This window comes from Artemia franciscana, chromosome 16, assembly GCF_032884065.1.
Source record: "Artemia franciscana chromosome 16, ASM3288406v1, whole genome shotgun sequence".
Lineage (NCBI taxonomy): Eukaryota > Metazoa > Arthropoda > Branchiopoda > Anostraca > Artemiidae > Artemia > Artemia franciscana.
In genome coordinates, this window is record NC_088878.1 from 6,114,531 (window position 1) to 6,237,232 (window position 122,702).

Here is a 122,702-nt window from a genome sequence, read left to right on the forward strand (position 1 = left end):
AAAAATCCCCTGAAAACGTTTGTACACTTCCCAATAACGATTACTGTATGTAAACACTGGTCAAAGTTTGTAACTTGCAGCCCCTCCCCCAGGGATTGTGGGGGAGTAAGACAAAGTTATTATGGTTTTCCACTATGCGGAACAAAATGGCTATCTCAAAATTTTGATCCGTTGACTTTGGGAAAAAATGAGCGTGGGAGGGGGCCTAGATGGCCTCCAATTTTTTGGTCACTTAAAAAGGGCACTAGAACTTTTCAACTCCGTTAGAATGAGCCCTCTTACGACATTCTAGGACCACTTGTTCGATACGATGACCTCTGGGGAAAAGAAAAAAAAAACACGCACCCGTGATTTGTCTTTTGGCAAAAATTACGAAATTCCACATTTTTATAGATAGGAGCTTGAAAATTTTGTTATAAGGCTCTCTGATACGACAAATGCGATAGTGTGATTTTCGTTAAGATTCTATGACTTTTAGGGGGTGTTTCCCCCTATTTTCCAAAATAAGGCAAATTTTTCTCAGGCTCGTAACTTTTGATAACGAAGACTAAACTTGATGAAACTTGTATATTTAAAATCAGCATGAAAATTTGATTCTTTTGATGTATCTTTTAGCATCAAAATTCCGTTTTTTTAGAGTTTCGTTTACTATTGAGCCGGGTCGCTCTTTCCGGAACTGTTTACCGGAAACCACGAACTGTTTGAAAACTTCAATTTACTTACAGTTACAGCCTTTTTTGCTGGATTGCCAACAAATCTTTGTGAAATGAAATCACCTGTGCCAGTTTCCAGCAAGCCAATCGGGTTATGTCAAAGCTGCATTGAATTTGAACGTATTACCCTTGTATCATTAGGAAAAATTATCATTTGCGTATTAAAAGCCGAAAATAATGTTCTTCGACAAAAATCTAATCTGCAGATTCTGATTCATTTTCTTCAAACATTTAAAGCGACGTACGAACAAGTTTCAAAACTTTAATTAGAAAACATACTAAAAAAAATACTACACGTGGAGTGTATAATTCAATAATATAATACACTTAATTTAAAAGACATATAGCTAAAATGATTAATGATAATTTAAAAGTTCGAATAATAAATTAAACAATAAAGTATGATTTAATTGATAAATTGAAAATAATTACAAGATATAGAAATCAATACTATAATACTGCTGTAATTTATTAATTGGACATTTCATAGAAGGGAGCTTTGTCTTTCCAAACTCTAGAACTGTCATATCTGAAAATAGTATATTTATTTTCGTAATACGGGAGGAAATACTCATTTATTTACAAAACGATTGTATTTATCATTACGTAATTCATGTTCTAAAAATGTTTAAAACTACGTCTCAACAACATTTCTAATTATGTGGAATTGTAAAAAAAAAAAAAAAAAAAAAAAAAAAAAAAAAAAAAAAAGCCTGGAGATAAAGCTACAAAAGATGCCTTTAAAATTTGCATTAGCCAAGGGAATTATGTATAAAACCCTGCTTATTTTATGAAGGGCTGGGCACATGGGCGTAATTCCAGCATTTTTATTGGAGGAAGTAAGGAGGGTTCAAACCAGGATAGTCAAAGGGCATGGGCTATATAATATATTTTCTCTAAATTATTGGGGGGAGGTGACTGCTCCCCTTGTCTCCCCCCCAAAAAAATGATAATAGGTTAATAATAACCTATTAGTTTATAGCTTAATGTTAATAATAACAGTAAGATTAGGTGAATCCCATAAATACTCCGGGTTGATTGGACAGCTAATAAGATTTTAAAGTGGCTGAGGTCAGAAGGCCGTCAGTGGCGTAATTTCATCAAAGTCCGGGGGTGGGGAGGTCAAGGACGGAACATTTTTCCCAATTAAGTAAATATACAGTGAAAACTAAAAATATCCATATAGTACCGCAAAGGTAAAGATAAACTAAAGAAAACTGACCTGTTTCTGTGGATGCTTGAATACTGCAGGCTTATCTTAGTTTTTAAAAGATTTATGAAGAAACTAAATTTCAGGTGGGGGGGCTGGTTCCTGAGAAGGGAGGGGATCTGAGGATTGGAAGGATATTTGTCCCTGCCCAATCCCCATAACAAATTGTGCCCCTGAAGGCCGTACGGTTACTATGTCATATGATCTGATTTGCTTTTCTATTTCCTTTATTTTGAATTTCATAAGCAAATAATTGTCCTGTCGACAGTGGAAAACACGGATATACTTTTTTTGGATTTTATGCATTTAACTTCTAAGTTTACGAAGTTGATCTACTTCCGTACTAGCAATTGGCTTTGGAACGCCCCCTGCAGAGTTAGAAAGGGGATGAAATTAAAGTAATTAATATAAGCTATCATATTGAGAAAATTACTTATTTTCTCACTATGATATCCTGACTGCAATTTGATATTTTTTATTACCAAATAATGTTTCAGGCGTGACGCATTAGGGTAGTTCATTTTTTTACCGACACGATTTCACAACGGGTTACCTAGATGGGAAAAGCCTTTTTTTAAGTTGTAAACGTTCGGTTTTAACGCCTGGAATCCAACTACCCGTTTTTAGGTGTTTATATACACTTTAATGGAAATTATGCCAAATTTGACGTTTTTTTTTTAATTTAAAGAAAGTGAATTTGTTACCTTATTGGTTGTACGGGAGAAGTAAATTTTACGCGTAAACAGTTGGTCTTCTGGCGGCACAAAAGAAACTCATAAAACGTAAAAAAAAATGTTTCAAATTTAAGTTATTATGGCTGTAGTGTTGGATGCAACCTTGTAAAGAATGACCTTTAGCCCATAGTAACCGAAAATTTAAAAACACGTTTAAAAAAAACCCATCAAAGTGAAGAAGAATTATCATTTCAAGCTGATTCAGGAATCATTACTGTTATTTTCGTTGTTCTCAATAGTGGAAGTTTTTTTGAAAATACATTTGGGGGAATCTCCAAGAGTAGCATGAAATCCCACAGAAATTGTGTCAGACTAAATTGAAAACCGAATGATTGGAATGATCATAGCCTAAAATCTTACAAAGGAGATTTACAGACCTCCTTCTTGAGGGACAAGTAAAATCTTTTTCGCATCGCAACGCTTGGGAAGCAAGGATATGTCTCTTTTCATTTTTTTTTTGCCACCAGTGAAGCACTTTAAAATCATCCTAACCAAGTGGATGGCACGCTGGATTTGGATTCCTTTGTCCGAAAGACAAGGGTTCGATTCCTGGTGCGGCAGGTTATTTGGTTTGGGACGGAGGCTAGTGGCGTGACTCTGTAAGCTCAGCCAGAGTCGACCCAACTCTAAATAGTTGCCTAGAGAAATCTCGGTAAGGTAAGTAGGAAGAGTGTGCGAAAGCACAGGATGGCTCGCCCCTATCCCCCCATTGCATGTCCTAACTGATGGGCCATGGGACAGAGATCAGAACCGTTAGACTTAAAAAGTCTTTTTTACTTTCATTATACATCCAAAACCTTTTTACTTTTACTTAAAATCACAGAGAGATGTTTAAGGGTCCTTTTGAAGCAAACTTACTGCATCTTGTGCCTTTTTGTAATTAACAAAATATAAGATTAATACGAAATAAAATTTTTGACAAAACCGAATCTTCATTTACAAGAGGAAATAGCACACATATATTTTGAAAATACTATGCAACACACGTATCTTCCAATTTCAACAAAGATGGCAGAAGCATGGTGCTTTGAGGTACCATTTAGAGTATGAATAGTATGGTGCTGTTTCTTGTTACTTTTGAAAGATTATGCCAGAATGACCAGACGTACTCTATGGTCTAGCAAAAGTCTGCGTTGGTGAGGCTAAAGCTTTTGCACCACCAAATAATTTACTCAATTAAGAGTGGTTATAAAAATTGATAATTAACTGAATTTTAATCTACTGAGCTGTCTACAAGGACGTATCCAGGAGGAAACGAAGGGTTAAGGGGTCTAACTCCCCCCCCCCAATGTTTTCTGACTCGTAAAAACGTAACAAAAATGAATAGAAATAAAATTTTATGTATTTTTGTTGTTGTTTTTTTTTGTGCAAACCTTCCCCCTCCCCTGGAAGAAGTTCTTGTATAAAAAAAAACTGAAAAAAATCCTGGATATGGCCCAGCTGTCTATATTGGTTCTCCGATATCTGTGTCAAGTAATGTGTGTAAGGTTGACTTAGTTGGGATTGTAGATGTTCCCGGATTCCCATTCACTCTATTTCCTATAATGTATTGTTACGTTTCAAACTCCAGCGTTGATTTGACTGAGTAGAGGTATTTATAGTGGGGAAGCTCACCGTAATTAAAAAAGAGATATGCAATACGCCTATATATTTTTCAGGGGAAAGGGAGCTCTGGGCTTTATCTGGAACCTTCAAAATACACAGGCTACTATTTTGACGCTAGTCTGATTTCAACATGGTGTAACATATCAACCCTCAACTTAATGTACCTATAAAGTGTGAGTAAGTCTTATGAGATGTATTTGGAGCTGAATAACAAGGAGATGATATACGAAGCTCAGGAAGGAGGGGTGAACAATCTGAGGCCCTCGAACTTTGCAGTCTGTCATTCCAGACTATTCTGATTTTAATGGGGTGTAGTTTATTTTGATTCCGCTAAATGTACCTACAAAGCGTACTTGTGATTACCAGGGACCATTCATTGAAAAATGCTAAAATGATCTTGGTCCAAAAGGGGTGTAGCATGTCTCTACACAAGGCTGGGCGCAGAGAGGTGGGGGTGCTTAGATTCTGAACCTGATATTTCAAAAATAGTCCGAATTGCTGGTTCTGATATGATTCTGATTTCATCAAGCCGTTACTTGTCCACCCATCTTAAACCGAGCATTATTAAACTGTTTAAAGAGTAAGGAAGGTAATATAAAAGATAGCTGGGGAATTGTCCGTGAAGTGAATGGATGTGAAAAAATAAGGTACAAGTATAACCGAATTAAAAAATAATAATAGAATTATTGACGATAATTTGGAATAGCAAATTACATTGGTGATTCTTTTTCGAAGATTGGTATTAATATACAGAATGAAGTGTCTAGAGGTGGAGGTGCCGACAATCTAACACACATCCCTTAAGCATGCAGGATGGGTTTGAATATGTACCATGGACTGTTGAAGAAGTTGACTGTTGAAGAAGTTGATTGTTGAACTTTTTATGGTCTTAAATCAAATTCTTCTGCTGTAGATGGACTAACATAAAGGCTTTTAAATTTGTGTTGGTGCATCTTTTGCCGGTACCAGTTTATTTAATTAATCTGCCAATTGTTAAAGGCCATTTACCGTCGGAGCTGAAAGGGTAAAAAATCATACCTTTACAGAAAGGTGGGGAGGACTTCTCGGACCCCATAACTGGTGACCGATTTCGATTTTACCATTATTTAGTAAAATTTATGAAAAAGTTATTTATTAGCGAACGTATGATTTTTTGGATTCGAAGAAAGTATTGTGTGATGGCCGGTTCGGTTTCAAAAGAAAACATTCTACTAGTTATGCAGTAAACCATCTTTTATGTTTTGTTGATAAAGCTCTTGAAAATGATCTGGTTCCTTTTACTGTTTTTGCAGATTTTAAGAAGGCTTTTGACACTGTTGAATTTAATGCTCTTCTATGTAGAATAAGCTGACTTGGGGGAGGTAGTACTAGTGTGAAGTGGTTTTCATCGTACTTGCATTACCGTACTATCAAAATTGCTCTATCAGTTATATTAAGCAGAGAGTTCGGTGTTAAGTGTGGAGTGCCTCAAGGTTCCGTGCCAGGACCCCTACTTTATCTTATTTACGTTAATCCGCTGGCTTCACATGTTGGAGAGAAGGCACTGACCTCTTTCGTGACTGATACTGCGATAACAGCAATTGGTAGTTGTTTAGCGGAAGTGGTACATAAGGCCAACTTAGCACTTGAACGTTCACGCACTTTTACAGTTGGCAGTTCCTTCGCTGTTAACGCTTCTTAAAACAAATTGAATTATTTTTAGAAGAACAGGTAGTTTACTTAATAATAATAATAACATTTCTTGGACATTTACCCATTAAACAAGTTTTTGAAATCATGTATTTGAGGTTTTATTTAGATAATAATATTAGTTCGAAAAAGCATTGTGGAGTTATTGGTGCGAAAATGGCTAGGGGTCTAGGAATTCTGAGACGAGTAAAAAAAAAAACTTTTCCATTCAAGATTTTTAAAATCATTTATTTTTCCCTTGTTCATCCTTATATAGATTACGGTTGCGTTCATTGGTCCAGCAATTTTTTTCTATTTATAAAAAGATCCAGATTTTGCAAATAAAAGCATCCGATTGATTGCGGACATAGAAGAGCAGGTTGAATCCAAAACTATTGCTAGCTTTTCCTGGAGTAATGTCTTAAATGTTGGTCAAATTCGTGACTACTAAGCATCATTTTTTTTGTTCCAAAGCATGAAACATATATACCCTGAGTATTTTCATGATTATGTTTCCATAAATCCGGAGCATCATAATTATGATACAAAAAATTCACAACTTTTAGGCCATGAAAAAAGAAAAACAGTCAGATCATCATATATGGTTCATAATCTGGGGCCTTCTGTTTGGAATAATCTGCCGGTTAGCATCAGGGAGTCTGTCACTTTATACGGGTTTTAAAATAAATTGAAATTTTTCTATTTAACTAATAGATTTTGAAGGGCGGGGGGCTTTTGATGTTTTCTTCTCAGTTTTTGGGGTGGGGTAGGGGCTGACACAGGTAAAACATAATTAATAGAACTATTTTTTTGCATAGTGTGCATGTGTTTGTGTTTTATATATATATATGTATATATATATATATATATATATATATATATATATATATATATATATATATATATATATATAGATAGGCTAGGTGGATAATCTTGAGTTTTTATATTTACATATATATTTGTAAGATATAAATCATAACAGAAATTTCCAGCACAAGTCCTTAGGACTTTCTTTTCGCTGCAATACTTTATTGCTAGTGTCATTTTTATTTATGTTTATATTGTGGAAAAAAAACCTACCTACCTACCATCTAAATGATCCCTGGATGGTTAAAATTAGAATAACATTTCTGCATTAACGGTACTATGGAGGGTAGTATCCTAAGACCTTAACTGGAGCCCTTTAGATATACAGATGATCATTCTAGACATGATTCTGATTTAACGAAGACGAAAATAGCTACATCCTTTTCATATTGCGTTGATTTGTGGGGAAGGGGACAACTTTAAAAAAAACTTCAAAATTATGCATATCATATGAGGAACACAAGGCCATATCCAGGGGGAAGGGTGTAAAAACGTTTTTTCAACTTGCCTCTCCCCACATAAAATACCGTTCTTCATAAGTGCCTCAATCCAGCACTTTCTATATACGCATTCCAGCGCCATTCTTCAATAATGTTTTACATCCATCCTAAAGGTCTTGAGTTACAAATTTAGAATTTCACAGCAGCTCAATACTATACTTTCAACGGATTAGCACGTTTAATTGCACTCCTATTTCAAAAATGGTCTTGAAAGTGCCTTATGAACTCTTCAATTGCTAGTGTATTCTGTTGAAATAAACCGGTTAAAATCCACAAAATAATTAAAAATAGTTGAAAATAATCGATCATTTGCTGCCAACTCACTTCAAGTATTTATTTAGCCCAGAGACGTTCCTAGGGGGAGGGGCTGTACAGCCCGTCCTCCCACGAAATTCTATATTTTTCCAAATTTCTACCCACTTCTTATTCAAGTTATCAAGCACAATTTATTTTTCTCCCCCTCCTACAAATATAAATTCTTTTGTCCATGCCTGGTGTGGTATTCACTAGTAGTGCTCACTTTTTGCTTTTGGATAATTAGGGGTGAGCGAGCTGTATGCGACGAATATGATAGAATATAGCAGGAAATTTAATAGATGGAAAAGTGTTGACACTCTCATCGTTAGGTTACATCCCTGTATACATCCCTGTTAAGTTAATAAACTTAGGAAGCAGAACTAACCGTCTACTTTTTTATAACTGCAGTCAGGCACCTGAGAAGGGAAATTAATCCACCTCCTGAAATGTCCAAATTATTTTCAAAGCTTCCTTTAAAATATATTTTGTTTAACATACAGTGGTGTTTCTGGCCTCTCTTGTGCTTGGGGCAAAATCTTGATTAGATCCCGCCTCCCTCCATTTCCCCATAAATTCTTAGGCCAAATTTTAACAGAATTTCCATTTGCTAATGAAATTATTTCAATTTATTAATCAGTCGATAATTTCTTTTAATTTGTCATTTAAACTATCTAATTATTATTAATCATTTTAATTCAACTAATAATTAATAAATTGTTTCAATCATTTTATTTCATTAATTTTTAATTTACTTTATTAACAAATTAATGATTTATTAATTGTTTTCTTTATTAACTGCATCTTCTATTTTATTTTCATGAAAATAAAATTAGAAACTACAAAATGATTATAATCGTAAGATCATTTATTTGAAATTTTGCACCCCTAAAATTTCTGCACCCGAGGAAAGTGCCACATCTGTGCCCGTAAAACCTAATCTGGTAACATAGCACCTTTTGAGTTACATCAGCTGAATTTGTGCGGCAGTTTGTGAGCTTCATTAGTTTTGTTAACGGTCTTGATAGTTTAAGCAAAATCTAACTAGTTTGGCAACTGCTAACAACATATAAATCTTATGGTGCGCAAATGCGCTAATTCGTTTCTATTGTTATTTCCAGCGAACTCAACGAACTGTGTCAGGGCTCATTGCTTTCCAAATGGTGTCTTAAACTTAATTTCTATACTCTGAAATGCTCTGCATAGTCATTTGCTATTTTCGTCCGAATAACCGGGCTGCTGTTCAGAATAATTAGGTTTAATTGGGTGTCAGTCAGTAAAAAAAAAAAATCCAGACTTAAAGGTGAAATGTTTCTTTTCAGGACTTAGCCACTTTAGAACCGTAATGTAACAGTGTAAAATTCTTTGCTTCATCAGAGAGTTAGGATGTTCAAGCCTCATCTTGGAATGACTGTATCCCATGCGCTGCATCTCAAAAGCTCTAGGGCTTTCTAATAATGATTATTAATTTTTTCCAAAATGGTAAGGTTCTACCGTACGATAAGTGCAAAAATTAAGGCTTAGTCCCTTTGGATGTAGCATCGCAAAATATTTTGTTTCATCATCCGTTTCAGGGATTTTAGCTATTTCAAGAAATAATCAGTCTATATCAAAGGGTAATTATCTTAATAGTCCACAAAATATTTTCGAAATAATCACTTTTAACTGGGTGTTAATCAGTGACAAAAATGAAAGCTTGGAGATGAAACACTTACTTTCTGGACTTTGCCTTTATTGCGGTGCCATAAAATATTTTGCTTCATCGAAGAGTTCAGGCATTCGAGCTATATCTCAAAATTTTGAAGTTACAACCGCTATTGTTTTAATGGAAGCAGGTGTTCATAATAACCAAGTCCCTATAGTTTATTACTACTAATAGTTTGGTATATAGCGTTATACCACCGACTGAGCGGGTTGGCTACCTCAACCCCCCTGCGTGTCCAAGGTGTTAGCCATCAGCTTAAAATGTTGTTTGAGTGACATTCAGGTATCTAGGTATAAAATATTTTTGTCGCCTGGACATACTTCAATGTCAAGATTCGAGAGACTAGACAGTTTCGTGACACTTTCGTTCTCGCTTCAAACGGTAGTAAAGTCGTTAAGATATTTTGATTCTTGATAAGGTCTGTAGTGACGATATAATTTGGAGTTTCAAAAATTCCACGACCACTAATTACTTCCTATGATTTAATAGAGTTTGTCATGTGTTTTTTTCTTTTTTTGTGTGTTTATAAAATACACCCCCATAACTTCACTAGTACCCGTCGCCGCTGGTGAGGTGCATGTTTCATCGTCAAACAGGTTTTTTTTTTAATACTTAACTCTGCACATACGGTGGGATTAATTCACAAATATATATATATACCTTTTTTTAGGAGGGGAGAACATATTTTCAAAATGTAGACAGGAAGGGGTATGTGTAAAAATACCTAGGGGAAAAAGGGTACCTCTCTTTAATTGACACCCTCTACATATATATATATATATATATATATATATATATATATATATATATATATATATATATATATATATATATATATATATATATATATATATATATATATATATATACATTTATACATATTTATCTTTATGCGGGTATGTGAATGTGTGCGCATGTATGTGTGTCTGTATAAATGTGTGTGTGCGTTCCTGCGTGTGCGCATTTGTGTGTATAATGTGTTTGTGTATCTGTGCGTGTGTGTGTGTGTTGATGGGTGTTTGCTCGCATATTTGTGTGTGTGTGTGTGTGTCTGTTTGTGTTTGTTTATGTGTTTGTGTGTAGCCTGCACTAGGAAAGGAGACAGCTGCATGGACCCTGCATAAAAGCTGCACAAAAAATAGCGGGGAGGGTGGGTCGAGACCCAGGTTCTCTGTCAAGTACCATTCCTAAATTTCTAGGCACTACTTACTCAAATTATTCTCCAAAACTTGTCATTACCCCCCACCCCAGAAAAAATGCCGAGTGTGTGGCTGATAGTTTCCGCGTTAGTTGATATTTCAAACCATTGATATACAACAGTCCCAAAAATGAGCCCATTGGAAGCGGACTCGGCCTTGGGGTCACACGCAGAACAGCCTTAAAAGTGCAGAGAGATGTATCCACTTTAACTTAGTTTATTAATAAAAAGATTTAACTCAAGAAGCGGCCTAGTGCACCCGTTTGTTTGATGGACTATCGCTGTATATACGGCCCATGTCCTCAGCCTTTGAATCTAATAAAGGGCATATTTGAAGCAAACTTTTTTTTAAGCTAAAAGGAAGCAATAACTGATTTTTGAACAAACAGTATTTGCGGTTTCTTTGTTTATCGGAATTTTTGCTTCGATTTCTTTTTTGCTAATCGGTGTTTTTGCTTATCGGCCCGAGAAACTCATTTTCTGTAACAAATCAATATGAACAAAACGAGTTTATCTTTTAAGATGAATTTTGTTTATCGGAAAATAATAAAATAATTTTAAGATAAATAAATCTTGTTTATCGGAATTTTTGCTTGGATTTCTTTTTTGCTAGTCGGTGTTTTTGCTTATCGGCCCAAGAAACTCATTTTCTATAACAAATCAATATGAACATAACGAATTTATCTTTTAAGTTGATTCCGAATACATAGCATCTATTCTGTAAAGACCTATCTATCAAAAGCTATAAACATATTATAGGGTGCATCGTCATAGGGGGTGGGGTGTATTGTAAGAAAGTCACCATGATATTTGGGAAGAACATAAAATAAGGAATCCAATGGCATTATTTTGATTTATATAGCTATATTTTTTATAGTTAACCGTAGAAAATTTATCAACCATTCAACTTGACTTCACCTAACCTTACCAGTTGCAAGGGTTGAATTGAATTTGGGTTAAGTTGAACGGGGGTTAAATTACGTAAAGGGTAAGTTGAATCAGGGTTGAGCTGCACGTGGAATGAGTCAAGTGGGGTTAAGGTAAGTGAGGTTTGAATTGCAAGGGGGTTAAGTTGAATAAGTGTCGAGTTGTCTGTGGTTTGAGTTGAACAAGAGATAAGTTAAATGGCTTGAGTTGAACGTAGTTGAGTTAAAAAGTGGCTTGGATCTCATGCTGGAGAGTGTAGGTTCGGAGTAGCATGTGGGAATCTACGAATATTGAAAAAAAAAAACAAGACATTAAAGCCTAAACAATCACTATGCACATATTATATTGAAAATTAAAGAAGATCGATAAAAGATCTTGCCGAAAAAAAAAAAATAAAAAGTAGACAATAAATACACGGCACTGATTCATTAAAGGGGTCCGTGGCCTGTAAAAGAGGGAGAGGATGAGCACACTATTGACAATAAAAAAGGAGAGAGAGAGATAGAGAGAAAGAGAGAGAGAGAGGGAGAGAGAGAGAGAAGAGAGAGAGAGAGAAGAGAGAGAGAAGAGAGAGAGAGAGAGAGAGAGAGAGAGAGAGAGGGGAGAGAGAGAGAAGAAAGAGAGAGAGAAGAGAGAGAGAGAGAGAGGAGAGAGAGAGAAAGAGTGGGGAAGATATCAGGCATTTATAAGAATTTATTCTCATTAGTCAACAAAACCTAAGCCGGTTCCTTCGGAAGCCAGATAATATTTGACAACTACACTTTTAAAGTAAAATTAAATAAAAAAAACTTGTTTTTTTAACTGAAAGTAAGGAGCGACATTAAAACTTAAAACGAACAGAAATTACTCCGTATATGAAATGGGTTGTCCCCTCCGCAATCTCTCGCTCTTTACGCTAAAGTTTTTAATTGTTTTAAAAAGTAGAATTGTGGCAAAGAGTCAAACTTTAGCGTAAAGAGCGAGGGACTGCGGAGGGGACAACCCATTTCATATACGGAGTAATTTCTGCTCGTTTTAAGTTTTAATGTCGCTCCTTACTTTCAGTTAAAAAAACTAGTTTTTTTTTATTTAATTTCTGAACTTTTTTGAATTAATGCATGTTTGATTTTGGCTCTCCGCACATAAATTATTGAAATGAAATAAGTATATTAATTTTTTTTTGGCTAAATGGCTTTCTCTTAGTTTTGATCAGACGATTTTGAGAAATAAGGGGTGGGGAAGGAGGCCTAGCTGCCCTCCAATTTTTCGGTTACTTAAAAAGGCTACTAGAACTCTTAATTTTCAACGAACGTTTTTAATAGTAAAAAATATACGTAACTTAAGAATTAACTTACGTAACAAACTTTTATATTCTTATATTTTTATTATGTGTACGAGGGGGTTTGTACCCTCGTTAATACCTCGCTCTTGACACTAAATCGTAAGTTTTGTCCCAATTCCTTAAGTATGACCCCTGAATCAAAAAGGCCGTAGAATAAATAGTTGAAATTACTAAAAATATTTTAGCATAAAGAGCGAGGAATTTATCTCCTCCTAAATACCTCGCTCTTTATGCTAAAGTATTTTTAGAACCCCTCATATGCGTAATAATCTCTGTTCGTTTTAAATTTCAATGCTATTCCTTACTTTCATTTGAAAAAACGTTTTCATGTTTATTTTTTCATTGTTTTTTTTATAGTAATGCTAGAAAATCCTGCGCCCTTTTCATTGAATTTTTCTTCCCCCATGACATATTCCTCAAAGGAAAGTTCCTCCCAAAAAGCCCTCTCCCATCAACCCCACCCCCAAACCAAAAAATCCCCATGAAAACGTCTGTACATTTCCCAATAACCATTACTATATGTAAACTGGTCAAAGTTTGTAACTTGCAGCCCCTCCCCCAGGAATTGTGGGGGAGTAAGTCATTCCCAAAGACATAGTTCTTATGGTTTTCGACTATGCGGAACAAAATGGCTATCTTAAAATTTTAATCTGTTGACTTTTGGAAAAAAATTAGCGTGGGAGGGGGCCTATTTGCCCTCCAATTTTTTTATCACTTAAAAAGGGCACTAGAACTTTTCATTTCCGTAAGAATGAGCCCTCTTGTGACACTCTAAGACCACCTGGTCGATACGATGACCCCTGGGGAAAAGAAAAAAAAAACAACAAAAAAACAAATAAACACGCACCCGTGATTTGTCTTCTGGCAAAAAATATGAAATTCCACATTTTTTTAGATAGGAGCTTGAAATTTTTGCTATAGAGTTCTCTAATATGCCAAATGCGATAGTGTGATTTTCGTTGAGATTCTATGACTTTTAGGGATGTTTCCCCCTTTTTTCCAAAATAGGGCAAATTTTCTCAGGCTCGTAACTTTTGATGACAAAGACTAAATTAATTGAAACTTATATATTTAGAATCAGCGTGAAAATTCAATTCTTTTGATGTATCTTTTAGCATCAAAATTCCGTTTTTTAGAGTTCCGTTTACTATTGAGCCGGGTCGCCCCTTACTACGGTTCTTTACCACGAACTGTTTGAAAAGAAAATAATTCGGTATTTCGGGGCTTCTGACATTATTACTCCTTTGCGGGAGTTTGGCTCAAAATTGAAAAAGGATTATATTTTTTCTCTGGGCCCCTTCCACCTCTTAGTTCGTTTATTTTCCCGTTAGTTTTCACCTGTTTTCGCTTTATAGTTGTGTTATCTCTTAGCAGTTCTTTCGTTAGTTGAGTTATGGTTGTGGTATATATGTTTTATCGCTCGTATAGTTGTGTTATTTTCAAATTATACTCCATAATAGAGAGGCTCCGAACACCCAGCATTGTATATTAAGCTCTGAATTTGACGTTTTTTTCTAACGTGACCAGATTCGTCCTGCGCCCTTTTCATTGAATTTTTTCCCCCATGGCATATTTCTTCAAGGAAAGATCCTCCCACATAGCCCCCTCCCTCAACCCTACCCCAAAACCAAAAAAATCCCCCTGAAAACGTCTGTCCACTTCCCAATAACCATTATTATATGTAAACACTGGTTGAAGTTTGTAACTTGCAGCCCCTCCCCCAGGAACTGTGGGGGAGTAAGTCATCCCCAAATACATAGTTATTATGATTTTCGACTATGCTGAACAAAATGACTATCTCAAAATTTTGATCCGTTGACTTTGGGAAAAAATGAGCGTGGGAGGGGGCCTAGATGCCCTCCAATTTTTTTGGTCACTTAAAAAGGGCACTAGAACTTATCATTTCCGTTAGAATGAGCCCTCTTGCGACATTCTAGGACCACTTGGTCGATACGATGATCCCTGGGAAAAAAAAAAAAAAAAACAAACAAATAAACACGCACCCGTGATTTGTCTTCTGGCAAAAAATGAAAAATTCCACATTTTTGTAGATAGGAGCTTGAAACTTCTACAGGAGTGTTCTCTGATACGCTGAATCTGATGGTGTCATTTTCGTTGAGATCCTACGACTTTTAAGGGGTGTTTCCCCCTATTTTCCTAAATAAGGCAAATTTTCTCAGGCTCGGAACTTTTGATGGGTAGGCTAAACTTGATGAAAATTATATATTTAAAATCAGCATTAAAATGCGATTCTTTTGATGTAGCTATTGATATCAAAATCTAATTTTTTAAAGTTTTGGTTACTATTGAGCCGGATCGCTCCTTACTACAGTGCGTTACCACGAACTGTTTGACAATGGAGAACAAATTATAGTGATAGCCTAGAATCATAAAGAAACAAAATATTTTTTAAGCCGCTAGAAAGTGCCATACGAGTAGCGTGCTCGGGCCAGTCCAGGAAGAGTATTCGATGTAATAAAAACGCAAGACGCAACTAAGGGATTTAAATCATATATTACTGTTGTAAAAGGAATTAGAATATTCTACGGGCTGTGGATTGGTGATTCGACAGATCCTAAACAAAATGTGAAGTAAATGTAAAGAACCAGTGAAGAGCACCGCTCCAGCCCGTGGTGTCAATTGAAGGTTTGCACGTCCCCTAGATTCCCCTAGATTAAAGCAAAAGCTTTTTCGTAGTCTCATTGAAAATTTGAAAATCACAACGAAATGGGGCAATTTTTTTTTCGATTCACTGATCTTTAAGATAGCTATGAGCGGGAAAAGTAAAAAATGCAAGTAAACACTCTGTTGATATTTTTGTAGTCTTTTTGTCCCCCTAAGAAATATCCCCCTCCTCCTTCGAACTAAAATCCCGGATACCCTAGATACGCCTTGTATATGTGTGACAATTTTTAGCAAGTAGCAACGTGTTTTAAGTCAAATTGAAATAATGTGACAATTTTTAGGTTTTTGCGCGATGGATATAGGGTTTTGATTTTGGCAAAGGAAATCTTTGTGGGAGTTAATGTCTTTTGGCCTTGATTAACGTGAAAACACTGATTTTTATAAAGACTATAACCTTAAAAGAAAGAGATCGGTAAAACCTTATCGGTCTCTCACTAAACTTTTACCGGTTTAGTCCATATCGAACTAATTTTCAACCAAATTTTGACAGGATTAGATTTCTGTAAAGTTTATTTGAAACTTCAACCCCCCTTCCATCTCAGATAAAAGATTTCCCAAAGAGTTATCTATATTATATTTTGCATAATCGTAGAAATATATATTACAAGTGAATTCCTTTCATATACCCGAAAAACTACCTCATTGCTATATGCTCGGGTTGAAGCGGAAAGTAAAAACAAAAGCTTAAAAAATAATAATTTTGACTGACACATTTTTGGCATGTTTAGTTAATGACACAACAAATATTTGCTAGCTAAAATTCTTAGTAAGAAAAAAAGGAACAAATTTATTGAAGAGATTTTGATTTGATTCAAATTGGGGCGTTGATGTAGATCTTACATTCTCACCGAAGGAAACCTGTCTTTATTGTTTATTTATTCTTATTTTTGGGTCTGTGATGTCAATATATTTGGCATTTTCCTCACATTCCTTTTGCCACATAAAAAATCTCACCTGGGACCTGTATGACCAATAGTCGATCCAGGAAGTGTGGGAAGTACCTCTGTTGTTGGGATACAGTTCTAATTTCGTGTACTTTTTAACGGTATTTATGCTGATTGGTTGACCACGAAGAAGGTGATCATTCCCTTGGATTGGGTTTAGTTTTTAGTTAAATTAAACTTACTTGAATAAACACAAATTCTCACTAGGCAAATGCTCTGGCAAGAATAGGCTGGTCACCAGAGCTATTCCAGTGTTATTACGGTTTTAGGCGTTTAGCCCTCCCTCCTCCCTCTTCACCACTCCCTTGAAAATACCCCCTCCCAGAAAATAGTGTATTCCAAGTTGTGAAAATTTTATTCGAGTTGTGTGTTTTTTTTTATATTTTAGTTGAAAAGTGCTAAGGAAAGTGAAAAAAAGGAATTTACACACCTTAAAAATTTCGAAAAAACTTACAATTCGACTTTTCTTGGAAAAGTTTCCATATGATGTTCTGTGATTTTTGACAGTAATAGGTGCCAAACTAAAAAATGATACGAAAAGTGCAACATAGAATGCTATAATCTTGAATGCAAGAAAACTGTGCCACACCTATAGTTTAGTCCCTTGTTTTGCACCAGGATTTTATTTTTAGATTAAAATAGTTCTGAACTTGAATTAAATGGACAACTCAATACTATATATAATTCTACATAGAAGTTAAAACAATATATATGAATACTATATTTTAGTTGAAACTACTTTCTATTTAAAGATACACATAATGTCTTAATTCACACATTTTAGTACCTCCAAATTCCAGATTAGAATACCAAAATATGATCCGTATTCAAGCATTGATTTTGAACAACATTAAATAAAAAAAACAAGTTTTTTTAAATGAAAGTAAGGAGCGACATTAAAACTTAAAACGAACAGAAATTACTCCGTATATGAAAGGGGCTTTTCCTCCTCGACACCCCGCTCCTTACGCTAAAGTTTTTTATTGTTTTAAAAAGTAGAGTTGCGAGAAAGAATCAAACTTTAGCACAAGGAGAGGACATTATGTGTATCTTTAAATAGAAAGTAGTTTCAACTAAAATATAGTATTCATATATATTGTTTTAACTTCTATGTAGAATTATATATAGTATTGAGTTGTCCATTTAATTCAAGTTCAGAACTATTTTAATCTAAAAATAAAATCCTGGTGCAAAACAAGGGACTAAACTATAGGTGTGGCACAGTTTTCTTGCATTCAAAAACTTTCAGAAATTAAATAAAAAAAACAAGTTTTTTTAAATGAAAGTAAGGAGCGACATCAAAACTTAAAACGAACAGAAATTACTCCGTATATGAAAGGGGCTTTTCCTCCTCGACACTCCGCTCCTTGTGCTAAAGTTTGATTCTTTCTCGCAACTCTACTTTTTAAAACAATAAAAAACTTTAGCGTAAGGAGCGGGGTGTCGAGGAGGAAAAGCCCCTTTCATATACGGAGTAATTTCTGTTCGTTTTAAGTTTTAATGTCGCTCCTTACTTTCATTTAAAAAAACTTGTTTTTTTTATTTAATTTCTGAAAGTTTTTGAATTAATGTATGTCTGATTTTGGCTCTCCGTACATAAATTACTAAAATGAAATTTGCATATTAATTCTTTTTTTGGCTAAATGGCTTTCTCTTAGTTTTGATCAGACGATTTTGAGAAATAAGGGGTGGGGAAGGAGGTCTAGTTGCCTTCCAATTTTTCGGTTACTCAAAAAGGCAGCTAGATCTTTTAATTTTTAACGAACGTTTTTATTAGTAAAAAAAAACGTAACTTAAGAATTAACTTGCGTAACAAACGTACATAACTTACGTAACTTACGTTACGTTTTATCCCAATTCTTTGAGAATGACCCCTGAATCAGAAAGGCCGTAGAATAAATAGTTGAAATTATTTAAAAATTTTTTAGCATAAAGAGCGAAGTATTTATCTCCTCCTAAATACCTCGCTCTTTATGCTAAAGTATTTTTAGAACCCTTCATATGCGTAATAATCTCTGTTCGTTTTAAGTTTTAATACTTCTCCTTACTTTCAATTGAAAAAAACTTTTTCATGTTTATATTTTCATTGTTTTTTTTATAGTAATGCTAGAAAGTCCTGCGCCCTTTTCATTGAATTTCTCTTCCCCCATGAAATACTCCTCCAAGGAAAGATCCTCCCACATAGCCCCCTCCCCTGAACCCCACACCCAAACCAAAAAAATCCCCCTGATAACATCGGTACACTTCCCAGTAACCATTACTGTATGTAAACATTGGTCAAAGTTTGTAACTTGCAGCCCCTCCCCCAGGGACTGTGGGGGGTAAGTCATCCCCAAAGACATAGTTATTACGGTTTTCGACTATGCGGAACAAAATGGCTATCTCAAAATTTTGTTCCGTTGACTTTGGAAAAAAAATGAGCGTGGGAGGGAGCCTAGGTGCCCACCAATTTTTTTGGTCACTTAAAAGGGCACTAGAACTTTTCATTTCCGTTAAAATGAGCCCTCTTGCAACACTATAGGACCACTTGGTCGATACGATGACCCCTGGGAAAAAAAAAAAAAAAAAAAAACAAATAAACACGCACCCGTGATTTGTCTTCTGGCAAAAAATACGAAATTCCACATTTTCGTAGATTGGACCTTGGAATTTTGTTTATAGGGTTCTCTGATACGCTGAATGCGATAGTGTAATTTTCGTTAAGATCCTATGACTTTTAGGGGGTGTTACCCCCTATTTTCCAAAATAAGGCAAATTTTCTCAGGCTCGTAACTTTTGATTACAAAGACTAAATTTGATGAAACTTATATATTTAAAATCAGCATAAAAATCCGATTCTTTTGATATATCTTTTAGTATCGAAATTCCGTTTTTTAGAGTTTCGTTTACTATTGAGCCGGGTCGCTCCTTACTACAGTTCGTTACCACGAACTGTTTGATTAGAGATTCGAATCTTTCAAGTCTTCTTTTTAAACATCTACATGAAACCGGGTAAGAAAGTACAATACTGCAAAAAAAGGTTGAGGGAAGCAACCCTGGTTGTCAGTTAAGATATTATTTAAATGTCAGGTACTGTGGAACTTGTATTAAAATTGGACCCCAGTTTCATAAACTTTGTTTTCCATTTTGCTAATGGCAGTATAAAAGATTTTACTATGGGAAAAAATGTTCAGCTGAGAATTTATTGTTTCTTCTGGCGTAAAAACGAGTGGTAAGGCATAATTCCATTTGATACCACCCGACCGATATTATCTCCATATGGGGTATAACTAGATGCAAAGATTAGAAGCATCAATCATCATTTGTTGTGCCATGCTGAGTCTAATCAACCTCACGGAGTAGTGTGACTGAAAATTTTCTGTGGTCATTTCAGCTAACACCTATAGTCTGCCTTTTTATCTTGTTTGATGTGATTTTGACTCAATTTAATAGAAGCAATAAAAATCAAATTAAAATACTCTATGACTTATGAATGATGTCTGAACTAATCTTCAAGGTAAGCATTGTGGTTTTAACATGATTGAAGATAAAAGTATATTCAAAGTAACCTGCTATATCATCATGCCTGGCCAGTTCAAAAGCGCAATTTCTCGAATGCATGAGAAATCCTGAATCCTTGACTGATTAAAAAAGTGTTTTTACTGAAATTAAAATAGCAGCATTGAAACAGAAATTACTCAGTATATTGGAGGGACTAACCCTTCATCACCGCCGCTCTTTGTGCTAAAGTCTCAAACTCATTGGAACTCAATGACCCTTGTGTTTCAGCAATTTTTCTTAAAAATTGTGAAAAAAGTCAAGCTTTAGCGTAATGAGAGAGGTTGAAGAAGGGATATTCCCCCTTTTATGTAAGAAAATTCTGTTCGTCTTAATTTTTTATGTTGCTCCTTACTTGAAGTCGGAAAAACTAATTTAATTTCTGACCGTTTTTCAGATCATGCAAGGAGAAATCCCCTTACCTCCCCCTTGCAAACTTTTACCTGGAAAATTTGCTCCAAAAGTTTCTTCCCCATGAATGGTCCTCTCTAGCCCACGCAGAAACTTCCCCTCGAATTTTTTTCAAATATGGTCATTTGAGAAAAGGCCCTATAATTTCTTATTTCCATTCGAATAAGCTCTCTTCCGATTTCCTTGGTACATTGCTTCTATACAATCACCCCGAGAAAGAATTAAGCCGTATCCTTGATCTTTCTTCTGGTAAAAAAAAAAAAAAAAAAAAAAAAAAAAAAAAAAAAAAAAAAAATGCAAAACACCACCTTTTGTAGATAGCTGCTTGAAAACCCTAAGATAGTGTTCTCTGATATGCCGAGTCTGCTGGGGGGGATTTTCGTTAAGCTCACTTTACTTTTTGGAGGTTTTTACCCCTTTTTTAAAAGTCAGTCAAATTTTCTGAGGATCGTAACTTTTGATGGGTAGCATTAAATTTAATTGATTTTATATATTCGGAATCAGCATACAAAACTAATTCTTTTGATATATCCATTGTTCTCATTTTCCATTTTTTTTGAACTGTTTGTTAAAGACATTTTTCACAAACCCTAGAATTTTTGTTTCTAAGACATGCAAGAGCAAAAAACCAGCAATATTGATTAATATATACATCCTTCAATAGTTTCTAATAATGCAAATACAAATATTGACCATTTTGTTATAATAAACAGAAGTCAGCGGTATTAGGAAAAAAGGATGAATCCAAGCTGGTATCCTCACAATAAAATAAAAGGGGTTGGCAAATGGAGGATGTGAGAAACTTTTACCGTAATCAATTGAACAGCTTCAACAGCTACATCACTAGTCTCCCTTTGGAAAGCGCGCACGATAGGGAAAATATCGCACCGAAGCACCTCCCCCTGACAGTGGTGTCAGTTCACGAAAATTTTGGGGGAGTTTTAAAATTAATTTTTCAGTTTCTACAGGAGGGACGGGCAAACTTGTTGTTTTTCCATTTTTAATGAATAAACTCAAAAAGAATTTCAATAAAAATATACCCAAATAAGTATTTTTTTTTAATCTAGGGGGAGAATAAAAAGCAAAAGGGTAAAAAGTTACCCCACCCCGTTCCTATTGACGTCTCTGTTCCAAAGGATGTATATGGATGGGGGTCTCCCCAAATCCTATTTTTAATTCTGGGCACTTCTTACTTCTTATTTCCTATATCAAACAAATTGTTTTTTATTTGTTTTTTGGCTCCCTCGGAAGTTTTTTTTATTATTGCTCCCCTCCTCCCCTAAAAATTTCTTGGTGCCTCCATACTCCCTCGGTAGTTAGTATTTGTGATTTTTCCAATATTTTTTTTTTATTTCACGTAATTTACCAGCGTTAACATTTTGCCAATAAAAAAAAAAAAAAAAAAAAAAAAAAAAAAAAAAAAAAAAAAAAAAAAAAAAAAAAAAAAAAAAAAAACTTGCCTAATTGGGAAGCCCTTTAATCGGGAGTAAGGATGATTTCTGGAGGACGCTAAATAATTTTTAGTTCAAAGAACTAGATCATCCATTATAGTTGAAAATTTTACCCTAGGGTACATGAGCCGAATTTGTGTTACCGGTTTGAAAGCTCTTTCTGGCTGGGCGTTATTTTTGATAAATATACTTTTTTATTTTTCTTAAAAAATTATTTTTGGTGCGATATTTTTGATGAATTCGTCAGATTCTGCGCTTTACCAGCTGATGAAACTGAGAGTAAAAGTATTCACTGGCTACTAAGTGTTCAAGCGCTTAAACACCAACAAGCAGTCAGTTCTAATTTTTATTAACGCGAATTTTGAATAATTATACAAACAAAACATAAAATCAATTCATAATAGAAGCACCAAGCATGTAAAATTTGAGGGGACAGAGTTCAGAAAGTGCAAGAGAGAGAAAGAAAGAGAGAGAGAGAGAGAGAGAGAGACAGAGAGAGAGAGAGAGAGAGAGAGAGAGAGAGAGAGAGAGAGAGAGAGGGTGCGAATTCGTGGGCAAAATATATTTTCCAAAATCTAGGGAGGGGGAAATTTTCGACGAAAGCACCAAAAAATGGAGATTTTTCAGTGAAATGCCAAATCCCAATTTAGGGAAGGGACTGTCCCCGAGTAGCACCACCAGGAAATATAAGAGGGGCTGAAGTATAAGACAGATAAAGACAAAGACAAAGAGGGAGAGAGAGAGAGTGATAGAAAAATATAGTTAATTAAAACCAAATGATTTAGAACGGAAATCCTCCCATGTCTCCTGAATATATCGTGAAAGTGGTATCGCCGTGTATCCAGTTAGAGTTTACTGAAACTTTAGTTCAAGGAATTGTTTAACTTATTCGAATTTAACCAAACCTTTGATTTATCGAATTAAACACATGAATTTTACTTTTCAGCTACGCAAGACAGTAATGTATATCCAAGTCTACAGCTTAGGATAGTAATTTATATAACAGATGTTGCCATATAGTATTTGCCCTGTAGGTGTGTGCTTATCTGATTTTTTTATTGCATGAAATATTCATCAAAACTATTTGTGATTTATATTCGTTGAAAATAGAAGTGTACCATTAAATACATATCATCATATTATAAATGTGACAGAAGTATTTGACGTAAATCTTTGAAATTAACAGTAATACCTTTATTAATTATTTTTAAATGCTATTAGACTTAATTTTTTAGAATCAAAACGAAAATACATCATTCATTAAAGTATATTAGCTCCTCTTGGTATAGTTGCCAGTTGTATAAGAAGGTAGCTCACCCGCACTAAAAAAAATTGTTTGGACAGTGGAGAAGTTTAGATGAAAATAATTTAAATCAACGTCAATAAAAACAAAGTTTTTATAAGCTGAAGAAGAAAGTAGCCTAAATATTAAAAAAAAACTGTTAGAACAACAAGCAGAACCAATACCAAATACACGGCTTTTTCCCGAATTTATGTTCATGGAAGGAGTACCTAAATGTAAGAACAGTTTATTATCTAGAGAAAAGTTTCAGGAGGGGGCTTGAAACTTTGTACCCCCTGGATACTACCCTGGCCCAATAAACCCCAAAAATTGCTAAGTTATCAAAAAAGTCACATTAGAATGCAAACAAACAATTAGAGCTCGAACATCTAACATTAGTAGCAAGAAATAAATTACAAGAAATTGACATGTGATTATAAAATGTATCGTTAAAATTGCCAAGTTATAAAAAGTCACACAAGGTTGAATCCAAAGAAACACGGTTGGAGCAATTAACAGGTTGAATAAACAGAAGTAAAAAAATATCACTAGTTAATATCCTTCATGGTATTTTACCACTCAGTACCATTTTTAGTATTATTACTTACAATCATATCCTCATATCCTCACTCTGGATATGATACTCATCATATCCTCACTCTGGGTCCACAAAACTTTTCGTCCTCATACTCTCTTGGTTCCACTGCACTCACTCTTAGTAAAGAAGAAAGAGACCTAGGCATCTTAGTGGATTCTGAGCTGAACTTCAGTAGCCACTATGAAGCTGTCGTCAAGAAGGCTTCCAAAGTTGCTGGTATGATCAGAAGAAACTTCTCGTGCGAGGACGACAAAATGCTTGCTACGCTCTATAAGTCCCTTGTTCGCCCGATTCTTGAGTATGGACATTGTTCTACAAGACCATATTACAACAAGGACATAAATGCTCTCGAAAATGTTCAGAGGAGGATAACTAAATTCTCTCCCAGCTTACGCTTCCTTCCCTAAGAAGAGCGGCTTAGAAAGCTTGAAATCCCAATCCTCGCCTATAGATTACATCGTGGTGATCTTATTGAAATGTACAAGCTCTGCAATGGAGCCTATGATAACGTACTAGTCCAGAGAATCTTGCAGTTCAATAAAAATCATCTCCAGGACATCATTACAAAGTGAGTACGGAACGTTTTTACAAGGACATGGGCCGATGGACTTTCGGCAACCGAGTGGTTCAGCATTGGAACAACTTACCAGAAAGAGTAATCTGCTCCACAAACCTACTGACATTCAAGAAGGAAGTTGATGAATATTATTCAAGTGACATTTTCTCCTTGTGCAAATTTAGAAGAAATGCAAATTAAGATTTTTGTTTTGTAGAGGCTTAACGGCCTGCCATCAAATTTGCGGATATATTTATTTAATACTATAAAAATTTCCAAAATTAGCACAAATTGAGCAAGAAGGTAGAAGAAAGGAAAAATCTGAAGAACAAACAGGAGCAATAAACAAAAGAAAACATTGTCGTAAGCTATACTTTCCAATTTAGCCAACGGGTTTGCCCCAGAACGCCATGTACGCATTCAACTGAATGAAGTAGGACCAGGGTTAGCACCCCTAGCGATTTATCACTATTTCTAGTGATCTTTTCCTTACCTGGTGATTTTATTTTGGCTAATGATTTTTGGGGATCTTTTTGAAAGCACACTAGATGATGCGTAAATAAAAAATGGCTACATATTTTTTACTGATTTTACGACGAGATATTACAATCCTATTTGAGTCAATTTTTCCGCGTCTTTTTGGTTGCGAAGACAGTGAGTTTTGAAGACAATTTAATTTTTCCAATATAATTTATTTCTTTTTTTCGTTTGGAGTAACAATGAAATTCAGAGGTTTTGTTATAAAAACTGATTTTGCTGTAAATTAGATGCCTTAAATCTCTTCATTGTAAAAAACAATTAATTATTAATAAAAGTTTAATAATAATAAACTTTATCTTATTGCTTAACAATAAGATTTGAGTTCGTAAAATAATACATATTGAGATGACGGCAGAAGAGGTTTAAAGGCAAGTCCCCTAGCTTGGAGGTAGGATTGGAGGCACTCGAGGTAGTGGTGCCAGCTCTTGGGCTCCAGCAACAGCTCAAATAGTTTGGAATACTTATAAGGAGAGGTAGCTTTGACGCGGCGTAAAATAAAAGTGGTTAGTTTCGATGACAATACAGCGTTACCAAGCAAAACTTGATAAATAAAAGCAAGCTCATTTCAAAATTCGTTGAATTTGGATTTTAACTAAACATCAAAGTACTTATTTTATTCCAGTCTGGAATTTACTATAAATAGGTCGATGTTCAGTTTTTTTATACATATCATTCAAGCCAATTATGTCGAGCTAAAACTCAAATAATGTACTAACCAAAAATACAATGTATAACAACAGTAAAACCAACTATAATGTATAATCTAATAATGCACTAACTTAGAGTAACTAAAAATAATGCACCATACCTATTACGCAATTTTGGTAAAAGTTGTTCCTTTATTTCTGGCCCAATGTGAAACAAATTCAAAGGAGAAGACATTACATACAACCATCATCTTGTTTTTTATAACTACTTTTATGATTTTCCTGGGTAAGACTAGATGACTTGGTTGTTTTTTCTGTTTCTTTTTTTTTTCCAGACATATTTGAGTTCTCTATTTATCAGTTTGTATTTCTGTTTTCCACAGAAAGTGTTAATCAGCTTTAATTAGGCTTGCTAAATATAAGCTTTATAATAAGTTATCAAACAGTTCGTGGTACCAATAGTTACCAATAGTTAAATCAAAAGAATCACATTTAAATGCTGATTTTAAATATACGAGTTTCATCAAGATTAGTCTACCCATCAAAAGTTACGAGAAAATTTGCCTCATTTTAGGAAATAGGGGAAACACCCCCTAAAAGTCATACAATCTTAACGAAAATCACACCATCAGATTCAGGGTATCAGAAAACCTTGCTGTAGAAGTTTCAAGCTCCTATCTACAAAAATGTGGAATTTCACATTTTTTGCCAGAAGCAGATCACGGATGAGTATTTATTTGTTTTTTTGCTTGTTTGTTTTTTTCCCAGGGGTGATCATATTGACTGAGTGGTCCTAGAATGTCGCGAGAGGACTCATTCTAACGGAAATTAAAAGTTCTAGTGCCCTTTTAAAGTGACCAAAAAAATTTGAGGACACCTAGGCACCCTCTCACGCTCATTTTTCTCCAAAAGTCACTGGATCAACTATGTCTTTGGGGACGACTTACTCCCCGTAGTCCCCGTGGGAGAGGCTGCAAGTTACAAACTTTGACCTGTGTTTATGGTTACTGGGAAGTGTACAGATGTTTTCAGGGTTTTTTTTTTGGGGGGGGGGGTTGGGGAGATTACGTGGGAGGATATTTCCATGGAGGAAACTTCACATGGGGGAAGAGAATTTCAATGAAGGGGGTGCAGGATTTTCTAGCATTATTTGAAAAAACAATGAAAAAATAAATATGAAAAGTTTTTTCTACTGAAAGTAAGGAGCAGCATTAAAACTTAGAACAAACAAAAATTATTACGCATATGAGGGGTTTATCTCCTCGTAATACCTGACTTTTTACGCTAAAGTATTTTTAGTAATTTCAACTATTTATTCTATGGCCTTTGAGATTCAGAGGTAGGAATTGGGACAAAATTTAAGTTTTAGTGTAAAGAGTGAGGTATCGACGAGAGATGAACCCCCTCATATAAGCAATAAAAATATATGAATATAGAAGTTCGTTGCGTAAGTTAATTCGTAAGTTACAATTCCTGAGCCTAGTCATGGCGCTGGTCGTGAAGATCATTTCTTAGATTTAAATATTAATATTTGTGATAATAATAAATTAAGTTTTAAATTGTATAATATAACGGATGATTTTGATTTTGAAGTGATTAGTTTCCCATTCCCTGAAAGTAATATACACTCAAATATCACATGTTCAGCGTTTTTCTCACAGTTACTTCGTTATGCAAGGATTTGTAGTAATTATATTGATTTTTAAAAATAGATGTAAAATCTTAAGCCAAAAATTGATATCAAGAGGTTTTTCTGCAAATAAATTAACTTGGCATTTTAAAAAATTTAGTTTTCATTATAACGAACTTTTAAATAAATATCAAAAGAATTATCTAGAAATACTTAAAGAAATTTTCAACTAATTTCGGAGGTTCGAGAAATGTTGTCACAGCGCCATTTATTTTGAATTGTGTTTCTAATTGAGCGGAATTTTTAAAAAATTAGCCACATGGTAAAGATGAATTCTATAATTGTTTAGTTCATTCAGGTTTTTTGCAATGTGTTAATATTTGTGATTTGGTATAATTTATAATATTTAGTTTACCTATTGTTGCTAAAGGGAGGGATATATTAACAGGATAAGCTTGTTTTGGTTTTACTTGGTTGTTTTACATTTGCTGTTTTTCTTTTCATAGGCATGTATTTTGGGGGTGATACCTGACGCGGGCATGCCATGGATATTCTGTGGTAGCCACAACACTGTGCTGGGTAGAGAATTTAGAGTGGCGAAACCCTATATACTACTACTACTACTACTAATAACTCACTGCAGCACCAAGCCGCCTGAGGCCAACACAGCTACGCACGCTCCTCCTCCAACCTAATCTATTTAAAGCCTCCCTCTTTACACCCTCCCAGGAAGTTCCCATTTCCTTTAAATCCTTATTTATGACATCCTCCCAACCCAGACAAGGACGACCTGCTTTCCGTGTAGCCCCAGACGGTTGGCCAAAAAGGACAATCTTCGGTAATCTGTCATCCTTCATCCGTAGAACGTGGCCTAGCCATCTCAACCTTTCTTTCATTATAGCCCCAGAAAGCGGGATTGAACCACACTTTTCGTACAACCTACTGTTTGGAATACGGTCAGTCAGCCGGGTACCCAGAACAATCCGTAGGCAATTTCTCTGGAAAACATCTAGTAAATTTTCATCTGCTTTTCGGAGTGTCCATGCTTCAGAGCCATATTTGACCACTGTCATCACTGTAGCTTCCAATATTCTAATCTTGGTTTGTAGGCTTATCTTTCTATTCTTCCAAACTTTTTTTAACTGTGAAAAAAAACCCTGAGCTTTAGCTATTCTACTTTTAACATCTTCACTGCTCCCACCATCTTTACTAATAATACTACCAAGGTAACTGAAGCTCCCAACCTGATCAATCTTTTCGTTACCTAAGGTCACCTGTTCATCTTCACTTATTCCTAACCTTAGTGACTTAGTCTTCTTAACATTAATTTTCAAGCCTATTTTAGCACCCTGAACTCGTAAAACCTCTAAAAATTCATTCATTTTGCTCACACTTTCATCTAATATGCTTAAATCATCAGCATAATCTAACTCCAGGAGCGTTCTTCCTCCCCATTTGATTCCATGGTCTCCAATTGCCTTTCCTGTGCTCCTTAAGACGAAGTCCATCAAAATGATCCATATAAAGGGGGATAGAACACAACCCTGCTTAACTCCTGATTTAATACAAAACCAGTTGCTAACCTCATTTCCTACCTTAACCGCAGCAGTATTATTCTCGTACATAGCGCAAATCACTTTAATGCATTTTTCTGGTATACCATATAACGATAAGACCTTTGTTAACGCTGTTCTATCAACAGAATCGAAAGCTTGCTCATAATCGATAAAACTAAGGACCAAAGGTGTTTGACAACGAAGGGACTTCTCAATTATTAACCTAAGAGTGAAAACATGGTCGACACATCCTCTACCTTTTCTAAAACCGCATTGTTCTTCCCTTAAAACTTTGTCTACAGCATGTCTCAGTCTAAAAAGTATCATATTACTCAGTAATTTGCTACCTACAGAGACCAGACTAATGCCTCGATAATTCCGACATTCACTCTTGTCACCTTTCTTATACAGTGGTTTAATTAAGGTTTTCCTAAAATCATTGGGTACTTCCCCTTTTTCAAAAATCATGTTCATAATCTTCAGTAGCTTATTCCTAACCTCAGAGCCACCATATTTAAGGAACTCATTAATCATACTATCAGCACCTGGGGCCTTATTATTTTTTAATCCTTCTAGTACTGTCGCTAATTCTTCCTCACTAAACAAATCTTCCTTCACATCCAAGGTATCACAAACTTTTTCATTTTCATCTATATCTTTTCCTGCAACTGTATCTCGGTTTAGCACATTCTCAAAATGTTCCACCCATCTTTCTTTAACTTTTTCCTTATCACTAATTGTGACCCCATTTCTATCTTTAACTGGGACTAGTCCGGATCGGCTACTCCCTTTCAATTTATTAACATGCCAGTATAATATTTTACTATTATGCCGTCTAGCCGCATCTTCCAGATCCTCAGCAATTTTATCCATCGCCTCCATTTCACATCTCCTTAGTTCATATTTTAATGCTTTCTCCACTTTCTTTACATTCCTTTTGTTTTCATACGACCTATCGCTCAGATAATTCTTATACAAACCCCTTCTACTCTCTATTAAACCTAAAGCTTTTTCACTAATATTCCTAGTTGCTGTCTTAGCACTCTTCCCTAGGACACCATCAGCAACTTCACAAATTGTTTTTCTGAAATTATTCCATCCATCTTCCACATTGTCAAATTTTAAACCCTCAAGTTTAGTACTCAACTGTTCCTGGAATTTTTTTCTCAAATTTTCATCCTGAAGTCTACCAACATCATAACTTTCCGGGAGGGAGTTACTCTTCCGAAATTTCAGCTTTAAATTAACCTTAGACACTACTAGATGGTGATCTTTACTTTTAACATCAATAACGGCACTCCTATACACCCTAGTATCTTGTATTGATCCTGCTAGTCTTCTGTTTACAATAACATAATCAATAAGGTTTGCTGTCTTACCATCACGTGAATACCATGTCAACTTATGGGCCATTTTGTGACCAAACACCGTATTGGTTATAACTAGGTTGTTATACCTACAAAATTGCAAAAGCCTATAGCCATTACTGTTTTCTTTTCCTACACCAAAATTACCTAGGCTAGGATACCATCTATCCCTATTTCTACCAACCTGGGCATTAAAATCTCCTAGCAAAAACACCATATTTCTACCTGGTACCCTGTCTATTTGCTCCTGTAACTGTAAGTAAAATTCATCTGAGTCACTAGTATCTCCATCAGTTGGTTCAATGGGGGCATATACTACTATAACTGATACCCTAAACTTTTTAGTCATAAAATGAGCAATTAGTATTCTATTATTAATACCTTCCCAGCCTAAACAAGACTTAGCAGCTTCCTTATTCATCATGAGCCCTACTCCCTGTCTATGTACCCCATCCTTCCTTCCTGAGTAAACAAATTCTATGTCACCTAATTTCATGCTTCCTACCCCTGGGATATGAGTTTCTGAAACTCCTAATAAATCCAGTTCAAACCGTCTGAATTCGTCAGTCAAAATGTCGATGCGATAGTCATTTTTTAACGTCGTAACATTCCAAGTTCCAATTTTCATGTTCTTTAAATCTTTGAAATTATTTTGGCCTCAAGAAAAGCAGTGATCCCGGATACCAGTGCAGGATGGGGACCAACATATCTTCTCAAGTCTACACCGAAGCGCTTAAGCCGGCTTAGAACCGGACAGCAAGAAGTCCCTGGGACCTCCAGTAAGTTGGAGGCTTTGTGCAATCCTGGGCCCATCTTGGTCACAACATGGTTTTCAGCACTTGGCGATGCTCTTCTATCAACAAGAGTCGAAATCCTGCACAGACAGTCCCAAGCCTATTACCTCCGACTCATTATATATTCATGCCTACAAATATTATGCTACTACGGGGAGGCAGCCCATAGTAGATAAATCAGCTAGGAAGAGGTTTTTCAGCCCGAAAACGCCCATCAAAACAAACCAAGCCCAGAAAATTATCCAATAATCAGAATCCCGTACGAGTGCTGTGTTGTTTACTAGGCTATAATTTCCTCGAGGGGCGCCACTCCTCAAGTGGGAAAAATTGACCGCAAGTTTCCCAGTCTTGCAGGTACCCCGAAAGGGTCGAGGCAGCCCTTTACAGAGGCCGTTGTCCATAAATCTGGATCTTACGCCCTGCCGCAGTTGTCCTCCTATAGAGGATCCTCCCACGATGGTGTTCTGCTTCACCATGCAATTTAACCCATTACTGGGAGAAGGTTTGTAACTCATCTGACGCGTGAACACGGCAGTTGGCCCTGCTGAGTGTACATTTGAGGGGCCTTCTTCCTCCTCCACCTGAAATTATGACCCCCAGGGGAGGGTTTCCCAGTTTCTATTATGGGCCCCACTGGGACAAGGTCCTACTTGGCCTAAGCCTCCTATGGAGCTACTCTACCTATCTATAGGGCTTACATATATACATATATATATATATATACATATATATATATACATATATATACATACACACATACACATACATATACATACATATACACACACATACACATAAACTCACTAACGTGCAAATATATACCCTGAATTGGTATAGGCTAGGTCTGTATATGGTGAATATTAATTTCCTTTCTGATGCAAATGCACAATAACTTTGGATTCAGGATGCAATTCTGACTATAGAGATAAGTATTTTTCTTACTTGAAGTGTATGTGCAGAATTAGAAATATATATATATATATATATATATATATATATATATATATATATATATATATATATATATATATATATATATATATATATATATATATATATATATATAATCTTATATATATATATAAATGATTTTTGAATTTAAAAAAAGGGAATAGTTGTGGGAAAAGTCAAAGTCATGGCCAATTGTAGAAAAAAACCATGACAGATTATATAACCAAGACAGATTAATTATATATATATATATATATATATATATATATATATATTATTTAGAAGATTAAAAGAGCTAGAATATTTAGACAGTAAGACTTGGGGTAGCGGCCGAGCTTACTACCCAATTCAAATTAGCCACCCCATAGAGCAGCAAGATTAGTCTTTTCTTCAAACGTGACGAAACTTTGACTACTAATAATGTGCAAACATGTAAGAATCACATTTTATCACTATTAATTGATAGATTTATGAAAAATTAACAAAAACGATTATTTTGGTGGAGTCCAAGACTCATTGTCATGTCTGATTTGATTTAAACATGTTTAAACAAATGCCAAAATTTGATCTAAATCTTTCGTTACAGTATATTCTCATCACCAGAAGTTTAAATCATAATAAATGCACCATATTAACAGACGAATTCAAATCAAATGATTAACAATTATATCAAAAACAACAAAACTTTCTTATACTAGATTACGTATTGTAATGGCATCAGAATCTGGTTCGCACCCATTTAGCACCACCACTGACAAACACCAAAACTGCATATAGGTTATTTGGTGACAAAACCCCAAAACTGCAAAACACCTATATAGGCCAGTGTATTCTCCTGATGAGCCCTTATGTTGGGTGTTGCCTCTGAATTATTTGTCTATATTATTTTTTCTATTGTTTGGTAAATGACGACTTATACTTATTGACGACATGACTGCCTGTCCATGGATTATTCTTTATGGTTGATTGTGTGTGGCTATGCTGTTTGACCTATGTGATTGTATGGATGAGTAGGGTTAAGGCCTCATTCAAGTGCTGGTCTATATTAATCACTAATTTAGGAAAACAGTCTTCCTTTTCTCCTTCTGTCTCTTTTTTTTTTTTTTTTTTTTTTTTTTTTTTTTTTTTTTTTTTTTTTTTTTTTGTGTTTGTGCTGTAGCATTGGTGATTTCTCTTTTCATGATATATTTTTACCAATGAGAACGGTCGTAAAAAATTAAGTTTTAGCTGGCTTTTTAAGTAATCAAAACATAGGTGGGCAACTAGGCCTCCTCCCTCGCTCCTTTTTTTCAAAATCTTCCGATTAATTGCAATTAATTAATATAAAAATTTCGTTTTAATTATTTATGGGCCGAGAGCCAAGATCAAAACATGGATTAATTCAAAAACGTCCAGAAATTAAATATAAAAAAAAACAAGTTTTTTAAATGAAAGTAAGGAGCAACATCAAAACTTGAAACGAACAGAAATTACTCCGTATAACAAAGAGGACTTTCCTCCTCAACGCCCCGCTCTTTACGCTAAAGTTTCTTACTGTTTTAAAAAGTAGAGTTAAGAGAAAGAGTCAAACTTTAGCGTAAAGATCCAGGCGTTGAGGAGGAAAAGCCCCTTTCATGTACGGAGTAATTTCTGCTCGTTTTAAGTTTTAATGTTGCTTCTTACTTTCATTTATAAAACTTGTTTTTTTTTATTTAATCATTGTAAGATGATAAAAAAGGAGGGCTAAATAAACCACCGAAAACAGAAAAATACAAAACTATTCTCAACACATTACATTGAAATATATATCCATGATGACTTCATTTACCTAGGTAATATTATTAGTAAAAATGGCGAGTGTCGCGAAGATATGAAAAGTAGAAAAAGCCAAGGCCCGGGGTGTGTTTTTAATTTTTCACAGATACAAAATTTGGAAGAATGGGGAAATAAGTCTATCAACCAGCATTACAATATTGGAAGGTACAGTGATGACAGTGATCAAGTACAGTTCTGAAACTTGCAAACTTTCCTCCCAAGGAGGATTTGCACAGGTATCGTTTTTTTTTTTTTTTTTTTTTTTTTTTGGGGGGGGGGGGGGTTGGGTCAGTTGCCCCACAATTGTGTGGAGTATTCCCATGCCCGTTGACTATCCAGATATGGACCCTTCTTGCCCCCCCCCCACCAATAAAAATGCTGGAAAATCACCCCAGAGGATTTGTTAGATGTTTTCTAGAAGACTTGTCTGTGGGTTCTTTTTGGATACCTGTGTGATTGACCATATTTCCAATAGTAAGCTGTGGGGAAATGTGGTTCTCTCATCCTACTTTCTGGGATCATAATGAGAGAAAGGATGAGATGTCTAGAACACGGTCTGCGGGACATCAGATAAAGGATGATATATTGCTAACAATTGCTCTTGTCAGCCAACAATCAATGGCAAAAAAAAAGATGCCCGAAAGGAATGGGAAGAGGTTGTTAGAGGTTGTAATTTAAACTAAATTGGAAGTTCTTCGAAAGGTGTAAATAGGGAATAGGAAATTTTTGAACAGACCGTGATGGAAAAGGTATGTGCGCACCTGTGCTGGTTTCAGTTGGTTCGGCTTTTTTTTTCGACAGATACTAAAAATCTTTTGCATTTATGTTGATTAAGAAAATTTTTACTGATATATTTTCTGAACTTGTTTAACATCATTGACCTTGACCTTGGCGCGTCACAGGGGGACAATCGCCCAAATAGTGTAAATATAGTTTGCCTTAAATCCTTACATTTACATAAAGTAACCATTTACTAAGGTTTCGGAGACTTATTAAAAACCAATCAAGAAGCACAAGTACCAGAATGGTCGACGAATCCGGGTCCCCCAAGATGCCAGATCGCCATAGTTGAAGGCTGCTGATTGACTATAACTGACTAGATGGATTCTAACTGAAAAGATTTGGAAACAGGTATGCCTGTTTTCTAAAAAGATAAAATTGTAAGTTAGACTCTGTCATCAGCTTTTGAGGGCTCTTCAAGCCTTGTTATTATTATTTTTTATTCTTCACTTTTTGCTCTTCTGTATTGCTTGCTAAAAGTTATTTATTTTGATTATGCTGTACTGTTAAATATGTATCTTTTAAGAGGAAGGTTTGGAAATCAGACTGGATGGACAATTATGACATTAAATTTTAGAAAACCATGTATGATTCTTACCAAGAGCCAAAAAAGGATGGTCTTCGCTTGTCCTTGAGCAAAATTAACCCTTTAGGGTTGAAGCTGAGTATGTAGCTTACGTCGGAAAGGACTAAATGAAGCTATTCTGCCAAGCTTTCGTTTTTTTTTTACCATCTTTCTGCTTTCAGATGAAAAGCCCCGTTCAAACAGGCACGCATCGGTTCGACACTAAATTAAGGCAAAGCAAGAAGCTCGCACCACATAGGCTACGACATTTCCCTTGCCCAGTCCCTTAGATCTTCTCTTAGAATAATAAATAGAATAGCCAAGTCAATAATAGAATAATAATAATAATAGAATAAGAATAATAATAGAATAAGTCAATAATAATAGAATAGCCAAGATTTTAAAAAAGGAACATTCAAATGACTTATTCCTTGTCAGAAAGTGCTGGTATTTTTTTTTCTGTTTTAACCTCAGTTGAGTTTGCCATTTCATTATTTTATGTTTGGGAGTGAGGTAGAGGGATGGTAAAACTGTATGTGCATACTCTCAAGGGGTCTTGGAAAAGTGACTTCTAACCCCAAGGACTACTATAAACTGTGATTTAAAAAAAAAAACATTTGACTTACTGTGATTTAATAATTACACCTTGGAATCTCTACTGAAACATTGAATTTTTATCATGAATTAAATTAATTAAATTGAATTAAATTAATTAAATTAATTTAAATTAATTTAAATTAATTAATTTAAATTATTAAATTAATTACATTGAATTAAACATTGATATTTATCATGTTATCACACTGTAAGAAAAGTAAAACTTACATTTTTAATTTACCTAAATGAAAAATTTGTTTTTCCGTTGTTTTTCCGTTGGAAAGGACTAGATGAAGCTACTCTGCCGAGCTTCCAGATGAAAAGCTTCGTTTAAACAGGGACGCACATTGCTTCCCTACTTCAATAATTCTCTTGTTGATAAGTAAATTGGGGATTAAACTTTGCTCCTTTACTAGTACCTAAACTAGAAAGATTGCCTTCTGCAATATAATAAACTCTCGACCCAAGACATATTCGTACATTTTTTTTTCAATTCCGTGCAAAAAAATTCGTTTATAGATAATACGATTTTGAAAATTTTGAGTTGTTTATATTTTTTTGCTGCAGTATATTTTGAAATTAAATTGGGTAATGATTTTGTGCAAAAACAAGCGATTCTGTACATTAGACCTTAGTTCTTCCAGTGTCGCTAAAAGTAACACGCCAATAAAAAAAGAGCCACCATTCACCTCTCATATGTGATGCTAGACACCTTTGTCTGGTACCCTGACTCCAATTGACAGTAATTAAATTGAAGTTGAATTATTGTGTGGATTTGGTTTACAGCAAGTCCCGCTGGTAGTTGTAACAAAGCGTATTTTCTGTCTCCCTTTTCTTCGGGATTCCACTCGAGCACTGTCATGAGGAACATACCATCTAAAACACAGACGACCTGCCCGAGGTAGGTGAAAAGAAATAATTTACTGTACATTTTCCTTGGTTCCCTTGGGCTGGGGAAGTCCTAGTGAATTTTCTAGTTTTTTTTTTCTTTTTTTAATGTTGTGGCACTCCTTTTACTTTTCACTTTGTAAAGAAGGTTGAAACAAATAAATATCCTTACTATTATTATTAATACCCACAAGACAGACATTACGTCGCCTGACAAGCGAATTTCTGCAAGGACCCAAAAACCAAAATCAAGAAGGGTGACTAACGAAAAAATTCATTTGATCCAACAGTATATTAAAAGTTTTTCTGCTGACTCCAAATGTTTTAGAACATGTTTGACAAGAAAGTTTTTGGATGCACAGGTTAACTTCTACAAAGTAATACTAGTCGTATGCGTAGTTGCCAGATTTTCAGCAGAACGTATAACCAAAACCAGCACAATCACTAGGCCAAAAAGTAGCCAAACTAGCAAACGCTATTTTATCCTTATTATGCCCTATTATTGCGCTGTTATGGATAAAACAAGGGGGGAAAATAATACAAGCAGCATATCAGATGACGTACACAAAAATGTAGATCAAAAGCAAACTAAGAGCCCTGTGAACAAAAAAAAATTCCACCCGTCCACGTATTTTGTCCTAAAATTGACTACTGCTTTACTGCAAGCAAAAAAGTAAATTGTAATTTACACACTTGGTTTATTGCATATTTGCCATAATCTTATTGAAAAACAGTGTTATGTAAACTTAAAGGAATATCTAGTAACAAACACCTCTACACTATATTGTTCTACGCTTTGAGCACACCACCGATGAATTTACCAAATAAATATGCTCCACAGGCTCAGGGGCAATAATTAATAATAGATACTGTCCACTAAGTGGCTGTTTTTTTTCTAGCAGTGAGAGATTAACCTTTATTCCTTTTTGTGCTTTCGGTAAAGTACTAGTCAGTTTACAACGGCACAAGTGGGTGATAATACTCTTCGCTCTAAGTTTCAACTTCGTTCCGTCATCCCGTTTATTCCATGAGGCGTATATACTTAAGTATTATATATCTAAGTATTATATACCTAAGTATTAGACATTGTTAGGTATTCAGTCTTTATCCATTATGTTCAAAACATAGAGTAATAGAAAATCAGACTGAAACCAAGTTAACAAAAAGGTTTATCTTTATTCAGGGTTAAAATGGGCATAAAATTAGGAAATGTCAAATGGGCTTAGGATATGGGAAAGATTTCATCCAAGACCTCAAAAACTCCCACTTCTTTGGTGTCACTTTATTCATTGCTATCTCAAACTTGAACATCGAATTATTTAAGCTCTGAAACATGAATTTTGATGGAACAAAGTTTTGACAACATATTCCGTCCCCAGAAAACATCCTCTAATAAATAAAATGGACGAAAGCCCATTCGGTTTCTAGATTTTGTTTCGATACAATTCAGTACACTGAATATCCTTTCCACAAAAGCTATATATGCTAGCTTTATATATTTTTCAACTAACGCTGGTTCGAATTTAGCTCAAAGTGCATGAAAAATTAAAACTAAATTTGTTCATTAATTTTGGCAAAGTATCCCCTCGCGTAAAGTTTTATTTGGAAAGTTCACCTCAAGAAACTCCCAGTGTGAAAATCTCCTCGCATAAAATAACCGCTCCCCCACCGAAAATAATTTTCTCGAAAAAATATCTGTAGACTTCCCAATAACCAATAAAATGTGTAAACAATAGCCAAAGTTCAAAGCTTTTATCCATTGCCCCGTTGGCGTGGAGGGGTCAAGCTATCCTCAAAAAAGTAGTTATCAAATCTTTCGACTATTTTGAACTAAAATTGGCTAAAAATGACCTTTCCCCAGGGGCTGTTGAGGATCGTGGTATCTCCAAAGGTATAGTTATTCGGCCTTTTAACTATGCTCAACGAAATGGCTATCTCAAAATCTTCATCGGATGATTTTGAGAAAAAAAGGCTGAGAAAATAACTCTAGATATTTTAGGACTACTTGGTCGATATGATTACCATTGAGAAAAAACAAAATAAACAGGCATCTGTGATCATTCTTTGGCAAAAAAAATACAAAATTCCTTATTTTTGATCAATTCTCTTGATAAATCCATTGGTGTTAAAATGCCGTTTTTCAGTGTTTCGGTTACTATTGAGCCGGGTCGCTCTTTACTTACAGTCCATTACCACGAACTGTTTGATTGAATTATTTAAACTAACAAAATACACTCTATCTACTTTGCTACTTTGACTGTAATCCGAAAATATTCAGAATGCGAAGTTTCATTATATTTTTGGCTAACTTTTTTAATGTGAGCTGATAATGAGGATGCATGCCTGGTCTTTAGAAGCTGGATGACAAATAAGAAGGGGTAACCACAGCCCAAGACCCACTATAATTGTGTTGTGGCCCAAGACTCGTAAAAGGGTAAATGAATCAATACATATAATAAAAAGGATTTTCTTTTCAAGCGAATTCGATTTCTAGCCTAAAAGATTAGAAACATTATAGCCCAAAAACCCACCTCGTGGGTTTTTAGTGACTTGTCCCGCGAAGTTGAAAATTTAATAGCCCAATTGGCGGGAAACAGCCCAATCTGGCAACACAGGTCATATGTAGGATAGAGTTTAGAAGAGAGAAGTAAACCAATGACAGGAAAAGTTCATGTGAAAGTATTCACAACCATGAACAGATCTTTTCCTGTTCCCAAGAAAGTTTAGTCCCCAGTCTGTATCAGGCTTTTATTGCTTTCAGAAAGAGAAGGTGCAAAGGAAAATTACTTTCCACATTTTTTTTTTTATTATTTTCCACGAGCTGAAAATGAAACCGAAGAGAAAATTAATTCCGTGTGAAGAAAGCTTCGAGTCTGTATAGCTTCTCAATGCTGACTTACAGAAAGTGATTGACACACAGAAATCAGAGACTGGGCCAATTTTCTGCAAGTGGAAACTGACATCCTGAAACCAAACTGTGTACAACTTGAATTTAAGGGAAGGTACATGCAAACTGTGAGACCAAATCTGTGGCAAAGGGGTTCCAAAGAAGCTTTTACAGTTCCATTCAACTTAATGAAGAAAGCTGGGTATATGAAGATGCTCTACTTCGTGGTCATCTGTTGTGGTGGTCAGTTTAGAAATTAGTTCATAGTAACTATGTATTGCTATTCAGCAATAATTCTGCCGAATAAACAGAGAGTAAACAGTAATTTCCAGGAACAAGGGCACACACAGCAACAGGAGAATGTACTGCGAGCTTGTATTGAAAGAGCTGAAAAGAACATGCCAGTTTTCGCAATTGAAGGTCGGCAATTCATCTGCATTTTAGAAAGATAAACCCATTTCCATGTATTATAAATGTTACTGATGATCAGTAGGATGTCAGTACAATCCAGTGTCTGCTTTCCAACCCTGGAGTGACCAATGAGAATCTAGACCAGGAGGCAGAAAGAATCTCTGAAAATTTGAACAGTGCGTTTAAACAGGCAACCCTCAAACACTTGTCAAGGAGGGACACCTTGCTAATAACTGGTGGAATTTGGAATCAACTCAAAGAAGAAAACTGAAAGTAAGGCTGCTAAGAATAGTTATACGAACGAATAATCCTGAAGACTGAGTTGTTTACTCGGAAGGTTTAAAACTCTTGAAAAACTACTGTTGCTCTTTGAAACAAGATAAAAATCATTCCTGTTGGAAAGGAAAATCTGAATATATTGTACTTCCACTACAACTTGGATTCCAATTCAAATTGATTTTTATCACTGTTGGAAGTAGAAGTAGCTTAGCATTTTGCATCTAAAACATGGTCGAAGAAAGCTTATGTGGAGATTCTTCCTTTTGTTGCAGACAGGTACAAAAACTTGGAAGTCCTTTCCCTGTCGATGGTCACTCCCTTTGCTCATCAAAAACATCAAATAAGTACCATTTTTTCTTTGTTTCAGACACCAAAACCAGAGACTGGGTAAATTTCTCTAAGCAGAAACTGGCAGTCTAAAACGCAACTATGAAACGACTTGAACCCAAGGAAAGATACTTGGAATATGTGGGATCAAACCTATAGCAAATGGGGTTCCAATGAAGCTTGAACAGTTTTGTTCAACCCAATGAAAAAAAACAGGGATATTTTCGATTTTCTATTATCTGAAAGACTGTTGTGATAGTCAGCTTAGGAACCACTTTATGGCAGTCATACATGTGTAATCAGTAATGATTCTTCCATGTATAGATGAAGTAAGTTATGTTTTTCTGGAGTCAGGTCATACGTAACAACAGGGTGATAAAATGCGTGCTTTTATTGAAAGAGATGCAAAGAGCAAGCAAATGTTTACAATTGAGGGCCATCGAGAAAGAATAAATCTGTTTTCAAACACGGTAAATTTTAGTGGAAGCAAGTGGCAACAGGACTGTTCTTTGAAGTAAAATTGAGATGATTCGTTTTCAAACCGACCGACGATCTAAATGTAGGCTACTTAAAGCACACTTTGGAATCCTACTTCACATCGTTTTACATCATTATGGGAAGTAGAAATGTTTGACACATAAAATGAAGGTGAAGGAAGCTTTTCTAAAGTTTCTTCCTCTGATTGCAGCCAAGTGCAAGGACTTCGAAGGCCATTACAAGTCGACTGTTATTCCGTACATTCATCGCCAACTTTTCAAATACACACCATTTGCCAAAACATAAGATGTTTTTGAAACATTAGATGTCAAAGTAGCTGATTCGGAGGTTCTTGGGGCAGCAAAGGACTGGACTTCATTAGAAGTCTAACTTCTTGGACCAGATCTTCTTTTCAATGATTTTGATTAACTGAAATTTAACTTTTTAAACTCTGTCTTTTAAAAACTTTTCACTTGTTGTAGGCCTTTTTTTCTTTTTCACTGTAGCCTCAGTTGCGTACGGAGAAATTACTTGTTTTTAGGGGGGGGGGTTAAAAAGTTCAAAGGATCAGCGATTTAACAGAAAAGTAAAAGAAGAATGGGGAAAATCATAAACTGTGGTTTCACAGTCTTATGATTTAAATGGATGGTTTTGGAAACATATAATAGTCTTCAATTGATCATAATCTCCGGGGTCAACTCTGCAGTTATTGAGTCAATTAATTTCAAGGAAGACGGAGGTTGATAAACAACCTCTCATAATATTCGTTAAAACTGTGAAAAGCGTCTTCTGTTTATAGTGTAGTTAAAGCCCTCCTCCTCCTTGAAAGAAAGTAAAATCGGTCAATCCCTGGGATAGACTTAGTTACACCTTGAAGGCATCAAAGTTTCAATAATAGACTGTAACTTGTTTTAACAAGCACGAAGATTAATGGCAAATGATAACATTTTTTCAGTGCAAGAACCAAAAACACGCCACCCCCAGGAGATAGGTCTTCGATCACACCCATTAAAAAAAAAAAGAACAAAAAACATAAGAAGTTTGGCATAATTGTCTTTAACTCTTAATATTATTTTCTCGCTGTGTAGTGTTTGTCAAACTCTTCAAAAGGCCCTTCAAACCTTCAAACCCTTTAACTACACTATAAACAGAAGACACTTTTCACAGTTTGAACGAATATTATAAGAGGTTGTTTATCAACCTCCGTCTTCCTTGAAATTAATTGACTCAATAACTGCAGAGTTGACACCGGAGATTATGATCAATTGAACACTATTATATGTTTCCAAAACCATCCATTTAAATCATTTGACTGTGAAACCACAGTTTACGATTTTCTCCATTCTTTTTTTACTTTTCTGTTAAATCGCTGATCCTTTGAACTTTTTAACACCCGCTCCCCCCCCCCAATAAAAAGTAATTTCTCCGTACGCAACTGAGGCTACAGTGAAAAAGAAAAAAAGGCCTACAACAAGTGAAAAGTTTTTAAAAGACAGAGTTTAAAAAGATAAATTTTATTTAATTAAAATCATTGAAAAGAAGATCTGGTCCAAGACATTAGACTTCTAATGAAGTCCAGTCCTTTGGTGCTCCAAGAACCTCCAAATCAGTGGCTTCGACATCTAATGTTTCAAAAACATCTTACGTTTTGGCAAATGGTGTGTATTTGAAAATTAGGCGATGAATGTACGGAATAACAATCGACTTGTAATGGCCTTCCAAGTCCTTGCACTTGGCTGCAACCAGAAGAAGAAACTTTAGAAAAGCTTGCTTCACCTTCATTTTAGATGTCAAAACATTTCTACTTCCCATAATGATGTAAAACAATGTGAAGTAGGATTCCAAAGTGTGCTTTAAGTAGCCTACATTTAGATCGTCGGTCGGTTTGAAAACGAATCATCTCAATTTTACTTCAAAGAACAGTCCTGTTGCCACTTGCTTCCACTAAAATTTATCGTGTTTGAAAACAGATTTATTCTTTCTCGATGGCCCTCAATTGTAAACATTTGCTTGCTCTTGTGTCTTGTCAAAGTATTGCCGTGTAGCAATATGAAAATAAACAAAAGAAACTAATGATTTAAATTTCGCTATTGCATTTTTTTTTGTTCATAAGAATCAAATATTGACAGCGTGTTTATTCCCAAAAACACTGTACTTTCACAAGAGAGCAATACCTCCTTAATCTGTTGGTTGATAAATGTTTTTACATATCGTTTTCTGATATTTTGATCATGTTTCCTTTTTTATTTTACACCCAGTGCTGTCAAAATCTAAGTAACTGCAAATAGAAGTCATTTTCATTAAAAACTGAGTTCTTTCTTTTAAGACATACAAGTTTTCGCTTAATCTATGCAAACTGTTGGATCTCACTTTTAACGTCCTTGGTAACTTTGGATATTAATAGAACAAGAGTCTAACCACCAAGACCAAAAATGCTTATTAAATCCCCAAAACGGCCTTTTTATACAAAAATGATCACAGTAGCCAAATCTCCCTATAGCTGACTTATCAGATAATCATTTAAGCAGGGCTCAACACGTTGTCAATAATATTGCACGTATCAGCAATAAGCTTTTGGAAGAAAATCCCCTAATCTGATGTATGCCACGTATGTAGGCATCTATGCTGATTAGTTTGGCTTAGGTGTCAACAAAATTGACAAGGGTGGGGACAACGGACAAGAAAATTGATAGAAAGCTTTTATATATGATATATAGAATTTATGATTGGTGAGATATGGAATTCCAATATTTTGGCATACAAAAAGAGAAAAACAAGTTTCGGAAGATTTGAATTCGTAGTCAAAGCAATATAAATTTTCAGATTGGATAAGGCATTATTTACAGTCCTGAAGAGCAGGGTCATATCCAAGATTTTATTTTTGGGGGGGAACAAGAAAACTTAAAAAAAAACCATCAAAAATTTGTTTATATTCATTTTTGTTATGTTTTTATGACTCGGAAAAACGTTTCAGGGGGAGGGATTCAATACCCCTACCCCTCCCTGGATACGCCCTTGCTGGCGACAGAACTGCCAGAATTGTGTTTCACGTAAGAATAAAACAAAATAAGCGTAAAATAAATCTCAAGTAGTAGCAAATCAGTTTGTCAGTGTATTTTAAAATCAATGATAATTAACACTTAAGATCTATCAATGAAGCTTGTTAGAAAGCTTAGAAGAAATTGATAAAATATAATAACTAAACAAAAAATGAACGAACAAACAAAATCTAATCGTGTGGTATGGTGCGATGCATAAAATGCAGTAAAAGAAACAATATTATGAGAGAGGATGTGCGAAATCAATTCAGGATAACAGCATGTTTTCTCGTCATCTCTTCCTTGGTTTGCCAGGGCGGCGACTGCCGTGTATTCTACCTTCAAAAATAACTTTTTGGAGTCGCGACTTCTCCATCTGGCGAACATGGGCCCAGATTATAGTTTAAGTTGTTGTGGGCGTATTCTCTGGAGTATTGTTGTTTTCCGCTTAAAGTGACAAAATCGGTAAAATGCAGAAACGATACAACAATAGTGGAAAGAAGGTGCAAAATCAATTCAGACTAGAAAAAATAAATAAAAATAGGATAAAAAACAATAACGAGGATAATAGAAGAAAAAAGGAGAGAGATCAGTGCATAAGAAAAAATGGAAAAGGATAGGTAACAAATCCACAAACTACTTTCTTTTATTATCGTAATTACTTTAGAACACTTTTATTGGTGATTTTAAGATGCGTGGATCAGTCCAAGAACTAATTTGATAAGTATGATAGGTGTTAGAGTATTTGCTACGAGAATATATCATGTCTTGAATTTGGCCGGTGCGTAGGAATTTATCTTGGTGATCTTGATTTGTCCCAATACACAAACAACGTTGAGAAAATCGTCATGATTTTGACGTTATGGCATTATGACGTTATGACGTTATGGTACCTTGAGAGGAGAGAGTATCTGGAAATTTGGAGCGTACTTTTCTTTCACAGTTGGAAAAAGTTTGGAAGAATACGAAGAAGAGTCTTAGAACTATGATTACTACTAGTATTACTATACTATGATTATTACTATAATTACTATACATAGTATATATAATATACTATGATTAGAACTATTATTACTACTGCTACTACTACTAACAACTCATCGCAGCACCAAGCCGCCTGAGGCCAACACAGCTACGCAAGCTCCTCCTCCATTCCAATCTATTCATAGCCTCCCTTTTTACAATCTCCCAGAAAGTTTCCATTTCCTTTAAATATTTCTGTATGACGTCCTCCCACCCCACATGAGGACAACCTGCTTTCCGTTTAGCCCTGGAAGGTTGGCCGAAAAGGACAATCTTCGGCAATCTGTCATCCTTCATCCACAATACGTGCCCTAGCTTTCTCAGTCTTTCTTTCATTATAGCCTTAGAAAGCAGGAATGAACTCCATTTTGCGCACAGCCTACTGTTTGGAATACGGTCAGTCAGCCAGGTACCCAGAACAATCCGTAGGCAATTTCTCTGGAAAACATCGAGCAAATCTACATCCGCTTTTTGTAGCACCCATGCTTCAGAGCCATGTTTGACCACTATTATCACCGTAGCTTCTAATCTTCTAATCTTGGTTTCCAGACTTGTCTTCCTATTCTTCAAAACTTTTTTAAATAGGGGAAAAACACCCTAAGTCTTGGCTAATCTACTTTTAATATCTTCACTGCTCCCCAAGTCTTTACTAATGATACTACCAAGGTAAGTGAAGCTGCCCACCTGATGAATATTTTCGAAACCAAACGTCACCTTTTCATCTTCACTTATTCCTAGCCTTAGCGACTTAGTCTTCTTAGCATTAATTTTCAAACCTATTCTAGCACCCTGAACTCGCAAAACCTCTAAGAGTTAATTCATTTTGCTTACACTTTCATCTAGGATGCTTAAATCATCAGCATAATCCGAGTCCAGGAGAGTTTTTCCTCCCTACTTGATTCCGTGGTCTCCCATTGCCTTTCCTATCCATCAAAATGATCCATATTAAGGGAGATAGAACACAACCCTGCTTAACTCCTGACTTAATACAAAACCAGCTGCTAACCTAATTTCCTATCTTAACCGCAGCAATGTTATTCTTGAACATATCACTAATCGCTTTAATGTATTTGTCTGATATACCATACAAAGATAAGACCTATGCTTAAGTTCTTCTATCAACAGTTCTTAGAAGTTCTTAACTTCTATCTACCCTTTTTTTTTCTTGTTTTTATGATGAGAGATGGCTGTTTAGAGATTGTATAGTGTTTCGTCTGTTGTTTTTTCTTTTTTTTGCGTATTTCTTTGATTTTGAATGAATAGTTATCATTTATTTGTTGTAGTTTTGCTGCTGAACAGGGACATTTTATGTCCCTAAATTGAGCAGCATATTATTGATTGTAAGTGCAATTTTAGTAATTTTATTTGATGAAATATACGCATACCTACCTAAAAAAAAAAAGAATCGAAAGCTTGCTCATAATCTATAAAACTGACGACCAAAGATGTTTGACAACGAGGGCACTTCTCAATTATTAACCCAAGAGTACAAACTTGACAACATATCCTCTACCTTTTCTAAAACCGCACTGTTCTTCTCTTAAAACTTTATATACAACATGTCTCAGTCTAAAAAAGTGTCATATTACTAAGTAATTTGCTACCTACAGAACCCAGACTAATGCTTCGATAATTACCACACTTACTCTTATCACTTTTCTTATACAATGGTTTGAAAAAGGGTTTTTTTTTTCTAAAAATCATTAGGTACTTCCCCTTTTTCAAAAAATCATCTTTAAAATCTTCAGTAACTTATTTCTAACCTCAGAGCCACCATATTTAAAAACACATTTACCCCACTATCAGCACCTGGATTTCTATTATTTTTAATCCTTTTAGTACTGTCGCTAATTGTTCCTCATAAAACAAATCTTTCTTCACATGCAAGGTATCACAAACTTGTTTATTTTCCTCTGTATCTTTTCCTGCAACTCAATCTTGGTCTCGCATATTCTCAAAATGTTTTGCCTGTCTCTCTTTAACTCTTTCCTTATCACTATCCGTTTCTATCTTCAACTGGGAAAAGTCTGGATTGATTACTCCCTCTTAGAAACTGAGATACTGACGACTGTCAAGCATTACTGAATATGGGTGCTGCAAAATGTTTGAATTGATCTGTCAGAGGCCATCAGAGGAATTTTTTAAGGAAAATTATAGACATACCCGTCTGAATGACCTCATTTCAGAAAAAAAGATTTTTGATCCCACTTTCTTGGCTATAATAGGAGTGAGGAGAGAACCCCCGGACCAGGAAGGATGCGAAAAGAGTGTATGCTACTGTGCTGGCATCAGGAGGGCTAGGTGCTGTGGCTCTTACGTTTCAGCGAATCCAACTGTCACCAAGCAAAAGGCAGGACGTCCTGGAATAATAGGGGAGGTCAAAAGAAGAGATTTAGAGTATGTAGAACTGTATGAGAGAAAGTGAAGGTAGAGCAGAGTAGGATGCGAGAAGAGTGTATGCTGCGGTACTGGCATCAGGAGGGCTCGGTTCTACGGTAAGTAGTGATATTACTTAATGGTCTAAAACAACCTCTGTGTATGCGCCTTTCTTGAACGTGTATATTTAATACTCCTATGTATTTCCGGTTTCCTGAACAATTTAAAAAGAAATTATTTCACTGCTCGCCCAACTCAAAACCGTAAAAAAAAAGTATAATGTGTCGTGTAGCAGGATCAGAGTTTCTGCCACAGATAATTCATCAGACGTCGGTTTAATTTTTCATGCTACAGTGATTCTATTAGGATACTTGATAATAAAAAAAGGTTTTTTGACTGAAAGTAAGGAGCAAGACTAAAAAAACAGAAATTATTTCGTATATAAGGTGGATTACTCTTTCCCCAATCCTCGCTATAGCCTTAAAGTTCTTTAAAAATACTTTTCATTCGTAGTCAATGGCCCATATTGTGTTTGAGCAGTCTTTTTTAAAGAATTGTGACACAAAGTCAAACTTTGCACAAAGTGCTATGGCTATGGAATGGGTAGTCCCTCTCATATACGGAATAATTTCTGGTCACTTTAAGTTTTTTTTTTAGTTTTAAAGCCAATTTTTAGTTTTCAAGTTTTATTTAAGTTTTCAAGCCATTTCTTTTGGTACATCAATTGTGATAAAATAATTTATCTTTTAGTGTTTCGGTTACTTTTAGTCCGAGTCGCTCTTTACTTAAATTTCGTTACGACGCACATTTTGATCTGTAAAACCTGATGATTTTTTTGTTATTTTCTTCTAGTTCTGGGTGGCCTATGGCAAAGAAATAGCCTATAATAGAGCTTAATGGTTAAAGTTTTTTCTTAATACAATGTTTAGCTTAATATTGTAAAAATTGTATTTCGATACCAAATAGTTATATTTTTTCAAGGATGCTTATGGGGAAGGCCAGGATTTGGTTTCCCTCCTCTTTGAAGACCAAAAATCTGCATAATTACAACCAGGATTGACCTTCTTTCAACGCTTAGTTATTTTTCTACTATGAAAAGTTTTCGCCTTAGAAAAATTCCTGTGGGTGAACAAATCCGTCTTGTTCTTCTGCACCTTCTAGGTATTGTTCTCATCTGTGGACATTCAGGTACCTATGATAGATTATCTGTATATCCCAGAACTTGTTCAACTCGGCGTGGCCCGTTTTGCACAACGCTTTGGTCCCACCAAAGCATGCTTCCTCACGCTGCTTGATGCACTTGATTTTTGAAACTGGGTCATTCATCGGGTGTATTCTGGCAAATTTGGCTTTGATTCATAATTATTACCCGTCGATAAAACGCAAAATATAAAGACAATGACTACTCGGGATGGTCTTGATTCGAGACTCAAATTAGAACGGAGCAGATATTGTTTCAAATTTGAGTGCCATGCTCTGGCCACCCTGGAGTCTTGATTCATTTAGAGTTCAAGCTGGATTTTTTCATTGCGTCAAAATAATGGGTAGAGCTAAAGTGTCATCCCGAACCATTGGCGTTTTCTTAGAAAAAATGAAAAAACTGCCCCCCTAAATATACAAAACACATTTTAGCGCCCCCTTATTTTTGTGAATTGACGCCACTTCCCCTAATGACAATATTCAACTTACACAGTGGTGGATCCAGAAGGCTGGGGGGACCCTGACTCCCAGGATTTTTCTGTGCCCTTATTGCTTGCTTTTTTTGTCTTGTTTTCACTTCAAAAAATTGTCAATTTGGTCAATTATTAGCGCCCTTATCACTTTGGGTCCTCCTCCCCAAAATTTTTCTTACTTGTGCCCTTCTCACATTGCACTCCCCCCAAGATTTTGCTCTATATCAGTCTCTGAAGCTACAAAATATAGGCAATTAATGTTAAAACAATGGTCATGCGCAATGCACAACCAAATTAATTTCTACAGACATTTGAAATACGAATTTACGATGAACTTTCAAGTTGGATGAAGTAAAGGGTAAAAATAAGGTGACGTTCCTAATGACAACGTTTAAATAATGACGAAGACCACGCTGCCTTTCAATAATACAAATACAGACGAGAGAATAATGAGTACTCTTTTTCCCAAGACAGTGAACGAACAAAACCTATTTGAATATTTCGGCCCTATATCTAAGGGCCGTCTTCAGCAAAGAAAATGATAAACAATAACACACTTACAATAAAAGTTCTTGGTTAAAAATCCATTTTTTAAAATAGCCTATTATTTTTTTTAAATAATATTTAAATATATATTGGGACGATTAATGAAAAAAAATGACGTGCATAATGCTCAAACAAATCCATTTCCAAAGATATTTTGCAATAGAGGTTCAAACTGTATTTTCAAATGAGATTGAGTAAAGGTCAAGCTAAAGTTTCACGACAATGTTTAGTATGCACATTCTGTGAATTTAGGAAAAACCAATTATCATTCACAAACAAATCCATTGCTAAATACATTCGTCAGAAAATTTCCATATTGCAATTTGGAAATACATAAGAAAAGAAAAAATATGTCATTTTATGGCCACCCAGAATTGCTTCATCACTGGCCACATTCAGTTGGCCTCGCTAGCCCTATGAGACGTCGTTCCAAGTAGTGATGAGGTGTAACTAACGAACTATCCAATTAATCTAAAATCTGTGATTAATGGTCATAACTTCAACTTTGGTTCTAATCATACCATTCTCAGTTGGATGCTCTGATCATAACGCGCTACGTGGACTAAGGCCCTCGAGGTATATACCTTGTCAGTATAATTATGTTTCCTTGCTACCGAAATTTTTATACTTAATTTGTCATGCTTTTATAAGGTAACTTTTGTATCCCATGGTATCTGGATGGAAATCTATTAGGTTTGGTATCTGTAAATTGGATGAAAGCACTAGATAGAGTGGATGAGATGGTAAATTCATAATATCTAATATATTCAAAGATGACCTAAATGTCCTAATCAGTATACCCTGGAGAAGGATAGAGTTCTCCCGAAGATTGGTGGTGCCTAGGGCCACATTAACTTCGAAAACCACCAAAAAAAGAATATGTGAACTAGTAAACGACTAACTTAATTCCCTTGAAAATTAAATCTTTGCCACGAAAATCTCCCCATTCTTAGCACCTGTGACAGCTTGCCCGATTGTCCTAGCTTTTGAATAGTCCTAAGAACCATCACTAATTAGAAAAGGGCTAGCCCACTGGGGCATAAGTTAGGAAAGGACTTTCGAATTTGTGCCAATTTTTCCCTCGAGACTTGTATGACATATTTTTTGGGTTATTGTTATTTTCTGTAAAGCATAAGAATGTCTTATTTAGTTCAATCTCCCCACCCTTGGCACCTGGGACACCTTGCCCGATTGTCCCAGCTTTTGAATAGTCCTAAGAACCATTACTAATTAGAAAAAGGCTAGCATATTGGGGCATAAGCAAGGAAAGGACTTTCAAATGTGTGCCAATTTTTTCCTCAAGACTTGTATGACTTCCTCTAATCCTAAAGTATCATATTTTTTTGGTTATTATGATTTTCTGTAAAGCATGAGAATGTCTTTTTTTAGTTCAATCTCCCCCCCCCCTTGGCACCTGGGACAACTTTCCCGATTGTCCTAGCCTTTGAATAGTCTTCAAGAGGCATCAATAATTAGAAAAGGACTAGCCCATTGGGGCATAAGTAAGGAAAAGACTTTCGAATTTGTTCCAATTCTTTCCTCAAGACTTTGTCTAATCCTAAAGTATCACATTTTTTGTTGTTATTACTATTTTCTGTAAAGGATAAGAATGTTTTTTTTTAGTTCAATTTGGAGGTTTGTTCAGGCTTAATTCTATTTAGAGATTGACATTAATAGTAAGGAAATGTTTCTCATAAATAATTACAGGGTTGTCATACCCGAAAGTCCCGTCAACACCCGGATATAAGAAGATGACAGATTTGAAAAGAAGCTTTTAGCCAATTAGCTTCAAGACATGCAAACAGGGATTAAATAATATAATTGCTTCGTATAACAAGTAACTAATGATCTTAATGCACGCAATACTGTAGTTTCCGATTAAAAAGAGATATCATTTTTGGCACATGGGTTAAGTCTTATAAAGGTGGGCATTTAATATAAAAAAAACACATTTAAGGTAAAACAGTAGAAAAGAGGACTAGATCTTATAAAAGTGACATTTAACACAGCATTCAAGATAAAATAGTCGAACAGAGGGCTAAATATTAGAAAAATCGGTATTTGATAACAAAGCATTAAGTTAATATAGTAGTACAGAGGAGTAAAAAATAGAATAGACCTATCACTTATAGATGAATTTTATATTACTGTATCATTTAACGGGCAATGGTAGAATTTTTTTTTTAGAAGAGTTTGAACTATCTATGCCCATAATCATAACCTTGATATTTGATTGAAAACTAAAAAAAATCATTGTTGTTCTACTTAAGCAAAATTCCATCTTGCTGGACAAATGATCCTATATAACAGTATTTAAATAACATATTATATTTTACTACATCATCTGATATCTGAACAACTTTTTTAATAATAATTTTGTTGTTTGGTAATCGAGCTAAGGCCATAAAATAGGAGGAATGTCTTCGAGTCGAAAAGAAATAAATTGTAAAAAATATGTGAAGCAGTGTCGAAAATGGTTCGGTGTTAGTGGAAACACTTTCACCGAATTCCGCCGAAAGGAAATAGGTTTTTTCAAAATATCCTTGAATTTCAACATTCTCAATTGCATGTATGTTAATGATCAAAGGTCTCAATTAGCCCATAATTTTCTAAAGGCTACTCTGAAGTCATGCGCATGCTGTGAAGCCATATTTTTTTGGCTTTCAGTTTCAAATATGCTCTTTACTTCTGTAAGAAAATTTTTTTTGGATTTTTTTTTTGCAATAGATACTAGAATACTTATTCCTACTGTCGCGATTTCGATAGTGAATTTTCATTAATTTTTTTTTTTGAGGAGATTTTGTAGGACTCAATTTTTTTCTAGATATTTTAGGAGAAACCCCAAATGATTTCGGATATTGGAAGCCCTGGTTTAAGGAAAGTCAGAATTTGTGGGAGAGACAAAGAACAAAGCTCCGGGCGGAGTGTTTTGGAAAAGGAGCACATTCAAGTATGGTGATCTAAAGCAGCTTTTATCCTGTGGTGAATTACTCCTTGTAGTAATCTTATTATTTAAAATTAGCTCTCAGTTATCAATATTTGAAAACCCGGATTATCGGCTACTAGTTTCTTCGTTCATTCCTCTATTTAATTAAATAAAAAACAAGTTTTTTTAACTGCAAGGAAGGAGTGACATTAGAACTTAAAACGACACAATATCCGAACAATATCCTAAATACGATCTTGCATACAAGTCTAAACCAAAAAAGGGGAAAAGTACTTGCATTATTCAAATAAGATTTCTATTAATACATTAAAGTAGGAAAGCTTGAGTCGGCATTCGGCAAAACCAATTTTATCTAGTGACATTTCACGTGGAGTTGCATCAAAAATTTATCAGATCCAATATTATGGGTGCGGCAATTTTTGCAGGAAGGGATGCAGTACAGCATTTACTTTCTCATCTACAGTTGCATACTCCACCCTTTCCTCTTTCCACAGCTTCTTTCATGCATGGCGTGTACTTAAACCTGTTTTATTACTATTTTTTGCCTAAACTTTAAACATTACTATGATTTTATATTTACTGCTCGAACTTCAAAAGAACTTTATAGATTGAATATAAACTTTTTCAGTTAATCTTCATGATACATTTTATACATACATTTTAAGTTATTTTTGAAATTAAGTAAAATATATTTCAGAACTTTTTTATGGGTTGGACAGACATTTAGGGGTGGAGGTTAAAAACTCTAACCCCTCCCTTTTTACATTAAAGATAAAGAGTGACTTTAAAACTTAAAATGAACATAAATTATTCTACATATAAGGGGGACAGCCCAATCCCTAACCCCCGCTCTTTACGTTAAAGGGTTGTAGTGCTATGTTGAAAAGATTTATGAGCGCAACAAATGTAAATAATGGGTAGTTGAAAGTGCTTATCTGCCCATTGCCTTTTGAATATTTGGATAGAACATTTTACTGTTTAGATCAAATGTAAATTAATAAACTCCTCCATTTTTGAGGTATTGTAAGAAATACTTTTTATCCCTTTCCAATTGCCCTTGTGCTTGAGAAGTCGTTTTTGATTTATTTGGGACAAAGATTTAAGATTTGGTGTCAAGAGGGAGTGTTAAGAGGGGCCCCACATCACAGGTTACCCTATTTTCAGGTGGGTTACCCTTCCTCAGACTCGTTTCTTTAAGTAAAAGTTTTAACTTTTACAGAGCAATGCCAAGAGAATAAAGTTTGTTTACTGTTTTTCTTGTCAAAATAAAGCATAGTTATTTGAAACTGATTATCATCTCCGCAGTAAGAAGGGCCTTTCGTTCCCCTTTATTGGTAATCTTTTTCCTACATAATTGGTTTTTTATTTGAGTTCATATTGTTTAGCCCCCTTCCCCGAACTGGGATTCCTCCAAATAAGTTGTTAGTATATATATATATATATATATATATATATATATATATATATATATATATATATATATATATATATATATATATATATATATATATATATACTAGCTATACTAAATATACAAGCATTTTTCTCAGGGCCAGTGGCAAGACGGGCTCTGGACAGTATCATGATATTTGGTTTAGTGATTTAGAAGAGTACTATCGACCCAAAAGAAATTATAAACACTTCAGTGATCAATTCGGTATGATTTAAGGGCAATGTGATTAATTCCACCTGACTGAGCTTCGTAGGTTTCTCTCTAAGCTCTCTGAAGCATATTGTCTTTCCCACGTTTTAGGTGTGCATTTTTTCCTATCGAAGGATTAGGAAACTTAAATCTTGTTGCGAGGGTTATGTTCATAGACAGTTTAAGTTTTATTTAACTACTTATTTGACAATATTGTTTTGATATTGCTGTTAATCCCTCAAAATAAGATGACTGAATTAAATCTCGTGAAATAATCATTGATGCACTAGTATCGTGCAAAATGATTTGAATATCTCCAATGTTTGGCTATTTGTGTTAGGCCATAACAGAAAAAATTTCACTAATCACATTATTCTGTTTACAATGTTGCTGAGTATCACCATTATTTTCGTTGTTTCTAGTTATGTGCGTATGTATTCTGTTTTTTCTGGAAGTTGGGGGAGGGGTCAGCGGTTTGTTGCTCGGTAACAGGAGACTGTTACTATTTTTAATATTTAAAAAAATACTAGTATGGGGATCGCAAAATGAATATAAATAAAATCGTGTAACATGTGTGTTACACAAAGTGTGTAACATGTCTAAATTTTTCCAGAAAAAGCATACCATTTTTGTTTCTAAACTCTCTAATGTTATTTTAAAAATTAACTGTCTAGGCTCCAAAACATAGCTTTTTGTTGACCATGCAATTTCAAATTTGTGCATAACGTGAAATTATGTATTCGAAGTTTCTAGAAGTCTGTTTTAATTTTGACTCCAAGGATACAATTTTGGAAAAGTGGATCCTAAAATCTAAAATTTCAATCTCTGTCCTATTCGATGAATTTTTTTTAGTTGGAAAGCCATCTGAAATGCATGTAGATGTTTTGTCTGAACGTGATGCAAAATATGTGCACGTTTATTGGACAACAGGAAGTATCAGTGCCGCCATGGGTCGCCTTTAGCATCGCCAACCAAATCAGTGCGTGAACAACTCTTTTATGTTTCTTTGTTATCGATTAAAACTTTAGGTCCCAAGCTCAGAAAATCTTGTGGTTCCTCAGAAGAATTTTTTTTAACAACAAATCATGCCATGTTCCTTAAAAACATTCTAAAGATACGCTGTTTCTGTTTAAAACTAACTCTAATCTCTAATTCCCAACACCTCTTCTCTACTTCATTGCGATCATTTTTAAAATGTACCATGCATAGAATCTAATGCTGTGTTACTCCTTTGAGAAGCATAAGACTTATCACTGGTTTCAAAATTATTTGATGGTAAGAATAACTTAACTCCGGGAATGAATTTGTCTTAACTCTTACATAAATCAGCCCCTCAACGCAAGTATCTAACTACTCTCCCTCATTTTGAACGCACTGATTCGTTCCTGCTTACAAGACACTTCCTGTGATATAAGTGATCAACAATCTTCCTTCTAAAGGTGCTAGCGACTTTGATATTTTAGAACCGTTGGATTCATAGTTGCCAGGTTTTCGGCAGAGCATATAATCCAAACTGGCGTATGCCCTGTTATAACACTATTTTGGGTAAAACAAGGAAGATATACAATTGGCTTATCAGACAACCTAGAGATAAGTCTAGGTCAAATGCAAAATAAGAGCCATGTGAATGAACAAAAACCTTGAAGAGAATATCAAACAGTTCGTGGTAACGAACTGTAATGAAGAAGCAGCCCGGCTCAATAGTAACCGAGACTCTAAAAAAAACGAAATTTTGATACCATTAGACGCATAAAAAGAATCAAGTTTGTATTTGATCTCAATATATATATAGGTTTTATTAAGTTTAGTGTCACACAATAAAGGTTACGAGCCTGAAAAAGTTTTTCTTATTTTCAAAAAAAAGGGAACACCGCCTGAAAGCAAAAAATCTTAATGAAAATCATACCATCAAATTCAGCATATTAGAGAACCCTACTACAGATGTTTCAAGCTTTTATCTACGAAAATGTGGAATTTGTATTTTTTGCCAGAAGAAAGAACGTGGATGCGTGCTTTTTTTTTAGGGGTGATTGTATCGACCCTGTGGTCCTAGAATGACAAACTAGGGCCCATTCGAACGAAAATTAAGCATTCTAGTGCCCTTTTTGAGTGACCAAGAAAGTTGGAGGACGATTAGGCCCCTTCCCACGCTCCTTTTTTCTAAATATCGTCCGATCAAAATTTTGAGAGAGCCATTTTTTCGGAATAATTGAAAGGCATAATAGCTATGCCTTTGGAGACATAAAGATCCGCCCCCATAGCCCCCGTAAAAATGTCTTTAAGTTACAATATTTTCCCATTGCTTACGTATAATATTTGTTATTGGGAAGTATGAATGCATTTTGTTCGCGTGAGATCAAATTTTCTACTGGTGGGATTTTTCACGAGGATACTTTTCCATGAGGAGGGAAGTTTCCAGGGGGAGAACTTTTCAGGGAAAATTTTATACTGGAAAATTTGCCAAAATTCTTATACGAAATTCGTCTCGTGTCTTGCTTTCTCTTTGCCGACTTAATTTTGCGTACAGAGATGTTAAGAGTAATTATCCGGGGTAAATTTTCACCAGAATCGAATTGTACAGGGTAAATATCTTTGATAGGATGGATTTTTCAATGGAGATGTTGCCATATCTCCTGGCATTATTTAAAATAAACGATCAGAAATTAAATTTAATAAAAAAATTTTCAACTGAAAGTAAGGAGCAACGTTAAAACTTAAAACGAATAAAAATTATTACGTATATAAGGGGGGTTGCTCTTCCTCAAACACTTCACTCTTTGCACCAAAGTTTAAATTCTGTCCCAATTTTTTAAGAAGAACTCCTGAAACACTACGTTCGTTCAATTAGAACAATGGGAAACTTTTTTTTAAGTACTGAAAAATTTTACCGTAAAGTGAGCTGTTGAGCAAGAGCAACCCCCCTCATATACGTAAAAATTTATGTGTGTTTTAAGTTTTAATGTTGCTCCTTAGTCCTTAATTTCAATTGAAAAAAAAACTTCTTTTTTTATATTCAATACAGAAAAGAACGAATTGCAGCATATTGAGTTCTGGTGCACAAAAAGCAAATAATTTGCAATAAGCAAATAATATTAAATATTAAATAATTAAAATAATATTAAATTACAATAAAAAATTTAATAGGTTTCAATAAGCACTACTGAGATAAATTCCAATATTTTCAAGGAATGGTAATGAAAATATGTGGTGGGTACCCACAAATGAGAAATGGGAAGGGGGTACCCACATTCCAAGACAAATCATAATTATGTTATTATTCAAGACTCAAATGACGGTAAATAGCCAAACACTTTTTTTAGTTTTAAGTGAATTCAATTTTTAGCCCAAAAGTTACAGTTACAGTTTAGTTACGCAAGTTACAACAAGTTCAGTTACAGGGAGAGGGATTCTCAGCGAGGATGGAACTGTCTGGGGGGAATTTGACGGGGGGGGGTGCACTTTACGTTCGATGAAATTTTCACGGAGTAGTTTTTTGTGAGGAAGAGGGGTATATTACAAAGAGGGTGAGCCAGATTTACCGGTATAATTTGAATAACGAACAAAAATTGTTCCATATATGAAGGAATGCTTCCTCCTAAATAAATTGCTCTTTACGCTAAAGTTTGACTGTTTGTCCCAATTCCAAAAACAGAAACATGGGGGCCGTTTAATAATAATATGAAGCTTTTTTGAAAGTACTAACAGGTTTAGTGTAAAGAGCAAGGTATTGAGGAAGAGGCCATCCTTCATATACGAAATAAATCTGCTAAAATTACTATAGGATTTTTATTTCAAATTTTTATTTACGGTGAGCCAAATTCGAACCTGCAGTATCATAAAAAATGTTATGAAATTGAAAAGTTTTCTTTAACGAAAAATTTTTTCAGAAAGTCGTTCAGAAAGAGTTCTTTTCTTAACTGAAAGCAAGGAGCGGCATTAAAATTTAAATAAACCGAATTAGTCCGTATATGAAAGGGGCTATCCCTCCTCAACACCTCGTTCTTTACGCTAAAGTTTTGATTGTTTTAAAAAGTAAACTTGTGACAAAGAGTCAAAATTCAGCGTAAAGAGTGAGGTGTCGAAGAGGGGAGAGCCCCTTTCATGTACGGAATAACTTCTGTTCGTTTTAAGTTTTAATGTCGCTCCTTATTTACGGTTATTTTTTTTGTTTAATTTTAATAAAGGAGCAAATGCCAAGTTCCAATGCCTTTAACAGTGGTGGAACTCTTTAAGAATAGGAAAGACTTATAATACCCCTCCTTTGCCTCAATCCAAAACACACACAAAAAAATGAAATAACAAACCCAACCAAAATTATATGCAGAAATGACTAGTAATAATAAGGCACAGCATTATTTTATAGGGTCCAAGAAAAAATTTCTTGCTTGGACCTCTAAAGTGTCTATTTGTTATTGTAAGAAGATGCTTTGGTGACGGAGTAGGGAGTCGTTACACATCTCTTAGATTTTAGCGTATGCTTAATTTGAAACCGGTACCTGCCTACCAGAATGGAGCTTTCTACTGAAATAAGATACTTAGCTCGAATAAAAGATAAGATTAGCAGAAAAATTTCCAACTGTCTTCTCTAACACACGCTACAAACTTTAATTTTATTCCTCCACGAGGGAAAATAAAATTTTTTGACTGCAGCATGGAATTATAAATGGCTTTTGTAAAACACAAACTCATATTCATTAACTCGACCTCAAGTCCAGACTTTTCGCAAAAACCACGGACTCCTGTTTTTTTTTTTTTTTTTTTTTTTTTTTTTTTTTTTTTTTTTTTTTTTTTTTTTTTTTTTTTTTTTTTTTTTTTTTTTTTTTTTTAATACATCGTCAGCTTTTATGAGTGTATAGGTTGGGGAAAGGAGATATTTTGTTGAAAATCTTTTCATTGGGAAATTTATCAAATGGGGTTGTTTGACCTAAACAAGCCTTGGTAGAACGAAAGAGCTAGAACACTTGCGCTGATTTTGGATATCAGGATTAAAAGAAAAGAGGCTTATAACCTTTTACCAGTCATTAATCAGAAGATGTTTTCGGGCTTATCAGTAAGGGCAAGTGTTATAGTGGAGCCTTATATGCCTCAGGACGCAGTTCAATCATTGTGGGAATGTAAAGGAGGTTCATAAATCTTTATCACCATGATAAGTGCCAAAACGGGTTATCTTGTCTTAATTAAACTTTATTGGAAGTCAGATTAACCTTCCTAGTTGGGTGTCCCGACACATTTCTTCTCTAGAAGAAAGTGTTTTTAAATGCATACCATTAGGTTATCTACCAGAACAGACTGATGGATCTAAGTCAAATGTTTTAGAGCAGTAAGAGCTAGTATGAGTTCCTGATCTGACCTATAAGGGGGGTAGAAAGGGAATATTCTTACATATTTGCCATCAAGACATATAGCCAGACAAGTTATCAGATCTAAACAGACGATGACCAGAAATGAACAGAAATAATCTAATTCTGCCTTCTACCGTTTGATGCGTATTCCAACTTCTGTGAGGGGAGAGGGCACGAAATTGTTTCCATTCACAACCACCAAGCAGGGCATAAGGTCTCTGCTGATCCAACAAGGTAGGAAGTAAGATTAAGTGTCTTATTCCTTTTTTTTACCAGATCTGACCTAATTAGTGAGAGAAAGTCAATAAATTACTGTCATTGCAATGTCCACTATAAAGGATTGTTGAAATCTAAAAAGCTTACTTAGTTCCTCCTGTGGCAACCAATGCATTCAGGGCATCCAGAAACAGCCGTTCAGTCGTCTCCATACATACAGCTGCCCAGATGTCTTCCCACCAGGACTGTACTGTCGTTGGGAAATATTTTGGGTCGTGCTTGCAGCTACAACAAGCACATTTTAAAATTCTTCTTCATTGGGCTTCAAATGCTTCCCTCTCCAGTAATCTCTTAATAAGTATATTTTCTACCTTATGAAGGATGCCATCCATATACCAAGTGGTGCCAGCTTCTTTTGCAAACAATATCTATTCTTGGGGGCCGACAAAATGTAAAGTGAACTGCGGTTACCACCAGTTAAAACAAAATATACTAGAAGACAGATATTCTAGAAAGGACAAATGCTCTTTTCCTGCTGCTCGTTTAGATTCCGGCATTCAAAGCTTTACAGGTGAGTGGCTAGGATGTACTTGTTGAACAGCTTTATTTTAAGTTTGAAGTTTCTACTACCTGCTGTTTTTCTTCTTTATTTTAGTTAAAGTTCTGTCTCAAAAGACTTTTTTTTAGTTAGATTGGATAGATCCAGATGTTTACCTTGTTTGCCTCCATCAAGGTGAAAGCATTGGCAAAGTCAAGATCTTCTATGGGTTTGCTTTAATTTTATATGCTGAAGCCCGTGCAATACCGGAGTCTTAATCAATCACAAGGACAAATAGCAGAAAGAATAGGACACATCCTTGCTGGACCCCAGCTTTAAATAGAAATACTTTGTGTTTCTTCCGTGGGTCCAAACACATTAATTAGTATTTTTACACGAAGCAATGATCAGGGAATACTGTCTGGAATACTGGAATACTAGAATTTTCCAAGACATCTCTTGATGGATTGTGCTGAAGGCTTTTGTGAAATTCACAAATTCAAGCAGCAACTGTTACCTCCACCAGGGGCACAATTTTCTATGGGACATAGGAGCAACTGCCCCATCCAGACCCAATTTCGCCCCCCCCCGACCTCGGTTTGGCCCTGAGCTAAAATTTAGTTTCTGCAAAAAGTCTTGTGAAAATTGAGACAAGCCTGCATAATTCAAGTATCCAGAGAAACAGGTCATTTTCACTTGATTTGGGAAAAATTTTTTCTCCCCCTTCCCAGGATTTTGACGAAATTACGCCACTGGCCTCCACTCATTGCATTTCTCCATCAACATACATAGTGCACATCTAAGGTTCAAGTAGAAGTATAATGGGTGGAAGCAATGCTGATCGTCTCGCAGGTGCTTAGTCAAGACTGTTGGGATGTGAGGAAGGGCAATTTGTGAAAATAGTTGCACCAGGATGGAAAGGAGACTGATGCACATCCGGTTACCAAACTCTGATGTGTCGTCAAAAAAAAGCTTGATTTTTATGCTTTTGCTCAATTCTTTAGAACTTAGTGGGGAGTTACAGTAAGTTTCCTGGTTGTTGCATTTAAGTCCAAACCCGACCCTATCATTATGAGGAATAAAATACAATTTTGCTTTCAGAATAACAAACCATATTTTTTTTTATCAAATCTTGTTGTGAAAATTATAAACAATTTCACCAGCATACATTTTCGCATTCTAGATCTGAGCAGACTGTTGTGTTGAAAGCAGTCCATAAACTATAGTCATTGGGACATCCACCTAAAGTGAAAGCTGTATCTAAAATAAAACTGGATGAAAAATAGTAGCCAGATTCCTTTTCCGATCTTTTGAGGGTTTTGGACTAATTCAACTTCCTATGGAGAAACCGAAAGAAACTGTCAGATATCAGCCAGACTTGGTCAGAAGTAGCAGTAGACGTCATAGTTAAGCAATTCTGGAGTCTGGTACCAAGAAGTGGTGCGGTCGTTCCTGAGATTATTATTATCCACACACTGATGCAAAAGAAGACCTAGGTGTGGAGCAGGGGCGTAGCTCGAGCATTTTTATTTTGGGGGCATGAGAAGTCAACATCTAGACAGTCAAGGGCCATGGGCTATGTAATATTTTTTCTTCAATTATCGGGGGGAAACTGCCCCTTGTCTTCCCCTCAAGCGTCACCACTGGTCTAGAGCATCGGCTATTTAGGATTTACAGTGAATTCTACTCAGTTAGGGTCGAGTATCTAAGGTTATTAGCCCCCTTGAACTACATTTACTATCCTACTAGGAAACAATTATCAGAGAAAAAAACACAATCTTCAAAAAAAGCATGCATTTTGTGCTTCGTGAACACTTAGTATCGAAACTCGAAAGCTTATAGGGGTCTTCTCAGCTCTATTCAGCACTCTATTCAAACAAAGACATTCATGCAAGCCAACTTAAAACAAACACCCTTCTCTCTAAATTCACTAAAGATTTACTTTCCTACTACCCGTAAACATCAAATTATTTAATACTGAAAATGAAAGCGTAAGGTGCTCAAGGTGTGGAAAGATTCTTTCTAGGTAGCAAGGAAATCAATTTCTCTATACTTCCTAGTGAATTAGGGTATAAATTTGTCCAAAAGTAATTTTTGGTATATCTTTTAGGCTCGAAAAGCGAACATTTTCATATATTATTTTTGCTACTTATCTCATTTGCCAAGTTGGAGGCGATATGTTGCCTATCTCTCGTTTAAACACTATTAGTCATTGTGTAGCCTACATCATTTTTATTTACTACTGTCGTACTTACAAATAAAAATTGATTTTACGAATACTTGATGTTTTTAGACTTGATCCTTTAACAGATGGTGTTAAGCATCAGCGTTAAAAGACGTTACTGCCCGACGACACCAAACAAGGGCAGTGGTATCAATTCAAAAAATGTAGGGGAAGGGCTGAATGTACCTTTCATGGGTAATTTGATTTCTTATCAATTTTTCAATGAAAAACCTAAAAAAAACACTTTTCCATCAATGGCAAAACTACCGAAAAGGCATTTTTTCCATCTAAGAAAGTAAGAGCTTCATTTTATATAGTTTTTGATGTATACAACATAAATTATTCACCACTCGTTTTGGCTTAAATTGAACTTTTAGATTTTTTCTAGTTCATCCCACTTAAGGATTTTTACTAGAAAGTGAGTATACCCCCTTCAGGTTTTTATTTTTCAAATTCTAATTTTATAGATGTTGTAAGTTTTGCCGTAAACTTAATTTACTAAGGAGAAGATATATTCTGTTTGTTTTTTTTTAATTATGAAAATTAAACATGTTTCAGCATTTAGTGATTGAATGCTTACTTTTCAATTCATTATTTCTATAAATCACAAACCATTTTGTATTTAGGAAAGCTTAAACTTTGCATACTATATGCACCCGCTATATGTAATTTAATGGACATGTTAATATTTATGCCACTTTTTTATTATCTCAAATAAGGGTGGGGTATTATTGAAACCAGAATCGTTGCCGGCTGAGAAAATACCGGCAAACACGGGTATAATCAAAAGAGGTAGACAGATCGGTACCCGTCAAATATGTCAAATCCAATCACGGTGCCTCAAGATTATAATGGCTGAGGATTACCATGTACGGATCGTCGTGGGAATTTCGTAAGGGAATGTAGTAACTTCCACTTGAACGAGCTCTACTGAACTGAACTTGTTTTTAATGAAATCAAAGTGGAACTTATAAGATGTTTATATACGGACAACTTGAATTATTCTCGTCAAGATGTAAATGGTTTTGATAACGGTTTCCAAATCGTCAGAAGGATGAATTCCAATTCGTTCCCTAATATACATGGGTTCCATTTTACTTTAACCCTTATCTGGCTGAGTGGATCTAGTGGTTATTTGTATTGTTATATAATTATAACCAAATTATATTGTTGTAACCAAGTCAACAAAAGCAAGAATTAAGAGCAAAAAAAGAGATAAATAGGAATTGAGTTGTTGCTCGAAAATTTAATTGAAAAGGTTTCATCACGAAACCTGTTTATTGAGTATATCAGCCTAATTATTCAAAAGGTTGAGGGCGCAAGTTCTGTCGTTGTAGGCTAGCTTCATAAAATGGTCCATGGAGAAATCAGCAAAGTTTAGTTAAGAAAGTGTATTGGAGCTTGCCAAGGGCGTAATTTGCTATGAGGTATAGGGGCAACTGCCCCTCCCAGAATTAATTCTACCGGAATAATTCAAGCATCCACAGAAGCAAGTCAGTTTTTTTTTTTAGTTTATCTTTATGGTACTTTATGACTCATTTTTCAGTCTTCTTGACTCATTGAACTTTTGACCCATTGACCCGCTCGACATTTGTCTTATTTATAGGGGAATTTCTATTTAACAAAGTTTTGGGTCAAAAATACCTTCTAACATTTAAAGAGCTAAATTAGAAATTTAAAGTTATCTGTCGGTGCTCCCAGAAGAACGAATATGCATACCCTGTTGTCTTGTTGGGAATGTGCTTTCATTCCCCATGACTCTATCCATTCAGTTAGTGATTCATGGCTGTTTTCTACTCTTATGTAAATTCACCTCCTTCTCTAGAGCTTTCCCTTATTGTGCCTCCAAATGTCCAACCGACAAGACAGACACGAAGGCGAACAGGTCGGTCAAATTATCTAGAGGCTGGGTCGAGGACAGAGCATTTGAAGAACAGCTTCATTCGATGTTCCACTTCAACCTGCAATGATCTTCTTGGGGAGGTTTTTCGGTTGACTCTTTCAAAACAAGATCCAACAGTCATTTACAACCTTGATAAGGGACTAACACCAAATCAGATATCAATCACTCCTGGTGCCAGGAATTTATGAGTAAAAAAATAAATAAAATTACTGTGAAATTTTGAAGTTATCTCCCGGTGATCTTCAGAAACGGGATGTGCACTCTATTTCTGTAAAAAAAAAAAAAAAAAAAAAAAAAAAAAAAAAAAAAAAAAAAAAAAAAAAAAAAAAAAAAAAAAAAATATTAAACAGAGAGTTTGACTTTCGTGATTTTTTTGATACAACATTAGGCAAAGCTGTATCTAGGAGGGGGGAGATGGGTTAATGCTTGTCCGACTCTTCAAAACATAGCGAAAATGAATATGAACAAATTTTTCATGCGTCTTTTTACTTTTTTTTTGTAAAAAAACAGGAAAAAATTCTTTTGTAAAACACCCCCAAAAAAGCCTGATAAGATAAGCCTGCATTGTAAATTTTCTTTTATTTTTTTAACAATTATAATTTCGCAATTCAAATTCACTAGTCTTCATAGCAAAACTACTAAATTTTAGCAAAGACCCCTGTTCATTAGCAAAGAAGCTAAATAAGTGACATATTAAATACATTTAATTTATTAGTAAATGATTGAACATGACCTTAAGAAAGGTTTTCACTATAAATTTTATATAAATGTTATTCAGAATTATAATTTTTGAATTTAGATTCACAAGTCTTCATAGCAAAACTACTAAATTTCAGCAAAGACACAAGTTCATTTGAAATTATCCTCTAAATATAATTGTAAAATAATAAATAATAAAGAAATAATAAACCGATGTTTCCCTTGGTTACAAGGGCTTCGTTAAGGGGGAGGGGGTTACCCTCCTCAATAATGTTGTGAAAAAATTATTATATGCCCCATTCTACTTGACTATCCGGATATGGATCACTTTTGCCACCCCAATAAAAATGCTGGAGATTCACCCCTGGTTGGTTGTCACTGATAAAAAAATAAAAAAAATTGGATTGTCCGCAAAGATTCAGAATCACGGTAAATTCAAGGTAAGTAAATACTAAGCATTAAATGCAGCTAATACGTTACATGCTGATGATGTTTTTTACCCACTTGTTTTCTCTCTGTTTACTAGAAGTTTACCCTAAAACAAGGCCAAAGCCACTTTCAAACAATAGTAGATTAGTAAAATATTAATACTACATCTCTGTTTCTTTTTCTATTTTTCCACACCTACTTAAAAAAACATATTTTTAAGTTAAAAGTCTTCACACTTCACAGCCTTCACAGTCTACTTTCAAAAGTTGTGAAACCTACTCTTTTGTCTTGGTTTCACGGTATACTAATAATGATTATAAAATTATTAATACATATTAATATAATATAATACATATTAATATAATTGTTAATATAATGTGTTGTGACGGTACATTGTTAGAAAAGGTCCAAATGGTATTATTGTTAATAAGATTCCGATTGGACAATGAATAGGTCCTTCACTAAACGACAAGTTAAAATGAGAAAGGTTCCATTTCCGATTGTAATAATTCTTCCATTTTATTGACACGCGGGTATAATGGACGCCAAGCTGTCTGGTAGGGTAGCTTTCTCAGGGTATTCTACCTCAGGCGACTTTGCCACCTATAAGGAAATTTATCACATCCCCCCATGTAGATAAGGGTTAGTTCGGATGTCAGTTTGTGTCATTACCAAATACCCTTTGCTCAGTAAGGGTTACATTAATCTGTTACTCAAGACTGATCAAGCAATAGGTTTCTGGGTGACAGGAGTTTAGTACTGTCAAATTTGTTTGACCTTTTTTTATTGGCAAATACTTGAAATTTTTTCCATAATTGAATGCCAAACTATCTTAATGGTGTCCAAGCTGATATATTACATTGGTTAACCCAAATAGGGTAACCCAAAATGCAATGTGTGACACTTTTCTCTAACGATTTATTAATAACCAAACTTATTATAAATATGTACACTTTTCGATCTATATAATTTATGACTTCTGTCTTATTTGGCTTTCAATATTATTTGGGATTTCTATTTCTCCCAAAATCCGTTATATCTACTACACCTTCTTCAAGAAATAATTGAAAAACCAAGCCTTCTGAGGCCACAAGAGCAGCACATACTACTTCTCCGACCCTATCAGTTCAAAGCTCCACTCTTAAATCCCTCTCATGAACTCTAACTTCCACGAAATCCTTTCTCATGGTCTCTTCTTATCTTATTAAATAAAAAAAACAAGTTTTTTCAACTGAAAGTAAGGAGCGACATTAAAACTTAAAACGAACAGAAATTACTTCGAATATGAAAGGGGCTGCTTCCTCATCAACGCCCCGCTCTTTACACTATAGTTTGACTCTTTCTCTCAACTCTTCTTTTTAAAACAGTAATAAACTTTAGCGTAAAGAGCGGGGCGTTGATGAGGAAGCAGCCCCTTTCATATACGAAGTAATTTCTGTTCGTTTTAAGTTTTAATGTCGCTCCTTACTTTCAGTTGAAAAAACTTATTTTTTTATTTAATTTCTGAACGTTTTTGTATCAATGCATGTTTTGATTTTGGCTCTTCGCAGAGAAATAATTAAAACGAAATTTTATTATTTTTTTTTTTTTTTGCTAAATGGCTTTCTCATAATTTTGATCGAATGATTTTGAGAAAAAAGAGCGGGGGAGGAAGCCTAGTTGCCCTCCAATTTTTTGGTTAATAAATAAGGCAACTAGAACTTTTAATTTTTTACGAATCTTTTTATTAGTAAAAGATATACGTAACTTATAAACTAGCTTACGTAAAGAATTTTTTATTCTCATGTTTTTATTACACATATGAGAGGGTTCGCCCCCTCGTCAGTACCTCTCTCTTTACACTAAATCTTAAATTTTGGCCCAATTCATTAAGAATGACCCCTGAATCACAAAAGCCGTAGAATAAATAGTTGACATTACTAAAAATACTTTAGCGTAAAGAGCGAGGTATTAGGAGGAGGTGAGCCCCTCATATGGGTAACAATTTCTGTTCGTTTTAAGTTTTGATGCTACTCCTTACTTCCAGCTGAAAAAAACTTTTTCATATTTATTTTTTCATTGTTTTTTTTTAAATAATGCTAGTAAATCCTGCGCTCCCTTCATGAAAATTTTCTTCCCCCATGACAAATTCCTCGATGGAAAGTTCCCCCAGTATATCCCCCTCTTTTCAACCCCTCCCCCCAACCAAAAAATCCTCCTGAAAACACCTGTACACTTCCCAATAACCATTACTATATGTAAGCACTGATCAAAGTTTGTAACTTGTAGCCCCTCCCACGGGGACTGTGGAGGAGTAAGTCGTCCCCAAAGACATAGTTATAAGGTTTTTCGACTACGCTGAATAAAATGGCTGTCTCAGAATTTTGATCCGTTGACTTTGGGAAAATAATTAGCGTGGGAGGGGGCCTAGGTGCCCTCCAATTTTTTGGTCACTTAAAAAGGGCACTAGAACTTTTCATTTTCGTTAGAATGAGCCCTCTCGCAACATTCTAGGACAACTGGGTCGATACAATCACCCCTGGGAAAAAGAAAAAAGAAAAAAAAAAAACAAATAAACACGCATCCGTGATCTGCCTTCTGGCAAAAAATACAAAATTCCACATTTTTATAGATAGGAGCTTGAAACCTCTACAGTAGGGTTCTCTGATACGCTGAATCTGATGGTGTAATTTTTGTTAAGATTCTATAACTTTTAGGGGGTGTTTTCCCCTATTTTCTAAAATAACACACATTTTCTCAGGCTCGTAACTTTTGGTGCGTAAGACTAAACTTGATGAAACTTATATATTTAATATCAGCACTAAAATGCGATTATTTTGATGTAGCTATTGGTATCAAAATTCCATTTTTTAGAGTTTTGGTTTCTAATGAGCCTGGTCGCTCCTTACTACAGTTCATTACCACGAACTATTTGATTATATCTGCTTTAACTGCTTTTAGTTCGGCCTCAGACAAGAGCGTCGCTTCGGAGGAGGGGGCAAGGGGGAGGTTGCCCACAATAATTTGGAGAAAATATTATTATATAGCACATGCCCCTTGACTATCCGGATATGAGCCCCTCTTGCCACCCCCCTTCCAATAAAATTCTGGAGCTACGCCCCTGGCCTCACATGAATGACCGAGAAGCATGTTTTTTTTTTTGTTTTTTTTTTTTGCTAAAATGAGAAGGAGTCAGAGTTTTGGTCTTTTTACAAGATCTTGGAGTAGAGGTCTTAGGTCTAAGGGGTCAACCACCTACGTTAGCTTTATGTTTATCGTAGCGTTGAAGCTGGACAAAACCTTCCTTGTACAAATTACCGTTTCGTAGGCAGCGCGATAGCGCTGCCTAAGTGAAGAGTGATGTGGGCACCATGAATTATTTTATTTCATTTTTATTTTTGGCTTGTTTAGACCAGAATACTTCGTTTAAGGGAGTTGTCGTATAAACTTCAAAAATCGCTCATTCGATTTGAAAATGAAAGGGTTAGTGCCTTTTTAATAGTCGAAAGTGCCTGGAGGGCAACAAGCCCCCCCTCCTATGCCCATCAACTCGCAAAACACATTTAATCGATATTTTGAGATAGCCATTTTGTTCAGCGTATTTGAAAGGCCTGGAACTTATTTCTTTGAGGATGAAAACCCCTCCCCCCATAGCCCTCAGCATAAGGGTTGTAAATTAGGAGTAGAGGACATATAAGGTTTTTATAGAAAGGGTGGTCGCATAAACTCCAGAGGGGGCTTATTGTGAAAATTTGGGATATATAGAAACTGTATGGAATTAATTCGAAATGCACTATACCCACACAGGTTGTCTAGCAGGCGCGTCAGAAATGCTTCAGGAACGGTTGATGGTATTAGGCTGAAACTTTCAGCGTGTGTTAAATGGGATGTTGAAGAAACCAAGGGTGCTATGCGCATACTGCTACAATGCTGCTATAACTATTGCTACTGCGCAAGCTAATGGTATTAAGTTGAAGCTTTTGAGAAATATTTAGGCGGATGTTGAGCTAAATCAAAACAAACTATGAGTATGTAGAATTTCGAAAAGGGGCAAAGCAATATATGAAGAACAGCCTATATTATGAACTTAGACCTTTAAGGGTAAGTTTGGGGGATTTTGAACTACCCAGAAGGCGCTATATGTATACTTTTAATATTACCACCACAATTGCTGTAACTAATGACACAAGGGTATTAAGATGAAGCATTTAGGGAACGTTTAAGGGTACCAATTAAACGAAAAGACTGTTTTCGTGCAGGTTTTCAAAAGGGCCTTCTCATAACCTTAATGCCTTCTCAAGACTAGAACATATATTGCGCTTTAGTGAAAACAAAATATATTTAAGTGTTTTCACTTTTCTTATTTTCATAAATAAAAAAAAATATTAGAACTTTAATGAATAAATATCAGTGTTTGCCAATTAAACTGACAATGCATGGTCATTTGTTTTATTTTTTACTTTATTTCTGCTCATTCTTTGATTAATGGAGCTCAGTACTTTTTTTGAAAAACTCGAAAGTTTTTAAAATTAATTTCAATAAAAGTTGTTCAATAAAAGGTACAGAGGAAATACCCTCGGTTTCTTATAGGTATTGTTCAATTTTCAATGGTTTAATTGCAACAAAAATCCAGACTGTTTGGTTACTCTGTTGCAATTTTACAACCCCTAAAATTTGTACAACAATTTTGCACTAATCAAAATCAGTACTGGAGAATTATGCCTGAAATTCAGGTGCAAATTAGTACAGAGAGCAATTAACCACTAATTAATACAATTATTATTAAATGACTAACACAATGACCTAATTAGTTTTTAATTTTGCGTGCAGACAAGGACATTACTGAAATCTATTCTATCAGAGGAAGAAAAGGGAATAAACATATTTTTATTTTTATCCAAGCAAAGCTTTTAACAGTATTTGGTTTTCCAGTAATTATCTTATACATTCAATATTGGAAAATTGTACACTTCTTTTTGTTTTTGGTATTCTCTGGGAAAAGAAGTGCCCCTCCCCGCCTCAGATTACAAAACCTCTAGTACTTTCAGGTAGTTTCATTTTTTCCACAGCCTTTTGAAGGAGATCAAGAAATGAGAAAAATATAACTTCGTGCTCTGATTACACAGCGCATATTAGGATCCTGCTACTTTTTTTTTTTTTCCTCATAGTAAAACTTTAGAAAGCAAAGAACTTCGAGGTTAAATAAGTTCATCGCATATAGATAGAAAGCAAATAATTAACTATTACAGGAAATAGTTTATAATCATGAATATTCTCCTTAAAATTAAACAAAACTATTTTTCTTTGCAAAGAAAGAGAAGCCTGGCTTTTCAAACGTTGAAATTGAAGCCCTATTTGCTTTTTAGGATGTTTTGCACAACACTTTAGTTTGTGATTAAATAGAAAGAGATAAAGCTTTTTTCAACTGAAAGTAAGCAGCAACCTTTAAAGATAAAACAACAGTAATTATTCCATATATAGGGTGCCTTCCCTTCCTCAACCTTAACTCTTTACGCTAAAGTCTTAAAATTCTAAAAAAAAAATACTGCTCATTCATGAAACCCGTGTTTCAGGAGTCGTTCTTGAGAAACTGGGACAATAGGTCAAACTTTAGCGTAAAAAGCAAGGGATGAGGAAGGGGTAGCCCTCCTCCTATTATATGGAATAATTTTTGTGGGTTTCAAACTTTATTGTTGCTCCTTACTTTCAGTTGAAAAACTTGTAATTTATTTAACGTCAGACATTTTTCCGATCATGCCAGGAAATGCCACCCCCACCATGTAAAATTTACCCCTGCAAAGTTTCCTCCCTATGAAAATTTTCACCGGTGAAAATCCTCCCCCTGGAACAAATCTCCTGAAAAATTTCTGTATATTTCCCAATAAGAAATACTGAATATCTCACAATTGAAAATTGAAAACCTTGCAGCTCTTTCTCCAGAGGCTATGGTGGATCATTCCATCCCCAGAGGTATAGTTATTAGACCTTTCATCTATGCTGCACCAAATAGCTAACTCTGATTTTTGATCGGATCGCTTTAGGGGAGGAGAAGGGGCGTATGAGAAGGTTTGTTGCCTTCCAATCTTTTTGGTAACTTAAAAAGGGTACTGGAACGTTTAATTTCCGAATGAGCCCTCTCATGATTTTCTAGGACCATTGGTTCGATGTTGTCGCCTGTGGGGAATTAAGAAAGAAAGGAAAAAACAACAACAAATAAGCACACAACTGTGATTTTTCTTCAGTAGAAATTACAAAAAGCCACATTTTCGTACATGAGAATTTGAAAACTTTACAGTACATGTCTCGGATATGCTCAACCTGATGGTGTGATTTCAACTAAGATGGCTTAACTTTCTGGGGGTATTTCTTCTCATTTCTGAAAATAAAACTGAGTTTTCTCAGGGTCTTAGCTTTCGATGGATAACATTAAAATTGATGAATTTTACATACTTGGGATTAGCATAAAAGCAAATTATTTTGATCCCAAAAATTCCTTTTTTTTAGTTTCGGCCACTATGGAGGCACATCACTCCTTACTTACATTTCGTTACATTACGTACTCTGTGATACCATTATAGCCGCAACAGGGAGCACAAGTAGCAATTGAGGAGTCTTCCTATTTCAGCCTGAAGCATCAGCTTTTAAGGGGAGTGCACTAAGGTCCTCTCTTGCGTGTGCTCCAGCCCTTAGGAACCATTTCGTCTTATAACTGGCGCAGCTTATCAACAAAGCTATTGCTCATGGGTCCCTAATGCAGAAACATCAGTCAGGGGGGGGGGACATTTGCACCTATTTTTCCCTTAGATTAGACATTACTTATTTTGCATCATGATTAAAGAAAGAAAGAAATTGCCACCACCACCAACCCTCAAATATTCGTGAATTGGTGCCCCTGCCTTAATCACTAAGTCATTGCGGCAAATAGGTACCCAAAGCACATATTTGTACGTAACTATTATACGCACCTATATATTTGTTCTTGATTTGGTCTACCGTCAAACCGTCCATTATTTTCGGTCTATTGTTTTCTACAAAAGGTAATGTCTGTTTTGTTTGCCACCTGAAAAATGCTTCGAATATAAAACCAGCTTTTAAATTAATTATCCTGCCAGAATATAAGCAAATATGGTTTAATAAAAGGAAGAACATTTTTGCACGCGATAGGAAACATTTGTTTTTTGGAAGTGATTCAAGCAGTAGTGGAGACACTAAGAAAGAAATCGAAGGTAAGCTATGTATAGTATGTCTTAATCTCATCGTAAACAAACACGACCACAGGGAGTTGTTTCAAGGAAATATATCAAGAGGAGGGGTCTTGTAAAAACCTTAAAAAGAAAAAGCAAATTATAAAAAAAATTCTTAAAATCCAATACGTAAATATATTCCAAATACGTTTTAGAATCAAAATATTAAAATCTAAATACGTAAAATCCAAAACGTTTCGGCTAACTAAGAGCGGGATTTCCACATGGTAGGGAATGGAGGTTGCGCATGGTAACAAAAAATGTCTAATCAAACAGTTCGTGGTAACGAACTGTAGTAAGGAGCGACCCGGCTCAAACTCTAAAAAACGGAATTTTGATGCTAAAATATACATCAAAAGAATCGTATGAATCAAAAAAAGAATCAAATAATCAAAATCAAATAATAAGAATCAAATAATAAAAGAATCAAAACATCGTATTTCATGCTGATTTCAAAAATATAAGTTTCAAAATTATAAGTTTCAAATTTAGTCTTTGTCATCAAAAGTTACGAGCCTGAGAAAATTTGCCTTATTTTGGAAAATAGGGGGAAACACCCCCTAAACGTCAAAGAATCTTAACGAAAATCACACCATCGCATTCGGCGTATCAGAGAACCCATTGCAAAAATTTCAAGCTCCTATCTACAAAAATGTGGAATTTCGTATTTTCTGCCGGAAGACAAATCACGGGTTCGTGTTTATTTGTTTGTTTATTTTTTTTTCCCGAGGGGTCATCGTATCGACCAAGTGGTCCTGGAATGTCACAAGAGGGCTCATTATAACGCAAATGAAAAGTTCTAGTGCCCTTTTTAAGAGACCAAAAAATTTGGACGGCACGTAGGCCCCCTCCCACGCTCATTTTTTCTCCAAAGTCTACGGATGAAAATTTTGAAATAGCCATTTTGTTCCGCATAGTCAAAAACCATAATAACTGTGTCTTTGGGAATCACTTACTCCCCCACAGTCCCATGGAGAGGGGCTGCAAGTTACAAACTTCGACCAGTGTTTACATATAATTGGTTATTGGGAAGTGTAGAGACGTTTTCAGGGGATTTTTTTTGGTTTTGGGGGTGGGGTTGAGGGTAGGGGGCTATATGGGAGGATCTTTCCTTGGAGAAATATGTCATGGGGGAACAGAAATTCAATGAAAAGGGCGCAGGATTTTCTAAAATTACTATAAAAAAAAACAATGAAAAAATAAACATGGAAAAGTTTTTTTTTTCAATTGAAAGTAAGGAGTAGCATTGAAACTTAAAACGGACAAAGATTATAACGCATATGAGGGGTGCTAAAAAATACTTTAGCATAAAGAGCGAGGTATTTAGGAGGAGATAAATACCTCGCTCTTTATGCTATAGTATTTTTAGTAATTTTAACTATTTATTCTTCGACCTTTCTGAATCAGGAGTCATTCTTAAAGAATTGCGACAAAACTTACGTTTTAGTCTAAAGAGTGAGGCATTAACGAGGGTACAAACCCCCTCATATACATAACAAAAATTTAAGAATATAAACAGTTTGTTACGTAAATTAATTCTTAAGTTACGTATATTTTTTACTAATAAAAACATTCGTTAAAAATTTATAGTTGCCTTTTTATGTAACCGAAAAATTGCAGGGCAACTAAGCCTCCTTCTCCACCCCTTTTTTCTCAAAATCGTCTGATCAAAACTAAGAGAAAGCCATTTAGCCAAAAAGGGAATTAATATGCAAATTTCATTTTAATAATTTATGTGTGGAGAGCAAAAATTAAACATGCATTAATTCCAAAACGTTCAGAAATTAAACAAAAAAAATAATTTTTTAACTGAAAGTAAGGAGCGACATTAAAACTTAAAACGAACAGAAATTACTCCGTATATGAAATGGGTTGTCCCCTCCGCAATCCCTCGCTCTTTACGCTAAAGTTTGACTCTTTGCCACAATTCTGCTTTTTAAAACAATTAAAAGCTTTAGCGTAAAGAGCGAGGGATTGCGGAGGGGACAACCCATTTCATATACGGAGCAATTTCTGTTCGTTTTAAGTTTTAATGTCGCTCCTTACTTTCAGTTAAATAACTAGTTTTTTTTTTGTTTAATGTTAAAAAAGACTCGTTGAAAATATACATATTTCTGGCTTAAATAGTGATGAAGATTATACTGTCTTTCCATCATAAATACAAACAACAAGTTGAAACAACAAGTATTTTTTTAGACAGTGTAATCTTAACCATAACTTAATATTTTGACCCTAAATCCAAGGGCAGTCTTCAGTAAAACAAATGAAAATATATAAGAAAGTGAAATTAAAATACGACCAAAAAAACAAAAAAAAAACTTTAAACAGTCCTTGCATTCTTACTTCAGGGGGTTGAACTTCCCAGGTGAGTCCTGGTTGAACTTCCCTGAAGTAAGGATGGCTCTTGGATATAAGGTGAAAATATTCATTTGGGGTTAAGGTTCTACTGTTTTAAGAAGAAAAGAAAAAAAGATTCCTGTTGTTTCTGCTTGTTGTTTACATTTATTTATTATTTCTGGCTATTCTACATTTCAGTATATTTTGGGACCCTTACATGTATATTAATAGAGTTGTTTGCCTAAATTTTAGGGAGAGGGGGGTTTTCAATCAATTGGTGATGGATGTCAAAGTGTTGAAAGCAAGACCTAGGGAGGGGGGGAGTTCAAAAGTTCACATCCTCCATGAATAAAAAATTACATTAAATACTAATGTTTGGCTATAAGATAGGTATTATTAATCTTCCCCTGTTTGAGCACCCCTCACATCCGAACCAAGGCCTGATCATTACCTTTATTGACAAGAAGAGTTGTGGAAAAAATCTTATATTTCACGAACAGTGAGCAAAATCTGGGCAAAGATAAAACTTCCAATAATCTAAAACGAGGCTATTCAACCTTACCGCCACGGACGGCTTATTACTGAACGATAACTTTTGTAACTACTAATCTTTAAGTGTCAGGGTTGCCTTAGTGACAGTTTTTATATTTTTGACGTTTTTTCTTCTTTGCGTGAGACTAGAGACCTTTAAAGGCTAAATGACCACTTATAAAAAGGGACACCGCAAACAGCTTATTATTCAATGACAATTTTTGTACCCACTGTTCTCTGGGTGAGAGGATTGCCAAAAGGACAATTTGAAGGTTTGTTTTTACACTTTTCTCGCTCTGACTAGAGAACTGTAATGGATAAAAAGGCTAATTTTCAGAAAAAAAGAGATTTTTTTCAAGTCAAAATCTCACCATTTCAATTTTTTATACTCTTGGAAACTGTGCTTGTTATTTTCTTTTTTACGTTTTCTTGTTAACTAGGCTTCCTTTGTTTTTGTTCTGTTTTAGTTACTTGCTCCTTGTCTTTACTTCCCATACTATGGGATTACTGTCAAATATGTGAGCTTGATGTAACACGTGACAGGACTGCTAAAAAAAAGAAATAAAAGTTAAAGCTAGTATAGAGAACTAGAGGTCTTAAAAATGGAATGGAGTCAAGCCGAGCCTCTAGTTTTCTCGAGGGACACTAAAGTATCTAGTTTCTACTCACTGTAATACTTAGATCTCCAGAAAGTATTGGCAACACTGTTGGGTAATGCACACTAAACCATGTTTAGCAGTACAAAAATGAACGGAGTTATGCTAAAAACAAACTTCGGCATAAAAAATTCAGCAATCCCCACGAGCGCTATGAGTATTCTAAAATACACCACAGGATATTCAGTGCCCCTGTTTTATATTTCACACCACCCTTTAAGTAGGCTACTCCATACTAGTTTAAATGCAGAAAAATACCTTTAACGTAATTTCATACACGATTTCTGTTCCTCTAAGCATGACAACTGAAAATTCCTACTAAGTACCACCCTTAGGTCGTAATTCGAAGGCATTATGTGACATTTTGCGGCCGATTGAAGAAACGATGTCTAACAGCCTGTTCATGCTCCTGGCCAGGCCGACCGAAGATCAAACAGACCGAAGAACAAAGGCTTGCCATGGACTGAAGTGGATGGAGGAGGCAGAGGTCGTTCAGTGCGTCCAGAAGTGCACGAAGGAGAGACAAGTCAAGTCAAAAATGTGACACTTCTTGTTTCAGGGATGTCGTTTCCACTTTCAGCTACTAAACAAAATACACTTTATGGATTGGTCCAATCCGTATTCTTGAATCTTATTTGGCTTTCCAGTTTGATTTTCCAAATTCTGGCTTTCCAATTCCGAGTTTCTTTTTTCCCAAAATGATTTATATCGTCTTCACTAAAACGCAAAAATAGTTGGAACTTCTTTGCTTTTGTCAATACAATAATATTAGCATTAAACTAAAGGCTATGTAACATCCTTTTCTTACAGACAACTGTTTGTCGTTAAGAATTAAAAATCAAAAATGTTTTTTTCACTCTCCTGTAAATTTTAAAATGTTCTAAATATAAAACTTATAAAATGTACGAGCTAAAATAGCCATTGATAGCTTTCCACTTTTCTACCATGCTCTCGTATTGGTTCTCTAAGGCATTTGAGGGAAGGGATAACTCTCTATTAAGATCAGCTTCTAGAATACCATTGATTGCCACCATTTTTGTTAGCTTTTTACTAATTCACGTCTGACAGTGCTTTTTTTATGTTATCTGACATCTATTCAGGTGGTATACCCATGGTTGTAACATGTCGTCTTTTGAATTACTGCAACTGAACTATTAAGATGTACAAATCGCATATAAAAGGTTTCTAATACCCTTTTAAGTTTTGATCAGAAAGGTCCTGAGTGGCATCACATTAGAATGGGGTAAAATACACTTTTCATAATATCCAGCGGCACTTTTGTTATTCTTCTTCAATTACGAAAAGAACACATTTTCAGTGAAAACACTAAAAAGTTATTTTTTTTAATCTAAGGGGGCATAAACTGTAGGGGGGATAAATACACACTCTCAGTTCATATTGCTGAAAGCTCTCTAGTTTTGTTTTCCTATTTATCCTTTGAATACGCAAGTATGATGATACTACCAAAACCCTCATTTGGATAAGGAGGAGCTATGAAAACACCTCCATGGTAATTAATGTTGCAAGCAAAAATAAATAGCTTAGTCATAGTAAAACGATTTAAGTCCCTCGATTCACTGTCCCTTCACCCTACCGAAAATGTCAACTTTTATTTTTCATTTATAAAATATTATTCTTTGATCGATTTAGCCGGAACTCACGTCAGTCTCGGTATGCAATGTCCCTTAGTACGGAAGCGTGAAGAATTGGTTCGACCCCCGCTTCGAAACAGCTGCACTATGCTGTGTCATCTTATGCGAATCGGGTATGGCCGTGAGAAAGTACTTATACCCAAAGGCGGGTATGATCACTAATAAGGTCAACGATAAGTTGTCTAATGTGATTAGACATTTATGATTAGCCGCAGTAGGGTATTGCGACCTCTGGCTGGTAATCAGAGATTCTATTCACTCCATTTTATTTCTTTTAGTTGAGTTGTAGATTAGACATGCGTTTCACATGAGATATTTTCATAATTTCAAGAACTTTATTTTGATGAATGTTACTGTTAATAAACTGAAAGCTTTACTTTGATGCACAGTTTATTATGATTTTGACATGTATTTCTTCAGATTAACTTTATACGAAACGTTCAAAACCATGTAGAAGCCTAGTTACTATTTTAGCTTGGCCATCTTTAGGACAATCAAGTCATTACGTCTCTTATGTAAAAAATATCATTTTGTTGGGTTATCTTAGTTTGTTATCTTGGTTATCTAGCTACCTAGAAATTGTTCAGACAGCACCTCGCTCTTATGCAGTTTGGCATAAAAGATATACCATGGCCAAGCCAGCCATGTATCCTGCGAGTATATCATACGGGGTATTCTGACCCTATTTTCCCCAAAACATGAGAGTTTAGGTGTTTCTCTGTCAGATTTCATTCCATTTCCATGATTCTATCTTTGCAGACTTCATTCTCACATAATTTAAGATTTTTAAGAATTTTTCTGCTTTCTGGTGTCTGAAAAGACCACCCCCTTCCGACAAAAATCTCTACATCCTAAAAACCCTTTTTGTAAAAAAAAGAAAACGTTTCGGGTAGACCAAGCCTTCAACTTGCGTGTTCAAAAATTTTGATAGCACGTTTCCGAGTCAAATCAAAAGTCAAATAAGAGAAATTGCATCTTAATGTGTTTCCGGGGAAACGACCCGAAGAAAGTAGTCACATTGTTCAACCTCTAGAAGCTAGTCAGGAGACCCCTAACTTAATTTATCTTTGTTTTAGCATCGTATTTAGGACTATTATACAAAAGTATAAGGCTACCACTTCCTTGGCCCCTAACTATTTACGCTAGATTTAACTGATTTATAAACATACTTGGAGGGCGAGAATCTCCATTGAAAAAACCGTATCCTCGACAATTTTATCGAAGATTAAACATTATTTTCGAATTTTCAAAGAGAGAAAGTGAGGGAGGTTTAAAACAGTTCTTAGTCATAGGGGACATCTAAATTATTTCCAATTCTGGGGGTACCTTCCATTTCTATATGTAACAAATAAATATAACCTTTTGTTTGACCATCAAAATATGTCCGCAATAAGAGGGAGTCTGTCATTCATCTCCTTTATTGCCCATTTCGTCCAGATACATTGCTATTAATGAAGAATGGTCTGAAGGAGGGGGATCTCTCCTTTGTATTTATTTGAAAACCCGTTATGAAAACTAAAAAATTTAGGCTTAAAATCACATTTTGAGGCTTTTACCCTTCCCATATATCAACCCCGAACTCCTTACGCACAAGTATAACTTAAGCATTTAATAGAAATGCTTCGAGAATAATCAGATTCTCTGAAAAATTGCACATTTCTAAAACTTATAAGGGTCGAAAGTTCTAATTTTTTCAGACAGGGGGGAGAGCTTTGAATAAACCTAGTTTGGAGAGGATATTTCCATTCTTCTCACCTCTGTCCAGGGTAGTTATGATTAATCGCTTATTTGACCTTCAAAATATTTCTGCAAGAGAAGATAATCTGCCATTCACTGTCCCTATTGCACGGTTAATTCATCTATGTTCCTGCAAATGAACGAAGTTAAGGGGAGGGGTCCTCCTCCTGTATGAAACACATCTTATGTTGTAAGTTGGGTTAAAAGTGTACTGCATGTTTTTTTCTGCCTCTCGCCAACACACCAAAATACCTGCTGTTATCCCCTCTTAACAGTTGGTACGGAACAGTAAAAGTACCATGGTCTTAGATGAACGAACTTTGCTTCAAATGAATCAATTGTGTCGAATGAAGCCTACAAATATTTTCTGTTTTAGCTGTTATTTTGCATATAGACCGGGCAAGGAACGAATATTCCGCCATGAGGTAACATGGCTGCAGAAACTCAAAGTCATATTCTTTTTTGTATTTCTGTTATTATTGTTTATTATTATTTTAGAATGAAGCTAAGGGGAGGGGAACCTCCTTCTGTATGAAATACATCTCACTGATATTGTAAGTTAGGGTTAAATGTGTACTGCATGTTACTTCTGCCTCCCGCCAACACACCAAAAATACCTGCTCTTATCCTCTTCTAATAGTTGGTAGGGAACAGTAAAAGTACTATAGTCTTAGATGAATTTTGCTTCAAAGAATCAATTCGGTCGAATGAAGCTTACAAATATTTTCTGTTTAGCTGTTAATTTTGCATATAGAACGATCAAGGGACGAATATTCCGCTACGTGGCACCATGGCTGCCGAAACTCAAAGTCACATAATTTATTTATTTTTTGAATTTCGGTTATTATTGGAAAGAGCTGCGTTTTATTTACCGTTAATTAACATTGATGGTTTGATTGGTTCAAATTCCTCATATCGGACATCATACGACATCTTTGAAATACGACTTTTCTACCATTATTTTTTGCGATTGTTGCGTTCTATAGTAGATTAAATAAAAAAAAAAACAAGTTTTTTTTACTGAAAGTAAGGAGGGACATTAAAACTTAAAATGAACAGAAACTATGTCTATTGAAATTTTTTAATTTATGTGTTTCAAATTTTTTTTTCTATTTTTGAAATTAAAAAAAAAAAACAATCAAAAATTGTCAATTTAAAAAATTAATTTGTCAATTTCAAAAAAATCAATTATCAAAAATTGATATTTGATTTAAAATAAATATAATATTTTTTGAATCTAAAATGAATTTTTGAAATTGGCACAATCTTTGAAATTGTACGTTCTATTGTAGATTTTCAAGTACCTTCCACAAATCATTCGGCGTGAGAAAGAAGACTTCAATGCTTAAATAATAAATTTGCGAGAAAGTGATGAGTATTTCTTATTGGGACAGCAAATCAATTGGTTTCGGACTAGAAACAAATACTTTGGTTTCACTTTAATTTTGTTTTACTGAGTATCCATCAAGGTACTATGCACAAAAACAATTGTTGTTGTAGAAAACTGTTACCCTGAACAAAGAAGATTTTTCCAGTTACCTGTAATATACAAAAAGAATTTCCTTTTCGGTCTACTACTTATCTATAGCCTCAAAGAACTTAATTAGTCTCCATAAAAAAGTTTTGAAAATCTCTAACAACCCTTTTCACTGAGAAAGTTTTGGCTCAATAAATTAATCTAATGATGTGAAGTAAGGGGAAATTTGGCCTGTTGATTTTTAGAAGTGCTTCAGGGAGGCTCCGTAGAAAATCTCCACTCTTACACTTCATGAAATTCTTCTCGCTTCATTTCCAGCAGCTGTGGAAAATATCTCCCTGGATTTTATTAGATTTTCATTCCAATTCCCCTTCAATCCTAACCACCATGATATAATCACATTCCTGACCGTGTGGAATTTGAAGATTAGAGATGAAATAATCACAGCTTAACTTGTCCCAAGACGACCATGCAGTTGCAGGAAATTAAATTCCCTGCTGCTATACAATTGAGATGAAGTGAATATATATTTAAATCCAAATCATATTTAAATTGGAAATTTTGTTAGTCGTTTTGGAAAATCTCACAGGAATTGTGTAGCTGCATAACCAGGGATTTAATATTTATGGTAGCTGCGGTATCGGTGGCTTTAATTCCAAAATAAAGTTTATAGCTTTCTTTCAGTTGGCTAGAGCCATTTTTAATTTTTACTTTTACTGATGAAAGGAGAAAAATTGTTTCATAATCGCAACTGTGAGATTCTGGCTAAAAAAAAAAAAAAAAAAAAAAAAAAAAAAAAAAAAAAAAAAAAAAAAATCATTCACCTGAATTTTTAAAGTAAATTATTTGAAGTTTTGTAAAAATCTTAGACAAAACAAACCCTTTGGCTGAACTCAGAAAATGGAAAAACTGGATGTTCATGAGATGCTAAAGAAAATGAGCTACAATTATTTTTTTAAGGCAGTTCAACACTTTTATTTCAATGAGATTGTTTTTTTGTTCCAATCAAATATTTCCATCTCAATATTCATATTGAGCTTGTTATACCTGTTTGATTAAAAAGTTCTCAGTAAATTGTAAAAAATGCACAAATATAGAAAACGATTTAGTTGTTTTCTCCCTTAAGATTGAGAAATATGAAAATAATTATTGTAGCCTATTTCCTTAAATTATTTATTGTTTTAAAAGGAACAAGGGACTCCAAAGAGAAGGTTAAAGAAAAACAATAGCTTTACCGTTGGATATTAAGTACCTGATAAGTTTTATGTACCCTTGTTTTCAAACTCAAAATTATTTTAAAAGCGTATTGTACCATGTAACATACGCTGGAACAAACGTGTCTGCATGGAAGGGAATGTTATTTATAATAATAATCTTGTTTCTCTGCGGGCCATCGCGTCAACATGCAGTGGCTTCATTAGAAGGGGGCGAGGGGGTGGGCAGTTGCCCAAATTATTTGGAGAAAAAAAAATAATTATATGGTTCTGGCCCCTTGACTCTTCTATGTGGACTCCTCTTGTCCCCGCAATGAAATTGATGGAGCTACGCACCTGTTGACAAGGCTGCCGTGGATACTCTAGAGAGGACTAAAATGAAAAAAAAAATATTGTGTACATAATCTTACTGCGCTAATCAAAGAGTCAGTTTCAGCTTATCGATTTAACAGTTCATTTGCGCCGCTTAAACAGTGCCTATAACAAAATGCCTTAGGACTAGGTTTGTAACTGACGGCGACATTTAGTCTGTGAGTTTTTTATCTGCGACTATGAAAGCTGTCTTTAAATAAATGATTTCTGATTTCTATAAACCAAATTATCAAGTCAAATCATTAAGCATCATACTAATAATAACTGACTTTCACGTCAGTGCACGACATTGTATTCGGTTGTGCACAATTCACAACTTTGTGAATGCACCACTCCGCTTTTTCTCTGACCAAATGTATACCCCCACCTCCCACTTTCTACTCTCTTTTCATAGAAAAAGAGAAGAACTAAAAGATAGAGAGAAAGAGTCTCTACGTGTGTGTGCACCTAGAGATAAGAAAACTAAGGAAGAGGACTTCCCCTTCCGTGGTTCTGGCTATTAGCCAGAATATGGAAACTAAAAAGGAAAATACTGGCTAGAAAAAAATGCTTGTTTACTTTTTTTTACTTCAACGAATGGCAACAAGCTTACTGATAGTGCCGCAACCAAATTTCTTTACATAGAGGGAAATTATTTCTGTGATGTTTGTTTTCTCAACATTTGATATATACGCCATCTTTTTTTACTTCGGTAACCCTTTATGCATTAAAGTCTTCCCAAGAATTTAAAGTTTTATTAAAACAAGTCTTGGGAAGTGTAGAACCGAATTACTATAAAAAAAATGAACTTAACATGTTTGTCAAGGATAATCTTGTAATTGGATACTTTGTATTTAACAGAAAATAGGTTTTGACAATTTTAGATGGGAAGTTTATGTTAACATGCCAATATGTCTGACTAGACACTTTCACTGCCGTTTGTTTGAGCCCAACTGGATTTTAAGAAAGAGGAATTTTTTTCCAAAGGACAGATGGAGAGTGTAAAAATAATAATCAAAAATCTATGACACTCCTCCCTCCTTTCCAAAAGAAAGTATTAATGCATGTATCTGTGCTTTAACACATGCCACGAGCATCCACTGTATAGGAGAATATGATGAAAGCAAGCTAAAGCTCTTTTTATGGCACTTGGTATTAACCAAGTGACATATAGCAATCGCAAATTCTGTCGGTCTGTCGGTCCCGGTTATGCTACTTTAGGCACTTCCAGGTAAGCTAGGACGATGAAATTTGGCAGGCGTATCAGGGACCGGACCAGATTAAATTAGAAATAGTCGTTTTTCCGATTTGACCATCTGGAGGGGAGTGGAGGCCCGTTAATTTGGAAAAATAGAAAAAATCAAGTATTTTTAACTTGCGAACGGTTGATCAGATCTTAATGAAATTTGATGTTTGGAAGAATATCGTGACTTAGAGCTGTTATTTTAAATCCCTACCGGATCTGGTGTCATTGGGGGGGGGATATGGGATGGGAAAACCTAAAATCTTGAAAAACACTTAGAGTGGAGGGATCGGGATGAAACTTGGTGGGAAAAATAAGCAAAAGTCCTAGATACATGATTGACATAACCGGAACGGATCTGCTCTCTTTGGGGTAGTTGGAAGGGGGCAGTTAATTCTGAAAAATTAGAAAAAATGAGGTATTTTTACTTTACGAACGGGTGGTCAGATCTCAATGAAATTTGATATTTAGAAGGATATCGTGTCTCTAAGCTCTTATTTTAAATTCCGACCGGATCTGGTGACATTGGGGGGAGTTTAGGGTGGGGGAACCTAAAATCATGGAAAACGCTTAGATTAAAGGGATCGGGATGAAACTTGGTGGCACAAATAAGCAGAAGTCATAGATACGTGATTTAGACAATTGGAACGGATCAGCTCTATTGGGGGGGGTGGTAATTCAGAAAAATTAGAAAAAATTACATATTTTTAACTTACGAAGGAGTGATTGGATTTTAATGAAACTTCATATTTGGAAGTACCTTATAACTCAGATCTCTTATTTTAAATCTCAACCGGACCCAGCGTAATTGGGGGGGCAGTTGGGGGGGGGACCGGAAATCTTAGAAAATACTTAAAGCGGTGAGATCAGGATGAAACTGGATGGGAAGAATAAAAACCTGTCTAAGATACATGACTGACATAACCAGACCGGTTCTGCTCTCTTTGGTGGAGTTGGGGGGGGGGGTAATTTTGAAAATTGAGGTATTTGTAATTTACGAAAGGGTGACCAGATCTTAATGAAATTTGATATTTAGAAGGATCTTGTGCTTTAAAGCTCTAATTTTAAATTCTGACCAGATCCTGTGACATTGAGGGGAGTTGGAGGGGGAAACCGGAATTCTTGGAAATGATATTTAGAAGGATATCGTGTCTCAAAGCTCTTATTTTAAATCCCGACCGGATCTGGTGACATTGGGGAGAGTTTGGGGCGGGGGAACCTAAAATCATGGAAGACGCTTAGATTGGAGGGATCGGGATGAAACTTGGTGGGAAAAACAAGCAGGACCTCGTTACTCAGAACTCTTATTTTAAATATCAAACGGATCTAGCGTAGCCTAATTGTCGGGGTAGTTGGGGGGACTGGAAATCTTAGAAAATACTTAAAGCGGTGAGATCAGGATGAAACTGGATGGGAAGAATAAAAACCTGTCTAAGATACGTGACTGACGTAACCGGGCCAGATCTTCTCTCTTTGGTGGAGTTCGGGGGGGGGGTATTGTTGAAAATTGAGGTGTTTATAACTTACGAAAGGGTGACCAGAGCTTAATGAAACTTGATATTTAGAAGGATCTTGTGCTTTAAAGCTCTAATTTTACATTCCGACCAGAATCTGTGACATTGGGGGGAGTTGGAAGGTGAAACCGGAATTCTTGCAAAACATGAAAATTGGGGTATTTTTATCTTACGAATGGATGATCGGATCTTAATGAAAGTTGATATTTAGAAGGAATTCATTTCTCAGAGGTCTTATTTCAATCCCGACCAGATCTTTTAACATTGGGGGGAGTTGTAGGGGGAAACCTTGGAAAACACTTGGAGTGGAGGAATCGGGATGAAGCTTGGTGGATAGAATAAGCACATGTCCTTGATACATGATTGACGGGACCGTACTGGATTTGCTCTCTTTGGGGGAGTTGGGAGGAGGGGTTCAGTGATTTGGTGAATTTGGTGCTTCTGGACATGCTAGGACGATGAAAATTGGCAGGCGTGTCAGGGAGCTGCACAAATTGACTTGATAAAGTCGTTTTCCCAGATTCGACCATCTGGGGGGCTAAAGGGAGAGGAGAAATTAGAAAAAATTAGGTATTGATAACTTACGAGTGGGTGATCGGGTCTTAATGAATTTTGATATTTAGAAGGACATCGTGACTCAGAGCTCTTATTTTAAATCCTGACCGGCATTAAGCCTCTTATTTTCCTTTTAAATCCATCTATTGATTCATAGAATTTTGTTAGAGCTCATACCATATGATCTCTTGGCTCTTAGCTCTTCTTGCCTCGTCACAAGTGCCATATGAGCTATTAGCTCTTGTTTTGGTTGTATGGTCGCTAAAAAAAACACTTTTTTCATGGTTAGAATCACTCTTATTCATGGAGGCACTTGTCACGGGCCCAAAAGTTTTAGGGAACGCAAAATTTTAAATAAATAATCTAATGGTTATAATCAAATCGTAATTTTTGATATTCTATTTTATCAAAAAAGTAGAGAGTGTAGCTAAAAAATGAAAATAACTATTATATTACTAATTAATTAATAAATAGACTAAAAAAATTAAATAACTCTAATTTAAAGAACTAAAGTAATGAATAATAATTAAATAATATAAATAATATTGTCAATTATTAATTTGTTAATAAGTCAAACAATTTATTATAAAAGGAAAATTTTGTTAGAATTTGGCATGACAATTTTGTGCCAGACAGGGGAGGAGGTTGACCCACTTCGAATCAAAGCACTTGATATTGATCAGCCATATAATTTATGATTAATTATAATTAAAACTAAAAGCTCAAAAAGGACAAAAAAGATGAGCTTAGCCTAAGCAATAAGGTATTAAACAATAAGCAGTATCGAAATTTAGACCTTATCATACTTTTTACCTAAGAGGGTTAGGCCGCGTTTTATAAATAAAGGATGGCATAGTATTAAAAATAGCATTTTAGGCCCTTATCTACGGCCAAAGAAAAAGCAGAACCTCCTTATATGGGTTGCAAAGAGGTCATAAGAAAGTATTTAAAGGAAACTTGAACTTTATAGAAGGGAGTAAAGACTGAAGCCTTGATTGGGATTTGTGAGGAGCGTATACAGTTTTATCATCCCCAGGTAACTTTGCGATGTCACGAGTTAGCAGAAATTTATTACGGAGAAAGTGCTCAATACTGGGTAGTCGTTATTATCATTACTAGAAGGTCTATTTAGATAATGTTCAAAACGCCTTAATTCCCAAAATATTTTTCTTAAATTGCCTTGGTATTATAACACAATAATTAAACCTTTTATCTGCAGTATAATTATTTGTAGTCTACGGAAAATGTTCCTTTGAACTTCAGAAACATTTTCTGTCCGTGCATAAGAGACTTCCCTAATTGCTTATTTTACTTAACCAAGATTAAAATAGGTTGTTATTGTGCCTTACAATCGGCGTTAATTATTAAATCCTAATCTAAGTGAAATTACAATCTCTACTACTTGTAGGGTTTTCTCTTGAAGGCCCAGCCAGCGTAAATGATCAATTCAGCGCACTCGGAACAGATTTATAAGCAGTTCGAAGTGACATTATAATAGATATTTGATATTCCACTAGTCTCAAGCTTATCAGCATCGTGTAATTCAAAACCCTATCAAAAACCACTGCTCCAACCTCAAGCTATTCAATAGTTCTGTCAACTCTTTAACCTCCAACATCAGCGTTCGTTCTTCTGGCATTGACACATACATCCCCACCGACCACACGTCGGAGCGTATGTTGATAGTACCAATCAAGCAAACGCTCTGCACAAGTCTCCTGGATTCCCCATGAGGAGAAGTCTCTGATTTTGGCATCCTAGCAATCGTTACAGAATTACAGGCTATTTGCAAAGCACTTAGGCAGTTGTGAAATATGGGAAATGACATGATGGGAAGCGGTAAAGCGAGGGAGAACAAACAAACATATTTATGACGATGTTTTTTCGGTAAACATTAGCCACGGTGGCTGAAAGGATTTTTATGACTGAGGGAAAGTAGACTTTTTGATATCAGATTATTTTATTCAAAGTTATCAGAAAAGTGATATTTCTTCTTTTCATATTTTATACCTAGCTGAATTAATTCACATGGTTGAGGAAAAGTATGACTTCTTAGGACTGAGGAAGCTGATTATCCGAATTCAATTATTGTCCAGAGTGGATAAAAGCCAAAGATTAATAGCAAAAGAAGAAAAAGGAGGAAAAAAGTTTAATAGTATGATGGTCAAATGTTTTTATTAAACAATTCTCGGCAATGAATTGTGAGCAAGGAGCAACTATAGTAACCCAATAGTAATTGAAACTAAAAAAAACACAGAATTTTGATAAAAAAAAGTATATACATCAAAGGAATTGGCTTTTTATTCTGATTACATAAAAAAAACTAGTTTTTCTAACTGAAAGTAAGGAGCGGCATTAATAAACGAACAGAAATTACTCCGTATATGAAATGGGTTGTCCACCCCGCAATCCTTCGCTCTTTATTCTAAAGCTTTTAATTGTTTTAAAAAGCAGAATTGTGGTAAAGAGTCAAACTTCGTTACCACGAACTGTTTGATTTCACATATATAAAGTTCAGCAAGTTTAATGCTACTTATCAAAAGCTACAAGCCTAAGACCATTTGCCCGATTTTTGAGAAATGGGAGAAACACCCCGGAGAATTCCAGCAATCTTAATAAAATCACACCATCAGAATCAGCATATCGGAGAACCCTATTGAAGATGTTTTAAGCTTCTAAATACAAAAATGTGGTATTTTGGAGTTTTTGTAGAAGAAAGATGACGAATAAATATCTATTTTTTACTTTTTTTCCTAGGGGTGATTGTATCGAAACAGTGATCCTAAAAGATCGGGAGAGGAATCGTTCAAATGGAAATCAAAATTTCGAGTGCCCTTTTTAAGTGACCATTAAGATTGAAGGGCACCTAGCCCTCCTCCTCCTCCTTGTTCAAGTCAAGCCTCAAAAATTAAGTAAAACTGATATGTGGTCCATGCCTATACCTGAGTGCCTCAAGAATACAGATTTCAAGAAGTATCATAGATGGGGGGGGGTAAAGGACAAAAGACAACTTCCAGTTTATTAGATCAGTCGACTACCAAAAAATACAAGTACAAGTGCAAAGGGAACTACGATTTTATTATAATTTTATCACAATTTTGTAGCAAAATCACCAAAATATTAAACTATGTTGGTAAAAGTGTGAAGTCAGTAGGTAAAATGTGCAGACCTGTCATTTTACTAAGAATTTCTGCTAAAGGTGCAGCTAATATTGAAGACCCTCCACCTCCCCTTAAATGTATTTGGGCTGGGTCTATAGCAGTTACTATGCTTACAAATCCATTTAGGTCTTGGGTATTTAAAGCCACTCTCCTCTGGATACGCGCTTAGACTAGGTTTAGGTCTATAGTTTCATTGGAAACACTAACTTCAGAATCATTCAAAAGAACAAAAGAAAAAAAAACTCAAATTTCCCCCTTATTTTACTTGGAAGTAAGTATATGCTACGTCAATGAAACTATTAGCGTGGGTTATACCCTAGTCCAGCAGGGGCCTAATTTGGTATGGGACAGTAAAGGGCAACAACCCCTTCCAGACTCAAGTCCCCCCCCCAATACCTCAATTCCCTCCCCTCACTGAAATTCTGTTTCTGCAAAAAATCTGGTCAAAACTAAGATAAACCTGTATAATTCATCCAGTGAAACAGGTTAGTTTTCTTTTGTATATCTTGGTCTTTATGGTAATATAAGAATAACTTTTCAGCTTTTACTGTCATTTCACTTGATTTGGAAAAATAGGGTCCAACTTTGCTCTCCCCCACCCCTGAGGATTTTGACGACATTATGCCAATGTGGGCCAAAGAAGTAATCTAGCTCTTCTTTTGAAAACGAGAGGACAAACAGCCAAGAAATTTTTAGTGGACCAAAAATAATGAAAACCCAGATCTCAACCCTTCTTAAAACTAAAATATTTTGGAATACGTTTTACGGATTTTGAAAACCAGTAGCATGTGGTAGAGCCACCAGTTCCAGCAACATATATTACAGAGAAAGAGTGAACAAGTCGACACAGGTTACAACCAAGGACAAAAGTTTCAGAAAAAACCAGTTCGTAGCAGTATCGTTTATTTCGAATATTGAAATATGTTGTATCTCATGTATATTTTAGTTCTTCCACGATCAGAGAGAAAATGTCCTTTCTTAGTTCCTTTAGGAGTGTACACAATAGACATCCATAGACCTTTTCTTAAATGTACATTCCTGTCTTTCAAGGCCACATCCAGGGTAGGCAGTTTAAGCCCCCCCATAAATATTTTTCTGACTCGTAAAAATGTAACAAAAATGAATATGAAAAATATTGATGCGTTTACCCCCCCCCCCCCCCCCGAAAAGAGGTATCTGGATATGGCCCTTCTGTCTATGGTACAAAATTTGAGGGAAAGCGATTATATTGGTTACAGTTTCATTTTTAGCTTATCTTGAAAAATACTACTTAACTTAACCTTCCTTTTTATGATCAACTGATTGAATATGCATGATTTCGCAACATTAGCGAACAATTTACGACTTGAATTAGCCAAGTCGGGTAGTTGTGCATTCATAGGCTTAAAGTTGGTAGCATTCTCAGTTACCTTCAGGACCAACAACCATATATCATATTTTATGAGTTTTTGCCTATTTAATCTCATGATACTATCGTAAGAGTGATGATTGAAACCGACTGCTGTCACATAATCGTTCCTAGCCAATCAGAGAAGTTAAAAATGACCTGGATCTTGGTGAGAGTAAATGGCTACCCTGAAGAAATCCAAATTAATAGATCGTTAATTCTTGTACATTATTTCTTTCAGTTCACCAGCATGTTTTACTTTCTGAAGCATTTGCAGCAGAAATTCAGGATGTTAGTTCAGTGAAGCAGCCTAAGGGTCCTGATGAGGCCCTTCCTCGAGAAGATAGAAACCATATATAAATGCAAGCAAATACTCTGTCTTCCTTATTTGTATATAAGTTATATAGTTGTTTTATCATATATTTTGCGTTCATTTCTCCAATTGTGTATTTGTGGGGGGGAGTAGTTTTCCGGGAGGAAAAGGATTTGAAAAACGTGATGTTTATGACATGAAAGCGTCATATTTTTCACGAATGCTTCAACATTTTGCAGTGTTTAGATATATTTTCGGTCTTCTAAGGAGGGGAGGTGTATCGCTACGAAAAGTCTTGGTTACACTCAGATCAACTAAAGAGAAAAAGAAAAAAATACTTCCATATAACTGTTTGGTAAAAAAAATGGGCTTTAATATCGTTGGTTTAAATCTGTGACATATTTTAGAAAGGTAAATACATTATTCCTTATTTACGAAAAGGCAAATAATCCCGCCTTTTTTTTTAATCTGGTGGATTTTAATACCTTGTGCGTATTCAGTTAGTAGAAAGATCAAGAAGTTTTTAAGTCATTAAATAAAAAAAAGCTAGTTTTTTTTAACTGAAAGTAAAGAGCGAGATTAAAACTTAAAACGAACAGAAATTACTCCGTATATGAAAGGGGCTGTTCCCTCCTCAACGCCCCGCTCTATACGCTAAAGTTTGACTCTTTCTCTCAACTCTACTTTTTAAAACAGTAAAAAACTTTAGCGTAAAGAGCGGGGCGTTGAGGAGGAAACAGCCCCTTTCATATACGGAGTCATATCTGTTCGTTTTAAGTTTTAATCTCGCTCCTTACTTTCTGTTAATAAAAAAACTAGTTTTTTTATTTAATTTCTGAACGTTTTTGAATTAATGCATGTTGTGATTTTGGCTCTCCGCACATGAATAATTAAAGCGAAATTTGCATATTAGTTTATTTTTATGGCTAAATGGCTTTCTCATAGTTTTGATGGGACAATTTTTAGATAAAAAGGAGCGAAGGAGTAGGCGTAATTAACCACCAATTTTTTGGTTATTTAAAAAGACAACTAGAACTTTTATTTTTTTTTTACGATTGTTTTTATTAGTAAAAATAAACCTAACTTACGAATTGACTTTTTTGTAACGAACTTCTGTATTCGTATGTTTTTACTACTTATATAAGGGGGTTCACTCCCTCGTCAATACCTCACTCTTTACACTAAAGCTTATATTTTGTCCCAATTACTTAAGAATGACCCCTGAGTCATAAAGGCTGTAGAATAAATAGTTGAAATAAAATTGCTTTAGAGTAAAGAGCGAGGTATTAGGAGGAGTTGAACCCCACATATGCGTAATAATTTCTGTTCGCTTTAAGTTGTTGATGCTGCTCCTTACTTTCAGTGAAAGAACTTTTTTATATTTATTTTATCATTGTTCATTAAAAAAATGCTAAGAAATCCTGCACCCCCTTCATGGAAATTTTCTTCCCCCATGAAAAACTCCTCCATGGAAAGTTTCCCCCACATAACCCCTTCCCCTCAACCCCTCCCCAAACTAAAAAGTCCCCCTGAAAGCGCCTGTACACTTCCTAATAACCATTACTATGCGTAAACACTGGTCAAAGTTTGTAACTTGCAGCCCCTTCCACGGAGACTGTGGGGAGTAAGTCGTCCCCAAAGACATATTTAGTAGGTTTTTCGACTATGCTGAATAAAATGGCTATCTCAGAATTTTGATTAGGTGACTTTGAGAAAAATGAGCGTGGGAGGGGGCCTAGGTGCCGTCCAATTTTTGGTCACTTTAAAAGGGCACTAAAACTTTTAATTTCGGTTTGAATGAGCCCTCACATGACATTCTAGGACCCCTGGGTCGATACGATCACTTCTGAGAAAAAAATACAAAAAACAAACGAATAAACACGCATCCGTGATCTGTCTTATGGCGAAAAATGCAAATTTCCACATTTTCGTAGACAGAAGCTTGAAACTTCTACTGTAGGGTTCTTTGATACACTGATTTTCGTTAAGATTCTGTGAATTTCAAGGGGTGTTTCCCCCTGTTTTCTAAAATAAGGCAAATTTTCTCAGGCTCGTAACTGATCAGTAAGTGTAAACGTAATGAAACTTATATATTTAAAACCAGCATTAAAGTGCGATTCTTTTGATGTAACTATTGTTATATTTCATCAATTTCATCAAGTTTAATCTTATCCGTCAAAAGTTACGAGCCTGAGAAAATTTGCCTTATTTCTGAAAAAGGGGAAAAAATCCCCTAAAGTCATAGAATCTTAATGAAAATCACACTGTCAAATTCAGTGTATCAGAGAACCCTACCGCAGAGGTTTCAAGCTCCTATCTGCAAAAAATGCGGAACATAGTATTTTTTGCCAGAAGAAAGATCACGGATGCATTTAGTGGTCCTAGAATGTCACGAGAGGGCTCTTTTGAACAGAAATTGAAAGCTCTAGAGCACTTTTTTTTAGTAACCCTAAATTAGAGGGCAATTAGGCCCCCTCACACACTCATTTTTTGCCAAAGTCAACCAATCAAAATTTTGACCTAGCCATTTTGTTCAGCATAGTTGAAAAGTATAATAACTATGTATTTGAGGATTACTTAATCCCCCACAGTCCCGGGAGAAGGGCTGCAAGTTATGAACTTTGCCCATTGTTTACATAGTATTTGTTGTTGGGAAGCATACAGACGTTTTAAGGGGGGATTTTTTTCTGGTGGGGGCTTTCCATAGAAGCTTTCCATAGAGAAAGCTTTTACGGGGGATGGGGCACTTCTATGTAGAGGGTGCTAGATTTCCAAGTGTTAGTGAAAAAACGATCAGAAATTAAATAAAAAAAACGCTAAAGTTTTTATTAGTACTTTTAAAAGAGTTATTTATTCTAATTAAATGGCCTTTGTGATTCTGGGGTCATTCTTAAAGAATTGGAACACAATTCAAGCTTTAGCAGAAAGAGCGACGTATTCACTAGGGGGTGAACCGCCTCATATACGTAGTAATTTCTGTTCGTTTTAAGTTTTAATGTTGCTCATTACTTTCACCTGAAATAACTTGTTTATCAATTTAATTTTCCTCACAAAGGCTTCATGGGCTACAGATCTGTTAAACATCTGTAAAAACAGATCTCTAAAATTTATATCTGAAATGACAAAAGGTGCACATTTATGCCAGAAAATTCTATTGGGGGGGGAGGTTCTTGTAAGTGACCTGAGCTTAGAAATTTCTTAGTTTTGCTGGATAATATTACACTTTCAGGAGCGCTAGTTGTTTTTAATTCCATTCAAATTCCCTTGTCTGTTTTCGCACTTCTTGGTTCAAAGGCATAGCTGGAGGGGGGGGGCAAGGGGCGGCTTTCCTCAAGCGCAGTCTCTAATGGGGGGACCGATGGTTTTTCTTTTTTTATTTATGTTTTAGTGACGCTGGGGGAAGGTAAAACTGCGTACATGTCATGTACAGCTGGTATTTAGAGATGTAGCGATGTATGTATGCGATGGATCGGTGGTTTCAGAAGAATGGTGTGTGATTGAAATGTGCAGGATTATGATTAAATTGCGATGCCATCAGGACCACATATTGAGTTGTTGGGCACTACAAGAGACTCTAGAGTGAAGTTTTGTGGAGTTCGGTTTTATAAATGTATTTTCACTTGTAAATTTGCCTTCTTATGTTGAATTACTTGCATTTGATTATTTTATATAAACTTTTCACTTAAATATTCAATTATTCTAGAAAAGATTTTAATGTGCATGGGTCTACAGAGAATAATGTATGGCACTAAAGTGTGTAATAAAGTGGGTAATAAGATGAACTTTTTATTGCTCAGAAAAATACGAAAACATTTGGAAGGGTGAGATCGAGCCTCAATCTCGAGGCCGGGTCCATATTTATATCCATGTATTGATAAGGTGATGATGACTTATATAAGTTTTTTGGGCATTTTTAGAAATCAAAATGGTTGAGGGAAGAGATTCTCTCGTTTTTTTTTGTTTTTTTTTTGAAAAGGAAGAATGATAGTTATATTAAGGGATGTATTTTAATTAAAAATTTTAGGAAGGCTGGCTTGTGTGGGTATTGGGCACAGAGAACATTTTATACAGGTTGTTTTTATTTTTGTTTGATCATGAGTGTGCATTTTTTATTGATAAATATATATTTTAAACTTACTAAGGCCTATATAAGCCTTTAAATTAATGAGTAACATAGCATATCATATATAACATTTTAGGTTTATCAGTTAAAGTAGTATGTAGAGTCTTTACGATGATTTGTTGTAATTAATTATATTACATAATAATGTACGTTTTATACATAATGCTTCAGTTTAAAAAATAACACCAAATTAGGTGATTTATATGAACAGCAAATGAAGGAAATCGCATAAATTGGCAGATTCTGTGGGAGAGACCATTCTGTGATCGTTTTGGACCATGCAAGCTGTTATGGATTAAGAATTTATCAATAAATGCCACAGCCTAAGTCATTACCGAAAGTATCTAAAGTTATGTGTATGTAATTACTGTCTAAAACATGAAACAAATATTTATATTTAGCTTTGGCATCAGGCTAATTTAATTTAATTGATAAAAATAAGCATTTGCTAATGAACAATCTTTATTGTATCGATCAATCAACTTAAAAAAAAATAGAATAGTCATTAAACGGGATAAAGAAAGGAAAAATTACTCCCCCCTCCTAATGGCTTGCTTATGAAAGGATGAAGCAACACAAAAGTAAAGCATAGAGAGAAGCAAACAAATTAGAGCACAGAAAGAGATAGAGAGAAGAGATAAAGAGGGAAGGGAGCAAAGATGATAGCAAAACTTCCGGGAAAGAAAAGCCAATTGAGAAAAACTAAAATATTTTTACCAAAAAGCAAGACAACCCAAAATATAATGCAGAAAAAGCAGTGCAGTCTCTGATCAGTACTGTTTGTTGCATAAGCTAATCCCCCCAAACTAGCGATCTTCTAACCGTCAGAAATAACGATACATAACGAAGCGCTTAACGGGGGTAGGGCTTTTGTCCCCTGCTTTCCCTGACATTTGTGAGTCAACGCTTGTTCTTATTTATATTTTTATATTTTCAGTTTTTTTTATATTTTCTATTATGTTTCTAATTTTGGGTTTTTGAACCGTCCATAAAATAATTTACAGCAGAAAAGATTTGCTAACAATGTTGTGGTTTTTCACAAAAGGCTTTGAAGGTCGCAAAACTGGACATCTGTGGGCAATTTATTCTATAGTTCTGCTGTATTCTATTGTTGACTTCGAACCAAAATGACCATTTTCATCTAATTCTCACTTATATCTACCAATTCCTTTAGATCACTGGATACGTCCCAATTCAAGGAAAAGATCCTTCTTGTCCCAAGTGATAGTACGACCATTTAGGGAACAGCCCCTCCCCTTTACCTTTTTCGATATTAGGTTTTCGAGATTGGACTAAAGCACATCATTCTTATGATTCATTAGAAAAAGCCAAAAGTCGTTAAGCTGCTGCTGACTGTGATTATGATAAATTAGTCAATGTATTTCACTTCGAGGTTGCATACTGCGAAAAATAATTAATTTCGGTATTTATTTTTGCTGCAAACTTCTACTAGCTTGGATCATGCATCTTTTCTTTATAGCGTAGATCAAAACATGGTCTTGATTGCTACTTAAGTTGCAAATATCATAAGATTTCTGGATAATGAGTCAGTTCATTTGTCAAAATCGTCAAAAATTGAGCCGAATTTTCTTTCTCCAATCTTTAATTGAAATCTCTTCTTTCATGTTAAAAAGGGCGTGCTTATTACATTTAGAGCATAGGGAGTCAAAAGCTTCTTCATTCCATTTTTTTTTATTTATAACAAGCAAGACTAACTGCCCCTCACGAAATTTCTGGGCATAAAAGATGGGTTAAAAAGATGGAACTAGCTGACTCGTAAAAATATGAAGGCCCATGTTGTCTCTGTCAAACTTCTTATTCTGATAGGGAATAAAAAAATAAAGTAATAAAAAAAGGAAATAAAGGGAATCAAAATGAAACTTTTTTAAATGTAAGAATCCAAATTCTGATTATTTAGCAAGAGACTCTGGAATTTAAACTCATTTACTCATTAAACTCATTACTCATTTACGAAATTCTTTAGAAGCCTAAAAATACCGCAATTTTTATACTCGGTTTTATACCACGTGGTTTAAATCGTGATTTTATACCAAGACTTACTCAGACATAGGCTCGACATATATTAGCAAGGAGAGCTCCAGAATCTTAAAGAGAGGTAATACTGTAAAATTATCCTTTGCTTCTATATTTTAGAAGTCATTTTCTGTTTTCAAGCAATTGTGGCTAAGGAAGTTGTGCTCCTTAGCCCCCAACCGTATTAAACTTAGTCACGTATCAAGTGAGTCAATAATCACACCAACAAGTAGGCTTATTTAGTCAATAATAACAAGGGACATCTAGCAAAAGTAACATTTTTATAAATATCATTAAACACATTTTCGCAAATCTGTTGTCAGTATATTCTGGGAAATATTTTCTGTTTTCGGCGGATTATCAGCTTTAGGTGAAGAAAGCCCCCCTTCACTCCGAGCCACATTTACATTTAGTCACTTTTCTAGTGAGTCAACAAAGACCCACAAATTATCCTTTATGAAATGAACATTCCGAAAAAGTGACATTTTCACAATTAAACATATACATTTGTACAAAATATTTTGTTACTACATTTGGGATACATTTCCTGTTTTTGCCTTGCTATTAGTTTTAAATAAAGAGAAGTGCCATCCTTCACCTTCATCCAAATCCAGGCTTAGTCACTTGTTAAGTAAGTTAATAGTCCTTCAAAAATTATCTTGTTTAAAATAAACAATTTATAGGGTTGATGACGTTTTCACATATATTTTATTACTACGTTTTGGGAAACATTTCATGTTTTTGGCAAAATAGCTTAAAGTAAGGAGAGTTGCCTTGGTTCAGCACCAAGCTCCACTCACATTTACTCATTTTCAAGGGAGTTAATTGTCACATAAAAATTGGTAAATATTTCGCAGTTCATATAATTGACTTACCAATAAAGTGAACATACCACTCGACGCGAATATAATATGTTCTTTACGAATACATTCTTTATATTGTTCTCTACGAATATATTAGTCACTACTATCGCAAATCCAAATTTAAGCACTTTTTGACTTAGCCCAACCTAACTATAAATAATTTTGGCGCTGAGAAAACGTAGCATTTTTTTGTCAAAAACGGCCACAAACGCACACTTTAATTGAAAAATAAACGGAAAAACGGCAAAATAAAATTTGTTTATCCAACTTAATCGTGGAAAATCAGTGCTAGTGGGTTATGTAATATTAAAAAAATTGATTTATATTGAAACAGTAAGTTTGAGACCAATATTTTAAGCCTTTTTTATACTCATAATTTGGTCATTTTCAAGAGCTCAGAAAATGCTTAAAATTGAAATTACAATAGAAGCGATTAATATATTAGTAAAGAACATAAAAAAGGCATGGAATGGTATTTTCACTTTATTGTTAAGTCCATTATATGAACAGCGAAATATCTACCTAAAAATCACCCTGTGTAAAATCAACATTTAAAAAAAATGATTTTTAATAGTTTAACGTTGACAAATATTTGTTACCATGTTCCAGAAAAAAATTCCATGTTTGGCTTGCTATTAGCTTTATTCAGGAGAGTCGCCCTGACTGAACCCCAACCGCATCCAGATTTGCGCACAAACATTTGAGTCACTAACCACACAAACATTATCCCATATTAACTGAACCTTTAACAAAAGTGGTGCTTTCACATTTTACTGTTGATGATATTTTCAAAAAAATTTCCTTAAACATTTTCTGTCTTTGGCTGTCTATTAGCTTACTCGTATCTCCAATGAGTCAATAATCGCACAAGAATCGCTTTATGTAAAATGAAAGTCATTCATCTATATAAAATACAATAAAATATATGTAAAATATAATTTATGTAAATACCTTAGTTACAATGAAAATGTAATAAGTTGCACTTCCATAAATTATCATTAACGATATTTTATAAAGGTTTTGTTGTTACATATTGGTTGACATTTTTCGTATCCGAATGACTATTAGCTTTAAGTAAGAAGAGATATCAATCTTCACCCCCATCTGCATCCAAGATCTTTTACTGCTGAAGTGACGTGAGTTAACAGTCAAACAAAAATTACCGCGTACAAGATGAATATTAAAAAAAAAAAGCGAAAATTTTATACTCTAACATTAAGGAAACTTTTAAAAATATTTTTTTAATATGTTTTGGGAAACATTTTCTGTTTTTGAATAATTTTTATCTTTAAGTAAGAAGAGTTGTGTTACTCCAACTCCAGCCACATCCACATTTGCTCGTTTTCAAGGGATTCAACAGTCACACAAAAAATGTCCCATATAAAAATGACATTTAGAAGACTGACACTTATAATTTATCACTGACGAAATTTTCACAAATGTTTTGTTTTCTGTTTACGCCTCTGTTTGCTTACTCATATTTCCAATGAGTCATTAAGCACACAAATCACCTTTTACAAAATTTCTTAAACATCTTTTATTTATTTAAGAAAATTGTTATAAAATTTATATAAAATATAAAACAGAATTTACATTAAACGCATCTTTTATTGATAAGTTATACAAAATAAAAGCGACCCCTTCATAAAATAATTTCATTTTTTTACCACTGTCTAATATCTCCCTCTATTGAATTCTATTGAATACGAAACGCGTGGTAATTATTTTACCGTAAAATATCATCGGATATCCGGAAATCCGTATTTGCGTAAGATGATAGCATTTCTTAAAGATGCTTTATTTCGAAACATCTGCCTATATAAATCAAGCAATACAAAGGACTATCATTTCGGTTATGCAGACGAATTCTGAGTCCTATTTCCTACTGAACCGTATAAACTAAAGAATACGACCCTTGCGCGGCAGATGGAAAAAAATTTATACCCGAATTTACTGCTTACTTTTCAAAGCTGAAGAAATGAAGTGGGAGCTCCTAACTTCCCAGTGTACCAATACGTGGGAAAAATACATTTATAAAACATGAGTAAAAAACAGAAACTTGTTACATCTCTTATATCTAAGAAATTCTTCTGTCAAAATTGCTCATTTAATCCCGATTATTGGAGCTTAGAAAGACACGAACCGTCTAATTTGTAAGAGCACACGATGACTTCAGATGTGTTCGAAAAGAAGATGTGTTTCGACAACACCGAATTGATAGCGTACTTAGGTGCTAATCGGGAGGAGGATATTTCCCCCTAAATTTTCAAAAATGCCTTTTTTCTATTTTCATATGGAAAATATAAGTTACCCTCCGCATATCTTGAAAAATTTCCTTTTTCGTAACTATATATGTTTTTTTTTAATCGTGAAAAAATTGTTTCTCCCACCCTATATTTTCGTGAGTTAGTGCCCCTGATAAAATAAACCTTTTATAAGGGGGGTTTTCTTTTGAAAGGGTGTATCGCAAGGCCGTATCCAGCGAAATTTGTGGGCTTTACCTCCCTACCACCGCCCCCCCCCCCGAATTATTGTAAAATGTTTAATTGCCCCAAGGTTTCTTGGGATTTCTGGCAAAAGTAGGACATTTATTAAGAATCTAGATACATGTGTGAAGCCTTTTTGGGGGGATTTTACAGCAAGCAATTATCCGGTCAAGTCATTGCCCAATTATTAACACATTTTTTCTATAACTTTTTACCCTCTTTGAAGTAATTAGCAATTGAACTGTTATTTTTTTTTTTTGTAAAGAGAGTTTGCTTTCCACAGCAAAATAGAATTATCCTTGATATTAGGGCGTTTACCCCCTCCCCCCTTTTCAGGATAAACTACAGCTTTTAATGGATCAGTTTTGGGAACTATCATTTTTCATTAAAATCTACGTTTTTAATACAGAAGAACTACCCCCCACAGCACCCATATTGCACTGTTAACCTTAAAATTTCCCTTTCAGTGGGACATAAAAGATTAATCACTGGTTCTAAATCGCTGTGAACATAACCTGAGCCTAAAACGTACTTTTGAGGCTTCAGTCTTCTTCTTCCCCCATCCGCTACAATACTACAGATCAAACTTAATCTGTATTTTCCGATATACCTGCTTTTTGCAGGTATTACTAAATAATTTATTTATCACTAAATAAAAAAAGGTGCAACTTTATGTCTGCTGTTTTGAAGATTTTGCCCCCTCCCCCCGAAAAAATCTCTGCGTACGTACCTGAGTGGAGAGCTTCATTAAAACCAAAATTGACCAGAAATAAAGTCAAATAATTTTCCAAGGGTATAACTACCATAAGCAATCATCGATAAAAAATTGCGGTTTTATTATGGAACTCCGAGGGACTGTTGAGGGGGGTGTTGGACAAAATCAAAAGGCACTTTGTGCATCCGAGTTTTTCAAAAGGAGCATATTTGTGATATTTCAGGAACGGCTAAGGTATTTAGTCAAAACTTTCAAAGCATTTTTGATTGGGAAGTTGAGTTACATCAAAATCCTATTTATATCCATTTTTATCAACAGGATTATTTGCAATATCGCAGGAAATACTAAGAGAATTAACTTAAAATTTTTATGGCACAAGGAGGGGTATGATTGATAAATAATTTAGGAAAACAGTCTTCCTTTTCTCCTTCTGTCTCTCTTTTTTTTTTTTTTTTTTGTGTTTGTGCTGTTGCATTGGTGATTTCTCTTTTCATGATATATATATATATATATATATATATATATATATATATATATATATATATATATATATATATATATATATATATATATATATATATATATATATATATTATATATATGTATATACCCCTTTACTGAAATTTTTTTTATTGAAGTCTTAACAATTTGGATTTTTAAAGTTAAAGAAGTGAAAAGCATTTAAAATATATCTTATTCCAGCCCAATAGCTTTGAATTATCTTGATATTCATTATAAAGTTTCTTCGAGCTTTTATCTTGCGCAGGACAGGCAAGTTGGGATTTCTTTGTTTGAAGGGAGGGTTGGCATTTACGAGAATGAACAGCTGAAATACGTCCAAATTTATTAATTTTCAAAATTAAAGAAATAAAATGAGAGCTGCCAATTGCCCAGTTCACCAACACATAGGAGAAATTTGTGCTTGAAAGTTTATCTTAGCGCTTTCTAATCGATGAAACCGAAGAAACCAGCTGTGATATACAGCTGGTTGTGATACATATTGGATGGTGATATCTATATCATAAGCCATATTTGACAATGTGTTGCCTTTCTTTAAATGGAATAATGTGTTGGTTTTTCGACGGTGCTGCACAATCTCGTGTTATTATTTCCAAAATGTGTTTCAAAGCTGAATATTTTAAATGGTAGTTGTTCATTCCTCAGCATACAAATATAAGGGAAAATATTTAAAGATAATTTAAAAGATAATTTGTTGTAGCACAAATTTTTACAAGAGAGCCAAAAAATGAAAAATAATGTCTGGCTTTCTTGTTTATAAACATTTAAAAACTAAAACAATAACAAACCAAGAAAATATTTTTCAGGTTTTGCCTGATAAATTATTTCATTATGATTTACCTAACGTCACTTTTGTGTGGTCGCTATAACATGTATGTACCAATGCTTCATTATATAGAAGGTTCCTGTCTTTCCTTCAATATAAAAACAAACAGAGCTTTAATTTAATTTCCCTAAATTCTTTTAAATATTTAAGCATTTGAGAAAAGAAAACATGGTATATTACAGAGAAAGTAGAGCCTGTGAATATTATGGATAATGAATAAAATAAAGAAAAAAAACTATTCCTAACTTGCAATGAGAGCTATAAATATTTTGCATAAAAAACGTCGTAAAATGTCATCCTATGAATTGACGTAATCAAGCTGTGGCGTTTAGCTCAATGCGAGATGGCTTTTTTAGAGGTTGAAAATGTCAAAACCCATGTAGACTGGCCAAATCTCTACAATAATTCCTTGCTGATAACATAGTCCTTTTTTATGGGACATTATTCCATCAAGACTTTATTTCTTATGTGTACAATTTCGCAGTTTTTGGTTGCTTTCTGTGGTCATGTGGAATCATATACTCTATAATATTTCTACTGATTTCCTTGGTCCTGTGAAATCATATAGTTTATACCCTAAATTTGCTGCTTATTCTTCCAAGCTATTACAAACTAAATTCACTGCACCCCAGCATACAGAAGGTGACCTATTTTTTTAGTTGCTTTTCTTGGTCCTGTGGAATCACAGAGGTTATACCCCAACTTTGCTGCTTACTCTTCCTAGCTCTTGCTCTTGCACACTAAATTCACTGACACCCGAGCATACAAAAGGTGGGCAGTTTTTGGCTGCTTTTCTTGGTCCTGTGGAATCACAGAGGTTATACCCCAAATTTACTACCTACTCTTCAAGGCTCTCAAAAACTAATATGAAAGTTGCTGACATCCCAGAATAAAAAAGGCGGAAAAAAAATTTGGCTGCTTTACTTGGTTCTGTGCAATCATATAGGCTATAGCCCAAATTTGCTGCTTCAAAGCTCATGGAAACTAAATTGACATTCGCTGACACCCCTGCATAAGAAAGGTGAAAAAATATTTTGGCTGCTTGTCTTGGTCCTGTGGAATCACATAGGTTATACCCCAAATTCGCTGCTTACTTTCAAAGCTCTCGGAAATTATATTGAGAGGGTGGTCAGCATTTATCCCCCCACCGGAAAAAAACACCCTCCCCCCACGGAAAATACCCCCTGAAAAAATACCTCCATGGAAAGTACCCCCATCGTAAAATGCACCCCCCAGAAAAAAATACCCCCACGTAAATACCCTCCCCCGGAAAATACCCCTTCCCTTTGTCGAAAATAAAGCTTTCCAAATTTGAGAATTTTGTTTGAGTTTTGTTTTTGGTGCTTGTGTATTATACACCACTCACTCAAGTTCAAGCTGTGTAAAACTCGAGAGCAAACCTAGTTTCTTTCCGCTTAGCGCGAGACAAGACAAAGACGAGTGACAAATAGATCTTAAATGTGTTTTTATAGTTTTTTTTTATAGAATTTTAAAACCAAGCCTATTATTCTAATAAAACAGCCAGAAGAATTAGAACAAAAAGTAGAAAGCGTAAAGAGCAAGGTGTTGTGTAAGCGGAAACTCTTTTAATATACGCAATAATTTCAGTTCGTTTTAACTTCTGACCTTGCTCCTTACTTTCAGTTAAAAAACTAGTTTTTTTTTATATAATTTCTGATCGTTTTTAAATGAACACCCAAAGAGTTGCTGACACCCCAGCATGCAAAAGGTGAAAATTTTTTTTGGCTGCTTTCCTCGGTCCTGTGGAATCATATAGGTTTTACCCCAAATTTAGTGCTTACTCTTCAAAGTTGCTGACATACCAGCATACAAAAGGGGAAAAAAATGGGCTGCTTTCCTTGGCCCTATGAAATCATATAGGTTATACCCCAAATTTGTTGCTTACTCTTCAAAGCTCTCAAAAATTAAGTTTAAAGTTGCTGACATCCCAGCATACAAAACGCAGGAAAAAAATTAGCTGTGAATTTTTTTCCAGGAATTTCCTGGAGCTGAAACTGTTGAAGATCAATTATGGTGCCGATCTAAGCGTGTGATGATTATTTTTAAGGGTTTAAAAGGTCAGAACTAATATTAAATTTTTTTTTGGGGGGGGGGGGGGTAGGGGGCATTTTTCCGCTTCTCTAGATTTTGAATGATAGCTTCTTTTTGGTATTTTCTTGATTTTTGTTTTTTTTTGGAAAAATCGAAACCGCCCCTCCAGATTTTGAAAAATATACAGTTGCCTCTTTCCCCTAATTTCCGTGAATTGACGTCTATAAAAGCTCAAAATTTAAGGAGTGACATTAAAACTTAAAACAAACAGAAATGGTATGGTTTGTATATGAAAGGGGCTGTCCACTCCTCGACGCCTCGCTATTTATGCTAAAGTTTGACTGTTTCTTAAAACTCTACTTTATACAACAGTAACAAACTTTAGCGTAAAGAGTAGGACGTTAAGGGGGAAACAGCCCTCCTCATGATACGGTGATACGCATAAAAATCCGATTCTTTGGATGCATCCATTGGTATCAAAATTCCGTTTTTTAGAGTTTCATTTACTATTGAGTCGGGTCGCTTCTTACTTACAGCTCGTTACCACGAACTGTTTGATACTCTTTTGCAAAGATCCAATACCCTATAGTTACTAAATATCGTGAAGGTTTTTCCAACATGGAGCTGATTCTATGTGTTGCTGACAGTTATTCGTCTGAAATTTCTGCTTACTTTTCAGAGTTTTTAAGAAGCCAAGAAGCATCATCTTCCCAGCATTAGAAAAGTGTTGGAAGAAACTTCTCAGAAACTGCAAACTTCTCAGTATATTCTTGTGCATAGGCTTATTTTATTGGAGGTACACTGTGGGGGATTTTGGATGTCAATCCTTGCCAATGGAAAAAATAGAGGGCTCAATTTTATTTCTTGTTCTTTAAAGGCCCGAAGAAGCAATTTTAGGGCATCTATCTCCCCAATGTACCAATTCTCTGAAAAAATATTACACTTGGGAGTACTCCCCCATAGGGGTGGATCTAGAGAAAAATCTTGGGGGGCTAATGTGACAGGGTCGCCAATGAGTAAAATCTTGGGGGACCAATGTGACAAAGGTGCCAATAATTGACCAAATTGACAAATTTGTTCTAAATAAGAGTGGAAAAAGTAAACAAATATAATAGGGAAAGAGGGGACCAGAAAAATCTTTGGGGAGCCAGGCCCCCGCCCCCCTAAATCCGCCGGTGCTCCCTCACGAATTTTTGAACACAAGTATAATGTTCTAACATCACACTTTTTTCTCGACAAATGTAAGTTTTACAAAAAATGAATAGATGAGCCAATATTCTTGTATTAATGCACACAAATAAACAATTATTTTCTAGCCTTACCACCGCTGTTAATTTTCTGTGTTTAAACAAGCGAAATTTGTGTTTATATATATATATATATATATATATATATATATATATATATATATATATATATATATATATATATATATATATATATATATATATCGGCTTAATAATTTGCACTGAAAATTATTACACTAACACTTTCAATACTGAAAAAAAAATTAAGGATCGGACATGACTTTGGGGAAATCTGTTTTTTTTTAGCAGGGTGATCATATCGAATCCATGGTCCTTTAAGATCGGGAGAGAGTTCATTTGAACAGATCACGACATTCTTTACAGGATTTTGGAGTTATAGCAATGGCTAAGTTGCCTAAATCAGAATAACTTAGAAGAAAATGTAAAATAATTTTTTTTTAGTCAACCGTTCTGTATTAAATCTATAAGTGTCAATGAGCTAAAACAAAAACAAATAGAAATAAAAAGCCTCATCTTTGTAGTTAGTTTTAAATTGTTCTATTTGTTGACCTAAAGATAACCCAAAAATGCAAATACACAATTGTTGAAAGTGATGCGTTGTTGGAAGAATAACGTCGTGGACAATTAAATGTCCAGAATCAACGGGATATAATCTTAGGACAATCAATACCGAATGCAATGCCAATCTCCAATTTAAGATGTTGTTGTCCAACAAAATGGACTATCCAACGCGACAAGACCAATCCGAACAGCCAAAGCAAAAGGCATTGGACAATGTCTGATGTAATGATGAAATCTAATGAATCTCAATCTCAACAAGACTTTGAAAACATGCGACAACAAGCCTCACAACGGATCTTAAACGCAATTGAAATACAGCGAAATCTGTAGTTAGAAGACATTTGACAACGAGAATCACAACGAATCACAAATAAAAAGGACCTACTACGAAATCCGTGATTAGAAGACAAGCGACAGCGAAAACCACGAGTATCGACAGCGAGAATTAAGCCTTCCACGTACTGGTACTAGGGACCAAGCGAAGCTTTGCCTGCTGATTCTTGCAGTAGAAATTTGGTCTAACTCCCCCTGCAGGGAAAATACCTCTATTCCTTCCCCCCATACATGCTACAACAAAATTTAACATTGTTTATGGGGAGAAAATTTTCATATGCAAAAGGATTATGACGTCTTAATCTCAAGGGCACCACCTTTACTTTATTCTACAATTTGTATAAGTATCTTTAATAGAAATTACAAGCGAAAACATTAGAAATGTATTGAAAAACTGTTCGTGCTTGAATGAAACCACTAGATTTTGAAAAATAATTAAGTCATGGTTGCCAGATTCTTCTGATTTTTACTATCTCAACTATGAAAAGAATTTTCATAAATAATCTAAATTAGGATAAATTTACCAAATTAACAGTTAATTGAACTCATTTGTTAGCGTTGTTGTTCGCGTAGTTTGGCTAATTTTATATATTTAGAGCCAAACTCAATTTTTATCAGCCCAATTGAAGGAAACTAGCCCAAACTGGTAAAATTGACTAAGTGGCCCATTTTATGGAAGCCATTTATGCCTTGTTGTGTACACATAAGAACGCAACAAAAACATCTTCGAAACTGATTAACTGTAACAGTATATAAATAAATAAAGTGCTTTGGTAATATCATCCTAAGAGATCATATTTAATTTACAAAGTCTATAATTATTTCTAGTTATTCACAGGTTTGTCCAAACATTTTAAATCTAGTGCTAACAAGTTAAAGGTAATTCCCAACCTTTACTTACTGTTCACCATACCGATAGTTTAACCTTTAACCTGTTCACATACCATTCTTTCATCAGAAAAATACCGCATTTCACGATACATATGTATATACAAGATTGTAACTCTGATATTTTAGCCGCTTAAAAGACGGCTTACCTTTTCAAATACCTGTTATAATTGGTTAATTTGAAAATTAGAGGCAAGCGCCTAACCGCCAAGTAGGGTTGAAAAATAATACCCTGGCATAAAGGAAAAATCCATAAAAACTTAAGTATGGTATTATCGATGATTATAGTCAAGCGCTAATATTTTCTTTTTTACGATGTCGACTTTATAATGTTTTACAAAAATGTTTTCCCTTGGATGAAAAGTCCCCTTGGATGAAAATAGAAATTATCGAATTTTACTGAAAGACAAAGTCACTAAAATGTAGGAATGTTATTTTCCAACGAATGGTCGATTCTAAAATATTACTTTTATAAAATTAGGGAACTATGCAAAAAATAAATATCAGGTCGAAGTAGTTTGACCATCGACTTCTTAGAACAAAATTAATGTGTGAGCGTTTGTCATATTTATGAAGAGTGCATTATCGCTGACATAACTTTTGTCAATAATGAAACTGGACGAGAGCGCCTTTGACATCTTTTTTGAACTAATCTGACTAAAAATTCAGTCGGTTGCAGTAAAATGTTACATGACATTTCTTTTTAAACTGAAGCTAGTCCACTTAACCTCAACAAGCTCTAATTATTGATCCTTTTTTACCCATTTTCTTGCTTTTCAATATATTTACAAGTTTCGTTTTTCCAAGAACATTAAAAGCTCCTTTTCCCCTAACGAAAATCATTGGAAAATGGAATTTTTTTATATAAAAATTGTTTGCATCTTTTTGGTTGCCTAAAACCCCTTTGTAAAAATGACTGGTCTTCAGCAACAGTTTATCAGTGGTCCTCAGCAACAGTTAAAAAGCCAAAAACATATTTTTCAGATTTTTTTTTCGTATTTCTCTGTGCTGAAATATAGCACCTTTTGAGTTACCAAATCCGCGTATGAATAACTTTGTTTGTCACAGACAACACAATAGCGCTACCTAAGTAAAGAGTGATATGGATTCAATGCACTTCATATGCTATGTTTCCCTTTTGAAATTGTTAAAAATGGTATTTTTGATAACAAAATTGTTTTGCAGCTTCATGGTTGCCTAACAATCTCTTTTTAAAAATCGATGGTACTCAGCAACAGTTGAAAGGCCAAAAACATATTTTTCAGATTTACTTTTGTATTTCTCTGCGCCGAAACATAGCACGTTCTGAGTTTCCAAAGCTGCATAGGAACTATCTAGGTTTAAATGACATTTTGCGATTCATATACAGTACAATTGCACTGCTTAAGTAAAGAGTGATACGGATTCAATGCATTATTTATTTTGGTTTTGTTTTTATTCTGACCTGTCAACTTCTTATGTGGTTGTACTCCTAGAATTCTCGAAGATGGCTTATTTGATTGAAAATTGAAAGATAAGCTGCTATTGCGAATACTCAGAAGCAATTTGAGGGCACCCAGCGTCCCTAAAACGTACTTCTTAGATACCCACTCCCTCTTCCTCCAAAGATAACCCATCAAAACTTTGAGATAGCCATTTTCTTCATAATAGTCAAAGATTCAATGAATATGCCTCGAGGAATGTACATGACTTCTGCAGCCCCTGGGACAAGATCTGTAAAGTGTGTAGGTTACCCATTGCGTTGCCCATTGCTTATATATAGGTTTTATTACTTGAAAGGAGGGTGTGTTTGAAACTAGGTGTACAAATAGACTAAGGGTATTAAATTAGAACTTTCAGAGAATGTTGAAGAAACGTTGGACTAAAAAGTGGAAAAAAAATTATGCGTCAAGGTGGTCAAAACGGTGTATCTGGAATATTTCAAGAATGGCTAATGGTATTAAGTAGTAACTTACAGAGCATATTGAACTAAGTCAAAAGACACTATGTATACCCAATAAGGATTCACAAAGATATTCCCGAAACTTCTGGAGAATATTGAGGCTGATATTGACCTGAATCAAAAGAGAATTTATGCATCCAGGCTATCAAAAGAGGGTGTTTGCACCGCCTATAGAACAGTTAAGGGTCTATAGTTGAAATTTCCATGGAATATTGAGGGGTGTGTTAAATTAAATCAAAAGGAACTATGTGCTTCTATGAGTCTTCGAAAGTGTTTTGGGAGCTTACAGTTACTTAAGTTGCCACGAAACAATTCGAAAATTTAAATTGCCAAGAAATTTGAGATGCCAGGTGAGGCAGAAAAGTTCATTTGTGCTGCAAGTTCAGGTATGAGCTTCTAGGTTGTCAAAAGAGCGTGTCCAAAATATCAAAAAGACGGCTAAGAATAATAAGTTGAAATTTTCATGGAATCTTGAAAGTGATGTAAAACGAAAAAAAAAAAAAAAAAAACTACGTGCATCCAGGCTGTCAAAATAATGACTCTACAATATGTCAGGAACAGCTAAGGGTGAAATAAACTCAATGAACTGTTTTATCCAACAAACACTTAAAACAGAATATAAACCAATAAAATCATTACTTAAAAAAAGCTACCAATTTTTATCTAGATTCAAGGTTGCAACAGGGTGGGGGTCAAGATAGCTTCAGTCCTGTAAAAAGTAAAAAATTATACTGATTTTCTATACGTTGAAAAACAGTACCACTCCCACCCATTAAAATTTGGATGTAGGGGGGCCTACCAAAGACATTTGTAATGAGGCAAAGATTCTTTTAGAGAACAGACTTTTAATTTCAGAACACCTGATCAGGCAAGTGTGTAGTGCTTTTTGGATAGGGGGGGGGGGTCAAAAATAATAGAAAAGTTGTGTTTTGAATAAGAAGTGCACATAAATTTGGGAAAACTTAGGATTCCAGAAGAAGAATGGGCCCTGAGGCCTCCTTTTCTATGTACTTCCTGAACCTGATTAATCACTAGGGACTATTTCTAGACCTACTTGACAATTATATTTTAAAAAATTGTTTTCTAACGATATAAATGATCTTGCGAACCGTGCATTCGGCATCTGCACAATGTCACCTGATTGATGTGATGTCTATCTACGGTGACAAACGATTTTCTCAATACGCAAATTAAAAGTCACGAAGACCCCCATTCGGATATTCAGAAGAAGCATGTTTAAACTTAGCACCGAAACAATTTTATACTGATATATCAAACATTGAAGTTTCTCTATTTTTGGCTAATCCCTTTTTTTTGCGGAAGAAAAGGTCAGCAAGAATGTAAAAACAAATCAGAAAAAGGCAAGGAAGAATGGTTCTTTGCTAGAAGAAAAGATGTAAAGTCATATTTTTCCAGGGTAAAAAACTTTCTTAGATTTTAGGTCTCATTTTAGCTTTCAGATCCATATGAAGAAAAGCCACAAAGTTTACCGTTTTTTCCAAAAAAGATTGACGATGATTGCATGTTTATTCGTATGTTTCTTTTTTAGGAATGACCAAATTGAAGAATTAATTATAGACTATCGGAAGAAGGCTCAAGCAAACGGAAAGTAGGAAGTTCGAGTGCCTCTTTGAGCAACCGAAGAAACTTAGCTACTAAAAAGGTCAAATTTCTTCTATTTTGTGCCAAAAGCCAAAACTTTTGACCCAAGCAGGGCCAAAATGCTATCGACTGAAGATTTTGAGACGGTAGGCCGGTTAGAACCTTAAAAGCCATGTAATATGAAATACAGGTTTCAAATTTACCACAACAATGTCTCGATTTCCGATATTTGTGCCGCTAAACATAAATTTTGAGACGAACACAAGCGAATACGGCTTTACAATACTGTAAAGTAATGTAATGCCGAATTAGAGGAGAATAAGTGTCAAAACACTAAAAAGTGAGGTATCATATTCAAATTTATTTATTTGTTGTTTTTTCTCCAAGGTTGACCGTATCGAACCAATGGCCAAGGAGATCGGGAGAGGTCTTTCTCGAACGAGAAATAAAATTAAAAGTGACCAGAAAGATTGTGTCACGAGAAAGTGGCGTTTTGTACCAGTTTGTGGCAGACATATATAGAGAGGGGTATGGTGGGAGGTAGGAATTAATCTTTCATCTTCTTTCATTTAGACTAGGCCTGAAAAACCTGGTGCTGGACGATACCTCTTGTCTCATTGCATATTAAATGTAAATAAAAACAAATTTTTTCTATTGAAAGTAGGGAGCAATATTAAAACTAAAACCGAACAGAAATTATTCCGTATATGAGGTGGGCTGTCTCTTCCACAATAACCTCTCTTTACGCTAAGGTTTGTTAATAACTTTTAAAAAAGGTTCTCATTCTAATTAAACGGCCCTTGTTTTCAAGAATCGCTCTTACAGAATGGAGACAAAATGTCAAGAGCGGAGTATTGAGGAAGGTGTGACCCACTTCATGTACGGAATAATTTATGTTCGTTTTAGTTTTAATGTTACTCCTTACTATGAGCAGAGAAAACTTGCTTTTTTATTTGATTTCTGGTCATTTTTCGAATAAACCCTGAAAATCCACCCCTCTGCGCAAAAAATCCCTCCACGAAAAATTCATCAATAGATAGTTGAATAAAATTCTGGCGTAAAATTCTACCGCCGAGAAATTCTGGCTGGCCGATTCTTTTGGTATATATATTGATGTCAAATTTGTTTTATTTTAGATTTTCGATTGCTATTGAGCCACGTCACTCCTTACTTACAGTAATATAGAATGGGTTTTGGGGAAGGGGGTTTTATAATGACATGAAATCCTTCTTGATTGCAGGAAGTATTTTTTGTCTACGCCTTTATAATTGGTACTACGGGGAAGGTAACTCATCCCCCTTCAATTACGACAATCTTTTTCTATGCAGCATAAAATATCACATTCACATACCTATCAGCACATGAGTGGAAAAGACAAGTGGGGCATTACAAGCCCCACCTGGATATTTCTTGGGGGAGGGCAAGTACTACCAGGAGCTTTGTTTTCTGATATTGTTTAAAGGTAATATTTCTTTCTTCATATTTGTATACAATGTTTCAATGTACTGGAAGATATGTATATAATGTATTGAAATAACAGAAAACCCTATTGTAAAGGTCGCGATGGCTTCAGCCACGTAGAAGATCAAAAGTCATGCATAACTTCCGGTTTTATTAGCAATGGTACCCCTCTCCGTCCACCTGAAGTTAATTTAATTAAGTAATTATTCAACAAAACTACTGTTCATCAAATATATTGACTAAATATTCAAATTTTGTCCAAAAAATTCAAAAAGCTTTAATTACAATCCAGCATTATAATTTTTCTGCATAAAAAATGAAAAGCAGACTCCACCAAAAATTTTACAATTGCTGATATAAAGGACTTAACAACAAAGAATTGGAAGTTCATAGGGCCGGTACCCCGTATCTTGGTTAGACCTGGCATGATTGGACAAATGACCAGAAATTTTTAAAAAAATAAATTTTCGCAACCGAAATTAAAAAGAAACCTCTAAACTTAAAACGAACAGATGTACATCAGTGGGGCTTTCTCCTCACACCTCCTCGTTCTTTACGTGAAAGTTCATGGGGCCGGTACCCCGCATCATGGTTAGGCCAGGGCATAATTTGACCAATGACCGGAAATTAAAAAAAAAAAATAGATTTTCGCAACTGAAATTAAAAAAAAACCTTTGAACTTAAAACGAACAGAAATTATTTTGTATATCAGTGGGCCTCTTCCCTCACACCTCCTCACTCTTTACGCTAAAGCTTGACTATTTGTCCAAAGTCTGTATGGACAACTGCCGAAAACAAGGCCCTTTGAACTAGAACAAGAATCTTTTTTAAAGCACTATAAAACTTTAGTGTAACGAAAGAGGAGTTGAGGAGGGGCATCCATCTCGTTTAAGGAGTAATTTCGATTTGTTTTTATGTTGCTCCTTGGTTCTTGCTAAAAAAAAAGTTTTTTTTTTATTTAATCTAATAGTTCGTGGTAACGAACTATAAGTAAGGAGTGACGCGGCCCAAAAGCAACCAATACTTTAAAAAACAGAATTTTAATAACAATAGATGCGTCAAAAGAATTGTCTTTTATGCTGATTCCAAATACGTAAACTTAATAAGTTTAAAGTTACCCATTAAAAGATAACGAGCTTGGGGAATTTGCCTTAATTTCGAAAAAGAGAGGAAACATCCCAAAAAGGTCAAGGAATTTCAATGAAAATCAAATCATCAGATCCAGCCTATCGTATGACCCTACTTTAGAGGTTTCACGCTCCCATCTGCAAAAATGTGGAGTTTTGTATTTGTTTGGCAGAAAAAGTACTAGAGCCCTTTTTAAGTGACCAAAAAGATCGGAGAGCAATTTTTCGTGGGAAGTTTGGTTTCCAAAAGTGAACTTTACAGGAGAAATTTTAAATAGGGGAAATTTACCAGATTTGTACACAAAATTCTTTTTATTTGTCTCACTTTTCGTTTGGTGACTCAATTTTGCATGTGCAGATGTTCAGGGGGAATTGCCCTAGAGAAATTTTTAGTGGGGTTGCGACTGTCCGGTTAATTTTTTTGTGAGGTGAGGAGGATTTTCCGCAAGATAATTTTTCCATTGGGGAAATTTCCGAAGAAGAAACTTTATATTAGGGGGGGGGGAGGTCTGGGAAATTTTTTCACAGATGGGGGTATTTCTGGAATGATACCAGAAATTTAAAAAAAATCTTTTTTTTCAAACGAAAGTAGGCTAAGGAGAATTTTCCAGGCGGAATATTCGGCTGAAAATTTTTCGAGTGATTTTCAGTGAGAATGCCATTATCTCGGTTGGGGGGGGGGGATTTGCTTTGGAAAAACTTTCCATGGAACAATTGTTTGTGGGGAGGATTTTTCATTGAGGAAGGGCGAATTTTCCAGCACTATTTGAAAAACAGTCAGAAATTAAGTTAAAAGCATTAAGATTTTTCAACTGAAAGTAAGGAGCAACATTAAAATTTAAAACAATCTGAAATTATTATGTATTTGAGGGTCTTCATATGTATTCGAGGTTGAAGAACAATACCTCGTTCTTCATGCTAAAGTTTGACTTCTTGGCCCAGCTCTTTCAGAGCGACTCGGAACAGAGCCGTTTAGTTGGAATAAGAAGCTTTTTCAAAGTACTAAGAAACTTCAGTGGGAAGAGTGAGGTATTAAGGGGGGAGTAGCTCCCCTCATAGACAGAATAGTTTCTGTTCTTCTTGATTTTAATGTTGCTCCTTAATTTCAGTAAAAAAGAAACCTTGTGTTTCTGTTTAATATCATTATGAGATGTAATAATCCTGTGGTCGATAAATATAAAAGCCCAAGTTTGCGCCATCATCAACAAAATGGGTCCTACTACTAAAATCAAGAACCAAGATGAGTAAAAAATGGAAAGAAATAAACATTGAAATGAAATATTAAGGGATAGAAAAAAGATAGCAGTAAAGATAGAAAGAATGAAAATGGCACATATGCTAAAAGTCCTTAAACTACACTATTAAATAGAAAGAAAAAAAAGTGCCAGCCCATACTACAAATTCCTGATAGCATTATTTGTTCCAAAGAATGTTCTGCGATATTTTCCAAAGTCAATAAGAACATTCCCATCAGCAATTTCCTTTTTTGGTTTAAGGGTATAGTATTTATAGTTTTATAATTGTTCATTTAAATAAAAACAAACTTTTAAATTTAAACGAATACGAGGGTATTAGCTTATGCCCTTAATGCTAACTTGGCTTTCTTTCGCTATGTCATTATGAGATATTTGTAGTCAAGTTGATAACCAGAGTGGCAAAATTTGTATAATCATCAGCAAAGTGGCTCTTACTAAAAGTCAGATTCTTGGCGAATTGAAAAATTATCGGAAAATCGGATCTGTTTTCACTGAAACCTCTAATAAGAGAACGTCCAATCCCAGTAATTAAATGGTACCAAGAGGACTGTCTCTCTTGGTTTCAATTAAACCCAAAGTTTTTAATAGCACGTTTTGACCTTAGACACTAAAACTTAACTAGATTTAAGTAACTACAGAGTAAACAGAGAGGCATGAAGTGACCGCCTAGAATTTGATTGATTTGTCTACCCAGCACGAAGTATGTTATTAGGTGTTAAGACGGGTTGCACGCCCAACCGCTCAGGGTTTAGTTAATATTCTATGGGAATCAAATGGAGAGTTTTATATCTGGAAAATCGAAGAATTATATTTATGTTTTAAAAACAATTCTAAGACCCTCATAAGCGGTTGCTGTGTAACTTCATGAGAGCGACATATATTGGACATATGCTTCTCTATTTATGAAAATTAAAATGTTGACTTGATCTACAAAATCATCCGCTCTAGAACTTTTTAGCAATTTTGTTTTGCTGGGGTAGGTTCATCGGACATACAAAACGAAGGTCATTAATTTTGTTTTTTCTAAACTACATAAATAAGACAAGAAAACTTACGAACAGAAGCTATATGAAACTTGCCTTAATTTAGAAACAAAAAATATTATTTTAAGGATGCTTGACAATAAGCAAGATTGACTCAATATATGATGGCGTTTTGCAAAAAGAACCTAAGTCCTCTTTTCCTAATTTTAGAGATTAATGAAAATAAAAAGCCATAATGAAAAAAATGTTTCTCATAAATCAGAATTTAAGAAACTTGAAACTTTAAGGACGGATTCCTAGCTAACTTTCCAATCGGAATGCACTGGAAAGGTCCAAATTTTTGGATTGTTCGTAGCTTCGGAGATAAGGGACTTACATTCTTTTTTATACCCAATTGGAACAATCTCGGTCAGAATTAAAGAAAAACCCGTTTGAATAGACCGATCGATAGATCTCTTCGGGTTTCTTCAAACTATATGCTTAACTCATCTTCGGAAAAACGGGACTTGGGCCCTGTTTGCAAAACGCCACGGAAATGGTCTTTACTTTCTCCTGGCATCGCACCATTGGATGTTTTTGTGAGGCTATGAGATTGACGGTATATCACTAGGCCTATTAGTTCAGTAAAACTACGAAAAAAACCAAACCTCAGTGTTTTAGCAATTTAAACGTCCTTGGCACCAAAATATTCAGAATTTTTTTTTTTAACAACATATCCGATATCGTATATAATCAGCTTTGCAAAAATACCATTTTTTCAAGAAAAAGAGGGGGAAAGGGAGGGGACTTGAATTTTACCTCTGTAATATTTTCTGGATTGAAGGTAGTTTCCCATTAATTGAAGTCCGGAGAGACACAAAATGACATCAGAACTGAAAATTCTATCCCTTAGTACAAATTTCAATCTGATGTAATTTCAATCTGAAAATTCACTCTGATGTAATTGTTTGTCTCCATAGAATTGAATTAATACAAAAAGACCTTTCATTCCAACAAATACAGCAAATATCAAGGTTCAGCTTTTTCATCAAGTTCTAAGCAAAAGAATTTTCCTATTCTGATGTCATTCGCAGTATCTTTTGATTTGAATTAATATGAGACGAATATTCAATCCAAACAATATTGCAGAAAATTTAAATTCGATATCCCCCCCCCCTTTTCCCGTGAAAGAAGGGGTATTTCTGTATGACCGATTTTGGCCAATTTTTAATAAGCTGTTAAGTGAATTTTTTCTTTTTTTGCTTAATTTTGATGCCAAAACTTTTCTGTTGCTCAAATTTTGGGTCAAAACCGTATATTTACAAGACTATATAGCGTGGGACCTTTCAGAGTTTTATACTTGAGTTGGGAAAGCTTTGGTACTATCCTTCCGGATATATTGAAGAAAACTACGATAAATATTGAATTAATTCTCCACATTACCGCAGGGACTCATGATTAGGGTGAGGAAATTTTGGTTTCATTTTCTTAATACAAGGTTCTTAACATATCATAGTGACTAAAAGTTTATTACCTTCAGTTTCTCGATTTAGGGAGAAAATAAAATTAGTACATGTCAGTGTCGACACTCTATATATCTTTTGACTTATCTCAACTATCAGCAACTATTTTGAGACTAAAAATTGATCGTATTATCGTAGTACATTATCCAGAAAATATTACCCCAATCCCTCATAAATTTCCATAATATCAATTCGGCTCCTTTATGTTCGAATCTATCTGTCATAATCATTGTCGATAGATTTCTAACGGGGACTGCTTGGGGACAATCACAAATTTGTTTCAGAACATCCCAATTGACTTCTTGCACTTCATTTCTTCTAACTGCCCACGGCGATATTAGATGAAATTGACTAAATTAAGGAAAGATCCAACTTGTTGACAGAGTTAATAAGCGATCTGACTAAGCGTCAATAAATGTATTAAAAATCTATCAAAAAGAAACTTTTAGTTGAAATCAATTTTTCAATTCCCAGTTTATAGCTGTTACTTTTCTGTGCTAGTCCTAGCCAAGTCGGTTGGTGCGCTGGATTTGGGATTCTTTGTCTGAAAGGACGCGGGTTCGAATCCCAGTGTACCCAATTGTTCAGTTTGGGACGGGAGTCAGTGGCGTGACTCTGTAAGCTTAGCCAGAGTCGACCCAGCTTTAAATGGGTACCTGGAGAAATCTGGGGAAGGTAAACAGGAAGGGTGTGCGAAAGCACAGGATGGTTGGCCCCCAACCCCCCATTGCACTTCCTGGCTGAAGGGCCAAGAAACGGAGATCAGCACCGCCGGTAGGGACTGTAAAGTCTAATGCCGTATCCTTTACCTTTTTTTTTACTTACTTTTCTGTGCTATACCTATGTGCTGAACAGTTCTTTTCATGATTATATATATAAAAAAAAGCTATCTAAAGTTGCACTAAAAGCTGCAAAAATTGTTACAGGAGACAATCTACAGCAATAGCAGTTTCTCAACGTTGCAGGAAGAGGTTCAACCGTCCATCAATATTTTTTCTTGCGTTAAACCTGAATGAATGTAAAAAAACCTTATGGTCACAGTAATGGGCTTTTTTTTTAACAACTATTTATTCTCCAATTCCCCCCCCCCCATATTCATGATTTCTTATAGTAGGTAACAAAAAAAAGCATGTGATGAATTTTGACAAAGTTGCTGATCTACAACAATCAGTAATCTATAGCAACAATAGTTTCTCGTTTCAGGAAAGAACTTCGAACAGGAAACAGGAAACAGTTATTCTGCACTACAAAATTGATGTAAAATTATGAAAACAGAAGAAAATAATTTTTATATGTTGTGAAAGTGTATATTTATTTAGAAATTATTGTATTTAATAAGTATTCGATCGATTAACTTAGCCATTATATTGGCAGTCCAAAAATATTACTCTGAATATGTAAAAAGCTTAATTTCATATAGTTCGTGACTATTATCCATTTATGTTCTCTTAATAGAAGTACTTGATAAATAAACGGTGGATACTCCTTTTCGGTTTTACCATTCGTTTTTGTGTATTGGCCTTACTTATGTCACGGGCATCTCTTAAGGTTGCGTTTGAGCCGTTTTCTTAGCGCGTCAGTGGATCCCGCTTTCTCGAACAGGAAAGTTTGACAAGCTTTGAAGGTGTAGCTCCAGCATTTTTATTTTGGGTCAAGAGGCGTGTGTATCTGGAGAGTCAATGGGCATGGGCTATATAATTTTTATCCGAATTATTAGGGAGCAGCCACCCCCTCCCCCAAGTGACCAGCTTAGGCTAAAAGTTGAAGTGTGAAATTATCCAGTTTCTCTTGTACTATTTATTCTAAACCCAATGGATTGCGCAGTATCTGTTGTTTGCATAAACAGACAGTGTCATTTGTAGTATAAGCCATAGTATTTATTGGCAGGAAAAAATATTACCAAATCCTAATCAAAATTGTGCTTATCAAGTAATATAGAAAGCTTCACTATGGTATTCAGCATTATCTTTGGTAATATTTTCTATCTAGGCAGCTTAGGTTCACTGGTGAAGTGTAAAATATACCAGCTTAGTCTGCAGTATTTAATCACTGATCCAAGTCAAGCAGCTGTGCATCCGTACATTGAGGGAATCAATCTAATATCCCCTGCTGCTAACCTGACTTGCCCTTGCTCTATAGGGCGTCTCGACCACCTGCTTGTACAAGTTCAATCCAGGATAAGCATTATTGATGAAAAACATTTATTAGAAGATAAATCGACACTTTGGGATAGAGATGAAAAACTTGTCAGCCTTTTTTTTTCTTAATCCTAACTACATGTCAACATCAACAAACAATTAACCGTCCACCAAATATAAAGGGGTAAAGGTAAAAAAGGTAAATAATACGGAGCTGGAGTATACAATCCCTACTGGTAGCACTAATCTCTATTTCCTAGCAGTTCAGCCAGGAAGTACAATGGGAGGCTGGGTGCCAGCCATAATGTGCTTTTGCACACCCTTCCTGTTTACCTTCCCAAGGTTTCTCCAGGTACCCATTTAGAGCTGAGTCGACTCAGGCTAAGCTTACACAGTCAGGCTATCGACCCCGTTTCAAAACAAATAACCAGCGACACTAGGATTTGAACCTCTGTCCTCAGGCACAAAGGCTTTCAAGTCTAGCATGCTAACCACTCGGCAAGGACTGGCTCAAAATTGTACAGAAACACGTTTTTGCATTTCAAAACTCAAACTAAAAGAATTACCAAAATCTCGATTTTAGAGCTCTCCAAAATTGTTCAAAGCAAGTAAAATTTACATTTTTTCCGACGACGAAAACTAGCTTTCATATTTTTTAATCAAACTTATAATAGTTAATAAAGGCAGTGTAAGTAAACAAAAAGAAGCTAATTTAGAGCTGGGTTGACTCTGGTTGAGCTTACAGAGTAACGCCACTGATCCCTGTTCCAAACCAAATAACCAGCGACACCAGGATTCGAACCCCTGTCTTGTTGGACAGGGGTCATTTCAAATATTTTGAAAAATATGTCATTGTTCTCTGAAGAGTCTAGTTGGGGGGAAGGGTCTTCATCCATTGGTTATATATGCAGGGGATTGTTTAGTTCACAATAAGCTCGACTTTCCGTTGCCCTGGAAACGGAGAATCCGTTGCCTGCTAAGTAGAAAACACAAATAAACATTTCTAATTTTGCGTCTATTGGTAATTACCAATAAAACTAACAAACAGTATTTTTTCCAGATAAACATGGCAAACCTAAAACTTAAAAAGAACAGAAATTATTTTGTTTCTGAGGAGACTGACCCCCTCTCAACCTCCCATTCTGTATGTAGAAGTTTGACTTTTTCCTCAGTAATTTAAGACCGAATTTTCTATCTGTATAGAATACCACCCGGACAAAAAACTTATGAATGTTGTTTTCAAGTCGATTTAAAGAATATAAAGCCCCGTTTTTGCGTGTCCCAAATCGTTTAGTCTTACGGTCTGGAATTATAAAGGCCATTCAGAGTCAAGTAGTAGCGCTGAACAAAACTATTGAGAGACCTAGATCAGAAAAAAAGTTTGGGCGAAACATTATTTTCAAGTGTAGATACTTTCGATGAACGAAATTTTCTGTCGTGTGGCAAAACAAGCCTAACAGATGTCTTGAGATTTTAAGAAAAATCATCCTTCCTTTTTCATAAGACCCCATTTACACAACAGAAATTTTTCAGACTCTTATTCATTTCCCAAAAAATAATAACAATCGAAGTCCGTAAACAATCTAAAAGTTTTAACTCAATCCTCCCATGATGTTACCATGAATGTCCGAAATCTGGTTAATGTTGACATTCATTGGTTAATGTCCGAAATTCCTTTCAATCTGCTTGGATTCAATTGGCTCTGCTAGTCCCAGTTAAAGATAGAAATGGGGTCACAATTAGTGATAAGGAAAAAGTTAAAGAAAGATGGGTGGAACATTTTGAGAATGTGCTAAACCGAGATACAGTTGCAGGAAAAGATATAGATGAAAATGAAAAAGTTTGTGATACCTTGGATGTGAAGGAAGATTTGTTTAGTGAGGAAGAATTAGCGACAGTACTAGAAGGATTAAAAAATAATAAGGCCCCAGGTGCTGATAGTATGATTAATGAGTTCCTTAAATATGGTGGCTCTGAGGTTAGGAATAAGCTACTGAAGATTATGAACATGATTTTTGAAAAAGGGGAAGTACCCAATGATTTTAGGAAAACCTTAATTAAACCACTGTATAAGAAAGGTGACAAGAGTGAATGTCGGAATTATCGAGGCATTAGTCTGGTCTCTGTAGGTAGCAAATTACTGAGTAATATGATACTTTTTAGACTGAGACATGCTGTAGACAAAGTTTTAAGGGAAGAACAATGTGGTTTTAGAAAAGGTAGAGGATGTGTCGACCATGTTTTCACTCTTAGGTTAATAATTGAGAAGTCCCTTCGTTGTCAAACACCTTTGGTCCTTAGTTTTATCGATTATGAGCAAGCTTTCGATTCTGTTGATAGAACAGCGTTAACAAAGGTCTTATCGTTATATGGTATACCAGAAAAATACATTAAAGTGATTTGCGCTATGTACGAGAATAATACTGCTGCGGTTAAGGTAGGAAATGAGGTTAGCAACTGGTTTTGTATTAAATCAGGAGTTAAGCAGGGTTGTGTTCTATCCCCCTTTATATGGATCATTTTGATGGACTTCATCTTAAGGAGCACAGGAAAGGCAATTGGAGACCATGGAATCAAATGGGGAGGAAGAACGCTCCTGGACTTAGATTATGCTGATGATTTAAGCATATTAGATGAAAGTGTGAGCAAAATGAATGAATTTTTAGAGGCTTTACGAGTTCAGGGTGCTAAAATAGGCTTGAAAATTAATGTTAAGAAGACTAAGTCACTAAGGTTAGGAATAAGTGAAGATGAACAGGTGACCTTAGGTAACGAAAAGATTGATCAGGTTGGGAGCTTCAGTTACCTTGGTAGTATTATTAGTAAAGATGGTGGGAGCAGTGAAGATGTTAAAAGTAGAATAGCTAAAGCTCAGGGTGTTTTTTCACAGTTAAAAAAAGTTTGGAAGAATAGAAAGATAAGCCTACAAACCAAGATTAGAATATTGGAAGCTACAGTGATGACAGTGGTCAAATATGGCTCTGAAGTATGGACACTCCGAAAAGCAGATGAAAATTTACTAGATGTTTTCCAGAGAAATTGCCTACGGATTGTTCTGGGTACCCGGCTGACTGACCGTATTTCAAACAGTAGGTTGTACGAAAAGTGTGGTTCAATCCCGCTTTCTGGGGCTATAATGAAAGAAAGGTTGAGATGGCTAGGCCACGTTCTACGGATGAAGGATGACAGATTACCGAAGATTGTCCTTTTTGGCCAACCGTCTGGGGCTACACGGAAAGCAGGTCGTCCTTGTCTGGGTTGGGAGGATGTCATAAATAAGGATTTAAAGGAAATGGGAACTTCCTGGGAGGGTGTAAAGAGGGAGGCTTTAAATAGATTAGGTTGGAGGAGGAGCGTGCGTAGCTGTGTTGGCCTCAGGC

General features: G+C 35.1%; 1 long non-coding RNA gene across 3 annotated transcripts; it reads left to right on the forward strand.

Moving 5' to 3' along the window:
- Positions 1 to 63,646: 63,646 nt before the first annotated feature.
- LOC136036971 (uncharacterized) lies at positions 63,647 to 118,671 on the forward strand. Of its 3 annotated transcripts, none has more exons than XR_010619839.1 (3): positions 63,647 to 63,754; positions 110,803 to 110,916; positions 118,388 to 118,671. It is a non-coding gene; the product is annotated as an uncharacterized LOC136036971 (long non-coding RNA). The 3 variants fall into 3 exon arrangements; XR_010619838.1 differs by lacking the exon at positions 63,647 to 63,754 and adding an exon at positions 72,272 to 72,497 and having other exon boundaries at positions 110,803 to 111,001; XR_010619840.1 differs by lacking the exon at positions 63,647 to 63,754 and adding an exon at positions 72,272 to 72,497.
- The last annotated feature ends 4,031 nt before the right edge of the window (positions 118,672 to 122,702 follow it).